General features: G+C 40.2%; 1 protein-coding gene, 1 long non-coding RNA gene and 1 pseudogene across 5 annotated transcripts; 2 read left to right on the forward strand and 1 right to left on the reverse strand.

Annotated features, from left to right (window-relative positions):
• The first annotated feature begins 29,115 nt into the window (after positions 1-29,115).
• LOC115275025 lies at positions 29,116-30,085 on the forward strand (annotated as a pseudogene).
• Positions 30,086-30,878: 793 nt separating this feature from the next.
• Positions 30,879-97,553, reverse strand: RALA (RAS like proto-oncogene A). Of its 4 annotated transcripts, none has more exons than XM_029926689.1 (5): positions 96,662-96,744; positions 48,586-48,738; positions 46,054-46,262; positions 40,823-40,997; positions 30,879-32,895 (listed from the first exon to the last, which is right to left on the reverse strand). In XM_029926689.1, exons 2-5 carry the CDS (start codon positions 48,697-48,699, stop codon positions 32,773-32,775), a joined length of 621 nt encoding a protein of 206 aa, XP_029782549.1. In that variant the 5' UTR covers positions 48,700-48,738; positions 96,662-96,744; the 3' UTR covers positions 30,879-32,772. The 4 variants fall into 4 exon arrangements, with proteins under 4 accessions (XP_029782549.1, XP_029782550.1, XP_029782547.1 ...); XM_029926690.1 differs by lacking the exon at positions 96,662-96,744 and adding an exon at positions 51,040-51,141; XM_029926687.1 differs by lacking the exons at positions 30,879-32,895; positions 40,823-40,997 and having other exon boundaries at positions 46,175-46,262; positions 96,662-97,553.
• LOC115281346 lies at positions 83,118-93,034 on the forward strand. Its single transcript, XR_003904256.1, has 2 exons — positions 83,118-83,257; positions 92,870-93,034. It is a non-coding gene; the product is annotated as an uncharacterized LOC115281346 (long non-coding RNA).
• Positions 97,554-132,462: the final 34,909 nt, after the last annotated feature.

Here is a 132,462-nt window from a genome sequence, read left to right on the forward strand (position 1 = left end):
CGCTGACACCAACCCCCTACTCAGAGACCCTTGGACTCTGGTGCGTGGGCTGGTCCCCCACATGATCAGAGACTTGTCTTGCCTCCATTCTCTGTGCCCCCTGCCCCCCAATTCTCTCTCCCTCCCTCAGGACCTGCATTGACCGACCTGCGGGGCGGTTCAATAGGCAAAGTGAGGGTATGAAGAAGCCCAGTGTTAGCACTGGGAGGAGGCAGAGTGGACATAGTCACAAGAAAAAAATAGAGGGGGCCGTTAGTGGGAGATTATGTGGCCACTGCTGGAGAAAGGGACAGGCGTGTGCTCTCCAGCCCCAGAACCTGTGCATCCTTAGAGTCCTCTACCTTTTCCTTGAGATAATTAAGTCATGTGGGTTTGCTTACAGGCACCTAATCCAAAAGAGCAGCTCTGTTTCTATTTATTACCATTGTTTCTAGGAAAGCAACACTTTTGTTACTTTAAAGCATTTCACCATATTTACTGGGGAAAATGGTTTAGAAGCAGGTATGAATCTAGGTTTTGTGCTGTCTGAAGCTTATACAGATTGGGTGGCTGTGTTGAAGAAAAAAGATGCAAAATTACCCATAAAAATTAGGGACAGGATCCTAGTAGAAGAGGAGACCCGTTTAAATGAAAAACCTCAAAGCCCAAGCTTCATTAACTTCGCGGTGACGTCAGCTCAGCTTAGAAATGACAACAGGGTCCAAAAGGGCAATGTGAGCTTTGACATCCTTCTCCAACAATAACCATGTTTAACTTAAGTAGTAACTGCTCCCCTGAAAATTACATCATACCATCTTCATGCTTTTCCTCAGTGTTTTTAAAACATTAGCTAAGGAACAATTTGTGGGCTTTCTAATATTTGTTTATTTACTTTATTATTTAAAAAATTTTTTAATGTTTATTTTTGAGGGAGAGAGAATGAATGAGTGGGGGAGGGGCAGAGAAAGAGAGAGGGAGACACAGAATCCGAGGCTGGCTCCATGCTCAGAGCTGTCAGGACAGACGCCAATGCAGGACTTGAACTCACAAACCATGAGATCATGACTTGAGCTTAACTTGACTGAGCCACCCAGGTGCCCCATGACTGCTACATTTTAAAGGATGAAATAGAATAGGAAACAGAAGAAAACATCAGGGTGCATCCCATGATATCAGGAAACTTATTTTGTGAGTCTTTGGTTTCAGTTTTACACATCTAATGCCAGTGATTCTCAGGACCAAGGCGCACATTTCACTTTGCAAAATAAACAGTGCTGGGCTCTTGAACAAGGGCTTCAACTGAGCTCCCTAACCAAAATCAGGCAACACGTTTCATAGAGGACTGTAGTAGCTTATTTATTACAAGTTCAAATTCAGTTAAATCCAACATGACATTTTCAGTCAGCAGTGAAATATCAGGAGTGAATTTTAACAAGTCTGACTCCATTTTTGACATTCAAGTGCTTGCATTTTTCAACTTCCACTCCTCATTTTTACTCTTAACCACATCTGGGAAGGCAGTAAGAAAGCTCATGAACTACTTCCCTTGGTGCCCCTGCCCCCCTGCAAAAAAAGTTCAGACCACACAACCTGGTCCCTATGAGGGACCCCTCGCTCTGGCCCCACCCCCTGAAACTCCCAAACACCATAAGACTCCACACCAGTCACCTCTCCCCGCTTTCTCAAGTCATTAAGCACCTTCTTGAGAGCCTGCCCTGCACTTCCCAGAAAGCCTTATTATGTGAGTAATAGATTGCTTTTACCCTCTTGGTAAATGTGTGATGTATCAGTCTAAACAGCTGAGTCAAATTTTGGGTGTGGGGTACATATCTCTCTAAGGGGTGACTACAACAGTAACAATAATAAACCAATTACAAGCTAAGTTAAAAAAATTTTAAAAAACTAAATATTTTTAGGGGGCACCTGGGTGGCTCAGTCAGTCAAGCATCTAACTTCGGCTCAGATCATGATCTCATGGTTTGTGAGTTCGACCCCACATTGGGCTCTGTGTTGACAGCTCAGAGCTGGGGCCTGTTCAGATTCTGCATCTCCCTCTCTCTCTACCTCTCCCCAACTTGTACTCTGACTCTCTCTCTCAAAAATAAACAAACATTTAAAAAATGTTTTAAATAAATATTTTTAAAAACAGTAAAACATTCAGTGGGGGGAATGGCATTTTTTGCATTTTTTGGAAAATATCTTTGATACCTAGTTTAATAGAAGATCCTTTGATTCTCATAGTCTTTATTTAGTCTATTGCAATGTGCTTCTGGTTAAAGTGTTTGAAGAAAATTCATCCTCACTGTCATGTGAGTATTTAAGAACTATAATAATTTTATATTATATATTTATATATTATATTTTAATTTTATAATAATTTTAAATAATTTTATGTGAGAGGAAGAGTATTTTAATAACATCTTTAGATAATTGTAGCTATTTTTGATATTGCCCCAGACTAGACAAGTGGAAATTTCCCAAGTTGCAATGTGAAATCTGAAACCTTATTAATGTACTTTTCATATTCTGCTATATTCAAATCCATCCAGCATTTTGAATCCATTTCTTACTCATGCATTTTTTTCCTTTTATCATCATGCATTGATCATTTGGGAAATATTGATAGTAACTGAGTTATACAAATCTTACAAAAGGTAACACATTTCCTTAGGTAATATTTTTAAAAATCACTTTTGTTAGCATAGCTATAGTTTTTTTCAAAAAAGCCTTCAAATGTTGGGAAACTGTCAGGTTCAGACTGGTGGGTACAAGTTTTCCAAAATTCTAGTTTTTACTTGAAAGCTCAACTTTAATTACTGCCAAGAAATGCTGTTTTCCTTAAAGTGACAGGCTCCCTTCCTTCATTTTCGAGGAACTACAAATATTCAAATGTGAATACGTCTAGTTTGTCTGTTAGGTGTTCTTTCAGAAAGCCAAAATGCTGCTCCATGAAAAATGCAGCTGGTTCAGTCTGCGACTCAACCACTGGCTCAAGTCTTCTTGGTTGTCTTCTCGAGCAACCCCAGGACTTCCGTATGCAGCAGAGGTGCTTTGTGCATATTTATTTCTCACACATATTTATTTCATACATAATAAAAAGATGTGTGGGGTGCCCGGGTGGCTCAGCCAGTTAAGCGTCTGACTTCAGCTCAGGTCATAATCTCATCACCTGTTAGTTTGAGCCCCACATCAGGCTCTGTACTGACAACTCAGAGCCTGGAGCCTGTTTGGTATTTTGTGTCTCCCTTTCTCTCTGTCCCGTCCCCCCTTGTGCTGTCTCTCTCTCTCTCTCAAAAATAAAATAAAAACTAAAAAAAAGTTTTAAAAATAGATCTGTATACAAGAAACAAGATTTGATATAATTAGTGACTTTTCACTGGTTTATCAAGAACATTCTTTTTTTAAAAAGTTCACTTATTTATTTTAAGAAAGAGAGAGAATGCACAGATGCTGGAAGAGGCAGAGAAAGAATCCCAAAAAGGCTCTGTATGGACTGCGTGGAGCCCAATTTGGGGCTTGAACATCACGAACCCAAGAGATCATGACTTGAGCAGAAACCAAGAGTCAGACACTTAACCGACTGAGCCACCAAGGCACCTCCCAATCAAGAACATTTTTTTTTTAGTGCTTTATTTTTGAGAGAGAGAGAGAGAGAGAGAGAGAGAGAGAGGTGACAGTGTAGGGGCACAGAGAGAGGGAGACAAAGGATCTGAAGCAGGTTCTGTGCTGAGAGCAGCTAGCAGGATGTGGGGCTCAAACTCACCAACCATAAGATCACATCAACACCTGAGCTGAAGTCAGATGCTCGATCAACTGAGCCACCCAGGTGCCCCCAGTTGAGAACATGCTTAAATGATCCTGGCTTTTAAAACACTTGCCAGTGGGAGATGAAGAATGTCATGACTCATACATTTTGGCGCCACTACCTTGATTGATTCTGAAGAGAGAACAATTTACTGCCACGGTTTTTCACCGTAAGTCAACCCAGTGTGGAGGCAAATAACGTCTGGTGCTCAGAGAGAGGCAGGTGAAATGAGGCTGTGAGTTGAAAACACGTTTTAAACAGGAAAAAGCAGAGACCAGGAATCACACAGTCAAGGGTTCTAGTCTGGCCCCTGTACTACCCAAAATAGATATTTACATATAGTAGAGGATCAATAAATAAATGGTTGGCCTTGGGAAATCACTTAGCCTCCATGGGGCTCAACTAATTATAAACTGAGATAAATTAAGTCTCCCAAATGATCATGATTTCTTGTTGTTTTGCTGAATGTAAAAATCCATATGTCGGTCAGGTCTCCCCAGCTCTCCTGTCACTTCTTCACTACCTTAGCAAGAGAGCTTTTGTCCCTTTCCAAATTCAAGAAAACAGCGGGAGTTCTGCTTTTTTCCAGCTTTCTTAGAAACAGAAAACTCCTTGTAGGTATAGTGTCTCCTGCATTTGGAAAGGCACAAGTGGGCACAGTGGTGAAATTCTGAAGAGTGCTCCCTCTAAATGTGTATTTCTGTAGGGGAGCAGAGCACATGGATAATTGGATGTGCCAGTTCACCTGTGGAGAAGAATATAATTTTCTGTCCTTTTCAAACTGGTGCCAGATGGTCGGCAACATCTATTAAAATCTTTACAAAAGACTCCAGTTTCTTTGGAGTGAGGTGAAATGAATGAATCCATATCAAATGAAAAACCAAAAGGTGTATGAGTGAACAAAGAAAACACCCTGTACTGGGTTGAACAGAGTCCCCACTGTGCCAAATTCATGTCCACACACAACCTATGAGTGTGATTCTCTCTGGAAGTAAAGCCTTTGCAGATGTAATCGGGTTAAGATGAAGTCAGACTGGATTCGGGTAGCCCTAAATTCAGTGACTGGAAGCCTTCTAAGGAGAAGGGTATTTGGAGATGGAGACACAGAGACCCGGAACCAGAGAGAAGGTCATGTGGCCGTGGAGGCAGAGAGTGGGGGGATGGAGTTCCACACTGAGGAGCGCTGTGGATGGCTGGCCACCAGAAGCTAGAAGAAACAAAGAAGGTTGACCTACAAGTTTCAGAGGGAGCATAAGCCTGCGGAGCCCTGGGTTTCAGATCTCCAGCCTCCCAAAATAGAATACGTTCTTTGAAGCCACCCAGTGTGTGGCACTCGGAGACAGCAGCCCCAGGAAACTAAGACAGCCTCTCACAAACCTTCCGTTCGAGAAAATTTAATGTCAGTAATTATGAATAGTCTTTGGACATAGCTAGGCCTGAATGTGTGTGTTCGCTGGAAACATCGCCCTGTGGCTGTGACCCGTAATTAAAAACAGTAGTTTTAAAAAGAGAATAGCGAACACCAAGGTCATTTAAATCAGGAGAACTTATTTTTAAAGCTTATTTATTAATTTTGTGAGAGAGACAGCACAAGCCAGGTAGGGACAAAGAGAGAGAGAGAGACAGAGAGAGAGAGAGAGACAGAGACAGAGACAGAGAGAGACAGAGAATCCCAAGCAGGCTCTGCACTGTCAGCATGGAGCCCAATGTGGGGCTCAAACCCATGAGCCGTGAGATCATGACCTGAGCCAAAACCAAGAGTTGGACACTTAACCAACTGATCGTAAATCAGGAGACCTTTTAGGTATGACCTATTTCTTGGACACACATCACTGGCTTCAACTCCCTAGGAAGAGCCACTTTCCCCCCACGATTTTAGGAGACCCCAGAGCAGGGCCCTGACTGGGTGAGGCGAGGGTGCAGTATGAGTTCTTCTCTAACAGTTGCACCCCAGGACTCACTCTCCCACCACCTGCATGTCCCAGCATGCTCAAAAGTGCCCACAAACCAAAAAGTGTATTTTGAAGCTATACCAAAGACACCCTGGATAAGACTTCCCCAGGGGGCAGGAGGAATCTGCATTTCATGAACATCTCCAGGTAACTCTAAGGATGAGCCAGTTGTGCTGGTGGTGGGGGGTGGGGTGGGGATGGGATCACAGCTAGGTCCATAAATAGGATTCAAAAAATAGATACGCTTTTGGCCTTACACCTGCTACATTCATATGTGTTTAATATACACAAACTCCAAGGAAAGTTAACACGGTGTCACACTTTGTAGAGGAAAGTGTTGCACAGCTAGAGAGGAGAAGAAGTCGAGCATGAGGAGCAAAGCAGTTAATGACTAGAGGTAAGGAAGGTAAAGGAATTAGTGAGATTCCATTTATGTGAAATGCCTAGAAGAGGCAAATCCATAGAGACCAAAGTAGAGCAGTAGTGGCCAGGGGTTGGGGGGAGAAGGGATTGGGGAGGGAGTGTTAATAGGTACAGGGTTTCCTTTTTGGAGATGAAAAGTTTCTGGAATCGTCAATAGGTGAATGGATAAATGGGCTCTGGTATACCCAGACCATGGAATGTTATTTTGTGCTAAAAAGAAATGAACTGTTAAGAACCATGAAAAGACATGCAGGAAATTTAAGTGCATATTACTAAGTGAAAAGCCAGTCTGGAAAGGCTACATACTGTATGATTCCAGCTATATGACATTCTGATGGCCGGGGAGGATGGGGAAGAAGAAGGGGCTAGGCAGAGCACAGAGCATCTTTAGGGCTGTGAAACTGCTCGGTGCGATACTATGATGGTGGGTATACATCGTTATAAATATGTTCAAACCCATAGCATGACAGCGGCAAGACTGAACCCCAATGGAAACCATGGACCGAGGTGGCTCTAACGCTTGGGAATCTACATAAATAAACCAAAACCTAAGCCAGAGTCAGGGCATTCGCATCTCAGAAAACAAAATTTAAGGTCAAACAGCCAACTGGGCTATTCCAAATAAGGCAACCACTGAAGCTATAGCCAATCAAATAATTTTGAGTTGCTTCTGCGTCTCCTCTATAAAAACCTCTCTGCCAGCACTCCACGGAGTGTTCCTAACCACTTTTTGTTGGAACTGCCTGCTTCAGAGTATGCTTGCTCAATAAACCCTAGATTTTTTTTTAAAAAAAAAGCAGGCTTAATGCCCAGTGCAGAGCCCCATGTGGGGCTTGAACTCAGGACTGAGATCAAGACCTGAGCTGAGTGTGTTAAGTGTCAGACACCTGATTTTGGCTCAGGTCATGATCTCATGGTTTGTGGGGTTGACCCCAGTGTTGGGCTCTGTGCTGAGAGCATGGAGCCTGCTTGGGATTCTTTATCTCCTCTCTCTGCCCCTCTCCCCACTCCTCTCTTTCTCTCAAAAGAAATAAACTTAAAAAAAAAAAAAAAAGACCTGAACTGAGATCAAGAGTTGGACACTCAACCCTCTGAGCCACCCAGGTGCCCTTAAACTCCAGATTTTTAATGGTCCTCAGTTTTGCTTTTAACAGTCACTATGTGCTGGTGTGCGCGGTATGGTTGGGAAGAGTGGTTGCAGCACCTCCTCCAGCTCCAGGATGCTGTGATGAAAGTGACCAGACAATTCAGCAGCGTCTCAGAGGAATGAGGTATCCTGAGTCCACAAACACTTTCTCTGCCTGCCTACTGAGATGTGACAGTTATTATTTTATTTTTTTTGCACCTTGGTGTTTTTCACTTAACAATTAATTTTAGAGGCATTTCCATATCAGCACATTCTTGACTGCCTAACAGTCTTAGAGCAGTATAGACGGTTTTGCTGTAAGAAAACACCCAGTTTGTTTTGTACAGTTGATCTACTGAACTATCTGAGCATAATGGGAATGTCACATTTGTTTATGTGTGATTTATTCTGCAAGAAATGCTAGGTGACACAGAAAACTGCATGCTGCGGAACTGAGCCACCGAAGGATGCACACAGGTGGGCACCTCAGACATCCTCCAGGGACCTCAGCCGCCTCTGGCCCGGTGAGCCGCACCCTTTCAGGGGATGAAGCACTTTCAAAGATACGTGACACTACAGCAAGAAGAGAGACACCCAATCTACATTTCACTTTTGCACACTAAATGCCTGAACCTCCTTTGCTGGAGAACTCATTCCAAAACCCTGGGACAAGAAAATCACAAGTAGTTGAGACATTTAAGGAGACACTGAAACTTCTCCAATGCAAGAGAATCACATTTCCTTCTGACATTAAAAAGGTTTGAACACTCTTGTGGGAGGATCTGATGAACACAACAGGAGGAAGAGAATAACAAAACTGAGATGCCAGGAGGTGGCGCCTGGCAGGCAGCTGGGAGCCTGGCAGCCCAGATGTAGCCTTCTGGGGAAATGAGGATCCCCTGGTGATGTGGAGGCTTGGAAACAGGGCCAGGCAGGAGGAGGAAGGTCTTAGTGGACCCACAGCAAACCAGAAAACTGAAGAGTGACTTTTCGAATCTCCCACCCCCTCCCTAGCGTAAGCTAGTGGTTCTCAATCCTTGGGCTGCACAAGAATCACCCAGGATGTGCTGAAAATGCAAATGTGTGGCGCCTGGGTGGCTCAGTCTGTTAAGCGACTGGCTTTTGATTTCAGCTTCAGTCATGATCTCACAGTTGTGAGACTGAGCCCCGAGGTGGGCGCCACACTGGATTTGGAGCCTGTTTAAGATTTTCTCTCTCTCCTTCTCCCTCTGCCCTTCCCCAGCTCCCCAGTTCATGCTCATGCATACTCTGTCTCTCTCAAAGAAAAAAAAAAATAATAAAGAAAATGTAAATGTAACAATGGACCCCAACACAAGACTCAGACCAACAAAACCTGCATTATATGCCACATCCCAGGAGATCCTGATGTGGGCGTGGTCCTTAGGTCTCTGTTATAATGATTTTAGAAGAAACCAGCATATTTTGCAACTTTTGGTTAGAGCACTTTAATAACTAAAATTGAAGCACACCGCTCAGTTCACAAAAGGCTTTCAAACCAAAGGTCATATTTGAGACTCAGAACTACCCTTTTATAAAGGTGGAAACTGAGGCATCATGCCAGCCTACTGCCAGAGCCTTCTGTTTCCAAAGCCTCAGGCAGCCTTTCCAGGGCCCCAGGTCAAAGCAAGACCAGGCATGGGGTACCTCAATGGTTCTCCAAACATGAGAACCAGATCTCCTGGGAACTTGTCACAAGGGCAGTTTTGTGGGCCCCAACCCCGACTCTGGTTTTGGAGACTCTGGAGTGGACCCAGCAGTCTGTGCTTTCACAGGCCTCCTCAGTGGGGCGCTGAAGCTTGAGAACCACCGTGCTAACCTCAACCAGACCCTAAAACTTAATGGCACCCTCAGTATCCAGATCCTCCACCACTGGGCAAAGCCAACAGTGGGAGGAATCTGGCGGGGGGGGGGGGGGGGGGGGGGGGGGGGGGGGGGGGGGGGGGGGGGGGGGGGGGGGGGGGGGGGGAGCGGTGGGCAAGGGCAAGCTTGTTTCTAAACCTTTCCCTCCAGCTAAGCATAAGCCAGAGCTTGGGACATGCCTATTTTTTTCCCCTGCTTCTCTGAATGGGTGCACTGTCCCTATTTCTACCCTTCTCCCCAGGAAGTTTATCAGATATCAGATAAGCTTTATCAGAGCTGGCCTGGCTCTCAGCCCCACCCTTCCTTCCCACAAGCCATCTGGATGCCGCTGACCTTCAGAGCCAGCCCCAGCTCGAGTTCTGGAACACTGTCCCTGAGAAGGAAGTCTGGAAGGAGAGCCAGAGCCAGCCCACCCTCCGGGAACTACACATCCTCTCCTTCATCTGTCTGCCTGGGTCCTGCTGCTGGCTCACACTTTCTCCTTTTTCCAATCAGGCTGTTTGGCTCTTGAAAGCTGAGAATTCCCTGCCTCCCACATGGAGATAGCTGATACCTTGTCTTGTCTGCAGATCAGGCTCAAATAGCTCCTTGTGACAGCTTTCCTGGAACCCACCCCACCTCCTTTCCGGGAAAAGTGAGCTGGCTCTCCCTCTGGGCTCTTGGGGCATCTGGGGCTCACCTCCTTGCATTTGCCTCACCGTGTTCTCAGTCTGTTTACCTGCCTTGGAATCCTTTTCAGACTCCTAGTACCTGTGTCTATTCCTGGCCCAAAGGAGGAGGTCAGAAAATGTTCAATGGAACGCTTTCGATGTTCCACACGCTGGCTGGAATGATTGATTTCCTCCCAACCAGAGGCTGTGACCAGTGCACGGTGCCTTCTGCATCTGGGTTCCTAGAATATGGAGGTGTGGTGAGGGTGCTCAGACAAACCCACTTAGGAGAGAGAATGGAGCAGTATTAGTAGTGATGCCAGGACAAAGGCATGCATGGGGAGTGTCGCAGGCCACCCGGGAGATGAGCCTCGTGGCTGCTCCTTCCGCGGGCATCCAGCAGCTGGCTTGGGCTGGGCTAGGCTCAGGTGGGAGCTGGACTGGGAGCTGAGAAAGGGGTCTCAGGGCTGAGGCAGACAGCATTTTTCCATGATACTAGTGTCAAATTTTGAACTGTGGGCAGGCCAGGTTAGGAAGAAAATTAGGGCTGTCTGAGTGGCTCAGCTGGCTCTGTTCGACTCTATCTCGGCTCATGTCATGATCTCATGGTTGGTGAGTTTGAGTCCCAGGTTATATGCTCAGAAGGAGAACCCAAGGATGCCTGGATGGTTCTGTGCTGATAGCATGGAGCCTGCTTGGGATTCTGTCTTTCCCTTTCTCTTTGTGCCTCTTTCTCTCGAAAGAAATTAAAAAAAAAAAACAACAAAACTTTAAAAAGAGAAAGAAATCTGAATTTCAAAGGTCTTATTTGACCCCCAGCTGTCTCAGGGACCACCTCATTTTTGGCACTTCCTCTTCTTTCTCAGTGGGCTACCCTGAAGTACTCAGATGCTCAGGGACCCCAGGAGGTCACCCAACCTAATTATAACCCCCAACCTGTTTCCATCTTCAGTTAAAGAACTTTTTCACATGCTTCATCTCTTTGGGGCCACATGGTGGCTTCCTGGTTGGGGTGGGGGGTGCGTGGAATGACTCAGTGTCTGTCACAGAAACACAGGACCGAGCAGAGTGTGAATAAAAGGAATTCTGTGTATATAAACATACCCTCTCCCACACTGGGCACTTTTTTACATAATCAAGCAGAATGCTTACCACTTACTACCTTACTGCATCAAGTTCAGGGGTGAAGTTATTCCCCTGACAATAGGATTCCACATATTTGAAGAGGGTACTTTTAAGAAGCAGCTTCTCTTGGGGCGCCTGGGTGGCTCAGTCACCTAAGTGTCTGACTCTTGATTTCAGCTCAGGTTCATGAGATCAAGCCCCAAGACAGGCTCTGTGCTGAGCCTGCTTGAGAATCTCTCTCCCTTTCTCTCTGTCCCTCCCCCCCTCACACTCTCTCTCTCCCTCAAAATAAATAAACCTAAAAAAAAATAAAAGCAGCAGCTTCTCACGGGTACATTTATATTTTGTTAAATGCTTAACAGAAGGAGAAACCAAGGGCTCCTGGGTAGTTCAGTCGGTTACACAAGCGACTCTTAATTTCGACTCAGGTTATGATCTCACAGTGGTGAGACGCAGCCCAGCACGGAGTCTGCTTAAGATTCTTTCTCTGTCTCCCCTGCCCCATTCCTGAGAGCATTGCTCTCTTTCTTTCTTTCTCTCTCTCTCTCTCAAAAACACACAAACAAAAACAAAGGAGAAACCAAACGCTGCGGTGTTCCAACCTGCTGCTTATTAAGCATAAATAAAAATTCAGATAAATTTAAACTGCCATTATTAAAACAGTATTTTTTTGTATGTTTAACCCTAAATGGTCATCTCACCAGGAATGTTTTTTACTTTACTAGGAAGTAAGTTAAAATGCCAGATGTTCAGTTCAGCTCTGACTCAGGGAGAGTTAGGTGATGGACCCTCCTTCACACGTAGAAGGAGGCCAATCCGGACCCTGGCTCAGTCCCCCCAGGCCCACACCACCTCCTGGCCAGGGCTGCCTGACCCCTGAATTCCAGCCTTCAGCCCTTCATACCCTTGGTATCCTGGCCACTTCCTTGGGTTTTTTCTGGTGAGCCAAAATGGGAAGAACATTGAATCAGCAGAGGACCCTACAGGGGCTTCCCCACACGTGACTGGAGCCTCATTTCAGGACACAACTCTTACTACATCCGGGTCTTTCTCGGACTGTATTCCACTCCCTCTCATCTCAGGGCCTTTCCCCAGGTATGGAAAGTTCTTGCCCTCACCGGATTATCTGTGGAATCTCTCCCTATAGGGAAACTGAAAGCTCTATACGTGCTTTTGACCATAACCTGCCTGGTTTATGACTCTCCTCCGCACTTAGCATCTGGCATTTAATAAGTACTTGTGAAACAATCCAGTCTTTAGATGTTCCCTGTCAGCTGGACTAGAAGCTTCTGCAGCAACTCCCCAACTGGGAAAGCTTCTAACACCACCACGCAATTTGGGATTGCTCTGGAATTCTGTGTTGTCTTTGTACAACCATGAAATTAAAAGCCAAGGGGACACATTATTAAATCACCATGAACATTCTAAATAATTGTTTACAAACAAAAGAGACAAGTAAAATTTTGGAAGATACTAAATTTCTGAAGAGTATTCATTTATTTCTTTTGTATAGAGTGATTTAAAGACCTCCCCACCAGAAGATCTTGTTTACAAAGGCAACTGAAGATATAAGCTACTGAGGAATAAACTTAAAAATAAAGGTGTCCAGGGGGGTTTGGGTGGCTCAGTCGGTTAAGCATCTGACTTCAGCTCAGGTTATGATCTCTCATTCATGAGTTCAAACCCTGAGTAGGGCTAGGCTCTGTGCTGACAGCTCAGAGCCTGGAGCCTATTTCAGATTCTGTGTCTCCTCTCTCTCTGCCCCTTGCCCCCCCCCCTCTCAAAAATAAACAAGAATTAGAAAAACAAATAGAGTTGGATGCTCATCTGACTGAGGAGGCACTCAGGGGCCCTTGGTTACCCATATTTTTCTATTTCTTTATAGAAATCCAAATATGTTCCCTTTGAAATATTTGATCAAACTGTCCATTTACAATGTGTGCACTTCCTGCATACAAGATATACTTTAATCTGAAAATTCGTCTGTTATGAAGTATGTGCATATCCTTTGACTTTGCAGTTTGACATTTATGATTTTCCCCCCTAAGGAAACAATAATAAAAACACCCAAAGATGTAAAAAGAAAGGTATTGAAGCACTCTTTATAAAAAATAAAAATAAAAATTAGAAACAAGCTGTATAATGAAAGGGGAACAAGATGAATAATTTAGGAGACATACCTATACTGAGATATTATCCAGTCAGCTGTAGATGACACAGATCTACAGTTATTGGCCTAGAAAAAGTCTCACTAGCAAGGCTCAGAAGACAAAAGCTGGTAGATATACTGACGTTTTCAGATACGAAACTAAAATGTTTTCTGCAGTAACTTTGGATGGGGGATTATTTGATAGTTTTTGTATTTGCCTCAATGTATTTTCTACCTTTTCTATAAAATCCATATCTTTAAAAAGACATTTACTCATTTAATTCATATGAGGACAGTCCCAAGTAGATGACTTGCCTCTCTTAAGAACATAGACTCTGTGGATAGATCCAGAATGGTGTTCTAGGCACAACCATTCATTAGCCATGCTACTGTGGAGGTGCTGGCTCAACTTAAGAGCTTCCTTTTCTAGACCCACAGAAATGAAGGAGGATGTTTAGAGGATTTAAAATATTTCGGTATATGTAACACATTTATCATTGGCAAACATGTACATGACACTGATAAATGTCACTGCCCTGCTTCTGCTGTGTTCAAGGCACTTGATATCAGAATTTGGATTTCAGATACAATAATCCTTTCAACAGAGGCTCAGTGTTCCAGGGGATTGGAAAATAGCCCACAGGGGTGCCTGGGTGGCTCAGTCATTGAGCATCTGACTCTTGATTTCAGCTCAAGTCATGATCTCACGGTTCGTGGGTTTGAGCCCAGCATTGGGTTCTGTGTTGGCAGTGTGGAGCCTGCTTGGGATTCTCTCTCTCTCTCTCTCTGTCCCTCCTCACTTGCTCTCTCTGTCTCTCTCTCAAAATAAATAAATATATAAACAAGAAAAAAAGCAAAGCAAGATTTTTTTTAAGGAATAAACTTTTTAAAAAAGTAGCCTACAGTCACTTTTGTTCTTATAATTTTTTTTCCTTTGTGTCAGCAGCTTTTGATCAAAATTGTTGACAGTTCCTGGGCCTCAGGCCTTCAGGAGGGCAAAAATTATGGGATTGCCGGGTGAGGGCAGAACATTCTTGTTTCTCCCTGTCAGCAGGTGGAGTTGCTACACTTGTGCTCCAAGTTTGATATCTGAAGGGTCAGCAGCTCAAAGGGCTTGGCGACACCACAAACCTGAGCTGGCAGAGGTCAGGGTCCATGGAGAAGAGCAGCCGGGCTCCCTGACTGCGTCTCTACATCCAGGATCCATAACCCAGTGACCTTACACAGACAGGGTGTGACACACCCACTGTCTCTGGCTCTGAAGCTTCAGCCTCCTAAGTGTCCAGTTCCCAATAATTAAAACCAGGAGGCTAGGTCACAGGTAAGCACAGCATTTGGGCGGCACTGGGAGACCCGGGGGCCCTCCCAAATGTCACTCCATGCTCCCACATGCTAAGAGGTACTTTCTTAAACATGACACGTCCTGGTATAAACCCCAATGTCTATTGATGTTCCAAAGGAGGAAAATGCAGAGGCTTGCCAAAACATGAAGCACGTTAGAAAATGAAAACTACATACTGAATGAAACAGAAGTTTGTTTATGCTGTGACAGTGTAAATATGGCGAGTTTTTTCATGAAGATAAGAACCAGAAACAAAGTCAACTGTGATACCTTTCTGTGAAGAGAGCACCCTGGTGGGGGAGGAGAGATGTGTGAATAATCCTCCTTTTTCGTCCACCGAAACAGCTACGCCATTTCCTCACCTCTCCCAATGACAGTAACACTCACTAACACATCTCGCTCACTCACACTTCGTTACAGTGACTCGTTTATTCCCCATAATGATGTAAGGGGCGGGCAACTTTCAGGTGAGAACACTGTCATGACCGATGAGACTGGGCCACACAAGCAGCCCTACTTCTCTTCATCATCCAGCTCGTTCAGCCACATTTGTGGTGGGGATGAAGACCGTCTTCCCCAGCCAGGCCTCTGGGTGACCAGATCAGAGCTGCCTGACCTTCCTCCACCCTGGAGACGGCTTCCTCCCACCTGGCAAGATTGGTGACACTGGGGTGTCTGTAGCTGTCTGGGGCTGCCATCCCTGAGACTGGCGGACAGACTCCCAATCCCAGTGGTGGGACATCCAGGTGGGGTCTCACTTCATTGTCCCACTGATGCTGCTTGTACAAATTTGGCAGGAGGGGAGCCTGATGGTACCTCAGATCTAACAGTGATTCTCAGTTTTGGGGCTGCACATTGGAATCACTTGGGGAACGTTTAAACATCCATTGGCCAGGGGTACCTGGGTGGCTTAGTCAGTTAAGTCTCCAACATTGTCTTGGGTCATGATCTCTTGGCTCGTGAGTTCAAGCCCTTGCATTGGGCTCACTGCTGTCAGTGCGGAGCCCACTCAGAATCCTCTGTCTCTCTCTCCGCTTGTGCACTCTCCCTCTCAAAAAAAAAAATCCATTGGCCAGCCACACCCTGGACTAATTGCACCAAAATCTCTGGGGGCAGGGCCCAAATATCAGTGTTTTTTAAAACTCCCAAGAGAGCTACAGTTGAAATCCTGTCAGCTGTCTGTCACTGAGGGGGAAGGCCAGACCTCCATGAAAATGGTCTTAGAACTAAACGGTTAGAAAACCCAATACAGGACTATGATCCGGCCTCCCTTCTTTTCAATTTGTGTACTGAAAGTATAAAACTTCTAAATGGGCTGGACTTCACATTATTCCATCAAACTAGGAAGGCCTGAATAGAAGAGCCTCTTGGCTTGACCAGAAAGAACAGTCACAGAGTGACTTTTTTTTCTCTCCAAATTTTGTTTTAAGTAATCTCCACACCCAATGCAGGGCTCAAACTCATGAGCCTGAGATTAAGAGTCGCATGCTCCTTCGACTGAGCTAACCAAGTGCCCCCAGAATGACCATTTTTAAACAAATATTTATCGAGTATCTACTCTCTGCCAGATATTGTGATTGATCCTGGTGAAGACAGACAGGCAAACAGGCAATTACAGTTCAGTATGATACTTATGATGGCGAGGAATACTATGAAACTCTAGAATAAAGACAAAGTTTTGCCAAAGACAAAATCCAGATGATGAAGGAGATCAATTTCATTCGGTCTATTGTATTAGGGATAGTCCCCAGATTTGAAGGCTGGAGTGTCTGGGTAGGGCAGTTTTGCCTTAGACTTTTGTAGGGAGGAGCAGACAGGTTACAGGTATGGGTGACTTACTTTTGGGATTGTTTTTGCATTTAGGGGACATCTCAGTCAGCTAAACATCAAATGTTCATCTTTGAGTCCAGCTAGTTTCAAGGGGACAAACCGTTCTAAGCTAATCACTCATGAGACAAAGAACGGGATACTGGTCAAACGTAAAAGGGTCTATATCTGGCCTTGTCACTCCTAACCAAGATTTTGTGTGTGTCTACATGTGCTTTTCTTCTCTCTCTTTCTTTAGCTGATAAAATTTCAAATATGTGCAAAGGTAGAGAGAATAGTATACTGAAATCTCATATAGCAATCAGTCAATTTCATTAAGTATCAAAATTTGGTCACTCTTGATTATATATCCCTCTTTACTTTGGTTACTTCAATGTATTTTAAGACAAATCCTAGACATGTGTCACTTTGCTCCTACATACTTTGATAGGCACCTGTAAGTTATATTTAACCAATTCTTGAGGTTTAAGAAGGCTTCCTAGAAGAAGAGACCTCTACACTGAGATCAGAAGGACAGTAACAGATAACCTGGTGAAAATGTAGGTGGCGGGGCTGGATCAATGAAGGATATGTCCTACACAGAAAGAAGAGCATGTGCTAAGACTTCACAGCATATTTTGAGGCAAAGGGATCCGTGAGTGATGGCTGTAAAATAGGTAAGCTGTGGCCTTTTCATAAAAGGTTTTGTGAGCCTTGTGCTCCAGAAGGCCTAAATTAACAGAGGACCAAGAAAGGATTACACAGCATATCAAAAGAATTCTCTAGCCCCCTAGCTCTCTCTAGCTTTACTCCTCCAGGGTCCACTTTCAGGTCTTGCCCAAGGTGGGGAACACAGAATCTAATGGGTCTCAAAGCATCGGAATAAGCAAAAATGGAAGCAGGGGGCTCAGTTCTCTCACATAGTACCCCCCATTCCTGCTGGCCCAGGTGGGTAGGCTCCAGCCTGGTCCACCCCCTCTCCGGGCTGTTAGATCAGAAGTGAGGGCTCATCTTCCGCTAACTTAGTTCACCTGAGACCCACTTAGAGAAGTGGGGATGTTCTTGAATGGAAGAATGAAGACATTGCACAGTACATAGCTGAGTCCCCAGGTCAGGAGAGAGGTAAGCTGGCAACACAAATTTGGGAACCATCTGTGAACATGTACTTGAGGGGGGAAGTGAGCTTACACTAATACCAGAGGGATGCCAATATTTAAGTGCCCAGCAGAGAAGTCACATGACATCTTGGTATCATTTCCTTAAGCCTCACAATCGCATTGGTTCATTAGTTTTCTTGCACCCAATCGTGCTCTTATAGTAAAAACTGATGGGAAAGTCTGTGGCCTTGTCTTTGGGGATAGTGAGGATAGGAAGAAGCTACAGGTTGGTAGCAGATTGGGGCTTGTGCAGGGGATAGTGAAGCAATCAGGATGACGGAGAAGCAAGCAGAGTCCCTGGGAATTACAGAAATGGTTGAATGGGGGTACAAGGGACGGGAAGTGGGAAAAACACATGAAGCCAGATTAGCCAAAGAGGGACATAGTAAACAGAATAAGCATGCGACCCAATATAGAATATGCATTAAAAAAATTCATTTTATTAAAAAAAAATTTTTTAATGTTTATTTATTTTTGAGAGAAGGAGACACAGAATCTGAAGCAGGCTCCAGGAGTGGGTGGGGAGGCTCGAACTCATGAACTGTCAGGTCATGACCTGAGCTGAAGTTCCACTTTCAACAGCCTAAGCCACTCAGGTGCTCCCAAAATTCATTTGATTAAAAATTAATTTAGAACACTATAATGACCATTTATTAAGTGCCAAGTGCTTGACATCTTTTATCCATGATTTCACGTGATTCTGGGGACACTCCACTGAAGATCAGTTCAGTTCCATCCACAAATAAGGAAATGAGGTTCTGAAAGATCACCCGTGTCTTGCTGGCTAGAAACGCTGGAAAGGACCTATGTTCTGACTCAGTCACTTGTCAAACTGTGGGACCTGGGGCAAGTCCCTTCATCTTGACACCTGGCAGTTGAGAGACCCTCAGCTTGGAACCACAGGCCCAGAGAGGCTCTAATGCCCTTGCACTCCCCTGCACTCAACATCCCTATTTTAGACCAGAGACAAGGCCAGGTCTAGAATCTAGGCTCCTGTTCAGTAAGAACTTCTCGTTTTGAAGCCGAAACTGCTTGCGGGCCATCGCGGACAGTCCCCTCTTTCCGGTTCCACACAAGAAAAACATGCCCAGAGGAGATGCCACTGTGAGACAAAGCTGGAGACCGGCCCACTGGCGGTCTGGCTGGAGGCTGGACGCCCGCCTGCCTCACCGCGCCTCCTTTCTTCGCTGGTGCAGCGGAGCCAGATTGGGGAGGATCCGGCTTCCAGTTTCCAGGCACTGCGGATGGAGCCACTTCTGCCCGGGGGGGAATCCCGTCTCCCAGAGCAGGCTCGGGGAGGCCCAAGTTGGTTCCTCCCTTGCTGCCGGGTTGCAGTCGCCACGGAAACCGCATTTGGGACTCCAGGGACCACGGCTCCCCCACCGTCCAAAGCAAGGGGAGGGGAAATTTCGACCAATGAGAAAGCGGGAACCCTGTGACGTCAACGGTAGATGGGTGGGCGTTGGCCGAGAGCAGAGCCCTGTGGAGACTGGAGCCTCTGGCCAGGGGTTGGGAAGGATGGTGCCGGATGAGGAGTAAGATGGGAGTCTTAAGAGTCACAGCTTACCCTCCTACTGGGTGTCCCACAGGCACGTCCTCTTGTGTTCTCCCCAGATGCACCTCCCCCTCTTCCCCCCACACCTTCTCCTGACTTTGGTTTCCACGCTGGAGGCCACTGGGTGGGGGATGATGGGAGAGGAGCATTGTCAGAGAAGCCTTCGCTAAGAAATCCGGTTGCTGACTTTTGATTCTGCCTGGAAAGGCTGAATGGGGTTCAGGTAGCAATGGGAGGTAAGGATGGGAGGACTTTTCTTGGTGGGGAAGGTGGAGGAGGGAAATACCCTCTGGACACAGAAGTCTACTCAGCTAACTGTGGTGTACATGGGGGAGGGAAGGGATTGGTCGGGCCCAAGTCATATGAAGCCTGTCTCCACTTCCCTCTGCCGGTGGTGGCCAACAGACAGTGAAAAATGTGGGTCTGAAAGCCACAGAGGCCAGAGTGGACATTCCTACATGGCAGGCATCTGCTCACTGGTATTTGTGGTTGATCTAAGAAGGGGGGGTGTCTTTGTCAAAGATTCGTTAGGCCCAGAAGGTTCTGGAGCTGTTCCTTAGAAGGCTGGCTCAACTCAGAACCTGGCTTAACACAGCTTGGAGAGGGTCCTGGAGGGAAGTTAATCATTCCTCCCTCCCTCCTGCCCTTTCTCAGTAGATGTGAAGGGTCAGCTGTGAGTCAGGCCCTGTTCCAAGGACTGGGGATACAGTAATGCATAAGACAACAAAGTTCCTGTCCTCAAGGATGTAACATTCTAGGGTGCATTCGAACCTGCTAGAAAGACTCTGATACCCAGACTCTGCTCTGAAAGTGACTGTTGTGCTGAACATAGTGAAATTAGACATGGCCCTAAAACAGAGTATCCCCCCTTTTTTGTTTTTAAATTTCAGCTTTGTTGAGATATAAGCAACATATACAATTATAAGATATTTGAAGTGTACATTGCAGTGACTTGATATATGAATCCATGGAAGGATACCCCCGTTTAGTTAATTAGCATGTTCATTACCTTTTTTCTCTTTCTTTCTTTCTTTCTTTCTTTCTTTCTTTCTTTCTTTCTTTCTTTCTTTCTTTCTTTCTTTCATGTGAGAACATTTACAATCTACCCACTTAGCAAATTTCAATTATACAATACAGTGTTTTCAATTGTAGTCACCATGTTTTAATTTAGGTCCTCAGAATTTACTTATCTTATAGCTTATCTTATGGTTGAAAGTTTATACCCCTTCACCAGCATCTCCCTACTACCCCCACACCCCAGCCCCTGGCAACCACTTTTCTACTCTCTGTTTCTATTAGTTTGACTTTTTTTTTTTTTTAAGATTCCACATATAGGGGTGCCTGGGTGGCTTAGTTGGTTGAGCATTCAACTCTTGATTTTGGCTCAGGTCATGATTCCAGAGTTGTGGGATTGAGCCCTGCAGAGGGCTCTGTGGGCTTGGGAGTCTCTCTCTCCCTCTCCCCCACTCAATGTACTCTCTTTCTCTTAAAAAAATAAAAATTAAATATTCCACATATAAGTGATACCATGCAGTATGTGTTTCTCGCTGTCTGGCTTTTCATTAAGGAGTGTATCCTTTCTTGATGGCATCCTGGCCATATCCTGAAAACTGCCCTTCCCTAGAACTGTTTCCAGGCCGCTGACTATTGGTCAGATCAGAGGACTCACCTAGGAAGAATAGGACCTGTTCGACCCTCACATCTACCTTGAGCTGCAGTCTCCAGAAGGAATAAGAACAGTATGGTGTCAAGGTTCAAGGGATTTGGGGGCTGGCCTAAGCCTGCTATTCGAGGTCTTTCAAGATCTGGCCCCTGCTGGCTCTTTCCCTAGCCGCTAAGAATCCTGATGGCACAGTGGGGAGATAGTCTTCTTAGAATACAGTTCTCCTCATATGATAATCCCACTCGAAAGCCCTATTTTCCACCTATTTTCCATTTTGTCCCAGAGACTGGGTGGCTTAAAACAACAGAAATTTATCGTATTACAGTTCTGGAGGTCCAAATCACAGGGTTCTGTCTCTGGAAGCGCTAGGAGAGGAATCCTTCCTTGCTGCTTCCAACTTCTGATGTTTGCTGACATTCCATGAGTTCCTTGGCTTGTAGAAGAATCTCTGTGTCCAGCATCACGTGTTGCCTTCTCCCTACGTGTCTCCCAGTGCCCATGTATCTCTCTCTTCTGATAAGGCCCTCAGTCATACTGGATTAGGGCCCACCCTTAATGACCTCATTGTAACCTGATTATATCTGCAAAGATCTTATTTCCAATTGAGGTCATACTCACAGGTATGGGGGTTAGGGCTTAAGCATATCTTTGTGAGGGACATAATTCAACCCATAATATGAGGCAAGTAACTTCCTGTTAAATGAATGTGATAGAAATATCCTAGAGCTTCCATAGACCTTTCTCAGGCAACAGAATGTGGGTTCCCATTGCCTTTTCACTGTCTCTTCCTCCATCCTGTGGCCCAGAACTGGAAATCTGATGTTGAGGCCGTGGGAGATGAAGCAACAACACGGACGGAGGTGTCCAGGTTCTTCACAGTGTCAGCACACTTCTAACCCTGGATGACCAACCTGGACTTTTACTTTAAAGAGAAGTAAATTTTAATGTTTGCTTTGATATACTAGAAATCAGAACTAAATTGGAAACCATGCAAAGATTAGCATGTCCCTAAGCCAAGATGACCTGCAAATTCATAAAGCATTCCATATTTTTATGGATAGATCTAGAGAGTATTATGCTAAGTGAAATAAGCCAGTTAGAGAAAGACAAATACCATATGATTGAACTCATGTAGAATTTAAGAACAAAACAAATGAACAGAGTGGGGGGGTGGGGTGGGAAGAGAGAAACACCAAAAAAACCAGAATCTTAACTGTAGAGAACAAACTGGTGGTTACCAGAGAAGGGAGGTGGGGGCTGGAGGAAACAGATGGTGGGGATTAAGGAGGTCGCCTTCAGCGACGAGCACTAGGTGATGTACGGAAGTGTTGAATCACTAGATTGTACACCTGACACTAATATAACACTGTATGTTAACTATACTGGAATTAAAATAATTTTTTTAAATAAAAGAAATTTCAAAGGGTATAAATCCCTTATTGTGGTGTTTCTACCTTGTGCAGCAGAACCCAGTTCCCATTAAGACACCTTGTGCTGTCCTGGACTCAGGACTTCTCCGTGGGGTTTGGTTTCCCCTCTGAGGCACCAAGGTCAAGTAGCAAACTAACCAGGGCATTCTCTCATGTGCTCCCCTTCTCTGGGACACTCACCAGTGCCTAATCTCATTCTGCTTTTTTTTTTCTCTCTTCCTCAATTCAGAGGGTTTCCTAAGGCAGGGAAAAAATTATTCCCTACATTCATCCAAATATGTGATTTCTGCCATAAACTGCCTGTCCCGAGTCCCTTAGGACTTTGACTTTTGAAACTCAAAGTCTTTAGCTCTCATCCTGTTGTCCCAAAGATGTAATCTGAAAGTCAGAATCCAGAATGGACATTTTTTGTGTCGCTGTACCCCACCTTTTTCTGGGGTTGTGAGCCCAGAATGCTATAGCTGGTGCCTTATTAGGGGAAGGGTCACAAAGGCCTAGGAATGACCAGGAATGAAGATATGTTGGCTAATTTATCAAGTAGGCCCCTGCCACATGAACATTTTCCTGTATGTGCTGTGAGAAAATTCCAATACTAGAAGATGTCTTTAAGAATCTTATCCAAGTGAGCATGAGCCCCACATTGGGGGAAAAAAGCACAAGCCCCACATGAGCTCCACTTTTCTCTTTCTCTCTGTGTCTCTCTTTCTCTCTCTCAATAAAAAACTCTTCCCCCAAAAGAAGAGTTCTGGGTTTAAATAAGTTTGAGAAACAGAGCTTTTTACTAGGCAAATATGTACTGTGAAGTAGATAGAGTGCAGTTCAGTAAAACCCTGGTTTGCGAGCATAATTCGTTCCGGAAACATGCTTGTAATCCAAAGCACTTGCGAATATCCAGCACCTTTTGCTCAGTTGTGATCCTGCAACCTTCGGCATCATGTACTACTCGTATTGTGAGACATCTCTAGTTCATCAGGTTGAAATTTATTAGAAGTGTTTGCTTGTTTTGTGGAACATGCGCAGAACAAGTTACTCGCGATCCAAGGTTTTATCGTATATCCTAAATGTGTCTTCCTTTTCAGAACCATTTAGAACACACGGAAGCACATGAGAGTTCAAAGATGCATCTCTACTAAGGTTATATGTGTGCATGGTCTGGAATAAACATGAGCTGGTACAAATGGTGGCGTCTGGGGAGCCAAGGTGGGAAGAGGACTTCCTTTTCACTGTACAACTTTTGGTATTTGAACTTATGCTATGTGTATGTGTCACAGCCACTGTCTCAGCAAATGAGTAGGTGAGCCCAGGTGCTGGTTAGCTGAACTGCCGCATCCCGAAGAACCTAGAGAGCTGGACAAATAGCAAATCTAGCTCCCGGCTGGATTTGCTGACCCTGTTGCTCGCCAAACTCCGATAAACCTATCACAAGAGAAGCCGATAACTCAAGAGACAAGGGTTTGGAGAAAAGAAAGGGAGAGATTTATTTCAGCTGCGGGGTGCAGGCAGAGGTGCAAGAGAGCAGGTAGAGAGCGAGTGATCACAGGTGGGGGTGGTAGGTCATGGGCAGGGAAGGTGACGTGCGGGGTGTGGTCTTCTAGGCATTCCTTTGCTGTCAGGGCTTTCCTGACACAGCAATCGGAATGTTCTGGTCATTGCAAAATGTCTTCTTCAATGCCTTGAGAAAGTGCAATAAGAAATAAGAACAACGGGTTGCAGTTAGAGCATGCATTAAGGGATCCTGTCTATTTCTGGTTTTAACAGTTGGGGTTTATAGTTGAGCAAGAGGGCTTGCTAACACATGTATTAAAATAGATAAAATAAATTGGGGGAAGCTTAGATAAGCACCAAACTGGATATTGGGTTGACCTCAAGTCAAGTGAACCCTCCTCAGGATTGATGGCTGCCACTCTCCACTGAAGGTCATTGTAAGAAACATCTCTCAGAAGCTCATCACTGAGCCTGATGTAAGAATGACATTGAGGATGCTAGGAAATAGCAGAGCAAGAAAAACACAAACAAATCTGATTTAACTGCTCTGGATATAGCACATGTTCTAAAAGCTCTAATGTGTAGTCAGAGTTGAGACCCATTGGCTTCAAGGGGGAACTTTAAGAGGTCTCTCTTGTTTTGGGCAAAGCACTAGACAAAGGAAATTCAAGAGTAAGACTAGGTCTCTATCTGCAAATGGTTCCTGGAGTGGGAAGTTGCTCTGTTTCTTATCAGAGATCCTCCTTGAAAGAGCTTCTCCCCACTCCCCACCACCCCCAGCTTTGTTACATGAGAGCAGGGGCTGGGGCTGAGTTTGCTCAGAGAGCCAAACTGAGATATCATGTCAGCCGTGGAACCCTGAGGACAGTTGGCCATTCCAGGCCCTTCTGGGAGAATTCCGCATTCCAGATCACACATTGCAGGCCTAGGAAATATAGGAGGGGTACCTAGGCTTGTATAGCAGCAGGTCCAAATTTGCCCTAGAAAAACTTTATTGATCACCAGCCCTCGAATGAGTGAATGAACAAACTATATATTTTTTGTGATCCTGATTCAGAGTCACACAACATTTAAAAAATTCTATCAATGGAGAAATCATCATTTCTCAGGAGAGAGGGCTTTCCAATTTTGGAAAATTCTATTTTGTCTTAAAATTTTTATCTTGAAATAATTACAGGCTCACAGGACACTGTGAAGGTACACGAGTCCTGTGTACCTTCACCTCACTCCCTCCGACTAGTGACATCTTATTTGGCTGTGGTACAATTTCAAAACCGGGACACTGACCTTGGAATGTTAGTGTTCTGGACTATAGATAAACCTTATTCAGTTTTCTATCACTTTTTTTTAACCTGCATTTACTTTGTTTATGTAATTTGAATAGATCCTGTATGGAAATTCCTGTATTTAAGGAAACGAACTCCCTTCTGCTCTCTTTGTATTCACATCCACCTATTTGTTAGATGGGGAATGTTCTATAAATGGGCTGGCACAGTATGTAGTCTCTATTTTAAATTTTAAAAATTTTTAATGTTTATTTTTGAGGGGGGGCAGAGAGAGCGAGAGCAGGGGAGGGGCAGTGAGAGAGGGAGACACAGAATCCAAAAAACAAGTTCCAGGCTCTAAGCTGTCAGCACAGAGCTCGATGCAGGGCTTGAACTCACAAACTGCAAAATCATGACCTGAGCCAAAGTCGGACGTTTGACCAACTGAACCACCCAGGAACCCCTGTATCTTTATTTTATTTTATTTTATTTTTCAACATTTATTTATTTTTGGATGAGCACAGGCAGGGGAGGCGCAGAGAAAGGGCAGACCATCCGAAACGGGCTCTGGGCTGACAGGCTGACAGCAGTGAGCCTGATGTGGGGCTCGAACTCATGAACCATGAGATCATGACCTGAGCCAAAGTTGGAGGCTCAACCACTCAACCAACTGGGCCATATCATTCATTCACTGCAAGTTCAATGGCTTTTAATATATTAAAAGAGTTCTACAACCATCACCACAGTCAGGTTAGAACCTTATTGTTATCCCAAAAAGAAACTTTCTACAGGTTACCACTCATTCCTTATTTCTCCCAAACCCTCAGCTCTAAGCAACTACTGACTGATCACTGATCTACTTTCTGTCTATAGAGATCTGCCTGTTCTGGACATTTCATACAAAAGGAACCATATAATATGTCTAATCATATCATATTTAGCCCTTTGTATCTGGCTTCGGGCACTGAGAATGTCATCAAGGTTCATGCATGCTGCAGTGGGCATCAGTATTTTATTCATTTTTATTGCTGAATAATATTCCATGGAATGGATATAGCACCTTTGTCCATTTATCAGTTGTTTCCACTTTTGGCTATTATGAAATGATTGAATTGATTGGTGATTTTATTGAGTGAATTGATTGGCTATTATTATGAATTGATTGTTTCCACTTTTGGCTATTAAGAACAATGTCACCAGAAACATTTACATACAAGTTTTTGTGTAGATATTTTTTTTTAGGTATTCCAGCTAAGAGTGGAATTGCCAGATTATATGATAACTCTATGTTTAACCTTTTCAGGACCTGCCAAACTGTTTTCCAAAGCAGTTCTCACTAGGAGTGTAAGAGGGTTCTAATTTCTCACATCTTCACCAACACTTGTTATTATCTGTCTTTTTGATTATAGCCATCCTGGTGGATGTGAAGTAGGATCTTACTATGGTGTGTGTGTGTGTGTGTGTGTGTGTGTGTGTGTGTGTGTGTGTGTTTAAAGATTTTATTTTTAAGTAATCTCTACACTCAGTGTGGGGCTTGAGCTCACAATGCAGATCAAGGATCAGATGCTTAACCCACTGAGCTGTCCAGGTGCTCCTCACTGTGGTTTTGATTTTAATTTCTCTAATGACTAAAGACATTGAGTGGCTTTTAATGTGACTAATGGGCATCTGCATATCTTCTTTGGAAGAAATGTCTACTTGGATCCTTTGTCCAGTTTTAAATTGGGTTATTCATCTCCTCTGATCTGACCAATAGTCAGGGGCCTGGAAATGTGCCCCTGAATCCTCAGCCCTTAGTTCTAGGGAAGGGCAGTTTTCAGGATATGGCCAGGATGCCATCAAGAAAGGATACACACCTTAATGAAAAGCCAGACAGAGAAAAACAGATACTGCATGGTGACACTTATATGTGGAATATTTAATTTTTATTTTTTTAAGAGAGAGAGAATCCCAAGCAGGCTCCATGCTGTCAGTGGCGCTTGATCCCACCAACTATGAGATGATGACCTGAATTGAAATTGAGTTGGATGTTTAAGAGACTAAGCCACCCAGGGCCCCATGCTGTCTCCATTTAAAGCGCCCTTGGGGTGGCTCAGTTGGTTAAGAATCAGACTCTTGATTTGGGCTCAGCTCATGATCTCAGTTTGTAGGATTGAGCCCCATTGACAGTGCAGAGCCTGCTTGGGATTCTCTATCTCTCTTTTTGCCACCCCCCCACCCCCCCAAGGAATTAGAAACCAAGACCTGTGCTCTAATTCTGGTTCTTATATGACTTGTGTGATTTTAGGCAAGTTACTTCTCGCTTCTGGCCTGTTATCTGAGGGAATCATGGCTACAACCCCTTCTAAGCTAACCTCCAGGACTCTAGAAAACACATCTCAGTATCTTTCCACCAAATCTGGCATCCTTTGCAAAGATCAGTCCACATACAACTTTACAGGTGGAAATTCTTCACCCTTCCTCCACAGATGAGCTCCCTTTCTCCTGGGGCCCAGGAGATGGTGGCTTTCATATCCATCTGTTCCTTTCCCTTCCAATCCAACAAACTATGGGCATCTGCATATCTTCCATTGTAGTTGGCCGTTTCTTTTCTTTTCTTTTTTTCCTTAAGTTTATTTTGAGAGAGAGACAGCACAAGTAGGGTAGAGACAGAGAGAGGGGGAAGAGAGAATCCCAAAAAGGTTCCACACTGTCAGTGCAGAGGCTGATGTGGAGCTTGAAGACATGAACCATGAGATCATGACCTGAGCCAAAACTGAGTTGGACACTTAAGGGACTGCGCCATCCAGGCGCCCCTGTTTTCAAACACGCTGCCCTTTGGAGCATTTCCTGCTAGGTGCTTGCAAGCACCTTAATAGTTCAGCTGTTGGATTTCATTGGGGCTTTTGATAAGAGGAATCTTGTTCTTCTATCAGATTAGCCATGCAAGTTATCACAGGCCTCCTGGCCTCTTTTGAACAGATGTTCAATGCTCCCCAGGCCTTTCCCCATCTTCAGAAATGGTGTTCTGTGAAGATGGACAACAGGATGGCCAGAGCTCCCTCCATCCTGCCACCACACCTCTGCCTGGCATTGTCTACAACGGGCCCGTGTGCGGGGCTGCTGGCGCAAAGGTCTGGAAAGTCCTTTTGCATTTAAGAAAATATGGGAGATTCCCCAGCCAGCCAGAGGCAGGCTGACTCCTTCCTGACATTATGGGGAAAACGCTGTAAGTCCTGACTCCACAGATGAGCTCTTCACAAAGTTATCTCTCTGGGCACATTGTCTTTCTCTCAGTAACCAGGCAGGAGGCTGTTTTGCCTCTGCCTCTCGTTCACAGCTGCAGCCTTGGGGACATCTGGGGCGTCTCCTACCGTGAAATCTTGTCTCCATTCTGCTTCTCCTTCATTGTGCATGGAGCCAGACCACTATGCTCCCGGTGCCAGTTAATAGTAGCTCGCTTTGTGGTCCTGGGCAAGTTATTCTGTTGCTTTTGGCCTCAGTTTCTTCATCTGTAAAATAGGGGTAAATGATAGCACCTACCTCATAGGATTAACACTAAATTTAAATACATATGTACAGTATCTTGCATATAGGATGCATGGTTTGTTATTATAATTATTATTTTACATGTTGACAATCCTAAGACATAGGCAGTCTAGCCCAGAGGACAGAGACCTAATCTCTAATCTTTTTTTAAAACTTCCTCTCCTTCTGCATGGGACACCGAGGTAGTTTCTTCCTTGTGAATCTGTAGTTGTCTCGAATTCAATTTTGTCCTTCATCTGCTATATTCCCAGTAGCGCCCACAGTGGGGAGCTACTGAATCTACTGAAAATGAAAGGCTTGAATGAAGACCTCTATTGACCTGCCACTCTTGCCTTCCAAAGTAATTTGCTAAAGCAGACTCCTACACAATTAAATCAAAAGCATTCCTTTGAAAACTTTACAGGAACTTTTGGTAAATGCTTTGATGGTTGTCAAATATTCAGTTTAACATCCTTGTCACAGAATGTTGAGTCATGACACTCTGATTTAGTTTAAGACCAGAACTTAATCATTAACCTCTGGTATACAGTTAACATCATACCCTTTTTGGTGTTAAACATGGGTCCAGTGAGGTTAAAACTATGCCAGTTATAACTTACATGTGCTCATTCTGGCACTGCTTATGTATTAAGAAAAGTGGGGGTGCCTGGGTCCCTCAGTTGGTTAAATGTCCAACTCTTAATTTTGGCTCAGGTCATGATCTCATGGTTTTTGAGATTGAGCCCCTGCGCTGATTCTCTCTCTGTCCCTCCCCCACTGGCTCTCTCTCTCAAAATAAGTAAATAAAACAAAAAATGTCAACTGTTCATGAAATTCTCTGCAAGCTCAGTTTGGAGGGTGACCACTCCACATTCCACGTGCATATGGGTCTGTCCAAGAGTACATCAATCTTGATCAGGCTGAGCGTGATCCTCTGAACACTGAAATGGTTATTGAGACCAAAGGTGTGGATGAGATCACCATTGTCAACATTTTGACCAACTGCAGCAATGAACACAGATGGGATATTGCCTCTGCCTACCAGAGAAGGACCAAAAAGGAACTTGCATTAGCCCTGAAGTCAGCCTACTCAGTGTGATGCTTTGAAGATGAAAACCTCCATGAAGGGGCTGGGGACTGGAGATGGTCTCTCATTGAACTCATCTGCTCAGGGACCAACCAGGAGCTTCAAGAAATTAAGAGTCTACAAGGAAATGTGTAAGACTGATCTGGAGGACATCGTTTCTGACACATCCGGGGACTTCCACAAGCTGATGGTTGCCCTTGAAAAAGGCAGAACAGAAGATGGCTCTGTCTTTGACTATGGACCAATTGACAAGATGCCCAGGATCTTTATGATCCTGGAGTGAAGAGGAAAGGAACTGATGAGTGTGAGTGGATCTGCATCATGGAATAGTGTGTCATCTCCAAAAAGTATCTGACAGGTGTAAGAGCTACTGAGCTTGTGACATGCTGGAGAGCATCAAGGAATCAAAGGACACCTGGAGGAGGCTTTCCTCCACCTGCTCCAATGCGTTCAGCATGAGCCCCAGTATTTCGCTGACTGTACAACTCCATGATGGGGAAGGTGACTCATGATAAAGTCCTGATTAGAATCATGGCCTCTTGCAGTGAAGTAGACCCGGTGAAAATTAGGTCTAAATTCATGAGAAAGTATAGCAAGCCCCTGTACCACCACATCCAGCAAGGCAGGAAGGGCGACATCAGAAAGCGCTGCTGTACCTGTGTGGTGGGGGTGACGGAGGCTCACGACAGTGGCAGTAGCCAGGAGGGGTGTTCCTTTGTTTCCAGCGAACACTTCTAGAAAATAGCTTGTGACTAACAGTCCCCTCATGCCCATCCCGGGGAGGATGACGTTAGCACTGTCTCCTCACCATCTTTATTTATGTCAGTTGCCTAAGCACTGCCTGCCTTTCATGTCTAGTCTGTCCTTTTAGCCAAAGAAATCAACATTCCAGGGAGTTGAAGTGAAAGCTATGATGTCAAACACTTGGCCTCTAGTGTTTGTGTCACAAACAGACGAATCAACTGAATTTTTATCAACAAGAAAGAAAAAATAGGAAAAGGAATAAAGGAAGGTAGGGAGAGAGAGGGAGAAAGAAAAAGGAAAGAAAGAAAAAGACAGGGAGAAAGAGAGAGCAAGAGAGCAAAAGAGAAAGGGAAAGAAATGCTAAGAGCATAGTTATTACCCCTGCCACAATTTGGAAAGTAAAGGGTCTCCGGGGATCGCCCCGATTAGAGCATGAACATAAACCTGGCCCCCAGTCATCTTAGAGGTTAGCAGTATTCTAACAGTAACGCACACACTGTGACTTTCATGACTGCATAAAGGTACCTTCCATGTAATCGTGCATGTGGGATTCTCCCATTTCTGAGCTCTGACCAAGACTGAGCAATGACGCTGTTATCTAGGAAATCTGGCATCACACAAAAGCAAGCCCTAAACTGAGAGTTCAAGAGATTTGGTGGCTTTTTAAATCGCTGGTGAAGATGCCCAGGTTGATGAGTCTGAATTTTACATGTTGTATATATTGTAAACATCAAGTAACACCACAAGCATTTAAAAAAAGGAAGTTTATTGGTCTTTAAATGGCTCAAATTGCAAATAAACCAATCGGGTAGTGGCATCAGCCTAAGACATGTGATGCATCTTTGTCAGTTGGCTTCATAGCACCTCAGTACCCAGGAGAGGAAAGGTCTCAAAGCAAAGTCACAATGTTAGTGGTTAGGACCCCTGGTTAAATAAGACTGTGATGAGTACACGTGGAGACCGCCAGGCGCGCAGGGCTGGGGTCACGTTGGTAACTTGAATTCTGCACATGGCATAGCCTATGAAAAGTATGAAATGAAAGATGTACATCTCAAACCCTTTAAGGACAAATAGTTAACATGACAAGTCAGATGTAATATCTAAAGAGCTGAGTTCCCAAAAAGCCTATTTTTGTTAACTTCATGTACACACCTGTTACCTGGAATGCCTGAATGCAGTTTTGACTTGTTGAAATTAGGATTGAGGAAAAAAAAAAAAAAAAAAAAAAAAAAAGACAAACTTTATTAACTGTCTTAGCCCGTTCCAAAGAAGATAAGAAAACTCTTGACATCGGTATATTTCCCATTGACATCATGTCCCCAGGCAGCACGCCGGAATTCCTCCAGTGGGCCCGGCACACCAGGGCAGCACGGGCTGGTGTTTGGTCTGCGGATGCCAAATACGCCTTCTGCACCGCACTTGGGATCCACTGCCTGATGTTAACATTAGGAAGAAAATGTGGCTCCAGTGTTCTCCATCACGAACACGGACTACGGGGACTCCCAGGAACTCTCCCGAAGCCAGACTGTCACCTCCGAAGGGCACATGTAGAAACAAGCAGGTGGCAGGCACACACACCGTCCCCAAGTGTCCTAGTGCAAAATGCATTAGCACTAATGATGCCTTCCGGTGCCCTGCTCTGGAGAGATAATTTACATGCTCACCACTTGTAAAAAGGGAGTTCCAGGGGCCGGCATCTTAAAGAAAAAGACGGTTCACCGAAACAGAACTGTGCTGAATCCCCACAGTCTAAAATTATCTTACAAGTATATGCTGGCCCTTCATCTCAAACTACCTTATGGTTAATGAGAAGCAATCAAGGTGCTCTGGACCCTGACTTTCAAGAACCAGAGTATGGCACACATTTTAAGTTCAGACAGACTTGTAGCAGACAGTTATTTTTTGAGAATCTTCTACACACAAGTTGTACTCCATACCAGGTGAATATTCTCTCACCAGGACACGTGGGGCAAGGGGCCCACGGCACCAGGGAGGACACACCCAGAATGACGCAACCAGGTATTTTTCAGTTTCTAAATTAAGGCATATTCCAAAATTTCCATGTACAAGTTTACACCACTTTTCTACGTTAATCACCAGGTAATTGATGCAGGTTCACAGATGAATTACTCTCAATTTAACTATATGCAACAATCATGCCAATAACTTTTCTTCTATATTGTGTATAACAATGGTTAAAAAAAAGTGGTACAGTTTAACTACCATGTTCACAATTGTCATTTTTCAAGGCAGTAGAAGACCAAGACATTTTAAAATGATATAAAATTTAAGCTTTATAATAAACCAGAGGAAGGAGCCTTTCCTCCCGTCCCTCCCACCCAGTCTCAGCTCTAACAGTTCCGGAAAGACTGCCCGCGACACACAAGCCCACACACTACATTCAGGACCGCGAGAAATGGAGGCAATTATGAGAGAAGTTGAACTCTGCTTCTTGGCGAAGCCACATTAATTTCTTTTTTAAGTGAATTTGACTCTCAGTGCAGTTCCAATTCATGCTTTTAGTGATACAGAACAATTTCCAAATCGTTAAAGTAATTTCAGTCAATCGAGCCTTCGATGGCAATGCTTATAAATTACATTTATTAGTATGGTCAAGATAAGAAAGGAGTTTGGGCTTCGATTATAAAATGCAGCATCTTTCTCTGATTCTCTTGGCTAAACTTTTCCTCTTCTTTTTCCCATTCTTTTCTTTGCTGTCTTCCATCTTTCTGGCTCGAATTTCCCTCATTAAGTCAAAAAATACCTAAAAAGAAGAAAATAAGGTAAATAAAGCGACCAGATAATCTGAGCTTGGTACTTCCTGCAACCGCAGCAGTAAGCCTTGGGCATAAACTAAGAGTAACTATGTCAGAGCTTCTGTCTGGGGGGCACTTGGGTGGCTCTGTCGGTTGAGAGTCGGACCCCTAATGTCGGCTCAGGCCATGATCTTGTGGTCGTCTTGTGCTGGGTGCGGAGCCCGCTTGGGATTCTCTCTCCCCATCTCTGTCCCTCCCCCACTTCTTTTTCTCTCTCTCAAAATAAATAAACAAACATTAAAAAAAAAAGACTCCTGTTTGGGGCACGAGGAAAGAACAGAACTAGTCTCCTTCAAGTACACTGGGAAAATTGGGAAATTTTCTGAGTTATGCATTTTGGTAAAAATGTTCACAAAATAAAACCTAATCTTTCCATCCCCATTTTCAAGATAAAAAAGACAAAGTACTACAAATGATGATAGCTCCAAAGACAAAACTCAGTGCACTGTGTTTGAGTAATTTACAATGAATAAATATACCTTACCAATTCATCTTTAAAAGTAATTAATTAAAAAAAGTAATTTATGTTCAATAAAATTTGTTTAATATTTGTTTAAAATTTGTTTAATATTTGTTTAAAATTTGTTTAACTGTTTTTCTTCAGTTCCATTTTTAGAAACAGAGCTAAGGAAAATGAGTGTTTCCTTTGTCATTTTGACACCAGGTGCTAAGAAAACAATTTTCCTTATTGCAACATATTCGAGAATTTATCATGTCTGTCTGATGCCTAGAAACCAGCAGAGGAGAAATACTAGCATAATAATTTTAAAATGACTAGTGTAACAACTCAGAAGTTAAATATCAATAGCACATGTTTGAGTGCAGGCAGAGAAGGCCTAGAGGGATCTGGGCCAACACTTACACAAATAGTTCTGACTGGGGGTATGACGAATGTATGAGTAACTTTTACGGTTTATACTCAAATTCTGAACTTAAAAGTTCAGTTATGACTTCTATTTTATTTTTTATTTTTCCCAAGAGCATGAAGTAAGAAAGAAGTGACACCACACTGATTTATTAAGAAATCAACTGAAAACATTTAAAAAATTCTGGCTAGCCTGTGCACTCTGAATGCTGTGAGTCAACAAATGCAGGTTACGTAATGGCCAGCGCGGCTCTCTACAGGAAGCTAACTGAAAACGCGAGGCGCCGCGAAGCACAAGTAGAGGGTGAGCCTGCGGGTGTCCAATAGGAGTTCCAGGGACTTGCCTGCATTTTAAATAGAAACAATGAAACCAAACACTAATATTACTTTCAGGATAAAGGCAACAGGGTATAAGGAACAGTGAGGCATCTCTGAATACATCTTGTTATACAACTTCTGTATTGGAAATGTAAATGTTTTACATATTAAAAAATGAAATCAAACACAAAAACTGAAATTCAAACTAAAACAAATAAAACTATATGCAGAGCTGGTGACATAATCACACAGAGGACAGAATTACCTCAAGAGACTTTAAAACACATTATACAGAGTGTACGCCTCAGAAGAGAAACTGAACAGAAAAATAAAAACAAAAGCTCAACAAATAAAACCAAGACAGATCTTAAACTTCGCTCTGTAACTTAGCCTTTAATAGTAACAATGTATTATCTTTTTGAACAACTTTATACAGATGTTGCAGGAGAGTGTAAGACAGCAATTAATGTTAATGGAGGTCAGGAACCAAGACATACAGGTGTAAGAGAAAAAAGAGGTAAAAATCTTAAATGCTAAACTTGAATTAGAAGTAACAGTAGGATCTCAGGATTTTTCTTTTAAAAATACGTATTTCCTAGCACTTCACTGAAGGGACATGAAGCAATGACAACCTGACAGCAGTAAGCAAATCAGTTAGTCCCCAGGCTATGGCTGCTAAATACCAGTCCTACCAAGGGAACCAGGGTTTCTTAGATAAAATGGCTGATTCCTAATCTGGAATGAGAAACAAAAAGTAAGTCAGAAAGCAAGGAAGCTATTTAAAAAAAAATAAGGCAAGGAAACAATCAGTGATTAATGGGTTAAGTCAAATGGACACAGGACCAACACATGAAGGGGTGAGAATGGTTAAAATGGAAAAACTGAGCAAAGAGAATCCACGGAGAATGCAGGAGACAAAAACACATGGGTGACACGGAACCCACGGGCCACGGCGCGGCTTCCCCAGGATGGAGACTTCAGGACCCTGTGCTGAGTCCACAGCTGGCTAGAGGGGCAGGGAGCTCCCAAACTAGTGACAGGTAATATCCCAGGGCTCCCCTGAGGCTATCTTTTTTTAAAATTAATTAATTAATTAATTAGTTCTTCGAGTATTTATTTATTTTTAACGTTTATTCATTTTTGAGAGACAGAGACAGACAGAGTGTGAGTGGAGGAGGGGCAGAGAGAGAGAAGGAGACACAGAATCCAAAGCAGGCTCCAGGCTCTAAGCTGTCATCACAAAGCCTGACTCGGGGCTCGAACTCATGAGCTATGAGATCACAACCTGAGCCAAAGTCGGATGCTTAACCGACTGAGCCACCCAGGCACCCCTACCCTGAGGCTTTTTGATGCGGATTTATTACTATGGAATAGACTTCAGAAAAAGGTGTCTAAAATTCTAATTTTAGATAAGTACCTGCGGTGAACTTCAAACGAATCCCTATTAGAAACTGCCAAGGTCACCTTAACTAGCAAACGCCATGGGGAACTTTTAAAGTCTGCATCAGCTACTATAATGAGCTAAAGCTAATGGACGCTCTGTTCCACCGGTGACATGGAAGGGTGTGCATAACTAGGGATAAGAACAAAGCGCTGGTGGGGGAGCCTGGGTGGCTCAGTCAGCTGAGCATCTAACTGTTGATTTTGGATGAGGTCATTATCCCAGAGTCATGGGATCAATCCTTGTGTTGGGCTCCGTGGTGAGTGTGAAGCCTGTATGGGACTCAATCTTTTTCTCTCTCTCTCTCTGTCTGTCTTTCTCCCCTACTTGTGTGCGCTCTCTCTCTAAAATAAAAATAAAAAAGAATAAAGAGTTGGCTTTGACAAGCTCAGACAAATGATCATCCTCAAAGCAGAGACTGTTTCCGACTTTTTAAAAATACAGACACTTTCAAAATTACTTTTCTCCCTTGTCTGCTTCCACCTCTTCTCCGGTCTCCTTCTTTCTTTTGCTCCCATGTTAGGGCAACCTGGTATATACAAAATTTGGGTATTCTAAATCTAGAGTAGAGATCACAGGACATCCTTTTTCTCACATAAGTCAAAATAAGACAAAACTAGATAAACATACAAACAGGCTCAGAAGGCTTGGCTTACCATACACAGCTGAAAAAACAAAAGCTACTAGAAATAACACTTCTCTTTTGAAAAGCATCAACACATATCAGCTTAAATCTAAACCTTTGCCTGCTTCATTTTAAGCACTTAGACAATATTAAATTTTCAAATAGATTAAAATCTACTATAAAAGCCAACACAAAAAGAAGGTAAAAAATTATAGTTAAGATTTTTAAAGCTTAAACAAATTTTTTTAACTATAGATGGGAGAGAGCCTTTCTAAGAAAGCCAGAAAATCCAGAAGTCACAAAGGAAAACACTGGAAGATTTCACAACATAATCTCTAGTGTTTTTCCATAGCAAAAGACAAAAATCAGCCAAGTTAGAAGATGTAGTATGGATTAAGAGATAATATCCACAACATATATAAAAGGAAAAAAGGTTAATGTCTTTAAAGTAGGCTTTAGGAATCAAAGCAATAAAGCCAGAAGATCAATGGACAGAAGAAAGTAATTTCAGAGTTCACAGAAGATGTACAAATGGAATGGCCCATGAATCAACTACCACATGCCTCATTAATAATCAAGAAACACAAATTAAAACAATGGTTTACTCATCTCCCTGGTGACTTTGGAAGGTTGCCTTAACTGGTGCTGAGAAGGCAGTGGGGAAAGGGTTTCGGTGGAAGCGTATGGACACTTTCTGGAGGGTGCCTTGTCATTAAAATTCACAATGCGCCTTGCATGGGTGCCCAGACAGCACTGTTTGTGACATGCTGCATGTCATTCATGGGAAAATGGTTGAATTATGAAAAAGCCCAACTATGAAACACTTCACAGATGTTTACAAAAATGTGGCACATCTATATGTAATGGCATGAAGAGAACTACATTTGTTATAAAATTTACAAAGCAAACTACAGAAATACATGATCTACATACACAGAAATACTATATATGTCCTATATACTGTATGTATATAAATGTACTATAAATACTACAAAATTCCTATTTATAGGGGAAAAACAAGCAAACACACGCTTTCCCTTAGATTCTACACGCCAGGCTACAAGTGTAGATAAATGTCTGGAAAGACACACCCCATCAGCAGTGGTTACCTTACAGGAGGAAGGGGAGGGGGTGGAATCTGGGTGAAGAGTGACTCACTTTTTCTCATTACAAATTTTTCTTTATATAATAAGCATGTGTTATATGTTTTAAGTATTTTCATTAAAAGTTTTAATGAAAAAAACTTAAAAATAAACATAAGTACATTTCTACTAAAATTCTTTCCCCAACATAAAATTGGCTCTCTTGTTGTAATAAATCACACTTTCCTTTCTGACATCTACTTGCTCAATCTGTTTGCATTTCTCCAAGATGTTCCTTAACAATTAAGAGCAACCTTGGAGTCATGAGTTAAAGAGCTGGAGCATTTAGCTAGAAGGCTACTAACAAGGCACCCGGTGAGTCCACAAGCAGGTTTGCCCGGGGGTCCTCTGCCTCTGGGTGATGCCTCTGTGACAGGCGTGGGCCCAGCTCAACCATTTTGATGTTCCTCCTTTTCACAGGGAGGATTCAAAATCTGCCTCTTTGAAACTTCAACCTAATGGTCTATTTGGAATCCAGATGAGGACGAGACATGAGACCTTAATGTCTTGTAGGGAGCTAGTATTTGTTGTCTGTGAGAAACAAGATACGTGTCAGTTTACTAGGAGACGGTATTAACACTCGCCACCCCCGACAATCCGTGCTAGGCTTCCAGGAGTGGACGACACACAGCCTGGGAGACATCACAGGTATTCCAACCACTGTGTCAAGGAAAACTGTGGAAATGACATGGGCACCAGAGTTGGCTACACCCAGAGCCAGCAGATGCCATCACAGGCCTTTTGAACTTGAATCAGGTGTGCAATCTTTCGATTCCATTTCCACATCTAAAAAGTGAGCACAAGAAGAGTATGCCTTGCAGAGTTCGAGATAAATGGTCAGTGCCGGCCACAGTGCCTGGGCCCTACAGACACCAATGAATCAGCTCCTTTACCTATTAACATTATTTCCTCCCCAAGAAACCAAATATAACCTAATCCTAGAAACTTGAAGAGTTGCTGCAAGTTACTTTTATTTAGTCACTGAGGGATTTTATCTGGCAGTCACCCCTCAGGGTGAGCAGTACATGAAGTTATAGTATTCAGTACGAACTTGTACTCTTCTGTCTGTCTTTCTATCTATCTATCTATCTATCTATCTATCTATCTATCTATCTATCTATCTATCCACCTACGTACCTATCACTCACCTGCACAATTTGGGGGTGGGGGGCAAAGGAAAACAGAATCTTAAGCAGGTTCTACACTTAGCAATGGATCCCAACCTGGGGCTTGATCCCACGAACCAAGAGATCATGACCTGAGCCAAAATCAAGAGTCTGACGCTCGACTGAGCCGCCCAAGCACCTATCTCTGCCCCACCCCCATACCATGGTTTGTTTATAAGCAGCAACATTTAATGTAATTTTGCTTTGGAGAGGTGACCCTTGAGTACAGACTGTATTTCCCAAAACCAGCCATGGCAATACTCCCTATGCACTCTTCCAGCATCTTGCCATTCTCCTTCAGCACGTGGAGTCGATTCCCTGTCCTCCTGCACCTGGGTAGGACTTGTGACTACTTCAGCCAACAGAACAAAGTCCAAATAAGGCTGAGTAACTTCCGTGGCTAGGTCATAAAAGGTGATGTGGTTCTTGCCTGCTTCTTATTCTCTTGTGACACTGGCCCTTGCTCTAACAAAGCATGTAGCAGGACACATGGAAAAGGTCACATGGCCAGGAACCGAGGCATTGCTGGACAGCAGCCAGTGTTGGATCAGGCATGTGTGAACAGTCTTTAGAACCTACTCGGAGGGGCGCATGGGTGCCTCAGTCGATTAAGCTTCTGACTTCGGCTCAGGTCATGAGTTTGAGGTTCATGGGTTCAAGCCCCATGTCGGGCTCTGTGCTGACAGCTCAGAGTCTGGAGTTGCTTGGGATTCTGTTGTCTCTCGCTCTCTCTGCCCCTCCCCTGTTCACACTCTCTCTCTCTCTCTCTCTCTCAAAAGTAAGTAAATATTAAAAAAAAAAAAACCTAATTGAAGATGCTTCCAGTTCCCAGACTTCAAGCTTTTCAGCAGAGGCAAGAGACACTGTGGAACAGAGACAAGCCAACTCCACTGTGACCTGTCCAAACCGTTGGCCCAGAATTCCATGAACATAATAAAAGGCTGGTCTTGCCCATAAGTTTTGGGGGTATATTTTGTTATACTTTCAACTTTCCTCTTTTGAAAATATTCATGCCAGCAGATGACAGCACAGGGACGGTTATAATGACTTTCCTCTTTTGAAAATATTCATGCCAGCAGATGACAGCACAGGGACGGTTATAATGACCTACAGTAACATGGGCGCCTGGGTGGCTCAGCTGGTTGAGTGTCCAGCTCTTGGTTTTGGCTCGAGTTATGATCTCATGGTTTGTGAGTCTGAGCCCCGTGCTGGACTCTGTGCTGACACTGTGGAGCCTGCTTGGGATTCTCTCTCCCTCTCTCTGCCCCTCCTCTACTTCCTCATGCTCTCTAACATAAATAAACTTAAAAAAAAACCAAAAAAACCCTATAGTGAATGAACAGAATGACTAATTTTTTTTCAGATCTCTAGTTTTTTTAACCTAATGATTTCTGTGTTGTATTATCAGTCTACAGGCACAAGCAGACCAGTTCACTAAAACTTAAACCCAAAGCAGTGCTACTCAAAGTGTGGTCCAAGAGGCCATGGTCTGTACCACCCAGGAGTTTGCCAGAAATGCAAATTCTCAGGTCCCACCCCACAGCAAATGGAGCAAAATCTCTGAGGGTAAGACCCAGGAATCCATGTTTACTAAGTTTCATAGACATTCTGCCCGTTAGAGTCTGAGAGGCGCGCGGCAGAGCCCAAGGGCCCGGAGGCTGTGCAGGGCTCAAGGAGCTGGTGCCTCAGTCTTCCTTACACTGAAGACTTGGGTCTCGGCAGCAGGATGAAATAACGTACCTGGGCAGGTGCCCAGAAACAAGGCGAGGGTGTTCCTGGCCTGGACTCGGGGAAGGGGCAATGTGGACAAAGGGGGAAGATAGAGAAGCCGCAGGGGATCTGTCTTTCTACTCTGGGGACAGAGGCTGAGGGTGGGGAGTGTAGGCACAGTAACAGATCTCAAAGCCTTCTTATCTGGGGCTCCTTTGTCTTTCGAGGCACCGTTACTTTTGAGAACTTAAATAGACGCTGGGGACAGGTGTTAGCTCAGAGGATGCTTCTAAATTATCCAGCCGATCAGGGTATGAAAAAAGAAAAACTAAGCAAAGGCAAGGATTCGGGTCAGAAATCCTGTTAGTGCTAGGAAAAAAAACCACTCAGCTGTGCGGTCTCATGTTTTAATGTCTCTTGGGAACCTGAGGACAAGGTAAAGTGAGATATTCCTCACATGTGCACTTGAGCATTCAGGGCAGATAAAAATCAGCACATACTAAATCACTATTTGACGGTTTCACAAATCTCCGGACAAAATGGAGCTGAGTTAAAGTAAATCAACTTATTCTTAACGTGATGTAATAGGCAGGAGAGCCACCCCTTACCTTGTCCACATTCGCTCGAGTTTTAGCAGATGTTTCCACATAGTTGACATTCCACTGGTCCGCTCTGGTTTTCGCCTCTTCTACAGAAACCTGCCTTTTATCTTCTAAGTCTGATTTGTTACCAACCAGCAGAAATGGAACATTCTCATCCTCTTTTACTCTTAAAATCTGCTCCCTGGATAAAAGAAAATGAGAACAAAATATTAATATTGCCCCCACAGGTTAAGCTAACAAAATAACTAGTACCATCTGCCATTAGCCTTTGTGTGTGTCTACATAGTAACAATTAGCTCATTCACTGCTTGGTCAGTTGGGAGTGAGCTGCACTTTTTCCTTATTCAACCACCAACCACCTGAATTACATACTCACTCCACTGACGAAGGGACAATACACCAAAGAGAGTACAAATATGGTGGAGGAGGCACAAAATCAAAGTTTTAAATGCTGCTTCCTCCAAGTGTTTTTGAAAAGAAACTTTTAACATAAAGATGGTTTTAGATTTGTAAAAAAGTTGTGAAGACCGTGCAGAGAGTTCCCGCACTCTCTACATCCTGTTTCCCCTACTGTTAATGTGGCACATTTATCACAGCTAAGGAAACAGTCTTGATATATCATTATTAGCTGAAGTCCCAATTTTATTCAGATGTTCTTAGTGTCTCCCTACTGTCCTAAGATCCCATCCAGGATACCACATGACATTTAGCTGTCACATTGCCTTAGATTCCATGTGACTCTGACAGTTCTCAGACTTGCCTTGTTTTTGATGACCCTGCCAGTTTTGAGATGTGCTGGTAAGCTAATTTGTAGAAAATCTCTCAGCTGGTATTTGTCTGATGTTTTTCTCATGAAATTGGGGTCATGGGATTTGGGGAGGAAGACCACAGAGAGTGCCATTCTTATTACATCATATCAATGGCCCCACTAAATGTTTTTAAAAACCCTACACATGCCAGAAATCTCTGAAGTCTGCTCTCAAGTACAGATTTTGTATTCACAGAGAGGTTATATGCTGTCCCCAGTTCCAAAGATATCATGGCTCTCTGTCCTTCCTAGTCATGCGCCTCTGAGCAAAGTACTTCTTTGCCTCAGTTTCCCCATGTATAAAAGGGGGCTAACAATAATACCTTCCTTATAAGGTTGCTATGAGGATGAAATGTGAAGGACTTAGAGTCGTGCCTGGCATATAGTAACTATTCAGCAAATGTTAGCTGTTCAGAATCATTATTATTATTGTGCTGGAGAAAGAGGTTTTCTTATAAAATCAACACTATCTTGCTATCTTACCAGTGCCTTGCCTTTGAAATTATTAAAAGACATTGAAACTACAGGAACACAAATAGTTCAGACTAAGAGAAAAGGAGAAAATTAAAGGGATTACTGGGATGACAGGCCAGGAGTGTGCCCGGTTCTGCAAGGATCTATTACTCTAAGACAGACTCTGCAAGACTGAGGATAAGTCTGCGCCAAGCCTTGACCTTAGATTTGTCCATTTTGTGCTTAGATTCTGTGCTTCCGATTTTAAGAGAAGACAAGATGTAAAAAGTGTGCACCTTAGGACCTATGAAATTCGCCAGTACCTAGCTCATCTTGTTAATGCTTTGAACAGTGTCTGGTGTGTGGTGAGCACTGTATGAGTGTTAGGCAGTGTTACTACTTTTAGCATTACTTCATTCATCTGATTTCTGATGTCGTAAATATTCTCACAGACTCAGTGTTTGTAGGCAGCTCTTTGGACCGGAATTCCTAGTTTTTCTTTCTTTTTTTTGAGAGAGAGAGAGAGAGAGTGAGAGAGAGAGAGAGAGAGAGAGAGAAAGAGACAGAGAGGGAGAGAGAATTTTAAGCAGTTTCTGCACCCAGTGCAGATCCCGATGCAAGGCTTGGTCCCACAAACTGTGAGGTCATGACCTGAGCCAAAATCAAGAGTCAGATGCTAACTGACTGAGCCACTGAAGCACTCCTAAAATTTTTGTTTTTGAATTCCTAGTTTTTCTACCATGAACAGATTATAGACCGCACACAGTCACCTCCATCTTCCACTGACAGGTACTTAGTTTATCATCAATATCCTTTTAGGAAGTACAATGTCAGCTGGGCACAGTGACTTGGTGACACGTGCTAGGTTCTAGAGTACTACGGTGCTGTGCTGTTGTCTAGCACCCACATGATCTCTTGCAAAGAGCATGCCAACACTCATCATTGCTACTATTAAATTTGTAATGTATTTGTGAAGAGGATATTCGCCAGTCAAAACCTTTTTCTAGTGCTGGTGACAACAAATTTGCTGTTACCTCCTTAACCAGTTTCCTTTGTGGTCAACAGTCTCACACTAGGATGTTAACAACACCTGACTTACCACTTGATCTCACTAACCACCAAAGATGGACTCTGGCATTTGTGACTCTAGCCGTATGTATATTAGAGTCATTAATTTATTTCTTCATAAATACCTTGTAAGCTACTGAGTCAGATGCTTCAGGAAGACCAGTCCTGAAAATGCAGTGTGACTACTGCTATCAGAAATGTGGTGTTGGAAAGCCTGGACCTTCTGGGTTCAGAGGTGTGAAGACAGTATTCATGAGAGTTAATTAGCTGGTTTTAATTAGCTACTTTTCCTGGATGTCAGTGAAAGGCACTGCTATGTCTACAACCTTCCTACATATTTTACTTAATGTGATGCTCCCTTTAAGCAGAGTTTTAGAGGCTATTATCATAGCATTTTAGAAAAGTACTTCTATAAACTGGTCCAACTTCTTCATTTTTAAGTGAGAACCAGAAAAAAAAAAAAAAGAACGTTTTCTAACATTTCTATCAAACGTTTACTAAACATGCCCTGTGTGATATATGCCAGGAACGAACCCAATATGGGTCCCAGGGATCGTCAGGTGGGTACGGATGGGGCCTGCTCTCACAAGCTCTCCCCTAGCCAGGAAAAACACAAACACATCCAGCTGATCCTACAAGTGGGAGCGGGCTCTTGGAGCCGGTGTGGACACACGGCACACATGGCTGAGCAAGTGGTGGGTGCTGCCCTGGGGACCGGAGGCCCCGCAAGGCTAAAGGGAGGAGCCGCCCCCCATGCTACATTCCGCTGGTCAGACCGAGTGGAGCGCAAGCACTCGGACTGTCTCAAAAATGCCTTTCCTGTCGCTTCTGAGTCACTGGGACTGTTTTTGTTTACGGAAAGGGCACCACACTGGAGGTAGGACAGAAGAGTAATGAATGATTCCCTTGTTTTCTGTAACAGCAACAGCCTAGGAGTCTTACTCTCTTTATTCCCTTGAGACATCACTTCGGCTTTGGCAACTATGGTGACACATTTGTGCCATTACCTAGAACAGGACTTGCTCCCTAATAAGCGCTCAAACATTTGCTGAATGAGTGGATAAGCACTGATGTTTCTCTTTCAACAAGTCTCCCAGGATTGTAAGTGAGCAGGGCCTGCCACTGTCCGCCTTTATCAAATACATAACTCCTTCCGTAGGGAAACCAACAACGTGATCTTACAAATAAATGTGCATTTTATTATTTTTTTTATTTTTTAATGCTTTTTATTTATTTTTGAGAGAGAGACAGCGCGAGCAAGGGAGTGTCAGAGAGAGAGGGAGAGACACAGAATCTGAAGCAGGCTCCAGGCTTTCTAAGCTGGCAGCACAGAGCCTGACGTGGGGCTCGAACCCAGGAACCGTGAGATCATACTAGCCGACGCTGGACACTTAACCGACTGAGCCACCCAGGCACCCCTATTTTTTATAGTTTATTTATTTTTGAGATACAGAGAGACTGAGGACAAGTGGGGGAGGGCAGAGAGAGAGGGAGACACAAAATCTGAAGCAGGCTCCAGGCTCTGAGCTGTCAGCACAGAACCCGATGTAGGGCTTGAACCCACGAGCTGTGAGATCATGACCTGAGCCGAAGTAGTACACTTAACCAACTGAGCCACCCAGGTGCCCCATAAATATGCATTTTAAAAGTTTCTCAATGACACACTTTTTTGTTCTTGAGATTCCCTGAAGTTCTTGAGACTTTTGAGTGCACATGGAAAGGAGGCTTCATGTAAGCCCAGGTTCAGTTTTTGCTCAAGCGCCACAAGACTTCTTTCCTTGTCCGTGAAATCCTTCTCATCCTTCATGCTTGTCTATCTCAAGAAGGCCTCTGAGCTTCTACCCTCTCCTGGGTACCTGTAATCATCACTGCCCACGGCTCCTACTGTCACTGCCTTGCTCTTGGTTTCAGGTCTTTTTCACCTAGGCTGTGTGAATCTAGAAAATAGACTACTCACCACTTGCTTCTTTTGTATCCCTCCTACCAAGGCAAACACTTAACACAGAAATAAAAAATATATAATTAAAGACTACTTTAAAAAAAAATTTTTTTGTCTTCTTTATTTTGAGAGACAGAGAGTGAGTGGGGGAGGGGCAGAGAGAGATGGAGACACAGAATCAGAAGCAGGCTCCAGGCTCTGAGCTGTCAGCACAGAGCCCGACGTAGGGTTCAAACCCACGAACTGCGAGATCATGACCTGAGCTGAAGTCGGATGCCCAACTGACTGAGCCACCCAGGCGCCCCAATAAAAGACTACTTTTGACTATGCATGTAGTAACAGGCTACTCAAGAACTTACTCATGGCATATTTCTCTTACAACCTCTCTCCCTTTCACCAACCACCCCCCTGCAAACCAAAGAAATGACAGAGTTTGATTAGGCAAATGGTAAGTGAGATACAGAAACTACTGTGTAACACAACCCAGTGTACCACTCTGTGGTATCAGTGTTTCTATTAAGATACTCAGCGTGAGCTGCAGGGCATCTGTATGCTGAGGAGGATGGCGATGTGCCCACTCAGTGACACACAGGTTCCGTAAAGCGAGTGACTAACGCAGGAAGATCTAGAATCTGGGTCGGTGCTCCGTTATGTGATTTAAGCACCAACTATTCTGGCAGCAGTAGTGCTGTATCCGAAGAGAAATGCTCCAGTTATGCCTAACAGACTCTGGGGCCTGAGGCTGCCACCACCTCACGCACCAATACAGCATGTCCGGGGATGACTGGAGGGTTAGGTGAGGTACACGGAACCTCTGAATGTCCGTGCACTGCGGGTGGAGTCACGCACTGCAGCACACAGAGAATAAACCAACTGCACGCAGAGGGAAAGAGTAACAAGTAACTACCTCTGGTTGTCCGCCTGTTTCTGGGGAGGACACCTGTACAGCGGCATTCATCCCTGACATACCTGAAGTCGGCTGTGGCTGCAAAGGATTCCATTTCTGTAATCGAGAAGACACAGAGGAAACCCTCCCCACTCCGAAAGTAGTTGTCTCTAATTGCAGCATAATCCTCCTGCCCGGCTGTATCCAAGATATCGATCTGCACTTCCTCCCCATCCAGCACGACCTTCTTCCGGTAGCTGTCCGCTTTGGTAGGCTCGTAGTCCTCCACAAACTAAGAAAGACAAAGCAGAGATTCGCGTGAAGCTGCCAAAATAGTACAAGAGGTCCCATGTGCTCTTCATTCAGGTTTCCCCACTGGTAAAAACTACGTTCATTTAACTTTTCATTTTAGGTAATTTAGTGGCTTCAACATTTGTAAAAAGCTAGGGTTGAATGATTAAGTCTAGAACCTTGAAAAGGTCTAGAACTTGAAAACGGTGCCTTTTTCTTAAAACATCATACCTGCAAAAAACTATTACACATATATTTAATCAAATAAATAAAACAAAACTCCTTTCAATGTGACTCTCTAAATATAAATTTTCATGCTGGAACTGTGGAAATAACTTGAAAGTAAGTCAACATTTAGGTAAGCATTGGGAGTTGTTAAATTTCTTCACTGAAATAAACCAAATCAATAAAGTGACTTATATTACTCAGTAGAGTGGCAAATGCTAAACTTTTAGATCTCTCTCTGAACATCTGACTTTTTAAATAATAGTACAGCTAAACAACTTTACATTTCCACATCTATCTTCAACTCTGTAAATCTCCCCTTGATATTTTTGATCACTGTATCATTGTTGGCATGTATCGATGTATACATACACAGTTTTGCAGGTTTTTTTTACTAGTTCCTAGAAGTATTTTCATTATCTGATATTGTCTTATTTATTTGCTCACTGTCTATATCCCTGTACTAGAATTTAACCCATGGGAGCAGGGACTTGAGTAATCCACTCATCACTCTATCTCCCAGAGCTTAGAACAGTGCCTGGTACATGGTAGACACTCACTAAATAATTATTAAAAGTATGGACACAGTGTATTTGTAAGCATAAAGGCTATAGGACATTAGAACATATTTATGTACTAATTTTTATTTGTATCTTTATAAATATCAAATACAGATATTCAGATAGTACTCAGATACTATTGTGAATACTAATATTTATGAATACTAAATGAAATATTTCTTTTAAAACCTTTTTATTTATTTTGATAGAGAGACAGAACACGTGCACACAAGCGGGGGAGGGGCAGAGAACTGTGAGATCATGACCTGAGATGAAATCAAGAGTCAGATGCTTAACCGACTGAGCCACTCAGGTGCCCATGAACAGCCTTACTCTTGACCTCCTCTTTATTGTCAAGAAGGGGCCTAAGTTAGCGATTAGTTTGAAAGACTAGTTATTAAAATGAGTAGTAGGAAAAACAGATTGAACAGATAAATCAGCAATTTCATTTAAAGTACCATTTCAATCTTTCTTTCCAAATTTTTTATTGTCATCCCCAATGAGCAAGGTAAATGATGGACGTGTTTTGTGTGAGACAGAATGCTGAGGAGTAGGCAACAGGAGGGGACACTGGGTGGTAAGGATGGATCTGCAGGATCTGCTGTCAGAGGAGACCAGGCTTAGAGCCTGGTTACTCATCAGAGAGCACTCTGCTTGGGCAGACTGGGGAACCTCCCTGGGTTCTGTTTTCTCATCTGTAAAATGGGGATACTACCATACCATGTAGGATTGTTATGAAGATTAAGTAAGAAAGAATAATCATAAAACCCTGGTTCTATTGGAGGAATTGAGGATAAATGCTTAAACTGGATTATCAACTCTTAAATCATTTAGGCTTGATAAGAGTCCTCTGGGGAAAGACTATATTGCTGTCATAACTCTAGGGAAATAAAGTCCAACATAAATATAGGCACACAAGTCTGTAACCTTCTAGTAATTATATTTTAGGGACCTAATCTTTGCCTGTCTAATGATAAGTATATGCCATGCCAAATACTACAATTGATTTTTCCACTATTATTAAAATTATTTTATTATAGAGGCGTCTGACTGGCTGAGTCGGAGGTACATGTGACTCTTGATTTCTGGGTCATAAGTTCGAGCCCCATGTTGGGTGTAAAGACTATTAAATAAATAAAACTTTAAAAAATCATTATTATTATTATTATTATTGTTCAAGTTATCAGAGGACACCTACGTATGTTCATTTTAAGTCTCAATTAGGTACTTTATCTACTAGCTCTATTCATTCAAGATGGGAACTTCCATTAAAACACTTAAAATGAAAAAGCCAAAGTTAGATTGCTTAAAAATAGGTACTGTTTCCAGTCTTGTTTTGTTTTTAAAGTAAAGGTTTTTAAGGATCTTGAATTATTGACTTGTTAAATCAACATGTGTACAAATGTTAGCTCTAAATTTAAAAATGGGAGAAAATGATTACTAGCTTTCAAGGAATACATCTAAAACAGCCCCAAAACTAAGCAAGAAATACTATCTAAAAGCCCAAACTTTGACATCCATTATAAAATTGGCACTTACCTCATCATACATGAACTGCAGGGTCAGAGCAGACTTGCCCACACCACCGCTGCCCACCATGATGACTTTGTGTAAGGCCAGAGAATTCTGACCCTTGGGCTTATTTGCAGCCATCTTGCGTCAAGGAGTTTTCTGCAAAGGCTTAAGAAGAATCTAGGAAAAAGGAAAAAATAAGTAATGCTCAGCACAGTCTTCCTCAGAATTCCAAATGTAGGGAAGATATAGTGTCCTTGGGTTTCAAGATATGCTAGTTTTCATTCTGCAGTGATTTTCAACAGAAAGCAAATGAAGCACACTCAAGAATCACTTATCAGAGAACACCATGACAATACAAGCATATGACTCAAGGGCAGGTCTCCTATAATAGCTAGTTTTTAGTAATGAGCTATGACCAAAGGTGAAAATTTCACAGTGCAACCACATGCTGACAATAATCGAGTATTAGACAAATTAAGAGTACCATCACACAGATTAGGAAAACAGCCTACCAATCACTTTGTCTTCACATTAACCTTTATTGGCAATAATTAAAGAGATATTTCTTCTAATTCTAGGAAGAAACAACTGACCAAAAAAAAAGGTTGCCGACTGAAAGGCTCACTCACTGTCAGTTTATAAATGAAGAAACCTCATGCCTTGGTAGTAGAATTAGAATCCAGTACTGATGGAGCACGACTCCCAAGGGATATCACGGAGTTGATAGCCGATCTAAATCTCTGGACCCAATGCGCCCTTTCTTTAGAATGTGCATTTGTTTACCGCCTTCGTGTGCTCGGTGTGGGGAGACCAGGTTCCTCTAGAGGCTGGAGTGGTGCTGTATGCTAATGGCACCCCGTAACCTCTGGCTCCAGTACCAGGCCACACATTGAGTTTGTGTGGAGCCCAAATGAGGAGCCTTTGTGTTACTAGAGGTTCGAGGGTTTGGGGGTGGCTGCAGCAGCCTTCCTTCTCAGCATCTTTTGACTTCTTTTGGTCCCAGTACAGCTTTCCCAACTTGCAGCTCACAAGACCACACCTCATCCTGCTTACCTCTCCGTTCTGTACCCATGTCCCCACTCGGCTGCATCAGTCCCACAATGCCCTCCTTTAGTTCTTGAGAAGCTCTTCTGTGCCTCTTGGCCCTTGCCATGCAGTGTCCTGTATTTTGCATATTCTTATGCAATTTGGCTAAGACCTCTCAGTTTTGGGGTCTCAGCCTTACCTGAAACTCAACCTAAATTATGCTTTCCCCTGCCTGTGCGCTCATATAGCATCTGATACTTTCCCTCATAACCATTATCACTAGCTGAAATTGCTTGAATGTGTTAGTTGCTTAATATGGGTTTTCTTCCTAAATAAACCAGAAATGGCGAGTGTAGGGGCCAGGTCTGCTTGGTTTACTTTATGCTTAAGGTGACTAATATGGATTCGTAAAATTAGCCATTCAGTACGCATGTGTTGAATGAATAAACCAATGTTCTCTGTCTGACAACCGTGGGGAGTAATTCAGACTGTACTGGGATAAAGTAGCCATTGCTACTAAACATTCAATCACAAGTCTGGGCAAGAACAGTCTGCTGCGGGTCTGTGCCTCACACGCTGGCTATAACCCAAGAGCTGGGCACTTCTCAGGCTGTGCTTAAAAATCACGCCCATGTGACTATTTGCCCAAACAGCAAAGTGTTAAAGAAAGATAAAAATAACTCCTTATAATCTTAGTATCCATTTAAGAATATGAACATGTTATACCTCAAGACTGCTTTTAATCTATGTGGAGCATAACTTGAGCTGACACTGTATGTGCAATTTCTGATCCTGTTCTTATTTCTGTAACATTTTAGCAGAAGCAGTTGGCACATATTGCTTTGTTTGAAGTGTATTGTAAAGAATCTACCCTTGGAGGCTAGCAGTTTGATCAACTCAACAAATAAGAATTGAGATCCTGGGTACCAATGACATGATGATCATTCGATTGTGGACGACTATGCTCAGGAATAGTGAAAAATATCAGTACATTTCAGATAAATAACTAAAAGCCTTAAGTATAGCAAGCCTCAGTAGCTTATGGAACATGCTCTTGCTGGTGTTCTATATAAATCAGGAAATGACTCTTGACTATTTATGATCCTTACTTGCTGGCAGCTCTAATCATTTCATGACCACGTAACTACTGGTTTTTATCCATCCATCTATCTACCTACCTACTTACCTACCTACCTACCTGAGAATGTGCATGCAAACACAAGCTGGGGAGGGAGGGAGGGAGGGAGAGAAAGAGAGAGAGAGAGAGAGAGAAAGAAAGAGAGAGAGAGGGAGGGAGGGAGAGAGAGAGAGAATCACAAGCAGGGCTTGAACTCATGAACCTGTGAGATCATGATCTGAGATGAACTCAAGAGTCAGTCTTAAGCTTAGCCAACTGAGCCACTCAGAAGCTCCTACAGATGTATTTAAAGTCACAGAACTGAATGAACTTACTTGGGGATAAGATGAAGATGGGTAAGAGAAGGCAGCAGAGGAGAGATCCCTGAGATAGCTCAACAGTCTTGCTCAGGAGGAAAAGTGGCCACTCAGGAGGAAATCCAGTAACTGTACAGTCATAGAAGCTGGTTAACTGTCAAATCCTGCTGGGAGATGGAGCTGAGATACAAGAAGATAAGAGATTTACAGAGAACTGATTACTAGATTTGGCAAGATAGAGATTGCTAATGACCTTGGGGAGAGTCATTTCACCAATGAGGTAGGAACCACAGCCTGAATGGGGTGGGCTGAAGAAAAAACAGGAGGTACAGAAATGCACTTTTACTCTGAAGGTGAAGAAATGGGGCCATAAATGGACACATTTTTTGCTTGGTTGTTTTAAAAACATTATTAATGAATGTTCATATGATAATCATCTAAAAGAGGCAGGAACACATTAACAAGAAAAAGGATAAAAACCAGATGGTCATCTCATTAGATGCAGAAAAAATATTTGACAAAGTACAATATCCACTCACAATAAAAACTCTCAACAAAGTAGGTTAGAGGGAGCACACCTCAACATAATAAAAGGCCATATATGAAAAAAATACAGCTAACATCATTCAGGAACAAGATAGGATGTCCACTCACCACTTTGATTTAACATAGTACTGGAAGTCCTAGCCACAGAAATCAGATGAGAAAAAGAAGCAAAACGCATCCAAATTGATAAGGAAGAAGTAGAACATTCACTGTCTGCAGATGACATGATGCTCTATATAGAAAACCCTACAGACCACCAAAAAACTACTACAACTGATGAATGAATTCAGTAAAATCACAGGTTATAAAATATATAGAAATCTGTTGCATTTTTACACCAATAAAGAAGCGGCAGAAAGAGAAATTAAGAAAACAATCTCATTTACAACTGCACCAAAAATAGTAAGATACCTGGTAAAGGAAAGGGGCAGAGGCAGAGAGAGAGAGAGAGAGAATTGTAAGCAGGTTCCACATCCAGCACCAGAGCTCAGGACTCTGGGCTCGATCTCAGAACCATGAGATCAAGACCTGAGCCAATATCAAGAGTCAGACGCTTAACTGACTGAGCCACCCAGGCATCCCTATTGTTCCATTTTTTAAAGTGATGTGCTAGAATAATACTATAGAACCTATCTGGTTATGAGTGGGCTTCAAGTTTTCAAGCTTACTGTTTTTCTCTGCTTCATTCTGAAACTAGACACACCATGCTCAAAATATTCTCTTAAATATGAATTACCTGATTTTCCCCCCTCCCTCTCTCCCTTCCTTCTTTCCCTTCCTCTATCAACAAAGGCATTGTTTTTGGTGCTGAAACTATGGAGTTGAATTCCACAGGTCTAGGGCCTTGTCTCACGTTTAGTTGATGTGTAAGCATACTGTATGAGTTTCCTGTTGCTGCTATAACAAATTACTACAAACCTATAGTGGCTTAAAATTATACAAATTTATTGTATTACAGTTCTGGTTGCCAGAAATCCAAAATGAGTCTTAAGGCTCAATCAAGGTATCAGTTGGAGAGATTCTTTCTGGAGGTTCCAGAGGAGAATCTGTTCCTTGCTTTTTCCAGTTTTTAGAGACTGGCTCTCCTTCGCCCTTCAACAGTCTTAAATCTCTTTGGAAAACAGAATTAAATCTCTTGGCTACATCACAACAATCTTGCTTCTGTGGTCACATTGCCTTCTCTTCTACTGCAGTCAAACCTCCCTCTACCTCCCTTTTAAAGGAGACTTGTGAGTACATTTAAGGCCCACCCAAACTATCCAAAACAATCATCTCATCACAAGACCCTTAATTTAATCACTCCTGTAAAGTCCCTTTTGCCATAGAAAGTAACATTCACAGATTCCGGAGATTAGGACATGAGTATCTCGGGCCATTATTCAGGTTACCACATACAGAAAGTGGGTCAAGGTGCTTCAGACCACAAATCATCAATCCAAATTCTAAACTCTCTATTTTAAACTTTAAGAAGTTTTCTAGTAAATGATCAACCTAGTTCTCCAATACTGAATAGGAATATTCTGGTTTTTAAAATTTGTTTTTACTGTTTTTGTTTATTTTTGAGAGAGAGATAGCGTGAGCAGGGAAGGTCAGAGAGAGAGGGAGATGGAGAATCCGAAGACAGGCTCTAGGCTCTGACCTAGGGCTGGAACCCACAAACCATGAGATCATGACCTGAGCTGAAGTCAGAAGCTTAACTGACTGAGCCACCCAGGCACCCCTGAATAAGGAATATTCTTATCAAGTAAGATATCAACTACTCCCTGCCCACCAAAATTGAAAAACCCAACAATCTTCATATTTCCAGAGTTCATTATCATCTTCAGACTTTCTTAATAAAGGTACTTATTATTAGTCCTGGTAAAGTTCTTTTTAAAATATTTATTATTTTCAGAGAGAGAGAGGGAGGCACAGAATTTGGAGCAGGCTCCAGGCTCTGAGCTGTCAGCATGGAGCCTGATGCGGAGCTCAAACCGATAATCTGTGAGATCATGACCTGACCTGAAGTTGGCTGCCTAACCAACGGAGTCACCCAGATACCCCTCTGGCTGGTAAAAGTTCTTAATGAGAGAGTCCTTGTTAATAAAGAGATTAAATGAAGCATTTACCTCCCTCCCCTCCTATTTCAACAGTGCATTAAAAGTTTATGATCACTCAAGTTCAGTTCCTATCAAACCATCACTAATTCCATGTAGGCAGAGGCCAAATTAGTGACTCACTCTCAGAATGTAAAGTATTTCATACAACAACTCACCCATGACATTCCCTATCCACATTAAGAGTATCTGCTCAATAAAAATCTCCCAGGAATGTATTATAAAATTAACAATTTCAGAAAAAATTAGAATATACTTGACCAAGGACAACAAAGATACACTATTCCTTTTAGAAAGTTTTTTTTTTTTTAAAGACTATTTAGGTTTATTACCAGGCACAAGTAACAATATTGGTATATTTTTCCAGCCATTTAAAGCACAGGTATTATCAATAGTACTTAATTCTCCAGAGTATGGAAAAAGCTTCTAAATCCTCCTCAGAGAGCTAGCTTAACATCGATAAAGTCCTAACAAAGAGAGACTAAAGGAAATGTAGATGAACTGATCTATCATGTGAATACAGTCAAAACTTCTAAATAAAAAATGTTACCATAAAGAATCCAGCATATTAAAAGAATAAACCAAAATGACCAAGTGGGATTCAACCAGGTATTGCAAGAATAGCTTTATATTTTAAGAAATCAATATAATTCCTTTAATTATTAGAAGTAAATATCATATTATTATCTTTATAAAGCCTATATTATTTCATAAAATTCAAAGTCTGCTGCTCACAATAAAGTAGAAATTTACTGGTACTCATTTAATACAGAAACTGGCTCCCTTCAGCCAAAATCCTAAAAATATCATTTTGCTTCATGATAAAATGAAAGCATTTCCATTAATGCTTTTTTCAGGAATAAGAATGCCCACTATCACCACTCTTTAGCATTATTCTGGAAGTAGCATCTGATGACATCAGAAAGAGAAATAAGGAGCAAATGATTATAATACGATTTGATACTGAGGCCAAAGGAATCAACTGAAAAACTGCTATCAAAGAGATTTCAAAGGGTAAATGGTTCTATACCAAACATGTTATATAAAGAATGAATTTCTTTTCAAATAAGTTAGAATGTATATCTGAAGAAGGGGCCAAAGCAATTAAATGGCGGAAATGACAATCTTTTCAACAAATGGTCCTGGAACAATTGCATAAACCTGAGAAGAAAAGAACCTCTACTCACTTCTCACCTGTGCCAAAAGTATAATTTGATATGTATGATAGACCAAATGTAAAGCTAACATATAAAGTCTTCAGAAAACAGGAAAATACCTTTGAGACTCTGAGGGAGAAAATGATTTCTTAGGACATAAAAAATATGAAGTTTTAAAGATTGGACTGTCAAAACTAAAATCCTCTACTCATCAAAAGGGATCAATGAGAAAATTAAAAGGTAAGCCATAGGCTGGGAGAAAATATTCACAACATATTTATCTGTCAAAGGACTTGCATCCAGAATATATAAATAACTAGTACATTAATAATAAATATATAATCAACCCAGGGGCACTTGCGTGGTTCAGTTGGTTAAGTCTCTGACTTCAGCTTAGGTCATGATTTTCGCAGTTTGTGAGTTCGAGCCCCGCATCAGGCTCTGTGCTGACAGCTCAGTGCGTGGAGCCTGCTTTAGATTCTGTGTCTCCCTGTCTCTCTCTCAAAAATAAATAAACATTAAAAAATATATATACAAACAACAAAACTGGGCATAATACTTGACCTTCATAAACACTTCATAAAAGATATTTCTTTGGCCAAAAAGTTCATAAAAAGTTGCTCAACATCAGAGAGAAATTCAAATAAAATCACAAGGATACAGTACTTTATGCCCACTGCTATAGCTAAAATTAAAGAGTCCACATTGAATGTAGGAAAGGATGTTGAACTTTCAGAACTCTCATGCCTTGTGGGTGGGAGTATAAAAACAGTACAATCATTTTGAAAAATGGCCATTTCTCAAAAAGCTAAACATAACACATACCCTATAACCCAAAGTTCCACTCCTACGATTTACTCACGTGATATGAAAACATCTGTCCACAGAAAGACTTGCACAAGAATGTTCATAGTTTTATTCACAATAGCCAAAAACAGGAAACCAAATGTCTAACAACAACATATAGAAAGAGAGGAAGTGGAAGAAAAAAACTCAGTTTACACTCGCATTCACAAAGAGTATGTAACAAAGAATGAAATTAACACAAACTGTATGATACACATGAAGACAATTTAATAATGTACTTAGGTAACATTATTTTTTAAAATTATGATGAATTTTTATTACATAATGTTTAGTAGTCATGCTCAATCAACAAGGTCAACAGAAACTTGTAAATATTATGCTAAATCACACACTCCACATATATATTCAGTGTGGTCACATTAAAACAATTCACTTCCTTTATTCATACAGTTTTGCAAACTGGGGAATAAATAAAGAGAAACACAGAAAAGCTTTCCTTAAGCTGGTAAAATTAACCTGAGTTACACTTACATTTATTGATAAGCTAAAGATGGACTCTGACCCTAGTAACACATAACTCCAATGCAGCACTTGTTCAGAAAAGTATGGTAAGGGTGCAGGAAGGGACGGATACCTTATTTGAGTCACTCTGTATAAAGTTACCTACATATACCTACATATACAGAGTGACTCAAATAAATGAAGATAGATCTTGTTTGGGGGACAAGAAGATTGTATACTAGTAAAGGCACAAAATCTTGATAATAGAAGACTATTAATTTTTAATATATAAAAATGTATTCACAATAAAAAAACACTACCACTGAATCAAAAGACCAAGGACCTGATTTAGGAGTCATCTGATCTATCTCCTAGAGTTTTCTTTACCCTTAAATTTGTGAAGGTCAACTTTTTTTAGTTTATTTATTTTAAGATAATAAAATACACACCTGTCCCACTTCTCCTAGCAGTGGGATTGCTATACTGCATGATAAGTTTGCTTAAATATGTTTTACAAGTGGTGTACCTTCCTCCACTTCCACTAACAAGTATGCGATTTCCAGCTGCTTTACATCTGGGTACTGGCATCGTCTTAATTTCAGGCAGTCTAATAGTAGATGAGCATTAGTATTTCATTGTGTTTGTAATCTGCACTTTCCTAATAATTAATCATAATAAGCACCTTTTCATGTGGTTCTCTGCCATCTATTATCTTTGGTGTTCAAATCTTTTGCTGATTAAAAAAAATTTTTTTTAGTGAGTTTTAAGAATTCTTTATATTTTCTGGAACAGAATCTTTTACCAGAAAATGGTTTTTCCTAGTCTGTGGCTCATCTTTTCATTTTCTTCATGTTTTTTTTTAAAAAGCTTTTATTTTGAAGTCTAATTTATCATAGTTTTGTTTCATGCTATTGGAATTCCAATAAATCTCTGACAAACTTTAAGTGGCAAAGAAACTATTGTTAATATTTATAAATAAAACCTTATTAATTAGTCATTATTAAAAAGAGAAAGTTGAAGGAAGTCCAGGTGAAACAACATTAAAGTACTAACTGACACCTTAAAGTTTTAGGTGGTCTTCCTTCATTTTAAAGAATACAATTAAGCTCTATATGAGCAGCATTCAAAGTTAGAAAAGTCTCTGAAGTATCGTTTTATTTTTGAGATGGAACAACATTATATTTCCAATTATTCAAGCTACACTGAATAAGGAGAACATAAAGTTATTATAAAGACTGAACTAAGGAAAGTAATACTATTTTAAGGTTACAGTAGCTGGAAACTACTTAAAGATGGCTTAACATTTTGCCTTGTCTGAATAGTAAGTTATTTACATGACTTGCCAGACACATTGTCAGATATCAAAGCACAGACTTAAAATCACAAAGGCTTGAAATACTTTATCTGTGTGTCAGCTTGTTTGTAAAGCCAATGTTAACATGAATAAAACAGCGTATGTATGATCAGCATCTTTTTAATTTATTTTAAATGTTTATTTTTGAGAGAGAGGAGAGTGAGCGTGTGCACATGAGCAGGGGAGAGACAGAGAGAGAGATGGGGACAGAGGATCTAAAGCAGGCTCTGTGCTGAAAGTAGACAGCCAGAATTACCTCGGCATCATGACTTCAGACGCTTTACCCACTGAGCCACCCAGGCGCCCCTAGGCATCTTTTTAGAAGATCCTACCTTTATTCAGCATACATTCAGCCCCCATTCAGGGCAAAATTACTAACAGCAGCACAATGGTAAAACCTTTGCCACAGTTAAAACTAACAAAAATTTTCTAGAACAAATGAGGAAGTGATGGCTAAGCAGAGACTTGAAAGACAAAGCATTAGTAGACCAAGTGAACCTGGGAGTGATGGTTGGAGATAAAGCTGTAAGAAGTAAAAGAGTAAAAAGGGCCAGAAACAGAGCCTTATATGCCAGAAATTTAATGATTTTTGTCCTCAAAGCAGTGGAGAACCACCAGGAGCTTTTAAGCAAGAGGCTAAGACTCAGAAAGCAGGGAGAAGGGCTAGAAGGCTGAAGGGCTATGATGACTTGAGTGTGGACTAGGGAGAAGGTGTTGATGAATTCAAGAGACATTAGAAAAAACAACCTATCTGAGGACATATTAGGTGTGGGGGGTGAAGGAAAGGGTTAATTCAAGACAAATTACCCAACTCTCTGGCTAGAGTGGATGGATATAGGTAAGGTAAAGAAGGAGCAGATTTTTGTGGGGGTAAAGGTAGGTGGTGAGAAGAGTTTATGCAAGAAAATGATGGAAATCAATACTGACCTTATAATAGTTTAAAATAATTCAAAACTAGAATCTAAGTATGTATAACTGAAATATAAGAAGTTTTCTCACTCTGGCCCCAGTGGTTTTGGTAGCACATTATGACTTGATTTCAATAATGCTGAGAAATAAATAACAGGGTGGAATCCGAAAAGTAAAAGAGTAAAATACCTATAAACTACTATCTACAGCTATTTTAACATTTGTCCTTTAAACCCTAAATGTGCTTTTAATATAAGACTATGTACTTCAGGAAAACATTAAATTGTTAATACTTACAAGGAATATACATTTTGCTTCTATTTCTTACGGTAACTCTGGAAGGATAAATAACAGACTTGTGAAACGTGAATATGTTCCTTAATTGAAAATTAAATACATTAAATGTTATTTGCTGAATTTACCAGCTCCAAAACTGGATGAAAAAATAATACTCAAATCTGGATGCTTAACAGATCTAATAAAAATGTATAATTTGGGTAAGTTATTATCTGCTTTAGGTTCTACTGTATATGAGCTATAAGTTAAGTGTATATATACTGTTAGAGTTTCTTGATATATTTATGAACTTCATATTGTCTATGCAACCAGAAAAAGTAATTGAACTAATCATGTCTGATTATCCAGCTTAATAAGGCTTATATCAAACCTAGACATTAGAAGGAATACTGAAAAAAAGTTTAACAGTAAATAGTCATTAATACATAAAATATTCTCCCTTATGACTCAGCAATAGCACTGCTAGGGATTTACCCAAGGATACAGAAGAGCTGACGCATAGGAGCACATGTACCCCAATGTTCATAGCAGCAATGTCAACAATAGCCAAAACATGGAAAAAGCCTAAATGTCCATCACCTGATGAGTGGAGCAAGAAGATGTGGTATATATACACAATGGAGTACTACATGGCCATGAGAAAGAATGAAATATGGCCATTTGTAGGAAAGTGGATGGACCTCAAGGGTGTCATGCTAAGTGAAATAAGTCAGGCAGAGAAGGACAGAAACCATATGTTTGCACTCATAGGTCTAACAGGAAAACAGGAGAAACCTAATGGAGGACCAGGGGGAGGGGAAGAGGGAGAGTTGGGGAGAGAGAAGGATGCAAAACTTGAGAGACTACTGAATGCTGAAAATGAACTGAGGGTTGAAGGGGAAGGGGCGGGGGGAAGAGGTGGTGGTGATGTTGGAGGGCCCTTATGGGGAAGAGCACTGGGTGTTGTATGGAAACCGATCTGACAATAAACTATTTAAAATAAAAGAAATCGATGTTATTAAAAAATACATATTTATTTTTAAGTATTTATTTATTTTGAGAGAGAGAAATAGTGCACGCATGTGTGCAAGTGGTTGGGGGTAGAGCGAGGGAGATAGAGAATCCCTAGGCTCTATGCTGCCATCACAGAGCCTGATGTAGGGCTAGAAACCACGAAACATGGTATCATGACCTGATGACCAAGAGTCAGGAGCTCAACCGACCAAGCCACCTAGGTGCCCCATTAGCACATTTATTTGGCTTCCTGTCTTTTTTTTTTTTCCTATGTCTATCTTCTGAGCCAATGTAGATTTATTGAGAGTCAGGTGCTGTGCTAAGCACTGGAGGGCAGGGGTAGGTGGGCACATAAGATAAGCAAGTCAAGGGGGAGGAGGTTAAGTTATAACACAGGTTTGCCTTTCTACTTAAGTCATACTTGTTTTTTTGTGTTGTTTTGTTGACTTCATGGCTGTTAATTCTTAATGGCTATTTATTATGTCATTCTGTACATGTGCAGCGTTCACTTACCAAGTCCTGTAATATAAGACATGATAGCCATTTAGAATTATTCAGTTGAACAATTAATGACCATATATTTCTATGTTTAAAATGCTTTTCATCCGATAGATTCTAGGAAACCAATTGAGTGAATGGATTGTTTAAGGTTTATTAGACATAGTGTCCAACTGCTTTTCAAAAGTTCTGTATAATTGTTTACAACATTCCTATTAGCAATTTGTATTCTTTAAAAAAATCTAATTACATATGAGGAAAAAGATCTCATTGTTATTTCTAATTCCATCTTTGATTACATGAAGAGGGTGAATATTTTTTCCATGTATTTAGTTATTTTGTGAACTGTTAATTCATAATTGTTAATTCATTTATAATTCCATGTCACTGCAGACTAGGTTTTCCTTCCTCTAGCTTCCCTGGTCCACCATCGCAGGTTTCCTCGGGCGAGGGGAGACCCACTTCTATTACAGATCTGAAGAAGTGAAAGACTCCATGTTCACTATGTTTCCTTCAATGCTCATGGGAAAGGAACAGGTTGACAGGTTGGATTCTTCTTCAAATACCAAAACAAGGAGAGTTAACACTTTCACTGGAACTCCTACTCCTCCACAGGCTGAGTTTAAAAAGAAACTTTCTTTGAAAGTAGATTTCCAAAATTAGCATGGGAATCAATGTTGTTGCAACATTTGTATGGGCAGAGTGCAAGGGTAGGATGTCTAGTTAGTTTTCAATATATACAACTTTAATACCATGTCCTATCATCTCTTCTGCTCTGTTCCTACTGACTCAGCCTGAAGTCTCTTCAGCAATCTATGGGGAAGAAAGATTCCAGTTGCAGCCTTTCCTCATGGGTATGCTGGTCTCGGGCTTCCTCTACCCTAGTCCATCCATCCATGCCATCTGTTTTCTGTCTTCTAAAACCTGGAAAGTCTCTGCTTTGCTGACGGTCACTCCATCTGCTCCCATTCTCAGTGCTTATGAGTTTACAAATTTCTGTCTGTAAATTTTATTTTCCTCCATCACGTCACAGGGAATTGGGGAGCAGAGGAGTCAGTCTTGTGGCTTTTAGTACAAATGAGTTAAAATCCTCAGGTGACTTATTTGAATCCTAAATATTTCAAATTCAGGAACTATGAAAATCTCAACTAAAAAATCAAGTTAAAATAAGCCATAGTTTTAAAGAATATAATTATTCAGTACCAATTTTAGAATGAATAGGTTTTCTGATATAAGTGACCAAGTAATCATGATGAAAGAAAAAAAGTTAAGATTATGCAATACCTGGCATAAACAAAGGAGCAGGAGTGAGGCACAAGTAGGAAGGAGAAACGAGGTGGTCTTTACTGGTATAGAGAAGTGCTGATGTGATTTTTTTCTAATGTTTTCTTTAGCGCACTGGGACAGCTTAGCTAAAACTAAGAATTCATACAGGGACATACTGATCGGCCATGTTCTGTAAATTAAGTACTGAAACTATTTTTATAAATCAGTAACTTAAAGGTAAAGATTAACTTACAGTAATAAAGACAAATTTCCTTTGTACCAACTAACTCTATGACAGACAGCTCTTATAGACCACTCACTGAGTTTCTACTTTGTGGAAATAAGATTGAATAGCCAATTCTTATTTATTTTTATTTGGGGAGTGAAGTCTACAGTAACTTTATTTTAATAGAGAAACCAGGGTACAATAAGTTTGGAGCAGATGGTGGTTATCTTCCCAAAGGGTAAGGCAGTGACCGGTGCTGTATGAAGACAGAGAAACTTGTTACAGTAAACCCTCTGTAACAACAAAGCACTCTGGTTTCCAAATAACTGTATGCTGCTCATAAATCACGTTTTTTCCTTTCTGGGTTCTTGCCATCTCTTGCTATCAGGAGATGATCTCAAGAATCAATAGTGCCTTACAGAGAATCATAATTAATCCCAAATTAGTGAATTTTGAAAGGAGGAAAAATAAAATAGTAAAATCTCTTAGAGGCCATTTTATAAGTTTTCCTACTGAAAAATAGCAAGGATGACTAGATGAAGCCTGTATTTATTTAGTTCCAATAGACTAAATTCTTAAGCCTAAATATAGTTGTCATGCGCATAAACCCAAAGACATAGAAACAAGAAAATTCAGGCAGTTTTGAACTTTGAATTGCTAGTTCTATTTCAGTTGAAAGGATGCAACTATAATGTACAAAAGCTTGGGAATAAATTTAAGATATTGGAATAAGAGTTTTTACCCTGCCACCCCCAAAATGATATATTAACTAAAATACCAAAGGGACTCAAAGCCCCTTATTATTAATAATGTCTGCCTTTTTATGTAACCACACGTATCACAATAAAAAGTGAAATTAGTTTGACATGGCTTAGCTAAAATTCTTCAAAGACTCTGTAGTGCTCTTAGGTTAAAATCTAAATTCTGTAATACTGTCTCCCTATATCATTTGCCCCTGATCATTTCCTTTTTTCATGCTTCTCCACTTAAACCTTATATATCTTGATCCTATTCACTTTCCAGCTTCTACTAGTGAAATATGTGTGGACATTTGGGGGAGTTTGGGTTAAATAATAACAACGTAGGTCTTAGATAGTTGAACAATGGTACCCAGTAAAGATAACAGGCCCTGTAGGAACTGATATAGGACTTGAAGCAGAAGATACACTTGAAGTGAGTTTACAATGATCATATGTTCTGAACACTATGTCCAGAGCTACATCTTTTAATAAAACAATAAAACAGGGGTTACAGTATGAAGAAAAGATTAAGGAACAGGACAGGAGACATTTTAGTGATCAAAAGTTTAACTACTGTGTTATTCTATAAAATTTTTAGAATTTTATTTGTAACAGCTTTATTAAGGCATAACATATAATAAACTGCACATATTTAAAAGTCCTGACCCATTGTAATTCCCCCTAACATTGCCACCCCCCTTAATACACTGCTCTGTTTTCTATATAGACTAATTAGCATTTTCTATAGTTTCTAGCATTATGCCGTATGAACTCTATCAGGCTTCTTTCACTCCATGTAATTCTGAGATACATCCCTGTTGTTGCCTGCATCACTAGCTCTTTTCCTTTTGTTGCTGCACAGCATTCCACAACACAGCGTCCCTACACTTCATTTGTCCATTCATCTATCGGTGGACCTGTGGGTTTACAGTTTTTGACACCTGTTGACAAAAGTGCAAAAGGCAATGTAATAAAGAAAAGATAGTCTTTTTTGTTTTTTTAAGTATGCTTCATGACCAGCGTGGAGCCCAAATTCACAATCCTGAGACCAAGATGTGAGCTGAGATCAGGAGTTGGCTACTTAACAGACTGAGCCACCAGGTGCCCCAGGACAGTCTTTTCAACAATGATATTGGAACAATTAAGATATCCATATGCAAAACATTGAACTCAGATACAGATCTTGCACCATATAGAAAAATTAACTCATTTTGGACTATTCTTAAATGTGAAACCTAAAATTGCAAAACTTTTAGAAGAAAGTAGGAAATTAGGCATATGACCTTGCATTAGGCATATGACCTTGAGTTAAGTAATGATTTCTTAGATAGCCACAAAAGAACAAACTGATAAACTGTGGACTACCTCAAAATCAAAAACTTCTGTTCTTTAAAAGACAGTTAAACAATTATAATCATCGACTACATTCCCTATGATGTGCCTTTTATACCTATGATTTATTCATTCCACAATGGTGACAGACGGCAGCTATATTTGTGGTGAGCACAGCATAACATACAGACTTATTTAATCACTATATTGTATACCTGAAGCTAATGTAACACTGTGTCAGCTGTATTCAAATAAAATCAGTTTTTAAAAACATATTTTCTGCCTTCAAAAAATAAATGAAGGAAACAAAAGGATAGAAAGGATCCAGTGGAGAAGCTGAGGTCGACATGGAATCTGAATATTCAAAATAGATGCAAAACTGTCTCAGTGTGGCAGACAAGTGCACTGTTGTGGGTGACAGTGACTCTGGTAAAATGCATCACCTGATACCCTGTGGGACACATTTCCATCTTACTATGTACCAACTGTTTTTGACAACTATGCAGTCATAGTTGTAACTGGTGAAGAGCCATATATTCTTGGACTTTTTGATACAGCTGGACAAGAGGATTATGACATTATGACCATTGAGTTATCCACAAACACATGTATCTCTAGTCTCTTCTTCACTGTGTTCTCGGTCCTCACTCAAAATATGAAAGAAAAGTGTGTACCTGAGATAATTCACCACCGTGCAGACTCCTTTCTTGCTGGACCCAACGTGATCTCATCAGAGATGACCCCTCTAATATCAAGAAGCTTTAAGAACAGAGGCCTATCACTTCAGAGACCGCTTGTAGTCCATCAAGTATGTGGAGTGCTGTACACTCCTACAGCAATGCTTTTGGAATGAATGTGTTTGAGGAAGCAATATTAGCGGCCCCACAGACAGAACCAGAAGACCCGCAGGTGCGCTGCTAGGAACCTCTCTCCAGAGCCCTTTCTCCACAGCTGATGTCAGCACTGTACTAAAAGCAATGTTTAAATCAAACTAACGGTGGAACATTAAAATCTGTCTCTCCAATAAAAACATATGCTCTGCACTTACCCACATGCACTCGTGTGAGACAAGGCCCACAGGTATGGCCCCCTTGTCTCCCCGATACTAGTTAATTCTGAGTAATTCTGTATTGTCAGAAAAGTGATCAGTACTAGTTTTTGTTCTGTTGTTTGCCAGAAAAAAGCTGATGCTGTTGCTTAGGAGAAGGGCACACTTGTGATGACTCTCTAACAGGCTAATTTGGTTGATGAAGCTGCTCCCTGGTTCTACTCTGGAGAGTAATCAGGGACATCTTTTCCATTTTTAGGGTGTGGGTTTGGCTTATTTTATTTAGTCTTTAAAAAAGATGTCATTAAGCAGTGGACAGCCCTTAAGGGGAAGAGGACAAAATTCCACATTTCACTTCGTAGATCCAGTTTAGAAAACATGTCCCCCACCCCCACCCCGTTGGTGCTCTTAGGAAGGTTTATCATAAAAGCCTCATCTAGTAACACACTCCTTTTTGAGAGCGGACTTTTCTGCCCACCCTTGAGTCGGTCCTGATGAAACCCAAAAGAGCAGGTGCTACCTGATCTGCCCCTCTTTTCTGGGATGCACTTTATATGTGAATGTGACTTCCAAAGAGATTTGTCTGCCATTTGCTGAGTTTTTTTTTAAAGCTAATTTCTAACTTCTTTCACTGATAAATGAAGAAAAGTATTGCAACTTTTGAGATATACCTAATGGATTGAGTTCATAATTAAAAAAAATATTTTTCCCTTTCAAAAAGAAAATGAGAGGCACTTGGTTGGCTCAGTGGGTAGAGCATGTGACTCTTGATCCAAGGATTGTAAGCTTGAGTCTCATGTTGGGTATAGAGATTACTTAAAAATAAAGTCTTTAAGAAAAAAAAAATGAAAGAATAAGCCACAGACTGGGAGAAAATGTTCAGAATTTAAAACAAAATACTGAGGAAAAGACAAAGGCAAATTCTGGCTCACTGGCAGGTTCTAATAATTTTTTCTGGTAAAAAGTAAATGGAGATGCCTGGGTGGCACTGAATATCCAACTCTTGATTTTGGGTCAGGTCAGGATTCCAGGGTCATGGGACTAAGGCTCTGGGCTGCTTAAGATTCTCTCTCTCTCCTCTCTCTCTCTCTCTCACTCTCTGCCCTCTCTTATGATCGTGCTCTCTCTACCCTATCCCCCACCTATGCTTTCTCTCTTTAAAAAAAAAAGGAAACACACAACACAAATGAAAAAAACCTGTCTATAAGCTCCCAGGAAAAGGATTCAAACAGAGCAGGGAAGAAGGTGGTGGAGACTGAGATAATTAAATTTAAATTGCTTTTAACTCTATAAATGTACTTTTCAGCTATTTTTGAGATGACCAATTTAATGCATACTTGATACCATATTAAATCAACGGTGAGAAAAGTTCTTGATCCATACAACTTGATCAAAACATTTTCAATGAAAACACTGTGGCCTAACAGGGTGATGTGAAATGTGTGCATAACAGTAAAGAAAGCTGTTTAAAGAGAACCTCTTCTGTGAAGCACTTCCAGCCTTCCGCCTGCTCTGTGGGCCGGAGTGGCTACTTCTTTGGTGGTTCCAGAGCACTGTGGACAAAAGGTCTATCAGTGCTTCTCACCACATTAATTATCAGGGGCTTTTCAACAGCAAAGAGCTTTTTTTTTCAGTTCTGTAATCCCAGTATCTAGCACAGTATCTAACAATTAACTAGTACTTACATACAATTTTGAAAAAGAAACTGAACTCTAGAAAATGACTTTGGAGAACAGGTAATTAGTGTTGGTAAAATCCTGAGACATTCCCCCAAGAACAACAGGAACTCCAGGTTAAGAACTGCTGACTGAGGGGATGGGCAAAGAAAGGAGAGCCAGCACAGGAGAGAGAGTCACTCTGCTCCCACATCTGATAATGCTATGTTGTATTACTTGGAATTACAATGTATTATTCATTATGGACAAATTAAAACCTGGTCTCTGAAGCTAAGTTAGCTTCTCCAAGACTAATGCTCAAAAAAAGCCTCAGAAGAAAAATAAAATGGAATAGTCAGAAATAATTCTAAATTTTGCAGATATTTCATGCAATTTTCTAAATAGATTAATATAATCATGTCAATGTTATATAACATTTGACCCAAAGCAATTCAATCTTCTGACAATAAGGTCACTTAGTAAGATTACTAGAGCAAGTGGCAAATTTTTGCAAACATTTTTTGCTTCTTACCTTATAGATGTATTATAAGAATGAGGAGTCTGGGGGGCAGTAGATGTGCTATGTTCTTATATCCAACTCAAGAGGTTTATGTAAGGTAAGTTTATGGTCACTGACCTATTTTTGCAAATTAACTAAAGACGTGACTATCCCAGTCCCTTTTGAGAATCGAACAATGTCTACAGACCCTCAACACAGAAGCCTCACCATGGTCCTATTTAAAAACAAATACAAATGTTACATACTTTATACCTGCAGTTATTGCTTTTGTTGAATTTGTATGTGAATCATTAGTAAGAAATGATACTTGAAAAAAAAGGCTATCATAATAATCATCGTTGTACACAGAGAATTAATGACAAGGATATTTACTATAAGATCCATAATAATAAACAAGTGAAGAATTAACTTATGGATAATAATAAAATGGGATTATAAAACAATCATAAAAAATGATGCTGAGTACTAAATAGTGCTGGAATATGTTCACAAAATGTGTGAAAGCAGCTTACAAATATTATTCATGTATGAACTTTTAAAACAGATTATGTATTAGTAGAAACAGGAAAAACATTAGATAGCAAAATAAAATTTCAGGAAGAGTACTCTAAAAAGGGGCACATGAAAATGTGTATTTTCCAGGGCTTTTGACTTATCTGAATTCCAGTGTTCTACCATTGTCACTTTTGTGATCAGAAAAGAAAAACTTAGGAAAAAAGAAAAAGATATTTAAAGTGTTTCTGTGGTAGGGCTTTAATATAATCAAACTGTCACTACTAGCTGCTGTGGGCAGTTACAAAAACTGGTCACCACCCGGCAAAGCTGGAAGTACACAGCATAATGCAAAATTCTGTAGACATTCAAGTGAGTCTGTGTAGTCAGACTCCCAAGATGGCTGGTATTCATACTCTTATGTAGTATCTGCCTATGAAGTACCAGGGCTGCCCTGTTTGACCATCACAACACAGCACAAGTGACAGCATGTCACTTCTGGGATTAGTTATAAAAGACTGAGGTTTCTGTCCTGGGCATTCTCTCTCATCACTCTCTTTGCGGGGAACCGTGTTGTGAGTAGTCTTTCGGACAGAAGTCCATGTGGCAAGGAACTAAAGCTTCCTGCTAACGACCATGTGAGCGAGACAGGAAGCCAGCCTTCTAGACCTAGCCCAGTCTCAGATGACAGGAATTCTGGCCAACACCTTGATTGCAGCTTCATGAGAGTGCTAAGCTGCTTCTGATACCTGACCCACAGACTGTGAGATAATATTTGTTGTTTCAAGCCAATAAGATCAGGGCAATTTCTAACACAGCAATAGAGAACTATATAGTTAGCTTCTACCTTTGGAGACCAGAGTCCTTCTAAGAACCCACCGTAGGAAAAAGCACCTAGGCTGTAACCCATTTTGCTCTAAATTCAAAGTTCTGATATTCTATCTGGTCTGACCCAAACCAGACAAGGCAGTTGAAGTTGAATACCTTTTTCAAAATGTTCAGTTCCTTAGATTTGCCTTCCACTTCCCTTCTCCCACTCATAGTTCATCTCCTCTTTCCATTACTGTAAATCTAGAGTTGACAAACCCCTTCTGCAAACAGCCAGATAGTAAATATCTTAGGCTTCTGCGGCAACTATGCAACTCCACTGTAATAGCTTGAAAGCAACCATAGACGACATCTAATAATAAATGGGCGCGGATGCATTCCAATAAAATTTTATTTTAAAAACAGCTGGTAAGCTGCATTCAGCTCCGGAGCTGTGGCTTGCCAACCTGCTATAAATGAAAACTCGTAAGACCAATGCTTCCAAGTCAGGCAGTAGATGGCATTCCCTCTAGCCGATTCCAGGTATTGTTCCACAAAGCGCTGGGCCCCCAACCAGTGCATCCGTTTTGTCCCTCTCTACTGAATATACACTTTATTTCTCCTATCTTAAAAAACAAAACAAAAACTCTCAATCTTGCTTCCATTTCTCCAAATCAGTGTGTCTCAATTTGCTCCTCTCCTCCTCCCCTCTTAATCAGGCTTTTGTTAAGATCATCAATGATCCACACACTGTTAAGTCAAATTGTCAATTCTCAACCCACATAACTGACCCAGACGATCACTCCTTTTTTCTTAAAATACTGTGTTTGATTTCCAGGACCCCACAATCACTCCTTTTCGTTCCCCTTTGTTCTAAGTGTGGTGGACCTCAGAGTTCAACTTGAACCTCTTTTTTCTGTCTACATTCATTCCTTCATAACCTCACTCAGTATACTTCTGTAAGAGCAGCCACCCAAATTTATACCTCCAAATTTCACCTCTCCCCTGAAGGCCAGACTCCGATGCAGCAGCCTACTCGACAATTTCAGCTGGTTGTACTCCAAAATTAACTGTCCCAATTCCAAACCGTCCAGAATTAAACTCCTGATTTCACCTACCTCAACCTGCCTCTCTCCCAGTTTTCCCACCTTAGTACACAGCAACCCCATTCTTTGAGTTACTCAGGCCAAACCCTTATGAGTCATTTTTGCTCCTCTTTCACAGTCCACATCTAATCTCCTGGCAAATCTAAAAGCTCTACCATCAAAATATATCTACTCCTGAGAAGAATCACCAAGGTACTTTGAATAACAACAGTCTTACAATGAAAATGTAAGGTCCTAAGTTATCTTGCTAGTCCTTCTACTAGAAGGGAAACACATGACTCACTCCCTCACGTTAGGACTCCCCTGGGTAGAATAGAAGATTCATGGGGGCAGGGAATTTTTCTTTGTTTCCTGTTTGTTACATCTTCATTACTTTATATAGTGCACAACACATAGTAGATACTTAATATTTGTTGAATAAATAAGTTAACTGAGAAGAGTCAAAAAATACTTCCTAAGGTGATGGAAAACTTATTGGTAGAATAAATTGTGTGTTAATTTTTTTCTCACTTTCTACTTTCAAAGTGTTTTTTAAACATAATCAAAGCCCGTGGTAACTTATAGCAGAAAGAAGACTAGCAATGAGTCAGCGGTCCTGGGCTGTGCCACATACTAGCCTCTAGAGACTTCAGGGTTTTTTTTTTTAATGACCATGGTTTTCAGATCTGTAAAATGAGGACTGCATTAGGAACCTTGGCCCCTTTAAAATCAGCAAACATAAAAAATTTTGGATCTGACTTTGGAGACTTATGCAATGACAGATACTCTCCGAACCCACAGGCATCTGACCACAGCCTCTAGAAAGGTGTGCTGGCAGGGAAGTCAAACTTCCTGGAAAAAAACGCCCTGCTATATAGGAGAAGTGTCAGAGTAGCTGATAAACTGGTGACACAGAAGTGAAACAAACACTATTAAAGGGCTGAAAATGTCTGAGGCTTTATGTTAGATACAATAACACTGGAAAGTAGATAGGAATTTTTTGTTTAGATTTTTCTAACAGACCATGTAAATGAGCCCCCCAAATTATGTAACATGTCCAAGGTCACATGGCTAATAAATAGCTAAGCTAGAATTCAAATACAGGTTTATGAAATCCCAAACCTACACTATTCCTAATGTATCATACACCATAGTTACAAGGACACAACATATCCAGGATAGCTACAGAAACCAATGGAATATTTTGATCAGAGAGACAACTAACTGGGCTCTAACTCTAGCATATTAACAAAAATTATCTTTCTAGCTGAGTCACAGGTCACTATAAAGGATAATTCTAGAATTCCCAGAATAAGCCCCATAAGGGTAGAGGTTATGTAGTATTCCTACTGGAAAGAATCCACACATAAGCAAATAGGGATATCTACTCAGTTATATTTCTTCATACAAACTAATACATACTCCTACTTATTTTTAAAGGAAAGGGAGCTAAAATTTGGGATGAATACTCACGGTGTTCTAATATTCTGCAATATTTATTAAAATGACCCTGTAAGGCAGGCATCAAACAGATGCAAAATTCAAGACTCAAAAGACTGTGTAAGATATTACAAATCTTTGATATTAATAAGCTGATGTAAACAGAGTCCGTTTCCAAGCACGACTGCTCAGATCTATCTACTTGGCTATTCAGACAACTCAAACTCAAAACGATGGTGTTCTTCCTCCTATATTCCCCATTTCAATGAATGGCATACTCATCCATCAGGTTCAGAAACCCACACCAGAAACTTCAGTTAGTCTTGATGCCTCTCCTTAACATTTCATGTGCAATGAATCACTCAAGCCAAGCCCCATACATCTCAGCATTTCAAATCCAGCTGCTTTTCTTAATCCCCCGATCCAATTCAGGACATTATCATATCGGCTTGGGTTGTTCTAAAAGTCATATTATCCTAGCCTGACAGCCTGACCCCTTCCAGTACATTCTCTAGAATATTGATCTTGAGAGCAGGCTTCTGTGCACCCCAGGATGAACAGAAAATGAACCACTGAAATATGTGAAAATATCAGAATTTACATTTACATGTGTTTCTAATGTTAAAAAATGAGCAATTAAGTTTTACTAATAGCCAAATACTGACTGCCACTGGCATCCTCACTGGGTCTCTGTCAAATGGAGAAGGTCCATGTGCAGTTTGACAGGTAGGCCCTGAGGGAAGAGCGAGCAATCAGAGAGAGGCGGAGAGTAGTGGCTCTCACAGCTGTTCACTGTTAGGATATTAGAGAGTATTTTATTTATATTTATTTATTTTTGGAGTCGAAAAGCCTATCAAATATTTATGTATTTATTTTTTAAATAGTTTATTGTCAAATTGGTTTCCATACAACACCCAGGGCTCTTCCCCGTAAGTGCCCTCCTCCATGACCACCATCTCTTTTCCCCCCTCCCCCTTCAACCCTCAGTTCGTTTTCAGTATTCAATAGTCTCTCAAGTTTTGCATCCCTCTTAGAGAGTATTTTAGCTACATGACCCAGGTAGATAAGACATCAAAATTATTATCTAAGTTTTACCTAAAACATCTTTACAAGCCAGATAATTTAATAAGCTTCCTAAAAAGAAATCATGAATTGAAAAGATCCGTGCAAGTGCAAGTGAGTGACAGTGACAGAGTTTTAACTCAGTTTCCCTTCTAGTATAAAGTCTTCATCAGTTTCATGGGAGAAAATGATGGCAAAATAAATCAGATCTGAGAAGCAGGCCAATTTGAAATGGAAGACTGAAATGGTAATATGGATTTATAGATTTACTTCTGTTAGGTTTAGGTCTGGCCACTGACAGAAAACCCAAATCATCAGTCAAAAATAGGTGTTAATTTCCATGATGATAGAAGTATACAAGACAGGCAATACAGGGCTGACGATGTTGCTCCCAAATTCTCTAGCAACCAGCATGCTCCCAGTGTTTTAGGGGCAGCCATACCTGTGGTACAGAGGATTTCCAGGCATCACAAGTAAGTTAAAGGTATGCAACCCTCTCTACTCTAAGAGCCCTTCCTGGGGTTTCACAAAGCATTTCTGCTTGATCACACTGGCCAGAAATTAGTCACCTGGCCACATAGTTCACTGTAAGGGAGATTGGCATTTGTAGTCTTTATTCTGGATTCTGGGCAAGTCCCACTAGTATCTGGGAGTGCCATTTACAAAAGAAGGGGAACACTGAGACGAGCTGTCTCCAACACTTAGTGTAAATGATAAACCCCATGTTGCTCCTCATTAATCAAGATTTAGCCAGAGTATCAAAACACAAAAAACAAAAAGGTCTGAATAATGAAGTCCCCCCCACTGCCCCGTGCAAACTGACGTGAGGCAAAATCTGAACTGAATAGACAAGAGACTATTTGTACTATTGATTTATTTGGTGTGAATAGTCATACATTTTACTGTAGAAATAGTATTTCATTAAGGGGTATTGCGTCAAATTATGAAATATTTAGTATAGCACAAAATTATTTTTCTTAAGTTCTAATAATTCTAAATCCTAAAACACACTCATTTTAGATAACAGGATTATGAAATGGTAGCATGAAACACTTAGAATTATTAAGGTATTTAGAAACAAAGTCTGGACGGGCGCCTGGGTGGCTCAGTTGGTTAAGTGTCCAACTTTGGCTCAGGTCACAATCTCGCAGCTTGTGAGTTTGAGCCCCATATTCGGCTCCACACTGTCAGGGCCTAGCCTGCTTGGGATTTTCTTTCTCTTCCTCTCTCTCTGCCTCTTCCCCACTTGTGCGTGCTCTCTCTCTCTCAAAATAAATGAATAACCTTTAAAAAACAAAACAAACAAAACTATGTATCTGGAACAAGAAAACCTCCATGTTTTTTAGTCCTCTTTAAAGTAATGTTATATTGAAGCAAAACTTTAATAATTATTCTGAACTTAACGATAAATGTTCACAGGCACCCATGAAGGCATTCCTATTAATAGTAAAATCTACATTATATTCTATTAACATTTGTTTTTCCTGTCCTCGTAAAAATGTCTAAATGATACAGAAAACAAAAGGCAAATTAAAATGCATTCCACTAACAACAAATATTGGAAAACATGCAGGTTTTCGGTTAATAAGACTCTTAGGTAGATTAAGGCGCAAATGTTTCTAATGTGTCAGTTTAAGTATTTTCTAGATTCTATAACAACATAGCACACAGAGCTGCTTTTTATTTGCTAAAAAAGCAAGGGGTTTCAGAGAAGGTTACCTCCAAAAGCAAACTGCTTCTTTCACAAAAACTGTGCCACATGGAAAAACAACGTAGATATACCATTGACGGAGCTATTTGGATGAGTAAGAGGATTCTCGGGTGAGCACACACAGGTAGCACTGCATCTGAAATTTATTCTCTGCATAATTCACAGCTAACATAACAAAACTGAAACTGGAAATGCACAAAGTGCTATGTGATTTACATGGTTCATTTTCTAAAAACAAGACCTTTAACATACAGAGAAGAGGACCACATCCCCACTCATTTTGTAACACCAACAAAATCTTGATACGAAAACCTGAAAAGGAAAAGAAAGAAAACTACGGGCCAATCTCTCATGAACACAGATGGGAAAACATTAAAAATAGACAATGGTACATTAAAAAAAAATCATGATCCAATTGGATTTATTTGAGGAATACAAGGTTCGAGTGACAAAAGGGGAGAAAAATCATATGATTATATCAACAGACACAAAAAATTTGTTGGACAAAACGCAACATTCATTCATGAGAAAACCCTTAGCAAACTAGAAAAAAAGGAAATCTCTTAATACTGATAAATAATATTTACAAAAACTTAACAGGTAAAATAGGAAATGTTTCCCCCATGAGATGAAAGATTAGAAAAGATTGCTTTTTATCATCACTTCCAGTCGGTAAAGTCCTGGAAATTCTAGTTAGTGCAATAAAGAACAGAAATAAAAGGCAAAGGACTGGACAGGAAGAAGCAAAACAGGTTATTCATAGTCAACATTCCAAAATAATTGAATTATCAATATTAACAAGTGAATTTAGCAAAATTGTTAAAAATATGACAACATTCTATTTCTATATTTAAAAACTAATTACAATCAAGGTCTATTATAATGTAAGACCTAAAACAATAAAACTTGGAAGAAACATAAAACAAAAGCTTCACAATATTGTATTTGGCAGTGGTTTCTTGGATCTGACACCAAAGGCACTGGTAACAAAAGAAAAATGGACAAACTGAACATCACAAAAATTAGAAAATTTTGTGTATCAAAAGAAATTATCAACAGAGTAAAAAGGCAGCCCACAGAAAAGGAGAAAATATTTGCACATCATGTATCTGATAAGGGATTAATATCTAGAATATACAGAGAACTCCTATAACTCAACAACAAAAAAACAACCTAGTTTAAAAATGGGTAAAAGGACTGGAACAAACAGACATTTCTTCACAGAAGATAAAAGAATGGCTGACAAGCACATGAAAAAATACTGAACATCATCACTCAAAAAAGATACCATCTCATACCCATTAAGATGACTACTATCAACAAACCAGAAAACAAGTGTTGGCAAAGATGCGAAGAAATCAGAACCCTGTGTACGACTGGTGGGAATACAAAATGGCCCAGGCACTGTAGAAAACAGTATGGCAGTTCCTGCCAAAATTAAAACTAGACTTACCACACAATCCCGTAATTCCACTTCTTGGTTTATACCCAAAAGAACTGAAAGCAGGGTCTTGAAGAGATATTTGTACACCCGTGTTCCAAGCAGCATTATTTACAACAGCTAAAGCATGGAAGCAACCCAAGTGTCCATGAGTAGATGAATAAGCAAAATGTGGTGTATATATATATACAATGGAATATTATTATTCAAGCTTAAAAAGCAAATAAGTGTTTTTAAGCTCTTATAAGTTTTCTTAAGTTTATTTATTTATTTTGAGAGAGAAAGAGAGTGCACACATGCACAAGCAGGGAAGGAGCAGAGAGGGAAGAGAGAGAATTCCAAGCAGGGACCCAGGAATCACTGTCAGGAACCCAAGAACTGTGAAATCCTGACCTGATCGGAAATCAAGAGTCGGATTTCGCTTAACTGACTGAACCACTCAGGTGCTTCCAAAACAGCAGGTAAGTTCTGACACATGCTACAACATGAATGAACCTTGAGGACACTGAGCAAAGCCAAGTAAGCTAACACAGGAAGGCAAATACTGTAAGATGCCACTTATAGGAGGTACTTAGAGTAGTCAATATTATAAATATGGAAAATACGCTGGTGGTGGCTAGGGCCTATGGGGAGAGGCGAATGTGAAGTTATCATTGATTCAATAAAGAGTTTCAGTTTTGTAAGATGAAAGGAGTTATGGGGATGGATGGTGGTGATGGCTGTATAACAAGGTGAGTGTGTTTAATACGACTAAACTGTACAATTAAAATGTTTAAAATGGTAAATGGCATATGTATTTTGCCACAAAAAAGGAAACAATAGAATTTGAGAATGAAAACTTAAAAATAAAATACGTATCTGACTGTGTCAGTTGTCTGTTATGCACAACAAATTACCCTAAAACTTAGTGACTTAAGATAACAAGCATTTATTATCCTACAGTTTGAGCAGCCTAGGTAGGTGGTTCTAGCTCAGACTTTCAGGAGGCTACAATCAAGATATCAAACTGCAGTCATCTAAAGGCTTAAACACTGGAGGATCTGCTTCTAAGATAGCTCATTCACATCACTGTTGTGGCAGAAAGCCTCCGAGTTCTTCACTATCATATCTTTTATGACCTAGTCTTGGAAGTCACAGTGTCATTTGGTCAGCCCTATTCAGTGTAAAAAGAAACAATATACAAGGATGTGAAGACCAAGAGGCAAACGTTTTGGTGGGCAATTTGGAGGATGGCGACCACAAAGAACTTTATATAGAAAATTATAAAACACTGATGAAAAATTTAAAGAAGACCTAAAGAATGCTTCAAGTTTATGGGTTTGAACACTAATTACTGTAAAAAAAAAAAAAAAGCCACTCCTCCTCAAATTTATTTACAGATTTAATGCAATCCCAATAAAAACCACAGCAGGTTTTTTGGTGAAAATTGGCAGTTTATTTTAAAATTTGTATAGGAACAGTACCACCAAGAACATCCAAGATGACTGTGAAGAATAGCCATCAAAGTACCCAGTGATTCACAAGCAGGCTGCTTGGGTGTTTTTCTACAATAAACTTATTTTACTTACTTTTAATGATATGTATTTTTTTAATGTTGAAACAATCTCAAATTTATAGAAAAGTTATGGGTGCAATACAGATTTCTCCCTGAGCCATTTAAAAAAATACCTTTTCTTTTTTTTATAGTTTATTGTCAAGTTGGTTTCTTTTTTTTTAAATTTTTTTAATGTTTTTTATTTATTTTTGAGAGAGACAGAGACAGCGCAAGCAGGGGAGGGGCAGAGGGAAGGGGCAGAGAGAGAGGGAGACACAGAATCCCAAGCAGACTCCAGGCTCTGAGCTAGCTGTCAGCACAGAGCCCGATGCAGGGCTCAAACCCACGAACCGTGAGATCATGACCTGAGTCAAAGCTGGATGCTTAACCGACTGAGCCACCCAGGTTCCCCATCAAGTTGGTTTCCATATAACACCCAGTGCTCATCACAACAAGTGCCCTCCTCCATGCCCATCACCCTTTCCCCCCCTCCCCCACCCCATCAACTCTCCCAGAGCCATTTAAGAGTAAGTTGCTGATACGTTGTTTCATCTTACCCGAACACTTCTGACTTTATTTCCAACAAACGAGGACAATCCCCCCAAAACCATAATACAGTCATTACCAGTGGGACATGAACATAAACACGGTCCTATGATACAATCCTCAGATCCTATCCAATATTCTGCACCGGCTTACAATCATTTGTTGCATTTAGTTGCATCTCTTTGGCCTTCTTCAGTCTGGAATGATTTCTCATTCTGTAACTTCCATGAACTTGACAATTTTGAAGATGACTAACCAATTATTTTATAGAACATCTCTTAAAATTGAGTTTTGTCTGATGATTAGGTTCAAGTTATGTTATCTTCCACAGGAACAGCACAAAAGTGATGCTGTTTCTTCTGTCTGCATTTCTTTTTTAAAAACTTTATTTTAACTAATGTGGGGCTCGAACTCATGGCCCTGCGATCAATAGTCACTTGCTCTTCTGACTGAGCCTGCGAGGCTCCCCAAAAGACTTTATTTTTTAGGGCAGTTTTAGGCTTATGGCAAAACACTTCTTTTTGTAAATGAAGTTTTACTGGGATCTAGCCCACTTCCATCTGTTTATGTATAGACTGTGGCTGATGTTTATCACAACAGTTAAGGTGAGTGGTTTTAAGAGACCACATGGCCTGCAAAACCTGTATTTAATATTTTGGCCCTTTGAGAAAACCTTTGCTGACTCCTACTCTAACTGTCAAGACTTCTAAAGCTACAGTAATTAAGACAGTGTGGTATTAGTGAATGGCATACACAAGGAGCTGGCAAGCTTTTACTGTTATGAATATAAATGTGCCCACTTTAAAAGATAACCTCATCTGAACACCAACTTGAAAATTAATTTCCAAGCTGTTTAAATCTATAGTTTCATTGGTTTTGAAAACATTTATTACAAATACAAAAAAGGAAACATGTTTTGATGAGTCTGCAAGAACTGATGAACATTAGAGAAAGTGGAAATTAGCAAGACAAATTTCATTAATCATCTGTCCTTAATGGTTAGATAAAATTAACTGAGGTCTATCATTAAGTCCACACAACTAACAGTATCATTCTCCCAGTTTTTTATCTCTATCTTTATGAGGCATTTATTTCAAATGTGACAAGCATTGAAACAACTATAAAACAGACTGCACCTAAAACCTTTGAATCACCATTTCACAAAGTGCTAACTTTCACTGGAATGAAGATTATGTGAACAGAGATTTTTTTTTTGCATATATTATGGTATACCGTATCTCCCAGCACCTGCAAAGAGGGCCTAGATAATACTTATTTTTTACTCATTTTTTTCAGCTTTGTTTAGGTAAAATTGACAAATAGTATACAACATGATGATTTAATATACTATTTATCTGGTGTGTGAATGATACAAGACCTGTAAAAGTTCTAATAAAGCAGTCAAAATAATTTGACTACAGTGCTTTCACTAAACAATGCTTTAGTGCCAACAAAAATTTTCATACTATTAAAAAAACTTTTAAACTTAAAATAGGTTACATAACCTCCCATTATTTTCTAACTTATATTTTATGATTTGTAATGTATACTGTATAACTGCACAGCAGTACATGTATGTGATTTAAAAGTAAATATACACATGAGAGTTTCTAGAAATCTGCACATAATCAAAAAGAGAAAACTCCCCCATGGCAGAGGTCCTCAAAACCTAACTAGTTAATGACCAAGAAAGAACAAATTTGAGAGTATACATTTGGAAACTTATAGAGAACTTAAGAGTAATTTTATGTCCGTTCAGTCTAACTTTTATTTTTTTAATGAGGTTTTTTTTTTAGTTGTTTTTTCTAATAGTGCACATGCAAGCAGGTAAGAGGGGTGGGGAGATGGAGTGAGAGAGAATATCTAAGCAGGCTCCACATTCACTGCAGACCCTGATGTAGGGCTCGATCCTATGACCCTGGGATGATGACCTGAGCCAAAATCAAGAGTCTGACACTCACAGAGAAGGACAGAAACCATATGTTCGCACTTATAGGTCTAACAGGAAATTTTCAGAATGATCTAGCTTCAAGAAAAGCAAGCAGTTAGTAGTGCTTAAGAAAAACTGATTCAGTATCTAATGGATAGTTGATACCTGTCACAACACAGCATTTTATATACTGTTAAGTGAAACTTCAATACAATCTAAGTTTATTTTGGGAGTGTTTGCTGTATAATTGGATTTAATGAATTGTTTAGAGGTGCAGTAGGCATGGCTTTGAGTAGATAATGAAAGAAAATGCAAAATGCTTATTGATTCATGATGTGGTTTCATCTTAGCTTGGGCAAACCATGCAGTATTTAATATAGAGTAGCAGAATATTTATTATTGAAGCTTGAAAAGATGTGAGTTCTTTGTGTGCAATCTTTCATTTATGCATGTGAGAGGGTTTTCGTTTTTTTAGTATTTTTACATTGTAGTACTTGTTTTGCTTGTTGGTGGTGTTTGCTTATTTAATACATTCTGTTAAGGACAGAAAAAAAAATTTCAAGAACTATCTCAAATAATATTTTATATAAAATTTATCATCTGATACTCCTGAGTACACAAATATATTTTGTAACAGCCTTTGGGGAAAAAAAAAGTAAAAAAAAAAAAAAAAAGAGTCTGACACTCAATCGACTGAGCTACCCAGGCATCCTGTCAATCTTATAAAATGGCCTTGCTTTCTGTTTGGAAATTTTCATTTTTCTAGTAATTCATTAGAATTGTATTTTACAAAACTATGTAAATATGTATAATACATACTGGAAAATTTTAAAATAGTTCTTCACCAAAGATAATTTCAGAAGCACTGCTATAGAGAACAATCAAATGCAAATCTAATCATAATGCTTCCTAAATTCTTCTGATAGCTCCCAAGGGCTAGAGATGAGGAACCTTATGATCTCTCTACCTTCCAAGGAGTCTTTGTGCTTTCCCCTCCTCATCCCTCAAGAATACGCAGCACTCACTCTAAATTCATGGCATGAATTTGATTACCTGATCCTGAACCCTCAGTATCCAACTCAACCTGATCCATTTCTTCTACCAAACTCCTGCTCATCCTCACGGGGAAAACTCCTCTTGTTACTTAAGCCTAGGCTGAGTGCTCATCCTTTTATGTGTCCAGCACAGTACCTGGCACACAACAGGTGCTTATTCATTCAACAAATATTTTGTTAAGCAAAACCTATGTTCATGTCACCACATCATACTGTCTCCTCCAAAATGTTCTATACTTCTCTTAAAAACTTCTCATTCTACTGATAATAAATGGATGTCTATCAGCTTCAAATATTAAAGAATGAACAAAACAAACTATAATTTCTAAAGCAAAAAAGTCTTCTCAAATCCTATCAATCTTCCCTTCTTTATTTCGTTTATGAAACATTATTGCCAACATGTCCCTGGTTTAGAAAGAAGAAAACACACATCAGTAGCAACTTTCATCTCAAAATTACTTTCATATGACGGCCTTAAAAGGGAATTCTTTCAAACCCTCCTGCCCCACCTTCTACACTGTAGAGACTTGAAACATAGGTTGATTGACTAGCAGATATAGCAGAAATAAGCTACTGAAAGGAAACCTGCTGCTGTTTATCGTTGGCCCAAACATTTTAATATAAGTGAAAATATTTTATACTGACAGTAAGTTGAAAAAAAATGAGTCCTGAGTTCAGAACCCAAATGATGTTACAATTAGTCTAGTTTTTAAGGAAAGTCATTGAAAGGTCTGGATATATCCTACTTCCTAAGCCGTCAACATCAAGAAACAGCACAAAGTAATTTATAAGCAGAAGTTGGATTTTCTACATTTTTCACTAATGTGTCAGGTAATGATTTACATTCTACACTGTTTGACAAACTGTTCTTAATATGAAGTTACTAAAATTTCACCAGAAACATAGATAAGCTTACTATTTTATAATGTTCAACGGTAGCAATACTCTGACAAAGAATTACTACTAGGTTTTAAACAACCAAAAAGAAGACCCCATACATACTTGGACATGTACATCTTAATCTTTTTTGATTGAAAAACAAACTGTCAATATTTGCATCAAAGACTTAAAGACGGGATAAGATTAGATTCAGCTAACAATGATAAGAATAAAGGGCAGAAGCTATTTGACTTGTTATAGCAAAACAGCAACCAAATGAACAGCTGGGGTTTGGAAGAGGAGAGGAAGGGTACACCCTGTAGTATTTTCGGGAGTAATAACCTTATACTTTTATTTCCTAATCCAAAAGAAAGTAACTGTTAACCAGCTAATTTTTTAAGTATTAACATACATTTTTATATGAAAATTTAAACTATGTTTTGCTTAATCTAATAACAGCATTCTCTAAATATTTAACAACTGATGCCAGGGGGAGTGGACAGAATGTGCTACCAAACAAAGGGAAGTCAGGCTGTGATAAACCTTAACACATCTGAGGAGGGTAATTCAGCCAAAGTTATAAGAAATGACAAACTAACTGTATAGATTACCTCCCTCACTCAGTTATCAACAAGTGAGTAGCTACAATTTACTGAGTACCTTATTTTACTTAATGTTTAACATATACACATTAAAAAATAATCATCATGGGAATTTAATAAAGAAATGATAGTCGATGAGAAAAGCAATTTGGCCCACCAGAAGCAGCATCCAGGTAGGATGGGATTTTAATTTTTGAGGTGTATTCAATAAAGATTTTGAACTCAGAACTGTATGTCTCACAAAGTCAACTTAACTGAATAGTTAAAAAAAAAAATTCCTTGATCCTCAGAACTATAATGATCAACGATTATCCTGTTCTTAGAGGCTATTATGAATCCAGGGCAGTTTTGCCTGGACTTAATAGCCCTAGTTATGTGGAACTCTGAACTCTCCTATTGTCATTTCTAAGTCTTTCTGCTCCTTGCCTTCCTTTCAGAGCTGTCTCCCACTGATCACTACTGCTCCTATACTTGCCTTCAGCAGCACCCCTTCACCCCTAAAAACTGTTTGGACGCAAACTACCAGGCTTATTGTAGTTAGATAAAAAGTGAGAGTTCTGAAAGATGGCCTAATTATTCCCATGAGCATCAGATTCGTACCAGCCTTCAGTGCTAGGACCATGCATTTCTACTTTGGCTGTTCAAAGGTATGTTTTTTTTCCATTTGTTTTCAAACTTTACTTCCTGATTCTTGATAGTATAGCCTTTAAGTTTCCTGTCTCCTACCTCATATGGTTATCTGGACGATTAAATGGAAATAAGGAATCTGAAATTGTTTAGGGTCAGGGCCTGGCCATAGAAGGAAATTTATAGATTCTAGTTTCCTCCTTCTTCTTTAAGTGTTTCATATTTTAAGCTGTAAAATTTGACCTCAAAAGAAGTGAATGTTACTGTATGATTCTGGAAGTCTGTGATCAGGATAGTTAAGAACTAACTAAAGAAATGAGGGACATATGGCCTGAACAGGCAGGCACTTGGGAACCTGGCAAAGCAGTTGTATCATTGCTATTTTCAATTATTTGAAGGAAGGTATCTGTAAAATGACTGTTCTTGATTCTGACAACAGATGGGCTGTTTAACAAGGGCTCAAAAATAGGTTTGTGTACTAAGTGCTTCTTCAGAGCACAAACCAGGAACAAAGAGGAGTCACAGGATAAAACACTTCAGTTCAAAACAAGAATGAATTTTTTTAATGTTTATTTATTTTTGAGAGAGAGAAACAATGTGCAAGTGGGGCGGGGCGGGGGCAAAAAGGGAGGACAGAGGATCTGTAGTGGACTCTGTACTGACAACAGAAAAGTCACACATGGGGCTTGAACTCACAAACTGTGAGACCATGACCTGAGCTGAAGGTGGCCACCCATCTGACTGAACAACTCAGGCGCCCCAAGAATGAATTTTTAAATGAACACATCTAAAAATGACCCAGATTTCCACAAGATCACTACAAGTGTTTAAGCAATGGCTAGTGGCTGGGTAGTTCTCAGGGAATTTTTGTAAATAGTGGAAGAATACATTAGAACCTTTCAAGGCGCACTCTTCTAATTCTATGAGAGACGATCTATCTGATACAGACAGCCCCAAGCCACAAGTTCTCATTTCTGCATTTAACTTTCATACTGAAAACAAATCCTAAAGAGTACTGGAAGAGCATGGAAGCAACGCAACAGCCACAGAGTCTCCAGTTATTTGTTCAACTTCATGATGGTATTTATATAGCAGTTATAGCTATTTAAGACTTAAGATAAGAAATACTTTAAGTGATAACAATTATTTCCTTTTAGAGCAGGAAAATCACAACTTCTTCAACAGAGTCGTTACCATCACCATACACATCACACACCCAATGTCATGAAAAGGAACTAAGAACTAGCCTTACTTTAAAAAAAAAATCACTTCAAAGATGAATCATTCAACATATGGACACTAACAGAGCTTGAGAACCCAAGTAAATGAAAGAGAGGAAGGAAACTAATTATAAAAAAAATTGATTTCAGCAATCTGTAAGAACGTAGGCATTCCAAGACAGTTGGATATAACCCCCTCCTCAGAGTTAAAAAAAAAAAAAAAAAACTACATGAAAGAACTCTCAGGAGAAGTACAGAAAAATCAGCCACAACTACCAAGTTGTTATCACTGCTAATGTCAGCTGCCTCTCACCTCCATGGGAGGGGAAAGAGTTATATGAAATGTTTTAGTTTAAAGGAAATATCACATGAGTTTGTTTAGACAAAAAAAAAGTACTACTTGTAAAGGTTAATTTAGTGTTAAAATTAATCAGATACCAAATGTGGTTTTTTCAAAAAACTGTAGGTATCAACTTTCAATTCATTACTTTTGATTTCATTTCATAAAGTGGGCAAAAAAATGACCTGACACCCCTGAAGAAGCAGACATAGAAATAGACTGTCTTGCCTGGAATCCATCCTTCTAGAGGGAGCGACTCCCTCCTTCCCATGTTACAATAGGACTGCAAATCCAGATGCTCCACATCTCTCAAAAGCAGGGCAAGAGACCTAACTTGGACAGAGTACTGCATTTTTGGGCCAGAGGGAAAGACTGGCTCTTTCTGCCACGCTGGGAAGAACTGAATCTGGAGATGAAAGTGGCCACATGTGAAGGGTCGGCCAAGAGAATGAAGAAAGAAGCAGAGCTGAAAAAGTGAGACAGAAACACTAACATTCTGTTTTGCTTAAGACTAAACTGGATCCCTGACTCTTACAACTGAAAGAGCCTAATTCCCCTAATGTGTCTATTTGTTTCTCATGCTTCAGAAGGAAGTCTCTCCTTGCTTAACTTCAGAATGAAAATGACAGTGACTATCACTGTCTTCAATTGTTCATTCTACTTCTGTAGCAGCTAGACATATGAAAGAATTAAGAAAAGATTTAGCTTTTATTCCACTTGTCTAGAAAAGCCCCACAGCAAATGAGAAAAATTAAGCAAGGTTCATGGTTAACATCATAACCAAAACAAAACAAAACAAAACCAAAAAAAACTAGCATTCTCTGGGAGAAAATCTTTGCAAATCACCTATCTATGAAGGATTTGTATCTGAAACACACAAAGAACTCACAATTCAATAACAAGACAACCCAATTTAAAAAAAAATTGGTAAAAAGATTTGAGTAGACATTGCACCAAAGAAAATTTGTGAATGGCTAATAAACACATGAAAAGATGCTCAACACCACTACTCATTAGGGAAATGCAAACAAACAGACAAACAAAAAACCCCACAGTGAGATACAATTTTATACCCACTAGACTGGCGATAATAATTTCTAAAAAGACTAATAACCACTGTTAAAGGTGCAAAGAAGTGGGAATTCTCAAACATTGCTGGTAGGAATGCAAAATAATGTGAGACCACTTTGGAAAACACTTTAGCACCTCCTTAAAAGGTTAAACATAAATGTACCATACAACTGAGCATTTCTACTCCTAGGTATATAAAGGAGAAATAAAAACATATGTCCACACAAAGGCTTGTACATGAATGTTCACAGCAGAATTATTCATAATAACCAAAAAAGGGAAACAATCCAAATGTCCATCAACCGGAGAATGGATGCAAAAGGTGGTATATCTATTAAATGGAATACCTACCTAGTATTCACCAATAAAAAAGAAAATAATTAGTGACACATGCCACAAAATGATGAGCCAGCAAATAATTATGCTCAGTAAGAAAAAAAAAAACCCAAACACTTCTCATGGTATGATTCCATTTATAGTAATGCCCAGAAAAGGCAAATCTGTGGAGACAGAATGTAAATTAATGGTTGCCTGGGGCTGGAGGTAGGAAAGGGGGGGATTAACTACAATGGGCAAGGGATTTTATTGAAGTGACAAAAACCGTTTTAAAACTGGACACTGGTGATGGTTACACAGCAGTTACTAAAAATGACAAACTTAAATGGGTAAATTTCATGATATGTAAATTGTATCTCAAAAAAGTTAATTAGAAAAAATGAAATAGAGACTAAGGAAGACATAATAAGCTAACAGAAATCACAAACCTTGACTGGTCCCTAGATCAGAAGTAAATCAGCTATTAAAGACAGTCGGGACAACTAGAAAAAATCTGAATCTGGGCTGCATAGTAGATGATGTTATGGAATTATTACTAGCTTCCTTATGTGCTAACCAACAGTATTATGATGATATGGAAGAATGCCTTTATTCTCAGAAGATGTAAGATGAAGTACACAGAGGTGAAGATGCATGAGGTCTCCAACTTCTTTCAAAGTAGAGAAAAAGAAAAGTATCTATACTTAGAAAGATAAAGCAAACAGGGCAAAATAATAACTAGTAATTGGTGAATAGAGGATGAGAGGGAAATACAGGCATTCAATATACTACTCTTTTAACTTTTTTCTAAGCTAGAAATGTTTCAAAATACAAAGTTGGGAGGCCAGGGAAGAGCACTCTCATTTTAAAAGGTAATCAAAATGTAAAAGAATCACCAATGCCATTTTCTATGCATTTCAGAAAGAGGCACATAGTTGAGGTACAGACATTGTCTTCTTTATTCTGTAACTGTTAAGATACAGATAATAACAGGGAACAGATGGTAACTAAAAGAATAAAATAATCATGCTAAGAGCAAATTAGAAATTTATGAAAATGCTAATGCTAACCAATACTTTTTGAAATAATTCAAGAGAAAGCAACATAGTTATTAGCTGATGTGGAAATCTTTAAGTTATTGGTACATTCAATAAAACATTGTGACCATAGGTCAATAAATTTTCCCATCCCAAAGAGTACCCATCCCACCTATATCTCTTGGCTGGTATTAAGATCAAATGAGAACACATACACAAAAGTGCTCAGTTTCAATTTTAAAAAATTTAGTCAGTTACACTCTGTATCTTCCCAGTAAGAAAAAGAATACAAACATAGGATTAAACCTAGCACCATTTTTGGTTACTCTTGTCTATAATTGGTGTCCCTCAATTTTGTAGTCAATGCCGCACCAACAATTCTTGGAAACATTGTCATTGTTCATTATGAATGATTTCCCTTCATTCTCTAACTTAGACACTTTGTCTAACTACTTGTTATACCACAATCTGTAATAGTGTGCTTTTAAAAATCAAAACTTGTAATAGCTTGAAACTCATCAGACACACTAATGTAAAACAGAAATCCTATTACAAATCAAAAGCAAAGTTTACTTAGAAGTTCAAACAAAAAGCCACATTTACAGTTTCTACAATAAAGAAAACATTCTTAGAATTGGACCTCAAACTAAAATGTCTAAGAAAAGACATGATATCCTAAGATGTACATTACTTCACAAACACAGGGCAGCTTAGACAAAGTACTCTAGCAGATCAAAGACAATCACACCCACTGGAATGGCTATAATTAATAAGGTGGACTATAACAAATGTTGGTGAGGATACAGAGAAACTGGAAGCCTTATACACCAATAGGGAGCATGGAAAATGCAGGTGCTTTAGAAAACAGCTTGGCAGTTTCTCAAAATGTTAAATGTGGAGCTACCATATGACCAAGTAATTCCATTCCTATATATATATACTCAGGAGAAATGAAAACACATGTCCATGCAGAAACATGTACATCTATTTTCACAGCAGCACTATCCAATATAAGCCAAGGAGTGGAAGCACCCAAATGTCTATCAACGGATGAGCAGATAAACAAAATGTGGTATATTTATTCACTGGAACATTATTTAACCATAAAAAGGAATGAAGTACTGATATGTGCTACAACCTGGATGAACCTTGCAAACATATTAATGAAAAAAAAAAAAAACACAAAAAGACCACATATTGTAGGATTCCATTTATGGAATCCAAAATGTCTAGAATGGGAAAATCTGTACAGATGGGAAGTGGATCAGTAGTTCTCTGGGGCTGGGGATGGAGGGAAGGCTAATGAGTATGAGGTTTCTTTTTGGGGTCATGAAAATGTTGTCAGATCAGATAGTGGTGACAGCTGCACAATTCTGTGACTGTTTTAAAAAAAAACACTGAATTATACTTTAAAAGAGTAACTTTTGTGGTATGTGAATTGCATCTCAATAAACCTGTTATTTAAAAAAAAAAAATCCAGCCCTCATCCCCTTCAAATAAGCAAGGGACATAAAAAGACAATTCACAGAATAAAAAAATATAAATAACCAGTTACTATACAAAGAATTTAAACAGTTGTAACCAAATAAACTTTAAAAACAAAACAAAATATAGAGACAAGAATGGGTTTTATGATCTAAGCCAAAGCAAAGGATGAAAGGAGATAGGCAGAGCAAATGACCAAGTTTTATTTTATTCTGAAGGATCAAGAAAGCTACTAAAACCCACAAGCAGTAAATAAGAATAAATGAAGTAAAAGAGAAATTATCTTAGTTGTATCATGTAGACACATGAAGGAGGGAGTCCTTGGAGATTAACAGGGTAGTGGGAAAGCTACCAATAATCCAAACATTAAGACTAGGGCAGCCAGAGACCTCAGGGAATGCAAATTTTCTGTCACAAACAAATGTCTTATGCAGAAGAATGAGGGGAGACAGAATGTCCTTAGACTTCAAAAACAGGGGTAGGTAAAGTAAGGGGGAAAAACAAAGGAACAGGAGAAAAATCAGCCTCCTGCCCAACCTCTGCCATCGAGATGCCAGAGGGTGACTTACCAGAGGGCGAGACTTGAGGGTCTTCACAGCAAGGCATCCCCAAAACCTCTCAAGGATGAACTGCATGCCAGAGAGAACATGACCCAGAGAGAAAAAGGCAACATGGGTCCCAGGAAAAGTGGAGATGGATAAATGGCCTGGTGAGTGAGAGCTCCTCAAAGCTGGGACAGAAAGAGATTATTAAACACCCCACCTACCAGTGCTCGTACTGTGAAGATGGACAATAGGCCATGGACTAAGAGTTGTAGAGACTTCTGGGGAGGAGCACCTTAGCACAGGGGTCAAGAAATTAATAAACACCCTTTCCAGCACTCCTGGGACAGGAAATGCTTAGAATGACCAAGACAGACAACAGGATGTGGACTAAGAGTTTACAAATGGACCTAGATAATTGTGAAATTATACAAACTTACAGAAAATGTGCTATTTAAACTTTCTGGGTGCATTAGATGGCAGTGGAATGAAAGCACCCTGTAGAACTTGGGAGGCAACACTGGTGTGTATCCACAACTAGCATGTGGACAGTATGTATGCTGAATGCCTGATTCCACACACAAACACATCACTTCTAGCCAGAAGACGGGGTCTTCAAAAGCGAACTCTGGAGAAGAACAGATGATCCAGTCCTATAGACTTGTCTTGAACAACCCCACATCTGTGGTCTCTAGGTCACTCCCAGAGATAAGCTCACTTAATTATAAACCTGCCTTGCTATATGACCTATAGACCCAAGGACCCAACCCATGACCATATCAATAAAAGATAAACCTAATTTACCTGTCTACAATACAAGACAGTCTAGGGACTCCTGAGTGGCTCAGATGGTTAAGCATCTGGCTTCAGCTCAGGTCAATCTCATGGTTTCTGAGTTTGGGCCCCACATCAGGCTCTCTGCTGCCAGTGCAGCTTTGGATCCTCTGTCTGTCTCCTTCCCCCACCTCTTCCCAGCACCAGTGGCCTCTCTCTCTCAAAAATAAACAAACGTAAAAAAACAAAACCAAACAAAACCGTGAAAGCCTATAAGGGAGCCTAAGGGAATCCTTAGATCATCACAGACCCATGGAGCTTTAGCCTAGAGGAGAAAAGGAGGTCACCCCATGGCAAGCATGACTGGCTGAGAGAAGATTGCAGTGAAGTTCAGAACTATGCGGCAAGGTAAGAACAAAACTCAGGACTGGTTTTGTGAACTGGGAAACTGTATTAGTCCTTACCTTGCTTATCTTTGTACTTTGCTGTGTCCACTACGAGAAAGTCAGTATTTTCTGCCTCTCAGCACATGCATCTCCATTTAGTACCTCTTACAGAGACAGCGAAGGATTGCAGTCTTTGAAAGACACTTCCATAGCTAAGATAATATCTAGTACAAAGTACATTTTTGGATATCCACAGAAAAAAAATAATACAATAAAGCAATCAGCATCTCTTATTAAAGACACTGTTATACCGCTGTTTAACATTGTTCTGGAGATACTAATCAATGCAATTAGATAAGATAAACATTTAGAGGCATAACCATTGGAAAAGAAAGGACTGAAATTTCTATAGGTAACATGATAGTATATCTTGAGCCTAAAGGAAGCAATGATAAAAGTAATTCAAACAATAAGACTTTAGCAAAGTAGCAGGAAAATATGCAAAAATCAGAAATATTCATATATATGAATAATAACCAGTTAGAAGATATAATGCATAAGAAAACTCTATTTATAATAGCAACAACAAAAGATAAAATGCTTAGGAATACCTGAACAAGAAAGGTTCCAAACTTATACAAAGAAAACCATAAACCTTTCTCCAAAGACACAAAAGTCAATTTAAGAAAATGAAAAAACATTGCTTGTTCTAGGTTAAGATGTCTCTATCGTCATCAAGAAATTAGTTCTAAATTAAATCGTAAGTTTAATCCAATCTCAATAAAAACAGCAATGACCTTTTTAATGAATGGACTTAGACAAACTGATGCCAGAGTTCATATGGAAAAATAAAACATGCAAGAACAGCAGGGACCGCATGGAAGAGGACAAGTTACAATGCAGAGTAGCTCTTCCAGACACTAAATCATATACAACACCTCCATGATTAAAACAGTGTGGTACTGGTGCATGAACAGTCCAACAGAATAAAATACACCCAACTCCATACAAAGTCTGTGTATGATAAAGGGAGCCAAGATTTTAAAAAAATAAATGGCATTGGCACAAGTGGAAGCCAGGGAGAGAATGATAACATTATATCCATTCCTCACACCATATACAGATGTGGAAAATGAAACCATAAGAGTATTGGAAGAAGGCATGGGTGAATTACTCTATAACCTAAGGATAAGGAAAGACTCTCTAATGATGACTAAAAATTCAGATGCAATAAATTTAAGATTAATATATTTTACTACACAAGAACAGATTTTCATATCTCCCCAAAACCCAATAAGCAAGGCCAAAAGATGTCTGGGCAAAGTATCTGCAACATACACCAAAGTTAAATGATTAACATTAAAAGAAAATTTTTTTTAATGTTTATTTTTGAGAGAGAAGAAGCACAAGTGACTGCGGGAGGGGCAGAGGGAGAAGGAGACATAGAATTCAAAGCAGGCTTCAGGCTCTTAGCGGTCTGCACAGAGCCTGATGCGGGGCTTGAACCCACGAAACATGAGATCATTACCTGAGCCAAAGTTGACGCTTAACTGACTGAGCCACCCAGAAGCCCTTAAATGGTTAACATTCTTAAATAAAGAGAACTTTTAAAATCTGAAGAAAAAGACCAAAAATTATTTTTAAAGTAGGCAAATAATATGAACATTTAATTTTAAAATGTGAAAAAATGACACTTTAGTATATAAAAAATGTCCAATTTACAAATTAAAACTATACTGAGATACCATTTCTCACCTACTAGATTGGCAGAAATTCAGAAACTTGACAATATGGTCCACTGGTGAGGCTGTGGCCTCTTGCACACTGCTGTAGGTATTCAAAATAGTAGAGCTCCATTAAGGAGAGGAATCTGTCAATATCTAATAAGTCTTGTATATGCATTTATCCTTAATATTACCTCCAACAATACAAAGACACACATGTAAAGCTTTTCATTATAACATCATTTATAATTGAAAAATATTGGAAATTACTTAAATGTCAAAGTACAGGACACAAGATGAATAAGCCATGGAATACTCAGCAGGAAAGAAAAAAAGTTATTTGTTTTAATTTATGTGTATTATTTTTTTCAAATAGCTACTAAACCTTTAGGGCATAAATAATTATTAAGTTGTCTGGGCCTATTTAATAAATCATTAGGTGTTTCTTTTGACCTAAGGATGCTATGAAAAAATTGATATGACAAGGTTGTCATGAACTAAGAAAGTTTGGGAACTTCTGATAATGGCCTGTGAAAGCTTTTTTTTTTAAGTGTTTATTTATTTATTTATTTTAAATATTCTTTTAATTTACTTTTGAGAGAGAGACATAGAGAGAGAGAGACAGTGTGAGCAGGGGAGGGTCAGAGAGAGAGGAAGACACAGAATCCGAAGGCAGGCTCCAGGCTCTGAGCTGTCAGCCCAGAGCCTGACGCAGGGCTCGAACCCACAAACTGTGAGATTATGACCTGAGCCGAAGTCGGACGCTCAACTGACTGAGACATCCAGGCGCCCCTTAAGTGTTTATTTTTGAGCGAGACAGAGACAGAGTGTGAGTGGGGGAGGGTTAGAGAGAGAGGGAGACACAGAATCTGTAGCAGGCTCCAGGATCCAGGCTCGGAGCTGTCAGCACAGAGCCCAATGCGGTGCTTGGGCTCATGAGCTGTGAGATCACGACCTGAGCCAAAGTCAGATGTTTAACCGACTGAGCCACCCAGGTGCCTTCTTGTGAAGGCTTTTAAGAGTGTATTTATGTATGTAGTTATGAGGTTACTATGGATTATGGCCAACAAAATTTACAATAGACTAATGAAGGCACTGTCCATAGTGGTTAAGTGCTATGTTAGATTTTACGGCAGCACATAAGAGGAGGAACCAGCCCAGTCTTGAAAGTTACTGGGGTTCCTATTTGTTTGTTTGATTGGTTGGTTGGTTTCCTATTGTTTGCGGGATGAGATCAAGAGAAATAAATCTAATCAAGATTAAACTGAGTGCTGGAAGACAAGTAGGCATATACTAAATTGGGATAGGAAGAATGGCAAGAGATATGGAAGCGGAAATGGAGGACTAGGAAAACAGGCTAGCATTCTAGAAGCCTAGTACTGCCTGGAACAGAATATCCTGGAGGAGAAGAGATGAGGCTAGAGAGTTAGGTAAGGAGTAGGTCTTGAAAGTTTTTTTTATATGAGATTAGGGATAAAAGGAGTTGGGATTTTATTAATGGGCAAGAAGGGGCTGTGAAAGGGCTTTAAGTAGGGGAGTGTCACAACTGCTCTAACCAAGTGTGGAGAAAAGACGGGAGTGGGATGGCACCAAGAGGCTAACAGGCTGCTGCAGTAATCCAGAACCTCCAGTTTCAAACAGTTACCAAGCTAGCTACTCAACTACATTAGAAAGAAGGGATCCTGTGGTTTAGATGACTACCATCACCTTTGTTGAAACTGGGGATCTTTGCCCGCCCTTCACAATGCATCTGGGAGTTGAAGTCATTTCATAATTTTGCTGTCTTATTCTCCAACAGGACATTGTCAAACCCTGATCTTCAGTTTCAATAAGTGAATTCAGCAACCCAACTGGACCTCAGACTTCGAAGAGCTGTGCATGTCAAGCACTAAGGTCTACTGCATCTAATAGAGAATTCTAACTATGAAGGCCTTTAAGAATAATATCATAATATTTTATGTAAGTTTGCTTATTTTGCTTTGTACAGACTACATATTCTTGATGCTGAGGAACTGTACCTTTGGGCATAATTACATCAAAGATTCAAATTCTCTTCTAAAATGTATTCCCATGACTCCAAAAACTTACAGAGCTTTAATTTCCTTTTTTTTTTATATTGTAGCCAAATCCTTATGAGTGTAATAAGGTAGTAAGAAAGGTTTCTTAGACCGAAAGAATAAAAGAAAAACTATTAGTAATAGGGGCTGGAGAATGAACCATATTTTACTTAGAGCCACATACTTTTCTTTTTTTTAACCAAGGGATGAACATTTCCTTCAAATTAAGCCCATTAAAAGTGTATTTTTTGAAAGGAAAAAACAAACAAACCTATACAGGCTTGGAAAGGGTGAAGAGAATTTTACCAGGACTGAATAGCAACTAGACCCTTACAAGAGTTCTGCCACCTTTAAGCCTCTACACTAAACCCAGATTGAAAACAACATATGGTCCAAAATGATAAAAACAGACCCAGGACACCCTTGCCTCTTTTACCATTCTTCCCAATTCCTCTAAAACCTCCCCCTCCCACCTCCTTTAATGAAAGAACTAAAAAACAAGATTTCAGGAAAGGTCACTACAAAATAGGTTTTCCAGGGGCGCCTGGATGGCTCAGTTGGTTAAGCGTCTGACTGTGGCTCAGGTCATGATCTCATGGTTCATGGGTTTGAGCCCCGCGTCAGACTCTGTGCTGACAGGCTGGAGCCTACTTCTGATTCTGTATCTCCCTTTCTCTGACCCTCCCCTGCTCATGCTGTCTTTCTCTCTCAAAAATAAATAAAAACATTTAAAAAAATTAAAAAAAATAGGTTTTCCATAGTCCTCTCAAGTAGGGATTATTCAGTACTTCAGAGGTAAAAGGCAGCCTCAACACCAGTATTGAATTCCTAATATTCTACTCCTCCAGGAAACCTATCCGAACAATATCCAACCATTTTTTCATCATGGCACACAAAGCAGATAAGAACACTGTATTCATATGCTGGAGATAAACAGTAGTAACCCCAGGACCCACTTGATGGCCAAGAATGCTGAAGGGACCATTATCTTCACGTTCCTGCAGCTCAGCTCAATCAGAATCTTGTATTTCCTCAGTCTTTCAGGATTAATTGCAATATGCAGTGCTCTCAGAAATCCTTACTTTCAAATTCTGACTCTAATAATTACGCTACTAGCTTCCAGCCAATAACTTCACTTAGTTAAGTATGGAAAAATTGCCTATATTAGAGGTACTGTGGAGATTAAAAATAATATAACTAAAGCTCTTATCACAGGGCTTGGCAGGCAATCAATGTATACAGACTGTTATTACCAAGAGGGCTGTTGAATTAAAAGAGAAATCTGATCTCTGTACAGTGGTGATGTTTCGGAGATAAGAAACTTCAGGCTTCCCTCACCTTAGTGTCTGAGAGTTAAAACATTTTATAAAACAATAAAAAAAAAAAAAAAGCTGTCTCCCTACTTCATCCAAATCATAATCTTCTCCCTCCTTAAAAACATTGTAGTATTTGAAAATTGATTGCCCTTGCCCCCCATCCACTAAGGATTACAAGCCTGCATAACGCTGATACACATACAAGAGGCGATTCTGGCACATTTATTTATGTTCCGCAGAAGCTGGAAAACCAGTGCAGGACCATCACCAGACATTTGGAGGGGAAAGAAAAGAAGATATCAGCACCTTTTTTTTTTTTTTGGATTTCCCTAAAGTGAAAATAATCCAACCATTTAGAGACAAAAATCCCCCCCCCACACACACAAATGTAGACAAGATTCTTCCCTATAAGTCATCCTTTTTCCCCTGAAAACCTGCAAAGAAGTGTTGTATGAATTACTTCAAAATAAGTGATACAGATTACTGCACTTTTAGCAGTCACACCAGAGAACACCTGGATCTCGGAAAAGAAATGTGGAAGTGGCTACCGGTAAATCATGCCAACGTCATACCAGAATGTCAGAGGATTTCATGTACCCATGGGAGAAATAAGCCATTGTAACCAATTCTTTGATGTACCGTGTTTTCCAAACAGTGGTGACTCCCAATTTCCTCTTTCTGATTAAGACAGGGAACAGTTATCAACTCCAAACATAAACTTAATATCATTAGAAAATCTCTTCTTAATAACTCTGGATAACATGCTTAAGTGGTAAATATTTAAGGCTGGAATAGAATTTTAACTTTTCAGGGGAGGATAGTTTGGGGAGGACAGCAAAGGATTCTTCTTGAATCATCCTTTAACCCTGCAAAAAAACATGAAGACAAAGCAAAGTCTGTAGGTGCCAAGAAACTAGAACACAAACAAAAACCCCAACAAAATACACGTTTCCTAAGGCAACAACTGTGGGATCGCCTACACATTCATTCATTCCGTGGCAATACGGGAGTAACTTTTATATTCCAGGGACATAGCATGGGAACATGTGTATACATAAGACATGGTTCCTGCCCTGAAAAAATTTAAAGTCTAAAAAAAATAATGTCTGAAGAGTCACAAATCATTTTATAGTAATATTGTATTAATAGAGACAGAAATACATAAACTTGTAAGATACATTTAAATACACTAATAAAGGAGCTAAAAAAAAGCCTTCTACTGAGAGTTTACTAACAAATTTTGTTATCCAAGTTTGAGAACACGATTAAAGTCGTAATGTACTTTCACGACAAGAATCAATTTATGACCCCTGTTTTATAAAGACCCCTCTCCCCCAACCGAACACAATTTGTAAGTTGGGTGCTTTTCAGCTAGACATGCAGGGCGTGGCACAGGAATTCTCACACAACCCCAAAGACACTTGGATAAGCTCTCCCAAGTCTGGACATTCAGGTTTCCCAGCAAAGGCCAGTTCACTCCCTAATTCTCCTTAAACCTTGAAACAACACTGCCACCTCTCTGTGCTGTCATCCCTGCCCACTTACACACATATACCCAGGTTAAAACATACAAATCACATCTTCCACTCCTGGAAAACCTTAAGGAACGAACCACCAAAGAAACACCTCCTCACTCAAAAGACATCTATATTCTGTTCCTCGTTTTAGAGGCTGGATTACCCTAATATGGGTAAACCAGTGCACTTCAATGCGGAGCATCTAATGACTTCAGTCTGAAAAAGCCATTGCTTAGACTGGCACAAAACCTTGGCGGAGATGCTTTAAAAGCAACTGCTCTGGTACAGGAGAGGACTGGAAGAAAGGGAAGGAGGGGATTGGGGCGGAGTGAGGCGCAGGGACTGCGGCGGTGGCGATGGGTCCCCCCAGGTCGCGGGCACCGCCCAGGCGGGGACCTCGGCGCGGCGGGCCAGAGATGCAGGGTGACCTTCCGACGAGGCCAACTCAAGGAGGTGCTGGGTTCGGAGGACCGCACCGCAGCCGCCGGCTCTCGAGGGTGCGCTCGCCCGCACAGCAGCGGACACAGCGCCCCGGATTCCAGCCCGGGCTCGTCTGCGGGCACAACGCGGCACTTGCAATCTCCGCGTCCGGGCCCTGAGCCTCGGCCTCGGCCCGCCGCCGCCGCCCGGACACACCCCCGCCGCCGCCACCCCGGCGGCCCCAACCTCTCCCGGAGCGGCCCGGGCAGGCATCGCTCACCTGCACTGCAAGCCGGTCTGCCGCCCAGCGGGCTCCGAAAGCCGCGACTGAGCTGAGTTCGGCCGGAGTGAGGTCGGCCCTGGTCGTCTGGGAGGCTCCCCGCCGCGAAAGGCAGAAGGACAAGTCCGACGGGCGGCGGCGGAGCCTGGGCGGCAGGAGGAGGAGGAGGAGGACTCGGGGCGCTCCGCTCTCCAGAGATCCACCCTCCTCCTGGCCGCTCTGCAGCAGCCGCCGCAGATCACTTCCGGGGCGCTGGGAAGCGGGGCGGGGCTGGCTGGGGAGTAACTTCCGTCGGCGAACGGAGAGGAGGGTGTTGGGGGACGGAGCTGGAGAACAATGGCCAGGAGGGTGCAGGCTAGCAGGCGTCCACCCTCTGCGTGGCGAGGGCGGGCTGCGCGGCCCTTTGGACGGCCCCACCCCCGACTCCCCGCGCCTGGCGAGGTGGAGTCGCCTCCCGGGGGCCCGGGAGTGGCCGGGAGATTCCCGGATCTCGGCGTCGGCGCCGCGACGTCCTTGTCTCTCTTCTGGGGACCGGGAGGGGGTTCTCGGGGAAGAAGGGGAAAGCAGTGGCCGCCATCTTGCTTCCGGGGGGCAGTCGCTTCTCCCTGGCTGTCAAGGGTGGAGGCCACTCTCCCGTGGCCGGGGTTTTCCAGAGTGGAGCTGGTGATGTGATGTGGCTTGTCGCGGGCCGAATTCTTGAAGGTGGTTTGGTCAGTCTTCTGCCCTGGCTGGAGGGTTTCGGTAACTGCGCCGTGCCTCATATATCTAAACCGCTGATCCCTGGAGAACTCGTCCCCGCCAATGGTCTGCGATCCTTTGCTGAGGGCACTTGAGCCCCGTGGACACCGCAGGTCTGGTGTGGCGCTGGGATCAAACGGCGGCCCCATCTTGTGACTTGGTAGCTTAGTTAGAAGTAGTTCCACTAAATCTGTTGCTTTATTCGAATCCTTTCACAGGTTCGAAATAGATCTTTTTCCTAACATACGTTAGCAAATGGAATCTTATTTCCTCACATTTTTTATTACCTTTTACCCACCCCACTCTCCATTGAGTACCCCACTTCCTGTTTTGCATCCCTCGTTCAAGGAATTCCCAGTCTGATGCGCAGATATAAAAGTAAATAACTATGATTGGCAATGTGCTATATCAAGGTATACAGAGGAAAGAATAGGTGACTACTAACTGCGTTGGATTTATAAAATAAGGGATTTTCCAGCACAAACATAAGGGTTGGAATGGCAAATCTAGATCTTAACAAAAAAGACATGCAGCCCAGGGACAAATGATATGTGTTTATAAGTTTGAGTAGTAATTACAGGGCTTAAAAGTTCAGACCTGGGTTACTGAAAAGATGAATCCGGAGAAGCAGATAGGAACCAAATCGTGAATTTTCATGACTTGGTGAAGCCATGAATAGAGGAATGAGCCTGGACAGATTTTACAATTTAGGCTGTTGGGTGGAGGATGTTAGTTGAGGAGTAGGGTAGAACAAGAGGACTTGTAGACAAGGAGGGACCGTTACAGACATCCAGATAAAGGATAAAGACCATTATGTGAGCGGCAGTTAGCATCCAAAGAAGATGGAGTCCTAAAATATCAGGATGCCAGATCAACAGACTGTAAATGTAATTGCTGAGGGTAGATTCTGGTTAAGGGAATGGAAGTAGCAATAATGATGCCTTGTTTTGCTTCTGGGGGAGGGTAGAGTTGTAAAAAGTAGGTACTGGATGGCTGGACTCGGGGGAGGGGATGTGGAGAAGTGCCATTTGGGACCTGGTGAGTGTAGTGCCAGTCGTGCTAATGGCAGTTGCTACATAGGTCTAGAAGTTCTGGGGGAGATTCTGGGCTCAAGTTAAAAACATGACAGGCTTTGTATCACCACATGCAAGCCCACTGCAGTTTCCCTATATTGAGCACAGTTTCAAAACCACTTCTTTCTTGCTACCTTTTCTTGGGCAAATTGTTGAAATACTACATTTTTAAAATACCCCATGCTAATACTCAAATGCTTAATGTTCTTGTAAGGACCAGAGAGGTCAGACTTACAAGAAACTGAATATGATGATGGTACCTAGTATGATGTTAAAAGCTCATGAGATGAAATATCGTTGTTAACTTTAAAATTTTTTAAATTTAATCATTGACAATAGCTTATTGATGCATCTATTTCTGACATTAGACAGCTTATTTAAAGTGGCCACAGACCAAGGACTGAGGATGGTAGGTTGCACAAATATCTGTTGAATGGAGAATTAGAAGGTGGATGACTTCAAGGAGAGTGAGCAGTGGGAACACAATGAAAGACAACCGCAAGTTCATTAGTCAGCCTGTCTCAGCTGCTTTTTGGTTGTTCATAGTCATGCTAACCTAGCTGAAAGCAGTCCAAAATAGAATGGATCATTTTGAGCCAAGGCCTCAGAAAGCTATGAATAACAAAAGCCCTATAGATAATAACTACAGTGGCAAACCAAAGACTAATTATTAGTTTTTAATGCAGCATTTTTGGACAAAAAAATGAGGAACTCTCCTTTAGTTCTTAGATTATTCAATACTCAAATACATTATTCTCAGTCTTCCCTAGAGTAGAAATACATGTAGGTGTTTTAAACAACCATATAATGGACACCACACTGAACTGGAAATGAGAACAATGACCTCAAGTCCCTTTTTTGTTCTTTGCTCACCATATGACCCTAGCAACATCACTTAACCTCTCCCTGCCCTAGTTTTTGATTGTAAAATAGAAATAATAATGGCCTTCTACTGGCTTGCCTCTCATAGATATTATAAGAAATGACAAATTAGTACTTTAAAAGCTCTTTGAGGTACTTGGATGAAAGGGTATAATTGTAACTACATATTATTAATAATTAGCACTAATATCCTGTAGAACTCACAAGCCTTCCTAACTTGCTGCCTGAGCGACTCAACATGAAGGATTCTGTTTTTAAAATGGGCTTCAGTTTAAAAAATTAAATACGGTTAGATTTCTTTTTGACTTGTGAGTTTAATTTTTATTATTTATGATCAAACCTTATGTGTTAAAAATAGTATGAGTAAAAAGTAAAAGAAATTTTAGTAACTACAGTCTTATATTCACTACTGTTCTAGATAGTATATGCTTTGGGAGGATGTATAGGTAGGTATGCTTTTGCTGACAAAAGATTCTGAATCTTGTTTAGAAATACATGATTAGTTTACTACAATCATTTAACTGGAATTTTCTATGAAAGTATTACTCATGTCCCTATAGAATAATAAGAATTTCACATGCAGGTACATGTTTGAAACATGAAGCATTCCTGTGAATCTTCTGTCATTCCCATCATTATTTAATCAGAAATACAAAATAAAATGTATAGGCCTGTGAAGTTTTATCCAGTGTCTATCCCTAAAGTTGATGAAATTTTGCCCATTAGATTAGTGGCTTCAGTATTTCTTTTTTGAAAGGTATATGCATATATAAACACATTTAAACATATTCATGGCCATATAATGTGCATATTTTTATACACATGCTCATTACCTACCGATTTATGAAAATGTTAATGTACATTAACTACACATGTAGTAACAACTGTTACTTTGGGTGTATTGGCCAGATAAGATACTGTTACTTTGGGTGTGTTGGCCAGATAAGAAAGCAGTGGGTTATTGGCCATTTGTCACTACTGATGGGAGAGAAACTCAAAATACGTGTTTATCATTAGTAGAGTAATGAACACTTTCTATAATACTCCTGACACGTTACGATATTACTTGATTTTGTTTTCAAAACAACTTTGTGAAGCTCACATTATTCAAAAAAATAGGCTCAGAGGCTAAACGACTTGCTACATATTGTCAGGTAGCAGAGGCAAAGTCAAATTTTTGAGACTCGCAAATGTACTGTTCCCTGTAGTACTTTATTCCATGGTTACCAGCTTGATATGACAGTTATGCCAGAATATATTTAGAATAGGGACATTTCTGTCTTAGGATTGCTTGCCTGCAGAAGCGAAAATTCAGCCAAACTTAAAAATTTTAAACTTAAAACTGCTATTCTTGTGTTTATGGCTGTGTCTTCACCAAAAAGGCAGGAACTTCGTTTTATTCATCTTGTATGCTTCATAATGTCAGGCATAAATACTCATAAGTATTTTAGGGATGAAAATAAAAAGTATATTGTTATGATCAGTTGAATATTTTAAGGAAAAAAATCCATATTTATAATTACCTCGGAACTCTTAGGGTGTGTGTGTGTGTGTGTGTGTGTGTGTGTGTGTGTGCACGCGCACATTTCCTGCATTCAGGAAAAGATAATTTGTTTTGGTTTGCTTTATAATTTAACTTTGTGAGACCATTGCCTCAGTTTCCTCCTTCACTTTTATTGGCATCAGGCCTTAGAAGGGTAGGCTTATACAGGTGCCATAAATGACAGTCACCTGTGTGATACCATTTCTAATATTTTTGCCTAAATACTCAGAAAAACCCTTTTCTTTGTGGCCACTATGGTGAGAATGTCTAAGGAACAGAGGTCTGATAGTTTAGGTTTTAATTATAATTCTCCCCTTCACGACCACCTTTGTGAACCACATGTTTCCATACTGTGTCAGGAAATGAGAGGATAAGACTGAATCAGTGGTCCCCAGTGTCACTACTCAGGATCACTTGTACAGCTTTAAAGGGAAATCCCACTCCAAAGTCAGAGAGTCTTGGGTGATCCCTTATGTATATAGTTATGTAAATACAAAAATATAACAAATAGGGGTGCTTGGGTGGAGCAATCTGTTGTGTCCAGCTCTTGGTTTCACCTCAGGTGAGCCATGATCTCATGGTTCATGGGTTCGAGCCCTATGTCAGGATCCTCAGCTGTCGGCATGGGATTCTCTCTCTCCCTCTCCCCTGCTTGCATGGTCTCTGTTTCTCAAAGTTTATTTTATATATCTACTGTCTGTCTGTCTATCTAGCAAATATAAACTATTATACCTTCCTTTGAATTCTGATCATCAATCAGGTTTGGGAAGCTCTGGTTTCAGTAACTTATCCGAGGTCCCCCAGAACTGTAAATAGAGCCAGAAACAAATTCAAATCTTACAAGGCCAACTTAAATATCTTTTCACTAGACTTTTAGTATATTTTTTTACTGACTACATATGATGGGGGTAGGAGAAAATAATAGCAATTTTAATATTTTTTAAATGTTTTATTTATTTTTGATACAGAGAGAGACAGAGCATGAGAGGGGGAGGGGCAGAGAGAGAAGGAGACACAGAACTAGAAGCAGGTTCCAGGCTCTGAGCTAGCCGACAGCACAGAGCCTGACGCAGGGCTCAAACCCACGAACGTGAGATCTGACCTGAGCCAAAGTCGGAGGTTTAACCGACTGAGCCACCCAGGCGCCCCTAGCAATTTTAATTTTTAAAATTATTAATATTTACCATATTCTGTTACATAGTTTTAAGAGTAAATGAGTTAACACCTTTGGAGTGCTTAGAACAGGACCTGGCATGTGGCAAGTACATGTAAGTGTCATATAACAAGTCTGTTGTCTAATGATAGCATCCACTTTGCCTGCAGTAAAATTGGTGAGATTGTCTCAGATAATAAACATTTTCTAGGTAGGAAAAACATATGTAAATAATGGTGGAATTCTCAGCCTTTTTTTTTTGTCATGAGAGCTCTGCATTTGTATAGCTGAAAATATTTCTATACTGCTTTTAATCTTTTCTGATCTATTAAAAGAAATGTTAGTAATATACTTATTAAATAAAGTTTCAGACTTGTAGCTGTGTAGTATTTTCATATGATTTTATTTAAAATACAGTTATAGTTAGGGTACATGAGATAATGGACGATGTCCTCCTGTCACTAAACTAGCTCCAAAATCAATTCTTATCCTTGTGTAATCCAGTATTCATTGTTTAGAAGACATTGGCTGCTCATATTGATCTTTCAAATGAAATACTTTCCTGGAACGAGGTAATAAATGTTTGGTTCTATTTTAATTTCTCTACTTCTCTACAGGTTTCTTTGTAGTCTTTCAACCTTGAGCAAACTGTTATACTTGTTAACTATAAACAAAATTGTACATTTTTACCACTAGGATATAAAGAACCCAATCTGATGTTTTTAAGGGCTCTTTGATATATTTTGACAAAGTCTGTAAAAAATATGCCTTTGGTCAGCATCTGTTAAAATTGATACCCATCTTAATTTTTGTTCAATTTCATAAATTGTGTTACTTTTCAGAAGAATTATCACATGCCTAGCAGCAATTTCTAGTGGCTTCTGTATTCTTGGGGGGGGGGAGTGGGGAGGTGTATATGCATGCACAGAATATGTTCATATCTTCACACAGAATATGAATTTAGTTGTTAATATGCTTCATAAAAATTAACTATACTATCATGAACAAATCATTTGTCCTGGAAAAGGGTAGAGGTGGGGATAGACCAGAAAAGAAAGTATTTACAAAAGTAAGAAAGATCCAGTAGGTAGAGAAGATTAAACCAAAAGGTACAGATCTGAGAAGCCAGAAGGGAGAATTAGATGCTGTCAGTGGTGAAGCAGTTGACAGTAGAGTCCAGAGTCAGCCAACAAAAGGGAATTTAATTAGCAATTATTCAGTATTTATTGTATTTCAGACTTTGTAGTAGGTACCTTACAAAAGAAGGAATGTCTGGCTAGATCCCATAAATCTAGGTGGTTTGAGTCTTAAAAGAGAAAATATTATTAATAAGCAGGACACTTGAACAAATTCTGTCATCTGCTTTTTAAAATACTTATACCGGGGGTGCCTGGCTGGCTCAGTTGGTAGAGTGTGTAACTCCTGATCTCAGGGTTGTCAGTTTGAGCTCCACATTGGGTGTAGAAATTACTTAAAATCTTTTAAGAATACCCTGAATAGTTCATTATGAGAATTAAAAATTACATGAGACTGTATATTAGTTATTATAACCCAACCCCCAACTTTTTATCCATACCCATTTCTTCTTCATTCTCTCCACAATAGAAGACCATCATTCTATCTGTATTCTTGATCTCAATTTCTCCCATCTACTGGGAGAAGGACCACACTCAGTCAATTATTCTCTTTTTATTGTGTATTCAACCTCTCACTCTACTGGTTCCTTGTTGAAAGAGTCTCCATATCTTCCCTCCCTCTAGCTTCTACCCAGATTCTCCTTCCTTTCACTAAAGAAAATTTTTCAGAGAATTTTCTGTGCTTGCTCTCTCCCCTTCCTCACTTCCAAGCTACTCCTCAGCCAGTTGTGATCAGGCTTTCATTCCCAACACTTTGAAACTACTCTGATAAGTTACCAATATCAGCCTTATTGTAGGATATCTCTTACTTCTTAATGTTTCAACAGCATTTGAATTTGTTGACTACCCCCCCTCCCCACCTTTTTTTTTTAAAACTATCTGTTCCCTTTCCTTCTGTAATACCACACTTCAAAGTTTCCTTTCTGGCCACTTCTCATTATCCTTTGGACTTTATGTCTTTGCTTAAATATTGCCATTCAAGGAACTGTAAGGCTCTTATTTCTTAGTCTAGTCTCCACATTCTTCTTGGATGATCTCATCTATGGCCATGACATTAATATCCATATGTTGATGACTTCTAGCCATGATCTCACTCCTAAGCTTGAAATCCATATATTCAATTCCCTGCTTGGTATCTCTTGGGTGTTTCATACATATCCAACTCAAACACAGAGTGTCCAAACTGAACTGATGCCACCACCCACCCAAATGCCCAAAAGCAGAAATCTAAATGTGTACTTTGAATTTTCCATCTTCCTCAACATCACTCTATCACCACAATCTGTTAAACCTTCCTCCTCAGTATATCAAAGTCATCCGCTCCACTCCGTTTCTACTGCCACTTTCCCAATCCAGACCATTATTACATGCTTACTATTACTGCTGGAGCAAATAGGTTCATATAATTCCTCTGCCTTGACCCTTTAAGTACTTCCATTAATCTCAGGATAGTCTGAACTCCTTTGTGTGTCTTTTACATACAGCCTTACACAATCTAACATCAGCTTATCTTTGTATTTTCACCTCTGGTCACTTTTCCCTCACCACCACCAGCCTCACCCCCCCCCTCCCGAGAGAGAGAGAGAGAGAGAGAGAGAGAGAGAGAGAGCGAGCGAGAGATCGATTTAGCTCCAGCTCCAAGAATGCAAGTAGTTGTCTGCTTTTGTACATACTATGGTCCCCAAATATGTATGAAAGTTAAATGAGCAAAAGTTAAGACCCATTATGCCAGGCTTATAAATCAATAATATAAATACTAGAATACTCTAATTATTGTATAAAGGCTTTGTTTTTTAACCCCTGCCATATGTATACCTAATATATTTAAAACCTAGGTTAAACATTAAAAATAATAAATTTCTTAACATACATTCCAGTTCTCCCATTTATGGTGACATTTAGTAGATGAAATTTATTTTCATGTTAGGAAGAAGTTGATGTGTATTTTGTAGAGTACTGACCATTACTGTTAATGTTTTATAAATGTTGGAAAATTAGAGAAATTAGAATTTCAGCTGTCACTTGATAATGGGTTCATTAATGAGTTGCATCCCTATTCTGTTTACACCACGTTCTTTCTGTGTTTGAATCTCTAGAATACTTGAGGATGTTAATTATCCATAACTTTAACAATCTCTCCCATTTCCGTTGCCACTATGTTTTATGTTTTAGACACAGTTGTCAAGGATAAATTCCAGTGCTTTCTAAATGTGCTTTCTTATAGTTATTTCCTTTCACATTTGAATTCACAGGAAATCAAGTTCAACGAAGAATCTGATTTGGGCTAACGATTCACATTAGGAAAACCTAATGAATTTTTTTACTTTGTCTCAATTAGAGTGTTAATGGCAACATTTTCAACTTTTGTCACTAACTTTTATAAAATATAAAGTTCAAACATATTCAAGTAATTGCACAAATACTGCTGTACGAAGATGGCATTATCTGAAGGTAAGCTGTTAGTTGGCAAAGAACACTGCTATGTAGTAACAGCTTCACATTTTTATCAGTGAATATATTGTGATTGTGATCTCAGTTCAGCCTAGAGAAAGTAGAGGGTGGGGTGGGAATGGATCAATTCCTTCTTGAAGAAGTCTAGTACCACCTCTCTCCATGTTTCTTCTGGCTGAGAAAATTGCTCTCCTCCCCTCCAGCCTCGTACTTCCCCTTCACTCCACTTTCACATCACATCACATCACAACTACTCATCACTACTTTCTGCTCAGCTTTCACAACACAACTTACAAGTCACTTTGTCCAGGAAGACTTTCCACCCCTTCCCTGACTACAGTAGGTGACATGGGCATGTGCTCCCTCTGTGCCCCTGGGCTTTCTTAGCACATATTGCACTATATTGAAATCGCTTGTTTGTATTTCTTACTCACTAGGAATTATATCTATTTTGTGTACAGTTATATCCTTATTTTAGATTAATATCAAATTTAATGTTTATTTTTGAGAGAGAGTGAGAGAGTGTGTGAGCAGGGGAGGGGCTGAGAGAGAGGGAAATAGAATCCAAAGCAGGCTCCAGGCTCTGAGCTGTCAGCACAGAGCCCAACGCAGGGCTCAAACCCAGGAACTGTGAGGTCATGACCTGAGCTGAAATCAGTCACTCAACTGACTGAGCCACCCAAGTGCCCCATATCAACTTTTTAAATGAATGGATCATGGGCAAAATTATCAAGGTAAATGCGTTCTGTGTTAAGAACAGCACAAAAGTTGACTGCTTGCTGATGCTACCTGTACAGTGCCAGTTTGCTGGGGTTCTTTGCTCCTCACTGTCCCTTAGGAACTCAGCTGTTGGAGGTAGCAAGTGACATGGGTTTCCAGGGTCACTGCAGGCATAGAGAACCTGGCAAACCTTGCACTGGCTCTGAAAATGACATACATTTGCTCATAGTTCATTGACAAGTCATGTAGTCATGCCAACTCCACAACTATATGGTTTGATGAACTTTAGACTGTAAATTGCTAAACAGTTTTATATGGCTTCTCAGAGCTGTTGCATAATGCTTTCTCCGATTTTGATATTTTAAGTGCTTTTGGTATTCCGTCTGGATCTTCTAATTTGCCTCTAAACCTAGAGCCAGAATGTGGGGCATACCCTGGGGTACAGCAGCTGGGTGTCATCTGGATCCCTGGTTCTGCCTCCAGGCTCAGAAAAGGTCACCAGGGTAGAGTAGGTTTACAAAGCACAGAATAATAACAGTTTTACTTTTTCTTTTGTTCATTCTGTGAGCACAAACTAACATTGTCAAAGAGAGTAAGATTATAAGTCTCTGTTCCTTTTGTGTGAGATTTCCTAATGTTAAAATAAAAACAACATGTGGCTGTTTAATAACATTCTTTAAAAATTTTTTATGTTTGTGTATTTTTGAGGGGGGGGAGAGAGTGCAATTAGGGGAGGGGTAGAAAGAAAGGGGGAGGCACAGAATCCGAAGGAGGCTCCAGGCTCTGAGCTGTCAGCACAGAGCCCGATGTGGGGCTCAAACCCACGAACCGTGAAATCATGACCTGAGCCCAAGTCAAATGCTTAACTGACTGAGTTACCCAGGCACCCCTTTATATTTTTTAAATGATTTAAAAATACAATCTATAGTTCTCTCTATTCTACTTCTGACTCATTGTGCTTAAAATTTCTTTTTTTCTAAGCACCAAAAAGTAAAGTGGGGAGTCCCAAAGAAAAAAATTATGGAATTAATAAATTAATATAATATAATGAGATTTTAAAGTTCTAGGAGACTTTTGAAGTGGTCTAGATCAGAGAATTTCTCAAAAATTGTTTTACCATGACCCCTGGAGGAAAGCAAAAGATCCTTTAGCCCACTTGTTAACATTTTTTTCTTTAAGATTTTATTTTTAAGTAATCTTCACACCCAATTCGGGGCTTGAACTCACAAACCCAACATCACAATTCACATGCTCCACCAACTGAGCCAACCAGACACCCCATTTCCATTTTCTAATGAAAAGAACTCACTGATGATGAATGGATCAATAAAAATTGAAGTAGAATCATAATTCTAGTCTTTCTCAAGCCAGCAATAAGTAAAAAGATAATCTACAGAACATGAATTACTCACCTGTAAGAACTGAAGAAAAGACTTGCTTTGGAAAAAGTTCTCAGTCCATGTATGTCAGGGTTCTTTAGAGAAACAAAACCAACAGGAGACTATCTATCCATCTGTCTATAGAATCGGCTCACTAAGCATGGAGGCTATGAAGCTTCAAGATCTGTGGTCAGTAAGCTGGCAACACAGGAGAGCCAATGATGTAAGTTCTAGTCCAAAAGCCAGCAGACCAGAGACTCAAGAAAAGTCAGTGTTTCTATTTGACTCTGAAGGAAGAAAAAAAGCTAATGTCCCAGTTCAAAGGCAGTCAGGTAGGAGGAGTTCCCTCCTCCTTGAAGGAGGGTCAGCCGTTTTGTTCTACTCAGGCCTTCTACTGATTGGATGAGGCCACAGGCATCAGGGAGGACAATCTGCTTTACTTCTACTAATTGAAAGGCTAATCTCATCTCTCAACATTCTCACAGACACACTCAGAATAATTTTGACCAAATATCTGGATACCTGGTCATCTATCACAGCCCATGAGGTAGGGTGCCAGCTTACTGTAGGTTTCAAAGTCACCTTGACCTGATCTGGTTTCCTACCAAAGCAAGAATCTCTCAAGAGCACTGCTGCTAGCTGGCCATGTTAGTTTGATCTGAAGGATGTCTCTCTGTAATTTCAGCCAATTTTCCTACCTCTAACCTGTGGAAGGACTCAGAATAGGTCTATGCTGTAGTCCACATACTAACTTTTCAAATAAAGTAAGACTTCTGTTATAGTCTCCCAAGTGGCTTTTTCCCCCCAAGTTAAATATCCCTTCTAATCCTCCTAATATAGGATTTCTTCATGTATTCTGGTCCATCAGTTTTCTTAAAACATGATGCCTTGGACTGAGCACATTTTTCTAAATGTGTCCTACTTCCTTTATGCTGGGAAAAAAAAAAAAAAAACACCTGTGAGTCTCTGTTTCTGTTCTTCCCACAAAACAAAAGGAACTTCTTGTTGAGAGAACCACTGAAACCATTATTTATGACTACATTACTAATAAACTAGCCTTAGTATAAGTTGTCCAAGTACTTTACATAAATGATCCTCTAAACTGGTATATATGCAATGTGTCATTTTCCTTAAGCTCAAATACCAGTGGAGGCCACACTATATACCTAACAATCCTAATTTTTTAGATATCCACCTATATCTGCCTTATGACTCAGTTGAAGATGACTCACCCCCAACCCAGGAGTAAATCCTGATTGGCCTAAGCCATTTAGGGTGTTTCTGGATGGGAGCAATCCCCCTTCTCTGCATATTGGTTTAACAGCAGGGGTATGATACGGTTCTGGCCAATTAAATGTGTAGAAAAGTCTCTTGGAGTTGCTTCTTGGAAAGATTTCTTCATTCATAAAAAGAAGATTCCAATAAATGGCCTTTTCCTGCCTCTGGATATTATATCTGGATGTCTTGCCAGGAACTGCTAGCCACTTTGCTATCAACTAGAAATATCAGAGTGAAGACATTGAAAGCACCGAAGTCCTTAATATCAACCCAACCCCTCCTCCATATTTTCTGCCCTTCTTTTTTCCTTGCAATAATATGAGATAATTAGCTACCTTATTATTTAAGTCAAACTGAGCCAGGGTTTTCTATTACTTGCAAGTCAAGTCATCTTTTGATAAAATCTGTCCTTATCATTTCATAAATGGAGTTAACCCTCATCTTGCAATTGGTAGGAAATCCAAAATCCTCTCAGTATTTCTTTGAAGTTCCCCAGGCTAACATTCTTCAAGTCCAACTTCTTGATTCTATTGAATTCAATTGCTCATCTTCTCTCCTGTAACAGTGTTTCCTTATGCACTGTGTTCACCCTTTCATGGAACATGACTTCTTTTCTTCAATATAAAAAAAAAATCTATTCAGATCAGACATACAGAGATGTGTATGTGTATGTGCGGGTGCACACCAAACTTTATTGAAGGTTCAGAATAAGGGAATAGAGTTTACTTTACTCTGGTAAAATACCTTAAAGTGGATTATTAGAAATTCCTGAGTTTTTTGATTTTTTAAAAAATTTTTTAATGTTTATTTTTGAGAGAGAGCATGAGCGGAAGAGGGATAGAGAGACAGAATCTGAAGCAGGCTGCAGGCTCTGAGCTGTCAGCACAGAGCCTGAAGTGGGGCTTGAACTCACAAACTGAGATCATGACTGAGCTGAAGTCAGATGCTTAACTGATTGAGCCACCCAGGCATCCTGGAAATTTTTGTTTTTAAACACCCTAGGCAATTCTGACTATTGGAAATTTTTACTGATCATCTTCCATAGTCAGTAGTCTCTGGTTTTATTCTTCAAGCTAATCTTTTCAGGAAGGAGCACTTTATCACTATTCTCAGACCTTGTTTTCATTAAAAAAATTTTTTTTTACATTTATTTATTTTTGAGAGACAGAGTGAGACAGAGCACAAGTGGAGGAGGGGCAGAGAGAGAAGGAGACACCGAATCCGAAGCAGGTTCCAGGCTCTGAGCAAATGATCAGCACAGAGCCCAATGCAGGGCTCGAACCCACGAACCATGAGATCATGACCTGAGCCGAAGTCGGACGCTTATCCAACTGAACACCCCCTTTGTTTTCAAATTAATTTAGTTTTCCACCTACTCAGGTACTCGGGTTTATTTTTGCATATCAAAACTAATTACGTGCGCTGACAAATTAAGAGTTGTCTACTTTGGATCTTACCTTTTGGAGGCATAGAAAAGGGGGCAGATATGTGGAAATTTCAGTCCCTCTGTTCTTCCTCTTCAACCAGTATCTGCCAAAGGAAAGAAGCAACACAGAGTAATGTTCCTACTGATATGAATTCTGCCAGTTTATCTTAGAAGAAAGAAATGGCTATGGTTACTATGGCCATAGCTAATCCAATGAGTGTGCTAGAATACTTGCAACGTAAATCTTCTCAGAAATTCTGAATCTTTTTGCGTTGCTACAGACCTCTACAGCATGGACATTCCTCATTTGATCACCAGGTTCTGTTCATGGTAAAACTTTGAATAAAATAAAACTTGGCATTTAAAACATCTTAGGCATGTATTGTCTACCTATGTCTCAACAAGTCTCTTGGGTATCAGGGAAGCCAAACTGTGTCACTATTTTTGTTTCCGTGGGTTATTGGCTGGATTGGGCTGGAATGTGTTATCTTTCCGGCAGTAGCAGATTGGTGAATTTTTCAGGGATAGACTGTGTTGGCTTAGTCAGTGCTAAATTCAACCATGTCTCTCTAACCAAGTATTCTCCTAGGGCTCTTATAGCCTTTCTGATCAGTTATCTTTCTGAGTTCCTTTAGTCTGCTTCTAGAAAAGATGAAGGTAGCAGACATGATCCCAGGACAAAGACTACTCCACAAAACATTCCATTAATTACATATTTTATGATTCTAGTTTTCAAAAGTAATCTGCTCTCTTAATCCATTCATTTTTTCATTCATTCCTTCATATAATATGTATTGTTTTCTGCATGTTGATACTTGCTGAGTATGCTTCATCATTACTCTTCTTGAAGTTAGAATATTCATGAATATACTTCAGACTCCTGTTATTTCACATCAGTGTCAATACTATATAGTGTTCCACCTAAGTGTCTGCTTAATTTCAATGGGATTCAATGCAACAAAGACCAGGTAGGTCAAGGAAGTTGGGCTGTTTTTTTTATAGTTTATTGTTACACTTATTGTCAGTTATTCTTGAAAATTCAAAAGAAATACTGCCATAAGCAGATTTGTTTACTAGTGCTCCTTGCTCTGTAAACCTTTTACAATGTTTTTGTACAAGTAGTAGAGGTGATTACAGAGTCTCGACTTGAGTATGCTTAAACAATGAGACTTGTTCCCGTGCGGATCACAGTCTGCCTTCTGTGCGTAACGTCAGCTGCATTGTCAGACACTAAGCAATGCTTTTGGCATAGAGCTTAGTAATATGCTGCTGGCTCCAGAAAACGTAGACAACTTTTTAGAATTGTGCCAATCCAAAAAGCACACTTGTACTTGATTATGTTTGGTTTGAATAATGTTTGCTTATGTAAAATCATACTAACTAAAGCATCTCTTTCCAAATAGATTCAAACCACCAAACACTATGCTTACAAATCAATATACACGGTTATTTTGAAGATGAAGTTGCAACCAACCTATTGAATTCATTTCCTGATGCTGCCGTAACAAAGTACCACAAACTGGGTGGCTTAAACAAAAGGAATTTGTGTCTCACAGTTCTGGAGGCTAGAGGTTTGAATTGAAGGTATGGGCAGGGTTGGTTCCTTCTGCTAGAACAGGGTTGGGAGGGACAGTCTGTTCCACGCCTCCCCTCTGGCTTCTGGGGTGTCTATTAACAATCGAGGGTGATCCTTGGCATGCAGATGCATCACTCCATATCTGTCTTTATCTTCACATGGTGTTCTCCCTGGTGTATGCGTCTGTCCCCATGTTTTATTTAAAGTTTATTTATTTATTTATTTTTAAGGGTGGGGACAAGTCGGGGAGGGGCAAAGAGATGGAGAAAGAGAATCCCAACCAGGCTCTGCAAAATCAGGGGCTCGAATTCATGAACTGTGATATCGTGACCTGAGCCAAAATCAAGAGTCACCGACTGAGTCACCCAGGCCTCCCTGCACCAAATCTACCCTTTTAATAAGGACATCAATAATACTGGATTAGGGGCTCACACTTCTCCTGTAAAACCTCATTTTAATTATATCTGCAACAGCCCTGTTTCCAAATGAAGTTCTGTGGATTAGGGCTTTCACTGAAGAATCTTGGGGAACACAATTCAACCTATAACATCTGTAATTGAAATTATGTTTTGTAATCATTGTTCTTCCATTCCTTCAACGAATATTGACCATTCGTGTGCCAAGTACTGTGCTAGATACAGGAAATAGCATACTCAGATACACTCCTTGCCCTCAAAAAATTCTCGTTCATGGATTTGTGCCCCTCTTCACTTCTGAGGGAGTGAAATAAAACACAAATGGACTATAAATGATCATAAAACATGTGGCAAGATAGCTGGAAACAACCTTAATAACCAATATTTGTTGAACACTATGCAGCGTCATCATAGAAATTACCTCATTTAACCCTTAAAACAATACTACAGGGGCACCTGGGTGGCTCAGTTGGTTAGGCATCTGACTTTGGCTCAGGTCATGAGCTCACGATTCATGAGTTCAAGCCCAGTGCCATTAGCACAGAGCCCACTTCAGATCCTCTGTCCACCTCTCTCTATGCCTCTCCCCTACTTGTGCATGTGCTCTCTCTCTCTAAAAAACAAAAATTAAAAAAAAAACACTACAAAGTAGGAACTGTATAATCACTTCTATTTATAAATGAGGAAACTGAGGCTCTGAGAAGTCTAGCAAATGGCGGTGTGAGGATTTAACCTAAGATGGTCTGGCTCTTGAGCTAGAATCCCTTGTTACATAATCAGTACATTTACATACACCTTGTGTGTGTGTGTGTGTGTGTGTGTGTGTGTGTGTGTGTGTTAGAGTTTATTTATTTTGAGATAGAGCGAGTAAGAGAGTAGGGCAGGGTAAGAGAGAGAAAGAGAGAATACCAAGCAGGCTCTGCACTCTCTGCACAGAGCCCCACACGGGGCTCCAACTCACAAACTGTGAGATTATGACCTGAGCCAAGATCAAGAGTTGGACGCTTAACTGAGTGAGTTACTCAGGTGCCCCCAGATACATCTCCTAGTGGTGGGAAGAATTGAAACAATGCCTTTCCTTTAATCTTTGAACAGTATGTAAAGTAATACTTATGGGTAATCCAGGGTAGAGATGTAATTTCTTCTCTTTGTCTTTGTTCCTTTCTTTTTAACTTGCCAATGTTCACAAATCCATTTGTTTCTTTTGTCAGCATTTCTTCCTATGTATCTCACTTTGCCTTTCTTCCCCCTTTCCTTAGAGGGCTTTCTTTCTTTCTGTTTATTTTTGAGAGAGAATAGAGTGCGAGCAGGGGAGGGGCAGAGAGAGAGGACGACACAGAATTTGAAGCAGGCTCCAGGGACCAAGCTGTCAGCATAGAGCCCCAACGTGGGGCTCAAACTCACAGACCATGAGATCATGACCTGAGCTGAAGTTGGACGCTTAACCAACTGAGCCACTGAGGTGCCCCAGAAGCTCCCCTTTCTCTCCAAAAAGTGACTTTGCACTGCAGGGCCATAGAGTATATACTAAACCCAGGTTCTCTACTTGGAAGTGGAGTGGGGAGGTAGTTGGCCTACTATTCTAGGACAAAGAACAGAAAGCATCTTACCTTTTAGAGATAAACCTTTTGGAAAGTGGAGCAATGGGACTCTGTTCTTTCCAGAACAGAAAACAATCCTGTTTTTAGGCTCTCTCTATTGACCCCACCCCTTCCCCTATCAAAAGCCCAGCATCTTGGTGCTACTGCTGATATTGATGTCTTAGTGACCTCATGACAATAGATAAGGGTTTACCAGCTGATCAGAGGGATACTTTTTCTCCAGGATTTAAGGCAAAAATATAACTCAGCAATGGCACCTTCATGAAGAAAAACAAAATGTAATAAACCTAGGGCAGCTAGTTCTTAGCGCTGATAAGTCCTCAAAATTAAACTTATAATAAATTAAACATGTGCCCAGCCATACATTCCACTGTCTCTTTTCTAATAAGTCACACGACACCGAGGGTGAAACTATTGTTTGATTATGAAGTGCACTGTGAGTAATTACAGGAAGAGTATCTAGATTAACTGTATATATTTTTTACATTTCTAAAGACTTTAATAGAACCCTTTCTATTGTGAAGAAAGCACAGTTCAAAAATAACTCCATTTTAGGGACGAGCCTTGCATTTCCAATCTGTTAAATGATGGCAAACCCCACAGTTACTGAGACTTATTCCAGAAATGTCTTTTAAAAGCCTAGGTACAAATTATCATTGGAAACACAAATCGAAAGAAAGTCAATTCCAGAGCTCTGGAATTGTGTTTGTTTCTAAAATCTCTCCCTTGAAACTTTAATTGACATGACCTGTTTACTTATCATAATGTTAATTCATTTTCCTACATTACTTGTGTCTTGGGCATAGTCATTTATGTCTTCCACAAACATGCGTTGAGGATGTACTGCATTCCAGGTACTGATCAAAATGCCAAGGATTCAAAGTGAAGCGAGAGGTAAGAGCATATCTTCAAAGGCAGATTGACTAATAGGGGAGAAGGAGGTTAATAGGGCATTTCAATGCAATGCGGTGGGATACAAGAGTGCACAGGGAATGCACGAGCCAAAGACTAAGCCAGGCTGTGAGGTAGGCGGGGCCAGGAAAGTGGTGCAGGAGATGGAAACATTTCCGCTCCCTCATGAGTAAAATATATTGTCAGAGGTTACTTGCAGATCACTAGATCTGGTAAAACTCTATTCTGTCAGTGCCTGGATGTTCCAAATAATAAGTGCCTTTCTTTTGCAAACTCTAAAAAAATATATTATTTTGATGATGGAGAATTCAGCCATGTGTGACTGCCTTTGTCTTTTCTAGCTCACTTATTAACAACACCAGAGACATGAAGAAAAAGATGTAGTCTATGGAGAAAAGTATCGATTGGGCAGGAACTTAACTTCTTGAGTTAGAGAGAAAGAAATATGCTGTACACAGACTTTGCCAGAAAAAAGCAGGTATGATTCCTTTTCATCTCAGGAGGGCTTGATGCAACACAGTTTCCAAATGCATTTCTTGGGTACTGAATCTCTCTTTTTGCCATCTTTAAGCCCAATCATTCCAGGCTTGAAAGTCAGTCATGTATCTGTCTGCCTGAGACCACAACTTTGGATAAGTGTGATAATATGAACAACAATTGTACTTGGGAGTTGTAATGAGGGCCTCATTTCCCCCTCCATCGGTACTATAGCAGTTACTGAAAAAGTTGTTTAGGAATTTTTTGGCATTTCTTCAGATATATTCATCCTTGGGGCGCCTGGATGGCTCAGTTGGTTGGGTGTCTGACTCTTGATTTCAGCTCAGGTCATGGTCCCAGGGTCATGGGATAGAGTCCCGAGTAGGGCTCTGTGCAGAGTATGGAATCTGCTTGAGATTCGCTTGCTCTCTCGCTCTCTCTTGCTCTCTCTCTCCGTCTGCTCCTCTCCCCCACTCATGCTCTTTCTCTCTAGAATAAAATAATAATAATAATAATAATAATAATAATACATTTATAGTGTGCTCAAATGTCATCTCCCCCTCCCCCAGCCCGAGTAAGACCAGCAGCATAGTTTAGCACACAAATCTTTCTTTCTTCTCCTCCTCCTCCTCCTTCTCCTCCTCCTCCTGCACTTCCTCCTCCTCCTTTTTCTCCTCCTTCTTTTTCCTCTTCTTCAAGGTTTCTTGAGTTGAGTAGACTATGTGGCTTGGTTGTGTGCCTCTACAGGGTCCCCATCTTTTATTGGCACATGTGACAATCTTTCTCCTTTCATGGTTATGCCGTTGGATATGAACTCAAATCCTCTTTATTCAGAACTTGACTGTACAGTCCTCAAGAAAAACTTTATATAATTATTTTTATCAATAAAAAGAAAATAATTGAATGGAACACTTGGAAATGTTCCCAGGCAGTTCCTCAACCTTGGACAAAAATCCCCTGTTTATAATGTTTCTGTTCACTAATCCATAGGAATAGAATTGGAAGGAAAAATTGGAACAATTAAAAGTCACATTAGTAGAGAGGTTCTGGAGAAAAAGAAGCCTAACATCTTTTCAGCAGAGAAATGAGAGAGCCGCACCAGAAGATGAGGGGAGAGGCTGTCTTCTTTTTCCAAATCTTTTGTTTCTAAGAGGAGAATAAAAATCAAAGCACATTTTGACAGGGAGCAACAGGGATGATGTAAATAAATACGGATGTCTAGATATGGAGCAGATTTTTCTTGGTTAAAGAAGAATGTAAGGTTCCTCTTAATGATTGAGTAGCTTATATCAGATCAACCATTCCATAGGTTACATTTATAAGCTCTGTGAAAAATAAAAGAAAACAACTGTATGAATGCATTGAAATGCAGGCAGAATGTGGAAGGAGTTGACACTTGGAAGAAGGGAAGAATATGAGATGAATTTTCCATTTTTATGACTCTACCTGAGGGTAGGCTTCCATCAGCATCATATGCTGGGGTTAAGGCTTAGAGACTTGTAATCTTTTGGTTAAATATTCAGAGTCACTGCTTGGAGTAACTACAATGTGAAGGAGAATAATCCAGAAAGGAGAGAGCTATAGAGGGGTTCCCAATTTATGAGTATAATGTCTGCATGAACATCTGGTTGACCCCTGCACTATGTGTATGCTGGGCAGAAACCAAGCTGCTTCTCTAAGGCTAAGAGAACTGAACGGATATTTCAGGTGCTGCCTAACACATAACAATCAGTTTGGAGTCTGAGTTTTGTCAAGTTAACTGTCTTCTGTAATAAAAATTGATATTCTTGAGAACATAATGGAGTTCAGTCTCTACAATGTGTCATTCACCATGTCCAGCACACAATCCAAAATTACTAGAGAAAAGAAGAAACAGGAAGATGTTATCAATACTCAAAGGAAAAGAAAACCACTAGAGACCAGCCCTAGGAGGTCTCAGATTATAATTAGCAGACAAAGATTTTAAAGACAGTTACTATAACATACTTAAGGATATAGAAGAAAATATAATTTTAATGAACAAACATATAGGACATCTCATTAGAGAAACAGAAACTAAAAAGAAATGGCCAAATGGAAATTCTAGAACTAGTTATTAAAATACCTAAATATTACAAATTCACTGGATAGCCTTAACTTCAGATTGGAGATAACAGACTAAAGAATTAGTACTACAGACAATAAATTTATCCAATCTGAAATAAAAAGAAAAAAAAACAGAAGGAAATCTGAGGAAAAATAAGCAGAGCCCTAGTGACTTGTTGAACAATATCAAGAGGTCTAACATTGTGTGTAAATTGAGTCCTATAAGGAGAGAGAAGGAAGGAGGGAGGGAGGGAAGAAGGGAGGGAGAGAGAGAGAGAGAGAGAGAGAGATAGAGAGAGAGAGAGAATGACTAAAAATTTGAAGAATCAATGGCCAAAATGTTTTCAAATTTGGTGAAATCTCCAAGGTGCTTGGCAAACCCCAAGCACATTAAGTACCAAGAGAACCACACATAGGCACATCCTCATGAAACTACTGAAATCCACAAGTAAAATCTATAAAGCAACCAGAGAAAAACAGCACACTATAAACCAGGCATCAGTAATCCATAATGACAGCTGACTTCTTACTAGAAGCCATAAGGCAATTAAATGGCCTATTTAATGTGCTGAAAGAAAAAAATACCTGGAATTTTATATCCACTTTGTATCTAGTAAAAATATCTAGAATTTTACATCTGGCAAAATACTTTTCAAGAGTAAAAATGAGGGGCGCCTGGGTGACTCAATCAGTTAAGATCTGACTCTTGATTTCAGCTCAGGTCATGATCTCACGGTTGGTATGTTCAAGCCCTGAATTCGGCTCTGTGCTGAGGAGCCTGCTTGGAATATCTCTCCCCTCTCTTTCTCTGCCCTCCCCACTCATGCAAAATAAATAAGTAAATTTCAAAAAAATATATATATAAACAAAAATTAAACAAACATTAAACATATAAACAAAATTAAATAAAGGCATTTTGACATAAATGAAAACTAAGAGAATTCATTGCTGGTACAACAACACTTTACAAAAAAATGCTAGAGAAATATTTAGTACCATGTGCCAAACAATGTCCTCCAGGTTTTACATAGTTGTTTGTGTTCCCAAGAAGCCACGCCTGGAACAAAGTTTCCATTGAAGTAGTTTATACAGTAGAGGTTATGGGCTGAATTGTGTCCCTCCCAAGTTGGTATGTTTAAGTCCTAAATCCTAGTACCTCAGAATGTGACCGTATTTAGAGATAAAGACTTCAAGACGTGATTAAGCTAAAATGAGGGTTGCAGGGTAGACCCTAATCCAACATGATTGATGTTTTTATAAGTAGAGGAGGTATGGACAATGCAGAGATACCAGGAACGTGAGTACAGAAAGAGATGACCCAGTGAGGACACAAGGAGAAGGCAGCCGGCTGCAAGCCACGGGCAGAGGCCTCCGAAGGAACAAAACCTACACCTTGATCTCAGATTTCTAGTCTCCAAAACTGCGAGGAAATAAATTTCTATTGTTTAAGCCACCTGGACTATCGTATTTTGTTATGGCAACCCCAGCAAACTACTGCAGTAGGTGGCCCCAGGAAATGCGGCAGAAAAGCGGGGAAGACAGGCAGCCAGTGAAAGGTCTAGGATTAAGCTCTGTGGGCAGCCGCCAACGTGCGCCCTCTTGCGGGGAGGCCTGAGGGGTGTCGCTAAAGATCACAGTAAGTAAGAGGACGGGATGTGGAGCCAGGAAGATGTGGCTTCAATCTTCTTGGCTCCTAATGTATCTGTAAAACAGGGACACTATTACTAACTAATGAGAATAAAAGAACACACTGTCCATGTAAAACCCTTAGCCAATATTTGACATAATCTAAGTGCTCAGTAAGCGTCATGATTTTATGATTTAATTTCATGACAACTCTGTGAGATTTGTGTGATGATAATAACGTGTCAAATATCTCCACAAATTGAAATGATTATACACATCTTTTTAAAGTTTAAAGTTTATTTTTGAGAGTGAGAGTGAGTGCAAGCGGGGGAGGGGCAGAGGATCTGACAGCAGAGCTTGATGCAGGGCTCCAACTCATGAACTTGTGAGATCATGACCTGAGCGGAAGTCCGACGCTTGAAAGACTGAGCCACCCAGGCCCCCCATAAAACGATTATAATTTAAGTTGTGTTGGGAATCTTTAACTCTATTATTGTGGCTTTTGGTGTTTATATAGCGTCTTAGTAAGTACTTACTATATTAAATATATAGTATATATTCAGTAATAATTCACTTATATACACGTGTGATTTTCATGTAGATGGGGCTGGGCTGTACTAAAATTACATTGCCTCATTCTCTGAATTTCCTGCTTTTGCAATCACAAACTGTAAAGTATGACACTTACATATTGTATTAGTGACACAGGTCAGGTGTTTACTTCCTCCAACTTCCTAGGTTTGGAAAGGGACTTTTGGTGAGTCATCATCTTATGATATGTGACCTTACCGTCTGCTCGCTGCCTCCAAGCATGGCTTCCTGAAATAAGGCTGCAGTTCCCTAAATGCTGAGTGTTGGCAGGGGCTTTGTTATTGCTCCAGACGCTGGGGCCGGTTCCTGGAATTGCCCTTGCTGGCGTCATGGTCCCTCCTGACAAACACAAGAGTATTTTATAACAGGAGGATCAGATACTGAAGCAAATTACCTTTAATTCTGGAAAACACAAAGGCTCGTAACAGCATTAGTGATCAAAATGGATTAGCCTTTTATAAGGAGTAGCTGGGAGGAATAAAAATTTAAATATAGAAGTTCCATTTTCACATTAAAAAAACAGTTCTCAGATCCTATAATGCAAATGGAAAGAGCCAATTTACTTTTTTTAAAAAAAATTCTTCTTTAAGAGAAAATATTTTTAATGTTTATTCTTGAGAAAGAGAGAGACAGAGCATGAGTGGGGGAGGGATATATATATAGAGAGGGAGACACAGAATCCGAAGCAGGCTCCAGTCTCCGAACTGTCAGCACAGAGCTCAACATGGGACTTGAACCCACAAACTGCGAGACCATGACCTGAGCCGAAGTTGGAGGCTTAACCAACTGAGCCACCCAGATGCCCCTAAGAGAATGTTAAAAACTCATTTTAAATGTTTTGTTTCTATTAAAATCATGATAAACATTTTGTTGGTTTCAATGGCAGAAAAAAATCAATTTGTGTATGTATTATAACCAGTACTAGGAATCAGGGGATTTAAAGGATTTGACTTGAAAGGTTCACACGTTCATTTGAGATATTTAATAAATATTGCCAAGCGTTGTCTAAGTGCTGTAGACACAGCTGTGACTAAAATACAATTGTTTCTTGAACAATACAGGTTTAAACTGTATGGGTCCACTTGTGCACAGTTTATTTTTATATAGTAAAGTGCTATAAATGTACTTTCTCTTCCTTATGATTTTCTTAATAACATTTTCTTTTCTCTAGCTTTATTGTGAGGACACAGTATATAATACACAGAACATAAAAGCTACATGTTAACTATTTATGTTATTGGTGAGACATCAAGTCAAAAGCAGGATGTTTAGGGGCAGCTGGGCAGATCAGTCGGTTAAGCATCCGACTTTGTTCAGGTCATGAAGTAGCAGTTTGTGAGTTCAAACCTTGCTTCAGGCTCTGTGCTGATAGCTTAGAGCCTGGAGCCTGCTTTTGATTCTGTGTCTTCCTTTCTCTCTGCCCCTCCTCCCCTCACGTACTGTCTGTCTCTCTCTCTTTCCAGCTCTCAAAAATAAACATTAAAAAATTTTTTTTGAAAAAGAGACTATTTAGTAGTTAAGTTTTTGGGGAGTCAAAGTTCTCCATTTCAATTTTTGATTGTGTGGGAGGTTGGCACCCCAATCCCTGCATTGTTCAAGGGTCGACTGTGCACTTAAAATGTTACTACTTTCAGACTTGAAAGAATTATTTCAATAACCAAAATGTCTGGAATAAATTATGAAAGGATAATGAACAAAAACAACTCCTTTCTTTCAGCCAATGTCAAAGCCATAGTCAAATCCTAGATGACGTGTCAGGGATAGCCAAATTATTTCCAATTTGGAAAGTGATTTACCAAAAACAAAAGAAAAAGAAAACCAGAAATGATCACACATTAACAGATAACCCAAGAAACTACCGTGAAAATGGGTAAGGCAATAACCACACAGAACAGTCCAGGGAGGAAGGCCATTTAAAACCTAAAGCCATGCACCAACAAGCAACTCAAAACAGATCTACATATCCATCAGGTCCAGTAAGACAAAATTCCAGGGAGGGAATAAAATAAAAGAGGAAAATCTAACAGTCATCTGAATATTCCCACAAGGTCTGTGTCTGTTGGTTCTCTTGGTTGCTTAATAGGCTCCTACTCTGTGTCTGGGGATTCTTTTTCTTCTGTTCCATCAGAGCAATCAAGTTCTGTCAAATGGACTCAGATAAAATTCAAGAGACTTAAACAAACCAGACCAATTATGTCACTCGATTCATTAATACCTTTCCAGTGGACAAAATCCTCATAGACATTGAAGACACAGAAGATAAAGGGCCTTGGATGAGTTTAAGAAAGTCTCATCTAGACTGTAGGAGAGAAAAGAACATTCCAGGGAATGTTATTCGCCCCATACATGTATATGGAGCACATACTGTATGCTAGCACTGTACTAAATGCTGGGGGTCCAGATTTTAAGAAAATCTGTTCAGTCCCTGTAAGAGCTCACAGATGAATGGGGCAACCCTGAGGACTAATTATAACAGTGATGTGGCATGTAGGAGGAGCCAGGGGAAGCACAGAGGAGAAAGTTATTCCTTTAGCCCTGGGAGAATGAGTAATGCCTTCCTAGAGATGGTACTTTAGTTGAATGTAAAGGAGGAGACAGTGGTAAAAATGTATTCCAGGCACAGCTCTAGATAGAAGAACACAGAGTACTTAGGGAACAGCAAGTGTTACTATCACTGGTGGGTGAGGCTTTGTCATACTAACAGGAGATGACATTGGAAAGGAAGACTGGGACCAATTGTTTCAGTCATGGAGACACATGGAAGAGAACGATATGATCAAACTTGGGTTTTAGAAAATCCTTCTGGCAATATTTGCAGGACAGGGGAGTATGGGAAGCAAGGACAGAAGTGAAGAGGGTATTCCAATAGCACAGGCAAACATGGTAAACTAGTGGAAGTTAAAGTCAATGCATTTAACATCTGTCCCTGAGCATGACTGAGTGCTCAGCTAAAGAAAGCTTACCCTCCTCTCCCTCCCCCCCAGGACAGTATTGGATACATACCAACCAATATTTCTGCATTGACTCTCTGTTTTCTCAAATCCATCCAAATAATCAGCACTTAACTTGATATGTGTATCTTTTATTAGACTTGTCTCCCCATGGAGTCCAGGAGAAAAATCTAAATCACTGACAAGATTTGGAGACAGGACAGCTTATTATGTATGAAAGTCTAACAGTTGCCTTACCAGATAGATAGGAAACTGGCCTTTTGGCACACCAGGATTCCTCAGGTATTTGGGAGCCAAAGAGAATACTGCCTTTGGGGGGGCGGGGGCGGTTGGGAAGAGTGAGTTGCATTTAGATTGTGCTGGTTAAACACCAGCTTGAAGAAAACAGGGTTTCTTGAACAGCTAAGAACCAAGTTTGAGCTATTTTATACTCCATCAAAAAGAATACGGGGAGTTTTACTAAAACTCAACAGGACTTGGGTTCCCTATTATAGAGTAAAAGATAATTTATCTATTAAGTATTTTTACAGTCATCAATAAGCCTGAACCCTACTGTATTCTAATTAAGCAATTCAGATACTGCAAAATTGATGTTCCACCAGAAGGACACATTTCAGATGTGGAACAAGAATGCTCTTCCTAAACAGTCAACAAATAGATTCGATTTCAGATCCTAAAATACATGTGTTCTTGAGACCACTGAACTCACTATATAGAAAGTTACATACTAGGAATTTTTATCAGCTGCTATCACTTTTCAAAAATCCATCAATTTATAAGGTAAATTAGTTTCCATTGCTTCTAAAACGACCACAAGTGACTTATAAGTTTTTCATTTTATGCTAAATCGAACTAAGACTAAAATTGTATAGTGTTTTAGTTTTTAAAGAAAATTCTAAAAACAGAATGTGAGTTCTTTCAAAAGCAGAAGCATGGTAGGGAATAAACAGGAGACCTTGTTTGTTAGTAAGAACAAGCAAGTGGATGTAATAAAGCGAACAACTTCTAACCAAACGGCCACAACCCTGGTATAAGTGGGGAAGCCTTTTCCTTTGAGAGGAGACATACTGCTAGAAAAGAAATACTGGAAATTCCCGCCAGTGCTGTGCATTAAGTAGGGCATCTGTGATTTTTCCTTCCTCCAAACTTTGCCAAGTTTACAAGCTCCCTAAGTGTACAAAGAACTAAGTATCACTAGCTTTTCAAAACCAGAAAGTCCACAGTAACATGTTAATTAAAACTAGGCTGAAGCAAAAGAAAGATGAAAGAAAATTTAACGTCTCTAAGAGACAAGTATAGAACTTTTGGAGCTTTTAAAAAAGCCCTAGGAACTGGCAGAAACTAAGAATAAATTGGAGCCAGTTAGCCAAGAAAAAGAAAGAAACTGAATAGCAATTAAAAAAAAATAGAATAATGAGAAAACAGTTTTCATTTCCCAGATTTTATTCCAAGTTGCTATCTTTAAAGCGGTGGTATGTATGTATGTATGTATGTATGTATGTATGTATGTATTTGAGCGAGGGAGAGAATGAGCACAAGAGCACATGAGAGCGTGGAGGGGAGGGGCAGAGAGAGAAGAAGACAGAGGATCCGAAGCAGCGCTGAGGGTTTGGGGCTGGAACTCAGGAATCATGAGATCAGGACCTGGCTGAAGTTGGATGCGTAACCAACTGAGCCACCCACCCAGGTGCCCCTATGGTCTTGATTTTTAAATACAGTGAAAGGACACAAATTGCTCAACCAGGGACCACCCTAGTAACACCCAATCAGAAGCGGCCAGCTAAAATGCTTAACATTCCTAAGGGCAGACCTAGAGATAGAAGCTATAGATAATCACTTATTGCTTAAGGCTAGTTACAACCTACATGGGGGTCCTTAGCCCACTCTGTAATTGGTTAATTTCAAAGATACTCTAAATGTTGTGATTGGGTCCCACCAAAAGTAACAAACGCTCTAAACAATGTGTATGGTTAAATTTGCTGCCAATGCTGTTACCGGATAATGATTGGATTACCGTCTCAATTTCCTGTAACTCCCCCTTCCCAAAACCCATAAAAACCTTGCTCAGCCCTTGTTCAGGCTCTCAGCATGGATCTCAGCACTGTGCTGATGAAGTCTGTGAGCCTGAGCTTAAGCCCGGTGAGCTTAAGCCCGTAATAATAAATGCCCTTTGCTTTTGCATGCATGACTCGGTCTCCCTGGTGGTCTCTGGTTTGGGGGGACTATATTGTGGTCTGGGCATAACAACAGCACTTTTCCAAGCATCCTTGACTACCTTGAAGTGAAATGTATAATAATTTACCTACAGATGTAATTTTAAAAACTGAGATAGGGCTGTAAATGTAACATAAAGGAGAAGTGAAAGGAAGATCATTAACAGCCTCAGTTTCCTCACACGTATGGTGTGATGGCTTCCAGTCCAGGCTTGATGGGTTCCAGTCAGTGAATCTACTCCCCACTGTTGGGGGGAAGATCTTTTACCCATAGTTAGTGCTTTAGAGGTTCCAAAGGGATCTCTCAAGTCTACATTATCTCATCTGGCTTGGAGGTACGGGGAGTTAAGACCTTGCACGCCAAATGTTTATTCCAGTGCCTGGAACATACAAAGCCTTGTTATCACTGCTGCAGACATAGACTGATACTTAAGGTATATTTTAAACTGAACAGATAAAGCTGCTTTTTGTATACTTGGTATGATTTCACGTTAGTAGGGATTTTGTTTTGCACACCAAGATACCCTCTCTGGAAATACTACATATTCAAAATGTTATCTCTCGAAGCAATGAATTTCTATAAAATATAATTGTGCCATTTGCTAGTATGTACCTAGAAAGATTCTGGAGGATTCCGGAGGGTTGCCTGGGTGGCTACAACAAGATATCATAGACTGGGTGGCTTAAACAACAGAGACTTATTTTCTCATTGTTCTGGATCAAGATCAGGATGTCAGCAGATCCTGACATCCTGGTTCCATTTGGAGCCTCTCTCCTTGGCTTGGAGATGGCAGTTTTCTCCAGTGTCCTCACGTGGTCTTCCCTCTGCCTCTCCTTGTGTGTCCAAATTTTCTCTTCTTATAAGGATACTGGTCAGGTTGGGCTAGGGCCCACCCTACCAGCCTCATTTTAAATTAATTACCTCTCTAAAGCACATGTCTTCAAATACAGTCACATTCTGAGTGAGGTACTAGGGGCTAAGTTTTCAAAGTGAATTTTGGGGGGAACCAATTCAGTCCATAACAGGTAGTAGGGTGGAAGATTTACTTTTCCTAAATACTATGTTCTACATTGTTTCTGTAATGTTTAAATACCTTACAAGGAACCTAATTATTTTATGATTTGGAAAAACGATGTTAAACACCCCCTTTTATGTGTGCATATTTAATAAATAATCATATTCATTCTAAATAAATTCTAAGATTTTTATTCTTATAATTTTAATAATTATTTAACTCTAAATAAATTCTAATATTTTTAATTTAAATTCTAGTTAACATACAGTGTAATACTGGTTTCAGGAGTAGAATTTAGTGATACATCACTTACTTATAACACCCAGTATTCATTAGATTCTAAGCTTAGGTAATCATAAACGGGTTTTTCATTTACGTTCATGTTTCCTGGGGGCATCTGAAAGTCGGTGGGATGCAGGATAATTCTTTGTTGGGAAGGATCAGCCCAGGCATTGAGGGATGTAAGGCATCCTCTCCACGGAGCTATTGTCAGTAGTGTCCCTCCTCCATCACTCTGACAATGAAAAAATGTTCCCCAAATTTCCCAAAACTTCCCTATTGATCATCACCACTTTAAAGTAGAATTTTATATTAATATTTGTAAATCTTTAAATAATTTTCTCTTTTTCTCTAAGTAACCATCCCTCTCCTCTCCCCCCACCCCTCCCTTGCTTAGAGGAAAAACTCATACTAATTACCTTTAGCCATGCCAGTAGGAAGCTCAGCTGAGTCTGAATCCTGGCAGAATTCCATGATAGCTAGTGTTGTCTAAAGATAGTTAAACCCTTGCTGCAGTTTACCCAAATTGCAGGCATGATGCTCAGGAGAAAATAAACTTAGCAACAAACGTGTAGTGCGCACTCCAGATGTGCCAGGCATTGCCCCAAGTGCTCTGCACATATGATTTCACTTATTCTTTTCAACAACCCTATGAGGTAGCACTATTATTTGAGTGATGAATCAGGCACAGGAAGGTGAAGTGACAATGTGGCTTCAGGGCTGCCTTCCGGAGCCACCATAGTGCCAGCTCTGCTCACTCTTTACTGGATATCCAACACAGAGGAAGCACTTTACTTACATGATGGCATGTGATCCTCAGGGAAACGATGAAATTGCTACCATTACCCCCATTTTACAGATTTGGAAATTAAGAGGCTCAAGTCTGTTTGCGGAAGTAGACAGCATGCATGCTATAATTTATTAACATGCACAAAAATAATGGCAAATTTAATCAGTCACTGCCATAATCCAATCAACTTGGAGAACCAAGGAAATGATATGAATATATATATTCTCTTCCAAATCCGTTTAAGTTAGCAGTCAGTCACTTGTTGGATTTTTTGAGGTTCTGAGTATCTTATTATTGGGTAAGATGTATCTTGTAGAAGTGATTCATATATATGATATTGATTTTTCCCAGGAGGTAATAATATATAACTGGGCTAACAGGAATTCCAATTTTGTGGACTGATCTTTTTCTTTTAAAACAGAAGCAATATTGTGACAAATCCAGTAAAACACTTTTTTATTTTTTGTTTGTTTTGTTTTATTTTACTAAGAGAAGACAGTCCCAGAGATTTTTAAAGCCAGTGTACTCACGCTACTGAGAATGTACGCACCTTCTTGGGCCACTATCTGGTTGGTATAATTGTTAGTATCAGCAGAAATACAACCTTACAAGAGCTGTTTGAAAATGCACTGGGGCACCTGTGTGGCTCATTCCACTGAGCATCCTACTTTGGCTCAGGTCACGATCTCCCAGTTTGTGAGTTCCAGCCCTGCATTGGGCTCTCTGCTGTCAGCATGGAGCCTGCTTTGGATCCTCTGTCTCTGTCTCTGTCTCTCTCAATCTCTCTCTCTCACTCTGTCCTCTCTGCCCCTCCCCCATTCTCTCTTTCTCATAAATAAATAAACATTAAAAAAAAGAAAGAATATGCACTAAAGGCAAATAGAAATGGTTTCTAGCATATTCATACCCCTTTCTCTTCCATTGAGGTTTATTTATTTATTTATCTATTTATTTATTATTTTTAATGTTTTTATTTATTTTTGATACAGAGCGAGACAGAGCATGAGAGGAGGAGGAGGAGAGAGAGAGGGAGACACAGAACCGGAAGCAGGCTTGAACCCACGAGCGTGAGATCTGATCTGAGCCGAAGTCGGAGGCTTAACCGATTGAGCCACCCAGGCGCCCCCCATTGAGGTTTAAGGTTGATTATGTATACTTTAAGAAATAAATTTTAGCGAGGGTGTGGAGGGACGGGCACCCTCCTACACTGTTGGTGGGAATGTAAACTGGTGCAGCCGCTCTGGAAGACAGTGTGGAGGTTCCTCAAAAAACTATCAGTAAAACTCCCCTATGACTCAGCAATAGCACTGCTAGGGATTTACCCAAGGGATACAGAAGTGCTGATGCATAGGAGCACATGTACCCCAATGTTCATAGCAGCACTGTCAACAATAGCCAAATCATGGAAGGAGCCTAAATGTCCATCACCTGACAAGTGGATCAAGAAGATGTGGTATGTGTGTATATATATATATATATATATATACACAGACACACATATATATATACAATGTAGTATTACATGGCAATGAGAAAGAATGAAATATGGCCATTTGTAGGAAGGTGGATGGACCTCGAGGGTGTCATGCTAAGCGAAATAAGTCAGGCAGAGAAGGACAGAAACCATATGTTTGCACTCATAGGTCTAACAGGAGACCAGGAGAAACCTAATGGAGGACCAGGGGGAGGGGAAGAGGGAAAGAGAGTTGGGTAGAGAGAGGGATGCAAAACCTGAGAGACTATTGAATACTGAAAATGAACTGAGGGTTGAAGGGAGAGGGGGAGGGGGGAAAAGAGGTGGTGGTGATGGAGGAGGGCACTTGTGGGGAAGAGCACTGGGTGTTGTATGGAAAACCAATCTGACAATAAACTATTAAAAAAAGAGAAAAAAGAAAAAAAAGAAATAAATTTTAGGTTTTGATATAATTGAAAAAAGTTATAAACTTAATAAGTTTTTCTGATTTATTGTTATATGCCCCCTCACCAGATAAAAATCTGGGGATCTTTTTCTGATTTGAACTAAATGCATCTGTGTCCCCCCCCGATTTTGATTTTTAGGATAAAGCATAGATGATTCCTTAAAAATGAAGAGTTTTCCAAATATTTTTCTTTTCTTATCATAAAACAGCACAACATAAAAGAAAATTCTGAAAATGAGAAAAAACTCCTCTAATCCTACCATATTAATACATCACTATATCTGAGACTAATCTTCCAGTTTTTAGCTGTAAAATGCACATTTTTAAATGTAATTTGTCCACACAGGTAAGTAACATTTTACAGTGGCTTTCACTTACAAATACCCCATGAGTATCTCCCTTGTTTCTCATTATGATGACCTATAATAGGTGTGTAACACTTCTGTGAATGCATGAGTTATAATTTCCTTAGCTCTTCTTTTAGGGTTGTTTGGCACTTAGGTTGTTTCTAATTATTCTCTAGTCTAGATGGATGGAATGTGGCCATGAGTATCTTTGTGCTTAGTTTTTATTACCTGTTCAATTATTTCCTAGATCAAACCCTAGAAGTAGAGTATCTTTGATTTGACACATACCCCACTGTATCAACCCTAAAGCTGTACTGACCTTGGACGTGCTTGTCAGCCTCTCCACTATTCCTTCCATCAATGAAACAGTCTCTGTCAATGGCCGCTTACTCTGCCTGACCTTTCTCCAGTTGTCCCTTGATGACTCCCTTGGCGACGGCAGTACCTGCGATGAGGTCAGGAGACTCATGTTCGCACTAAAGAGGTAGAGCCTGTGAGCAGCTGAGCGAACATGGATCACATCTCTGACGTCGGTGCTGCTGCTATCTTCCTGAAGGCAGTCCTTTGTCCTAGCACAGAGGCAGAAGTAAAAATGGCCTCTGAGCTGACCAGTGGGGTCATAATCATAGTGAACACTGCCAGAATGCTGACTTCCTATGAACCTCACACAGTTCTAGAAGAAGACTAAAACACAGACTAATAATATATTATTTGGCATCTTGAATAGCAAAACAAAATGATTTCAAATGACAATAGTTTAATTGGCTCCCACTTGGGATTTAAATGTCTAAGTGCATTAAATGGGTTTTCTTTCCACATCAACTCCATGAAAGTAATTTCTATTACAGATCAAAAATTTATGGTTAGTTTTTAATAAGTAAATGACTTCATCATTGAAAGTTCCTAAAGTATGATTTGGTATTTTACAGTATAGTTTATAATCACAAATAAGAGTCCCTGGTTATTTTAGGATCTGATTTGGAAAGAAATGTTTTGCAATGTTTCCAAAGAAGAAAATGAAAAATCTTTTATTTTCAGGTTATTTATATTATACCCCATTTCAGCTCAGTTTTGCTTTATTGGCAAGGACTGTCAGTACTATTGTTGTCAAATCACTCTTATTTTATTATTACAAAAGATTTGACAAGTTATTTATATTTTATGCTAAAACATTTCTTATAGAACTTACATACTTATTTTATAAGTAACAAAGCAATATTACAAAATGGTGACTGGTGCCTCCTAAGAAAACAGGATCAATAGCAGCTAGAAAGAGTTCTATCTGAGGTGAGAAAAACCTATTTGGCTGTAGATTTATTGACTAAAAAAAGGGCTGTGACATATTTGATAGGTTAACAAAGTAAGTTGTCATCTCTCCCTACCTTTAAATCCTGAGAAATTGTGTTTGTGTATGAGAGAAAGAGATAGAGATAGAGATGAGATATAGAGATAGGGAGGCAGAGAAAAAGAAATAGAGGTAGAGAGAGAGAGAGGCAGAGAGGTAGAGAAAGAGAGATAAAGAGAGAGGTAGAGAAAGAGAGAGAGAGAGAGAGAGAGAGAGAGAGAGAGAGAGAGAGAGAGATTAAGATTGTTGGAAACACTTTAGGCACAGTCCTGCCTGACAGAATAGATACTTCAAGCATGTGAAATTATAATTTTATATCACTTCTGATTAAAAGCCATACACATTGCTTTCTATATATTTAGTTTTAGTCCTCAGGAATTTGGAGAATAAAAGGAGCTTTTTCTTGTGAACAGGTTTCCTTATGATTGGATATTTTGATTTAGAAAAATTCTCAGCCTGGAATTAAAAAGGTGGGTCCATGCTCATTCCTTGAGTTTTTTTTACATACTCCAGAAAACTCTCCCTACTTACCCAGTGTTAGAAATGACTCCATCTGTTTGGCCTGGCTTTAGGGATAATAATCATTGGCCCGTCCTTGTGACCATGAAGGCTAAGCAAAGAGCACTTTATATAGCAGGATGCACAGCGCCACCCGGTGGCCAACCAGGGCAGCTGCTCCTTGGAAATAAACAGGATCCAGAGGCGGAGGGCGTCTCTCAGAGGTGAAGGCATAGGCAAGCGCGAAAGAACAAGGAGGATCCCGCCCCGTAGAATTGAATCCATCACAGATAGGTCTCGTCATACTTTGTTAACATTCCTTCTGGAGAGATCGCACTGTAGGGCAAGGAAATAAAGTTTGGCGAATGTTCAGGATACGTGGCTCTTTTTAGCTGATCTCTAGCGATGCAGTGAGCTAACACTCTTTGAAAGAGTTAAGTAGGAACTTAGAAACCTCAAGAAATATTATCACAAAATAGGTGGCACAAACTATCCTCTCTATTAGAAGTGTAGAAAGTCTAAGGAGTTCAAGGAGGATTTAATTTCTGAATATGCTAAACACACCTTTCTATACCACTCCCCAAAGATTCTCTTCCCCCCCTCAGTAGAGAAATGGTATTTTTCTTTTTCTAGATACATAGCAAACAGATTTCTGGTAAATTTTTCATTCTTTGGAGCTGCTGATTATTATGCAACATTTTATTATAAGGATAATACTGACTGGACATTTGAAAACTGCAGAAAAATAGAAATTAATAGTGAGGGGAATATGTAGTCTAGAGTCCCTTTACTGGATTATTATTCAGCACGTATGTACCCCAAGCACAAACCGTGGAACTAGATTTGCCTTGCTTTGAATCTCAACTGGGCCATTTAGGAACTGTGAATTAGAAAAGCTGCTTCATCTTCTCAGTGGCCCAGTTTCCTCATCGCTAGGATGGGGCTAATTAAAAGCTCTGCTGCATGGGGTTCTTATGAGAACAAAGCAAATTAGTATACGCAAAATTTTCAGAACGGTGCCTGTATATTGTAAACACCGTATTTGTTAGCTACTTCTTTCCCACTCCTCCATTTCCTCCAACTCCTTCTTGCTTTCAGATATGATGCAGTTTTCTTCTCTCATGGTTTCTTTCTGCCATTTCCTAATAGCTGAAACTGTACTCCAAATGTAATTTTGTATCTTTAAATATTACACCACAATTTTATTTGTTAGTGCAATTTTAAATGATTGGTAAGTAGTAGTGTCATAATGCTATTATTTAGCCTCATATAAGATGATGACGTAATTTGGGTACAAGGATTTTATTAACCTGCACAATGAAAGGAATCTTTTTAAATTTTATTTTTATTTTAAATTTTTTTGCATTTATTTATTTTTGA

Source organism: Suricata suricatta, chromosome 2, assembly GCF_006229205.1.
Source record: "Suricata suricatta isolate VVHF042 chromosome 2, meerkat_22Aug2017_6uvM2_HiC, whole genome shotgun sequence".
Taxonomy (NCBI): Eukaryota; Metazoa; Chordata; class Mammalia; order Carnivora; family Herpestidae; genus Suricata; species Suricata suricatta.

What these genes read in the sequence shown, in the direction of transcription:
- RALA (XM_029926687.1), bottom strand. Translation starts at nt 97,548, where the DNA reads ATGGGGCCGCCGTTTGATCCCAGCGCCACACCAGACCTGCGGTGTCCA. An exon ending in CAGACCGGCTTGCAGTGCAG is followed by an intron (nt 48,739 to 96,661) that starts GTGAGCGATGCC and finishes CCTTTTTCCTAG; the next exon opens with ATTCTTCTTAAGCCTTTGCA.